The 144,179-nt window shown below is 38.9% G+C and overlaps 1 protein-coding gene across 1 annotated transcript; it reads right to left on the bottom strand.

The window, feature by feature from the left end:
- Positions 1-13,089: 13,089 nt before the first annotated feature.
- On the bottom strand, positions 13,090-120,316 carry SPRYD7 (SPRY domain containing 7). Its single transcript, XM_053708373.1, has 5 exons — positions 120,128-120,316; positions 55,951-56,067; positions 28,782-28,948; positions 28,437-28,539; positions 13,090-20,171 (listed from the first exon to the last, which is right to left on the bottom strand). Exons 1-5 carry the CDS (start codon positions 120,228-120,230, stop codon positions 20,074-20,076), a joined length of 588 nt encoding a protein of 195 aa, XP_053564348.1. The 5' UTR covers positions 120,231-120,316; the 3' UTR covers positions 13,090-20,073.
- Positions 120,317-144,179: the final 23,863 nt, after the last annotated feature.

Here is a 144,179-nt window from a genome sequence, read left to right on the forward strand (position 1 = left end):
TTCAACTGATTCGGATTCTTCTATTATTCCTCAATGTTTTCATCATCTGTTCAAAGTCGTCCTTCAGCCTAGACAGATTCCTAGAAGGATCCTTTCCTACCTCAAAGTCAAGTTTCTTCATCCTGTATTCAAGAATATTTAGATTTTCTGTTATTGGTTGTTTCTGTTTCAATTGATATGGTGTTGTAATCTATTCTTACCTTCTTTAATGTCCTTATTGCCTCTTCGAATCAAACAAGAAAGAGGAGGTATTGGTGCACTCTGGAATGTATAGAAGTGTGCAAAGAAGTTTGCAATGCAAAGAGAAAAGACTGCCTGTCACTGAAATAGTTAATTACAAAAAGCCCATTCAATTGTATGTAGTCAGACAAACAGAAGGATCAGTGAAGAGATGCAGATTAACACACGCATACACACTTATACAAAATAACTTTATTGGAGAAAAAATATGAGTCCGACTGGACTAGTACTCACACACACACACACACACACTGTTTAAAACTAGCTTTAACTCAGGTAAATAATTGTTTATACAAAATGCATATAGTTGATCATTTTATATTTGCAACCATTCAGAATATATGTTATATATCCCTTTAATAAGGTATTAACTGATGGTAGCAATGAGCTTTATACTACAGACAGTTGCGTGATAATTTATCTTACAGTATTTTAGTTTTTGCCTGAAGCAAAAAACCCAACAGTTATCTTGAGCAAAAAATAAGAGATAAAAAGTAATTATACTGATACCGATCCGTCCAAGAAACTTCACAGACAGATCTCATAAGCATAAATATAACTCAATTTTGACTCAATAATTGTTGCAATATATGTTGGGTTTTAAATTCAAATGTTGCCACACTTATATATGTTCAAAGAACTTTTAAAGGGAACTCATATCTATAAAGATGTTTGCTAATTGTGGTTGTTATATAGAATATTAAATAAATAAAGTCTATAGCAATATCTATTAGGAATAACAATGGGTTCAATTCCCACTTGTTACACCCCTACACCTGTATCAGGTAACTACCGGGAAAGTTATTTTTTATTGCTATAAGGCCTATAGTGTTAAGCAATGTAAATCACTATATACCCCAACCATATGAAGCAGCTCCTCCATGAGAGCAATAGATGCAAGCCCCTAAAAAAAAGCCTCTACTATATTGGAAGCCACAGTTAACATTAATCTGATTAAAGCAACAACAGGCTAAGCTCAAAAAGGTCTCTTCTATAGCGGAGACCTGTTTTACATTATACTGTCTGATTCAAATTAGATCAATAAGTTTGTTGCATTAAAATATAGCTGAGTAAGCTTCTAAAACCAGAGAGGTTCCATAACCTCGTGGAAGTGCCCCTGAAGCGCGTTTCACGTTATGACAACCACAATTAGCAAACATCTTTATAGATATGAGTTCCCTTTAAAAGTTCTTTGAACATATATAAGTGTGGCAACATTTGAATTTAAAACCCAACATATATTGCAACAATTATTGAGTCAAAATTTAGTTATATTTATGCTTATGAGAGCTGTCTGTGAAGTTTCTTGGACGGATCGGTATCAGTATAATTACTTTTTATCTCTTATTTTTTGCTCAAGATAACTGTTTTTTGCTTCAGGCAAAAACTCAAATAAGATAAATTATCACGCAACTGTCTGTAGTATAAAGCTCATTGCTACCATCAGTTAATACCTTATTAAAGGGATATATAACATATATTCTGAATGGTTGCAAATATAAAATGATCAGCTATATGCATTTGTATAAACAATTATTTACCTGAGTTAAAGCTAGTTTTAAACAGTGTGTGTGTGAGTACTAGTCCAGTCGGACTCATATTTTTTCTCCAGTAAAGTTATTTTGTATAAGTGTGTATGCGTGTGTTAATCTGTATCTCTTCACTGATCCTTCTGTTTGTCTGAATACATACAATTGAATGGGCCTTTTGTAATTAACTATTTCAGAGACAGGCAATCTTTTCTCTTTGCGTTGCAAACTTCTTTGCACACTTCTATACATTCCTGTGTATATTACTGTCCCACGCTCTGGAATTTAAGGGTTATAACTGATAAGAAATATTAATATTTAATAAACCCCTTAAATTCTGATCCATTGACCCATTGAAAATTTCCCTCACCTCTGTTGCTTTAAACCATTGATACAAATAGTCTTGTCCACAGCACTATTATATCAAATATTCTTTATTTTCTGTTTAAGTTACAGACATAAAATGCGACGTTTCGAGTGTTGCCACTCTTACTCATGCTAATACATTGTGTCATTTGAAATTTGTTTCAAATGACACAATGTATTAGCATGAGTAAGAGTGGCAACACTCGAAACGTCGCATTTTATGTCTGTAAATTAAACAGAAAATAAAGAATATTTGATATAATAGTGCTGAGGACAAGACTATATGTATCATTGATGTTGGGGGACCCTGGCAGAGCCCCTGTTTTCATGAGCATTATTCTCCGGTTGGTTGCTGTACTACACAACTTGCATTGCTTTTTTTTTTTTTTTTTTTTTTAAATATTTTTTATTGAGGTTTAGTTAAAGACATACATAGATCATAATATCATAATAACACATTCTTATGTCACATGATATAAGGCTACAGTTGTACAGGAGTAATAAAATAAACATGCAAGAGACGTATAGCCAGCAATTTACATAGTTTGTAAACAGTAAACAAGTAAGATGCTAATCTTTCGGGAACCTTCTATATGACACAGTAGATTACTCTTGGGCCAACAAAAGTAACAAGAATTTATGGAGCGAAAGAAGGAAATTGTGACCAAGGAGACCACTTTTGGATCTCAAGGATAAACCTCTTTTTTAAATTTAATAGTGATTTTGTTCCTGAGGTCCTGAAGATTCTTACAACATAGGACATGAGGGGTATTAACTAGGAGTATTAATGAATCCACAGGATTGCACATAAGTTATAAAGATTACTAAAGTTTTTCCTTCTTTGTCTTCCTATATAACTCAAGCTTTTTGGATTATTCGAATTTTAGCCTCACAGTAACTAGAGTAAGAAGTAGAAATATGCATATGAGGGTTAGAGGCTCTTTTTTAACAATCTTTCAAATGATAAAGTTGCGGAGTGAGATATAAAGGTATATTGCTATATATAATGGAGAGTATACTTAAGGTGCGGTATTGGCGAGAGAAACCGCCTAGTTAACCCTCCTGCTGTAGGAGGTATATTATGAATGGGGGGGGGGGGAGGGAGGTGGTGAGTAAGTAAATTAGGAGCCAAACACATAAACTGGAGAGCATACATATACCAGAAAAAAAGTGAGCTAGGTATATTCTGAACTAATTTAGAATTTTATATGCAAGGGTGCCCAATCTGACGTCCTCTGAATTGCTCTATTGCGGATAGTTTAATCCTTATATAGCGCATACTATGGCCTTGCTATTCATGATGAGTGCAGGACCAGCCTGCCTGAAAGATATATATTAGCCTGGATTCATGGTAGGATGACTATAGACTAATGAGTAGGAAGCGCAGCAGATATGGGGATGAACCCTCTAAAGGAGCTGTGAGTCTGAAGTGGCAAAAGTAGCACCCACTATAGTAGATATATATCCAAATATAACTAGAGTACAGTGAGACCTGAACTATGATGAGAAGTAGGTAGTTTTTCACACTCCCTTGTAACCTATCTCCGCCACCTGGGCACGGGCCCTATGTCCAGGCGACGGGCAAAACTATTAAGTTAGTCTAGTGGTGAATTATGGCTTTTTCCAAGAAGCTACTCGCACCTATTAAGTTAGATATAGTCTTAAACGTTTGGTGGAGCAGTAAAAAGGAGAAAACAGTTATATCAAGACCATATGGGCTAGATCCAATTACATTCACTAGTACTATTATAGGGTTACTTGTAAGAAAGCAAATCTCTACTCCCCTCCAGTGAGAGAAAGTGGTAACAACATCAGCCTTCCAGGAGATATAAGTTTAAATTTCGGAGTGTGGTGTGTTATAATAAAAACGGTTTAAATGAATTCAGGACTATGAAGCTAGGTAGAGCAAATTGACTAAAAGCAACTTCCATATGAATGCTCCAAGTGGGGGAGAAATACAGACATATAAATATAGCGGCACAATATAAACCACACTATCACCTTCACATAACAAGTCAACACTATGGAAAAACAACTATGCTCAATAGGGAGCAGAACATGTATAAACGTATATAAATGGGAGTACATATCAAGGGCATCAGAACAATTGCATGTGTCTCTGTTAAATTAGGGAGTACAAAATAAATGTGCAACCTGCGGACAGCCTGGTTCAGTATTAGGTCAGAGAGCACTAATGTTGAGCTTAAACAGCACTATCTTCAAGGGGTGAATATAGTGGAAACAAGAGATCAGCAGTTGGATAGAAACATTTTTTAGGGTGACATAAAACAGCATATTAAATATATGAATAGTGAGACATTTAGAGGCTTGTTATAAAGTTCCATTAGGAGAGCAAACAGAACAAACATTAATATAACAGTGTAGTGGTGGACAAATCACTATCCCTCTAAGCTGCGTTGTCTTAAACCTGCCCATTACTTTAATATTGCTTAAGTTGTCTTATGGGGCTGACTGTCGCTGCTTGTACGAATTAGGTAGGCATTAGGTTATAGCTACACTGGTCAATGCCGCAATTAGTAATTGAGGCCAGGATCCGAAAGAGATGTGAGCCCACAGCAACAGTGCATACAATGCGAGAATCACTCTTCTAAAATTTCCCCCTCTTAAGATATGCACAGCCTTAATTTATATTTGAGACTAGGGAGTCATATGAGCAAGCACAACATTAAAGTTAATAACCAGGTATAGTAGGACCATGCATTGAAAAGGCCCGCAATGAGAGAATGACCCCGCCGTGCTGGGAAAACAAATACACCCTGGGATCGTTGATAATATCGGCCATAAGACCGCTGCTAGTCATAAGCATCCACAATCACCCTGAAAATATTGTCCCCAGATACTTTATACATGCAGTCCGCAATGTCAGTCACAGATGCACCCAGTTCCAACATGAATAGAGTCCCCTCATAGGAGATGTGAGGCAAAGTAAGGTGGTGGGAGCCTCAAGTTATCTGGGAAATATGTCCTCCAGGGTCCCATTGCAGGTCCCATGTTTGCGCGTAGTGGTGATGATAGCGGCAATGGAAACACTGTGCGGGTGGAAATGCACATCTATTTAGAGGCCAGGAACATCCAAGCTTGGAGCCGCTCCGCTGTCCCCTACATCCGGAGAGGAGGGTAAGACTTTGTGGGCTTGAGCGTTTCTCCACTGCATGCGGTACTAGCCAATTGAGTGGCTCCAAGCATGTGTGAGGGAAAAGGCCCTCTCTGCTGCTGTATCCGTTCCCGGGTACACTTAGAGTTATTATTGGAGTGCAAGTTGTGAGCGGCAAGCCTCCCAAGTTGAGCGCCCTCAATTGTAAGCCACACTGCCTCATATTGGGGACCCTTTCGTCAGCAGCTCCCTGCTCCTCTTTGTCCTCTATGCTAGAAGGTAGTGAAGCGTGTTCCGCAGTTGCAGAGCAGTATGGCGGCTTTCGCGGGTCATTTGCAGTCTCTAAGTACTTCTCCCCATAGGCAATCACAACAGTTGAAACAGTAGCATGAGTAGTTAGAGGTTTGAAAGCCTCCGTCACTGCGAGCAGGAGGGCTTCATGATGGAGATCAAGCAGCTCCTTCAGCTGTCTAAAAAGGAGAGCGTCCATAGTTTTGTATATGTGGCGTATCAGGCGAGGCTAAAAACTAGGGTTCTCTGGTACCATCCAGCTCACCTGTTTGTCTCCTCAGCAGCAGAGTGAATGCCTATCACTAGAGTGTCCAGGTTGAGATTAAAGGAAGATAAAATACTTAAGAAAACCTGTAAATTTGTGACTTATGTTGGGAGCTCCTGAAATGTGCGTCTGGCTTCCATGTTAGTTGGCTCCGCCCCCCACAACTTATATTGCTTTAAACCATTGGTGCACTCTGGACTGTTTATGGACATTATGAGCATGCGGATTGGCTGATATCATCTTCTACAAACATGGCTTTGTCCTTATTGGTCCTTTTGTTTTCGATGTTCTTTCATTTGTTTTATGTTTACTAATGTTAACACTGTATACTTTTAAAAGCTGTCAGAGCAGTAAACTGAAAGTTAAGCAAAATATTTGTCTCTTTGTCTTTAATAAAATCTAGATTATAGCTACACTAAAGCTAGGATAATCGGAATTCCATGCTATATTAGGACTGCACTCTGGTCTCTTTGGCAGGATCGCATTGATATATAATACAGGATATATTTCCCTGTACACTGAGTGCCACTGAATTTTGAACAAGCAAGGAGTGTTTTTATTTTCAGTTTAGTGCATTTCTATACATTTTTGTTTCTGAAGTCAAACCATTTAATTTGTCACTGTTTAAGTATAAGCTGAAAATGTGCAATGCTGTGCCCTGTTCTCACACTTTTTATTGATGTTTTATCTAATAAAGTATTTTGTGTATGGCTTTTAAAAAGGACATCAAAATTACTTTTCCTTGGTTATTTCTATAACAGGGTATTTTGAAATATGGTAAACATTGTTTAATGGTGTTTTCTGTGCAGATCATTTTTTTTATGCTTGTGGAGACATTCACCTGTCCCCTAATAAAATTGTTAGTGAACAGTAATGCAATATCCATTTCCTGATAGTTTCAGTATCAATCCAAACTATTTTTTTTAGTATAATGTCCGTTTTTTATTATGATCTCCACAGCACGCAGATAGCGTATCTAGAGGCAGCCCTCAACGCAGAATCACAATAACAACACTTACGTCATACACAAAACGTGGGGCATAAGTGAATTAGAAGTCAGCAATACATAAATATCTGAAACTGTGAGAGAATATAAATACTGAATACTGTATATATAGATTTTGTTTTTGCAGTAGAACTGAAGAGACTTTGCAAAATGGATAGTATATTTACACTTAGGGCTCGATTTATCAAGAGATGGAGGACAGAGGTTTACATATTCGTCCCCGTCTGCCGCAGCTCGCCTCTGGCAGGCTGAATTCCGCTGCCGGAATTCAGCATTGCACAAAAGCGCTATTTTTCTTGTCGGACAAGACAGGGGGGATTGAAATTCTTTGATGACCACTGATTGATAAATGCGGACTGCAGGTTCTCTTTTGAGAACTTGCAGTCGTAGGGAGGCGAAGGCAAGCGATGCCCTTGATCAATCAAAGCCTTAGGGTCCAATTACTTAAAATTCGCTGGATGTGATGTGAAAAACCCTGCAAACACCTGCAGAGGCTGGAAAAAGAAAAAAAAAAAGCTGTCCCTTAGAAAGTAACCAAGTTAGCTGGGAAGGGAAATGTGCTGGTTAGCAGGGGCACATTTTGAATATTGAATACTTAGATATTACAATTCTTTTTGTATTTATCTTAAAATTATGCATGTGTTCTGTAATTGTGTTGCACAATTTGGCACCTTTCAGAGATAAAATAGCAAGGTCAGTGAGGGAATATGTAAAGACATGCCAGACCTGTACAGATTTGACAATATGTTTTGTATGTGCAATATAGTTTTATTTCAATTTCTACCGTGTGTATTATACTTTCCCCCCTGCATAATCTCAATATGAATTTCTATAAAATAAGATTTTTGAAGAACAATTTTATGATTTTTATTGTGATTTAAATGGATACTAAACCATTTTTTTTTCATGATTCAGATAGAGCATGCAATTTTAAGAAACTTACTAATTACTCCTATTATCAATTTTTCTTCTTTTTCTTGCTATCTTTATTTAAAAAGCATTAATTTAAAGCGTAGGAGCCAGCCCATTTTTGGTTCAGAACCTAGGTTATGCTTGCTTATTAGTTTGTTAAATGTAGCTACCAATAAGCAAGCGCTATCCAGGATGCTGAACCTAAAATGGACTGGCTCCTAAGATTTGCATTTCTGCTTTTTAAATAAAGATAGCAAGAGAACAAAGAAAAATTGATAATAGGAGTAAATTGGAAAGTTTCTTAAAATTGCATGCTCTATCTGAATCATGAAAGAAAAAAATGTGGGTTTAGTATCCCTGTAACAATACATTTTTTTACAGTGTCTAACTCAGAATCTAACTTTATTCATTACAGTACTGTATGTATCTCCTTCACATATTTAAAGTGACAGTGTACTGTAAATTTTTTCTCCCCTTTAATGCATTCCAAATTACCCATTTAATTGTTGGAGTGTATTAAAAATTATTATTTTTAAAATGCTGCTTTACCTCTTTTGTCATTTGAAATAGCTGCTTTTGCTTACTGTATCCCCACCTATACTGAAAAAGTAAGCACTTTGTAATTACAAGACATTTCTGTTGTGTTGCTGTAGAACACTGGTTTTCAAACCTGTCCTCAGGCCTCTCAAACAGTCCAGCTTTTCAGGTTTACCTTGGTTGAGAGCTGGTAAAATGACCATGTTTACTAATCAGCTGATTATTTAACCTGTGCTCTAGTGCAGATACAGTTGTGCTCATAAGTTTACATACCCTGGCAGAATTTATGATTTCAGAGAATATGAATGATAACACAAAAACTTTTCTTTCACTCATGGTTAGTGTTTGGCTGAAGCCATTTATTATCAATCAACTGTGTTTACTCTTTTTAAATCACAATGACAACAGAAACTACCCAAATGACCCTGATCAAAAGTTTACATACCCCAGTTCTTAATACCGTGTTTTGCCCTCTTTAACATCAATGACAGCTTGAAGTATTTTGTGGTATTTGTGGATGAGGCTCTTTATCTTCTCAGATGGTAAAGCTGCTGATTCTTCCTGGCAAAAAGCCTCAAACAGTTCCTGTAAATTCTTGGGCTGTCTTGCATGAACTGCACGTTTGAGATCTCTCCAGAGTGGCTCAATGATATTGAGGTCAGGAGACTGAGATGGTCACTCCAGAACATTCACTTTATTCTGCTGTAGCCAATGACAGGTCAACTTGGCCTTGTGTTTAGGATCATTGTAATGTTGGAATGTCCAAGTATGTCCCATGTAGCAATGGAAATTTTCCTCCAGTATTTTTTGATAACATACTGCTTTCATCTTGCCATCAATTCTGACAAAATTTCCTGTGGCTTTGTAGCTCACACATCCCCAAAACATCAGCGATCCACTTCCATGTTTCACAGTAGGAATGGTGTACCTTTCATCATAGGCCTTGTTGACTCCTCTCCAAATGTAGTGTTTATAGTTGTGGCCAAAAATCTCAATTTTGGTCTCATCACTCCAAATGACTTTGTGCCAGAAGGTTTGAGGCTTGTCTCTGTGCTGTTTGGCGTATTGTAAGCGGGGTACTTTGTGGCATTTGTGTAGTAATGGCTTTCTTCTGGTGACTCAACCATGCAGCTTATCTATCTTCAAATGCCTCCTTATTGTGCATCTTGAAACAGCCACACCACATGTTTTCAGAGAGTCCTGTATTTTAGTTATTTGTGGGTTTTTCTTTGCATCCCGAACAATTTTAGTTGTGGCTGAAATTTCAGTTGGTCTACCTGACCGTGGTTTGGTTTCAACAGAACCCCTAATTTTCCACTTCTTGATTAGAGTTTGAACACTGCTTATTGGCATTCTCAATTCCTTGGATCTCTTTTTATATCCCTTTCCTGTTTTATCCAGTTCAACTACCTTTTCCTGCAGGTCCTTTGACAATTCTTTTGCTTTCCCCATGACTCAGAATCCAGAAACGTCAGTGCAGCACTGGATGAAAGATGCAAGGGTCTGTCAGGAGTCCAGAAACTCATTGACTTTTTATACACACACACTAATTACAAGCAAACAGATCACAGTTGAGGATGATTACCTTTAATAGCCATTCAAACCCCTTTGTGTCAACTTGTGCGCATGTTATCAGGCCAAAATAACCAGGGTATGTAAACTTTTGATCAGGGTCATTTGGGTAGTTTCTGTTGTCATTATGATTTAAAAAGAGTAAACACAGATGATTGATAAAGAATGGCTTCAGCTAAACACTAACCATGAGTGAAAGAAAAGTTTTTGTGCTGTTATTCATATTCTCTGAAAAATGGCCAAGAAATCATAAATTCTGCCAGGGTATGTAAACTTATGAGCACAATTGTATCCTCAAAATCTGGCCTGTTAGGGAGGCCCGAAGACAGGTTTGAAAACCAGTGCTATGGAATAACATATCAACCAAGTCAAGACTCCAAGGTACATTGTAAATTAGATTTTTCTTTGCATAAATGTTTGATAGATGATCCATTTATATAACCCATCTGGGAGTGTTTTATTTTAACAATTTATAGTTTTGCTTATTTTTAAATAACATTGTGCTAATTTTTATATTCCTAACCAAGCCCCAAAGTTTTAGATGGATACTGATGCCTACAGATTCAAGATTGCTCCTGCTTGTCTAATGGGCCATATGCAGAGAAGGGGGAGTGTCTCCTCATCCTGATTTCCTAGCCCCCTTCACTGTGTTTTTATATCAGTATCTGTGCATTTTCTTCTTTATATTAGTGTCTATTACAGTTATATGAAAATTGGTGTATACTGACCTTTTAAAGGGACAGTCTAGGCCAAAATAAACTTTCATGATTCAGATAGAGCATGTAATTTTAAAGTGAAGGTCAATTTTTGCATATTGCAATACACCATTATAAAGCTTATTATCCAAATATTACAGTCGCTAAGTTTATATTTGTATAGAACTCTTATTTTTCAACCAAAATATATATAGAAAATACCTCCGTTATTCTATCTGCTCCGCCCCTACAACACTTCCTTATTTATCTGTTGTGACGTCGCTGTAGTTCCTACAAACTGACTACGCTCGTGCACAACAGTATCTTCTAAATGCGCATGCGTGTCATACCCGTACCCTCAGTAGTTACTTTTAAATATTAGACCGCAATAGCTGCTGCAAGCATCTTAATCATTCTTACCCTTTTTGAATAAAGCTTGCCTCTGCTGCGATCGGGCGTAGTAACTGATACAATGGCTCAATTGATTCTGAGAAGGGAGAACGCATGCGCGTTTCGTGAACGAGCTGGACGCCGATGGCGTTTTTTTTTAAACGCATGCGCAGAACTTTGTAGTGATGCTAGAGAAAAGGGGCAGGATGCCACGGGGTTAGACGATATATTGGCTAACAGAAATGTCAATCAATATAGGGAGTATGGCGGGCGGGTAATAAGACGAAAACGGAGGTGAAATAAAAGTTGAAAAATAGTAATGAGAACAATATTTAAAATGAAATTGATGAATGAACATAATACTTAATTTTAGTCTGCTATTGAAAAATGTTAAGCAATGCGCCAGACTTGACCTTCACTTTAAACAATTTTCTAATTTACTTTTATCACCAATTTTGCTTTGTTCTCTTGGTATTCTTAGTTGAAAGCTTAACCTAGGAGGATCATATGCTAATTTCTTAGACCTTGAAGGCCACCTCTTTTCAGAACGCATTTTAACAGTTTTTCACCACTAGAGGGTGTTAGTTCACGTATTTCATATAGATAACACTGTGCTCATGCACGTTAAGTTATCTGGGAGCAGGCACTGATTGGCTAAACTGCAAGTCTGTCAAATGAACTGAAATAAAGGGGCAGTTTGCAGAGGCTTAGATACAAGATAATCACAGAGGTTAAAAGTATATTATTATAACTGTGTTGGTTATGCAAAACTGGGGAATGGGTAATAAAGGGATTATCTATCTTTTAAAACAATAAAAATTCTGGTGTAGACTGTCCCTTTAATGTTTTTGAAACATTACCCTCCCACCTGACACTTCCCTCCCCCCAAACTGCTAATTATTCTGTAGTGAAAGGAAGGGCCCTTTCACATCCACAGTATTTTCTGTTGCCCCAGGACAAATGGAGATCGTTACAGTGTCACTTGATAACCAAGACTGCTGGAGCCTCCTGCAGGTTGGACTTAGATCCACGTTATGCGTACGACTGGCTATGTATCGCATGACATAGATCTACATCCGATTGGCACAAGGGGTTAATACCGTGTCTTTTTTATTAACATTTTAGTTTGAAAATGTGAGTTACAATAGTAAAGAAAGCACCAGATATGTTTGTAGACAAATTTCATTTAGGAACACAAGTCAGAGAGTGACAATTAGCATTACAGAAAATTGAATCACGTTGGACAATGAATATATAATTAGTGTTCATTTTAAGTGACAAGGGAATTAAAATAGCTGTTTAGTGAGTAACTATAGCAGTCTAATATATCTATGTACAACATTCATGTCTGGAGACAACTATTTTTTCACCATTCTGATAGGCCAATAAAATGTTTGCTGTGTCGAGATATTTGATTATATTTTTATCTGAGATTACAAAATTCCAAATGGCAGCATTTTTTTACCAAGCATGTAATGTAACAAAATACAACACAAGTTTATTACGGTTTGCTAGACACCTTATTCTAATTACTGGAACTCAAAGCAAATGTATTGCTCTAGACATCTTCTTCTTTGTTAAAGAGACATGTTTTTTGTTTTATTCAGATATATATGTGCATACAATTTTAAATAACTTTCCAATTAATTGCTAGTATCTAATTTGTTTTGTACTCGTATCCTTTGTTAAAAAGTATACCTAGCTAGGCTCACAAGCTGCTGATTGGTGGCTGCATATATTTGCCTTTTGTCATTGGCTTTCAACTAGCTCCCAGTAGAGCATTGCTGCTCGTTCAACAAAGGATACAGAGAAAGCAGAAATTGAAATAGAAGTAAATGAAAACTCTTAAATTTGTACACTCTGAATCATGAAATAAATATTTTGGTTTTCATGTCCCGTTAACCTGTATTAGTTTTAAAATGAATAAAAACAGCAGTTATGTTATGATGAACTTTCACTGCATTGCTATTGTAATCCGTGTACACTTTTAAGAGGCATATAATCTATTTCTATGATCAAATCTACTTTTCTCTCTGTATCCTGTTAAACACCTTTTCATGAGAGAATACTAAAGGAGTGTGCACATCTTCAGGGCTATATCTATAACCTAGTTACATGCTTTGTTGGCACACAGTACACACTCCTCGAAACACAAAATATATATAATAAAATTTCAGAACAGAAGTACATTGGATTTTTATTTAAATTGCATTTTATATCTGAATCATGAATTTTGACTTTAATTTCCCTTTAAAAAGGACCAGTAAATATAGTACAATTGCCTAATCAAATATATAATAAAACTACAATGCAATAGCACTTACTTTGATTTTCAAATGAGTAGCAGATTTATTTTTTCGGGCAAATTTCAACATTAATTCCATTTTCCCTCCCACGTATCATGTGACAGCCACCAGCCAATAACAAAATTGATATACTCTGCACTCTAACACATGCTCAGTAGCAGCTGGTGCCTTAGAAATTGTGTGCATATAAAAAAATATACGATTACTAGACCATTATATTTTCAGGTTTTCCAAAGTGTCTCCTTAGTGTAAAATTGCAATATGTCATAAAAATATTTAACATCATGAGTGTTTCTCAGTAGACAGACTTGCTTTACATAAGGAATATATGAATTACAAAAAGTATCAATTATTAGTTATTTTACAAAATCTAACCTAGGCAGCACATGCTCAAAATCAGACATATAATAGAGGCACTAACACACAGTGAGTGTACCACAGTGTAGGGAACCCTCAATTATTTTTTTTATTACATATTACAAATATTATTGTATTCCACAAACAAAATATTTACAGCATTAGAGGGATTTTGGCGACTGATATACCTGAAAAAAATCCCCATTGTGCAATGTTTAATATATTAATAAAATTGTCCATTTATGAGAAGAGGCTGTGTCCAATACTATACTGTTACTCGTTAAAGGGACATTAAATACTTTGTTTTACTACTCACTTTGTTTATTGAAATCAATTTTGCGATATACTCAAAGTTATTTTGTACTCTTTTCCTGTAATTTAATTCAGAGAATTGTGGGCTTTCCAATTTATGTTAAAAGTGGAAGTGCAGACTTCTGCTACACCATGCTCAGTCATTGGTTGTACACTCTAGTAACTGATTTATACATTTTCCCCTAATTGACCTCAGCAGAAAAGGAAACCTACAATATGGCAGTCGCCCACTGCTTTACGGACTAACACTTTACATTTATTTTTTTCAATATAAACAAGTAATATTTTAAAAATACATCTGCATATTTTTGCTTTGAATACATCATTCTATCTAGAATTGATTTAGTGTTTAAGGTATATTTATTACACGTGCAAGAAACAACCGTTTCCAGTATTCACAGCAGCCTTATTGTTTAAGATTAGTGTTTCTCAATTCCAGTCCTAGGGACCCCCCCCAACAGGCCAGATTTTCCTGATGTCTGAGCTGCAGTATAGGTGAGCTGATAGGTAAGAGTAGGTTAGTAACCATGGTTACTGATAAGCTGATTATTTCAACTGTGCTCTACTTAAAGGGACATTATACACTCATTTTTTCTTTGCATAAATGTTTTGTAAATGATCTATTTATATAGCCCATAAAGTTTTTTTTTTTTTTTTTAAATAAATGTATAATTTTGCTTATTTTTAAATAACATTGCTTTGATTTTCAGACTCCTAACCAAACCCCAAAGTTTTATGTGAATACCGTCAGCTACCTTCTCCAGCTTGCTCCGGTTTGTGTAAAGTGTCTTTCCATATGCAAAAGAAGGGGGAGGGGGGAGTGTCTTATTTGCCACTTGTAGTGGGCTTTCCAGCTGCCTTTTCAACAGAGCCAAACTGACAGCTTCTAAGTAACTTTTTAAACAGTTTTATACTGGATTTTTATATCAGTATCTGTGCATCTTATTCTTCATAGTAGTGTCTATTACATGCAGTTATATGAAAATGAGTGTATACTGTCCCTTTAAGATATAATGAAAATCAGGTCTGTTAGGGGTATGCGGATTGGAGTTAAGAAAAACTGGTTTAGGTTGCTTAGGGGCCACTATTCTAAAAAGATCTCTGGGCAGATGAGATGCTATAAGAATGCGCACCAGTCCTATTTCGCTGGTGAAATTATATAAAGGAACTTTTTACCCTGAAAACAGAGCGTCTTGCAAATGGGCATATACTGCATTTTCGTGTGGTAAGAGATGCATAAAATTCGTAATTTAGAGGAAAAAAAAAATCTTATAAAAGGGAATCATTTACATAAAAATATTCAGAAAATAAATTGTATTGTTAAGGTGCATCAACATTTGTAATGACATTGTTCACCAAAAAACATTTAAAAAAAAACATAAAACTTGTAGGTGACTTACACAGGAAACAATTAGGTTTGCCACCCGTCCCTTTAAATTCAGAACACTTATAAGTTACACATGCTGCAGGGAGGAATATGAATAGTGCTAGTGAATATGTGTAACTCATTAGTGTCCAGGAAAACATGGCTGAGGTGACAAGCCTAGAAACAATTGTATTAACCATGCACAGTGTAACTTGCAATTTAAAGGGACAGTCTAGGCCAAAATAAACTTTCATGATTCAGATAGAGCATGTAATTTTAAACAATTTTCCAATTTACTTTTATCACCAATCTTGCTTTGTTCTCTTGGTATTCTTAGTTGAAAGCTTAACCTAGGAGGTTCATATGCCAATTTCTTAGACCTTGAAGCCCACCTCTTTCAGATTGCATTTTAACAGTTTTTCACCATTAGAGGGTGTTAGTTCACATATTTCATATAGATAACACTGTGCTCGTGCACGAGAAGTTATCTGGGAGCAGGCACTGATTGGCTAGACTGCATGTCTGTCAAAATAACTGAAAAAAGGGGCAGTTTGCAGAGTCTTAGATACAAGATAATCACAGAGGTTAAAAGCATATTATTATAACTGTGTTGGTTATGCAAAACTGGGGAATGGGTAATAAAGGGATTATCTATCTTTTAAAACAATAAAAATTCTGGTGTAGACTGTCCCTTTAAGTACACTGGATGTGCAAAATACAAAGCGTAATTTTCATAAAATGGGATGAATATGGGCGTACATGAAATGTTCTCTTAAATCCCTGCCTATTTCTATAAACATTTACTCACAAGTTAAAGAGGCAAGTTTTCATCAAAATACCCAAAACTCTAAATTATTCTGAAAGGAAAACCTATGCATATGAAAATTACAGCAAATTTAAGGTAGTGTACTAAAAACAGTAATTTTATTTGTAGTAATAGGACAGTTAAAGGACCAGTCAACACATTAGATTTGCATAATCAACAAATGCAAGATAACAAGACAATGCAATAGCACTTAGTCAACTTCAAATGAGTGGTAGATTTTTTTTATAACAAATTTCAAAGTTATGTATATTTCCACTCCCCTTGTACCATGTCATAGCAATCAGCCAATCACAAATGCATATATGTATAGTCTGAATTCTTGCAGATGCTCAGTAGGATCTTGTGACTCAAATTGTAAATATAAAATACTGTGCACATTTTTTTAATGGAAGTAAATTGTGAAGTTGTTTAAAATTACATGCTGTATCTAAATCATGAAAATTTAATTTAACCTGAGGGTCCCTTTAAGTCGAAAAAAAAACTGTCATGATTTAAATAGGGCATGAAATTTTAAACAACTTTCCAATTTACTTTTATCACCAATTTTGCTTTGTTCTCTTGGTATTCTTAGTTGAAAGCTAAACCTAGGAGGTTTATATGCTAATTTCTTAGACCTTAAAGACTACTACTGCTTTTTGACCACTAGAGGGCATTAGTTCATGTGTTTCATATAGATAACATTGAGCTCATGCACGTGAAGTTACCCTGGAGTGAGCACTGATTGGCTAAAATGCAAGTCTGTCAAAAGACCTGAAATAAGGGGGCAGTTTGCAGAGGCTTAGATACAAGATAATCACAGAGGTAAAAAGTGTATTTCTAAAACGGTGTTGGTTATGCAAAACTGGGGAATGGATAATAAAAGGGATCGTCTTTCTTTTAAAAGAACAAAAATTCTGGTGTCGCCTGTCCCTTTAAGTGTAATAAGTTTACAAACATGCTGGGTTTCCCACTCTGCCCTCCATTGAAAACGTTTACATAGCAGAGAGCTCTTATTTGTATGGGAGAAATCTTGCCACTCACAGGGACAGCCCCTTTATTTTTTTTTAATAGAATTCCATGATGAGGGCTGCCCCTGCGAGTGTTGGAGTGGAAAAGCACGTCTTGACCAATGTTTCCTCTGATGCCAGTTTTGTGATTGGCCCAGCAGTGAAACAGTTAATAAGGTAACCACACCTTGCAGTCTGTACTGTGTAGTGTTTGCCAATTGCTCTGTTTCACTGCTAGGTCACTCACAAAACTGGCCTTAGAGGGAACACTGGTTTTTTACCAGAATTTTTATTTTATTTTTTAGAATCGGGGCATTAGTATATTACAGTTCCCTTGCAAATATAAAGTTAAGCTCACAAAAAACAAAACAAAACACAAGCCAAGTTAAACAGTCGCACACTCAAATTCTGCTGATGAACTATGGAAAACAAACAAACAGGAAAACATCCTTAAAGTTACAGTTAAGTCCAAAACCCCCCTAAACTTTCATGTTTTAAAAAGGGCATGCAATTTTAAACAACTTTCCAATTCACTTTTATCACCAATTTTGCTTTGTTCTCTTGGTATTCTTTGTTTAAAGCTAAACCTAGGAAGGATCATATGATAATTTCTAAGCCCTTGAAGGCCGCCTCTTATCCCATGCTTTTTTTATTTGCTTTTCACAACAGGGGAGAGCTAGTTCAGGACAGCTATATAGATAACATTGTTATCAGGCATGTAGCTTGTGGCAGACACTGCACTAATTGGCTAAAATGAAAGTCAATAGATAATAAATAAAATGTCATGTGATCCGGGGGCTGTCAGAAGATGCTTAGATACAAGTTAAACAGAGGTTAAAAAGTATATGAATATAACCGTGTTGGTTATGCAATACGTGGGAATTGGTAATGAAGGGATTATCTATCTTTTTAAACAACTTGACTGTCCCTTTAAATGTAAGGTTATATGGTTTTGCTAATGTTCTTAGATGAGAATATATATATATATATATATATATCTCATTAAAAAGGAAAATATTTTGATATATACACTATATATAACTTTCATCAATGTTTTCCCCTTTAGCTCTTTCTCTTGCTGAGAACAATTAGGGACAGATAAATCAGGTAATAAAATAGACTATACAAATATGGCTGTGTGGAACAAAGGGATTTTAAAGCAATTAACAGGGTTTCCACACCGCCTTGGTTGCACAGTTTCTTTAATTGCCTGTTTTAGATCTGTTTCTAATTGTCCACAGCAGGAGAGATAAATAAAAGAAACAGTGTTCTGTACAGAAAATGTTGCCAGCCAGGTGGCATTATGAAGTAGTCAAATGGGGGCAGTGTATTTTTTTTATTATATAAATGTTCTGCTATGCAAAGCACAAATTGATTGCATACATTTAACATAAAATGTATTTAATTATAATTTGTGCAATAAAAATGTAACATTTAATATTAGTGAATTTTAGCTCGACATTGTCTAAAATTTTACCCGGGTGGGGCACCCACTAAAAAAAAGTCCTGGGGAAACTTACTTTTAAACATGGTGGAGCACACTACCTTTTACAAACTAAAGTACTGTATAGAACCTAAATCTTTACACATATATATTCAATATTTAAACAATCTACATATAATTTATTCTAAGGTTATTCTTTGCTTTGAATAAATCATTAGATCTAGCATGTATTTACCGATTTAAATCCCTTTAATTACTGCATTGCAAAAGAGCTGCATACAAAGCAAATGTTTTAAAAATATTCAAAACAGTCATTTTGTTAGTAAAATTTGCATAGTTTTGCAATCCAGAGAAACACAAACTCTTCAGTGTTTTTAATCTTAAACCGTATGTGGTAGATTGAGGTTTCCCCAACCCCAGTCCAAACAAACCACTAACATGCCAGGTTTTCAGGATATCTTGAGTTAAGCACAAGCGATATTGAACCTGTTCTCAACCAAGCTAATACTGAACATCTGACTTATTATTGGGTCCTGAGGACGAGTTGGAAAACATTGATGTAAATAATTATGGAAAGATATAGATAAAAAAAACCATATTGCACTTATGCAAATCATTGCATAGAATGTTGCAGGGTCAAAGTTCTGAAGGGAAAAACCATTTTCAGACTTTATTTACAATAAAATTGGGTACAATAAATAATGAAAGTACACTGGAAATTGGTTTTATGATATATAAACATTTTAAAAAGGAAATCGGTTTTGAGCATAAAATGTGGCCTTTTGGAGAAAATAAGATTATAATAAAATGACAGAAATCGAGACTTACAGCGGGTACTATTAATCTATCAGTGGAGTTGTTTTCTATTTATACATTTTAATAATTTAGTTTGAAGGTTATGTTTCCTGCATTAGTGTTGTTGTAGGTCTGCATTTCAGTACATAGTTCGCAAAAAATCCATCCAGGCACATTATGGTTTCTAATACTCAACAGTAGGGCAGTTATCTACCCTCACATTGTTTAAACAGGAAATGAGTAAAGCTTTTTAAAAGGCACTCTGGGGTTTAAGCTATCAGAGACCAGTAGTGTTTAACTTTAAAACAGAACCAACGATCTGAAATACAGCACATACCTAAACAGAGTTAGGATCACGGGTGCATGAATTTGTGTAAAACCAACATGTTAATTCTGGTTGAAAGGGTAGGAAATTAAATTGGACTTGGAAAAACAACAACAAATTATAATTTAATACTGAATGTTTGTTAGTCACCCAATACATTATATTTCAATATAAAGATACAAGGCCATCTGACAGCAAACTACACATCAAAAATAATCAACATACACCATCTGAAGATATTCTCCAAGGCGGACACCTGATAATAAAAACTTTACACACATATTTAACATATTGAAAGTGATGTAGGCCCAAGCCAGGAGGGTTTAAAATACAAAGCACATTTTCAGTAGGTATCGTGCAGCAATTTGTAGATTAGGAAAACAAACAAACAAAAAATATATATATAATCGCTTTGGGAATGTTGCAGAGGTCCAATCTTCAAAAGATTTGTTGCTCAAATAAGATTTTCTCAAATCCGGCTGGAGGCGTATGATAAAACTCACTGAACTGACAATCCAAAATTGCACTGTCATCAACTAAAGCAATGAGAATAGAGAGATATAGTTAGGTGGACATAAAAATCAAAACAGACTGTATAATTTTTCATTTTGCAGTGCCTTGCTGAAAGCTGAGACCAAATACCAAAGAAAAACAAACTAAGCATCAACAAATTTGAAAGGCACACTAGCCAGCCATACAATTACTTTAGTAATTAAACAATTATCGGGACATATGTAGAATACAGCTCAACAAATCTGTTCAAAATTTCAGGAAACAGGACCATAATTTAGAAGCCATAAAAATGTTATACTTCTAATGGCATGTGATGAGACAATTTATAGCTGTAGATAAAGTAGACATACAGTTTTAGGCAGGTGTAACAAAATGCTGTAAAGTAAGAGATTTCAAAAGAAGAAATGTTCATTGTGGCTACTCTGATGTCACGGTCACTTTTTTTGTAGCCACTTTGGAAGAAAGTTTGCATGGAGCCCTTGTTTGAGCCGAGGACTGAGGTGGCGCATTATTTGAGGTTTGTCTATTCGCAGCCAGTGGCCGCGCTTGGATTTATTACTCCTGAGCTGCTGAAATTGTTATGCCTTGTGCCTCCTCTTCAAGTAACTGTGCACAGTGCAACCTTCTGCCTGAGGCGATTTATGTGAGGAAGATGGCTACACACATGTATGAATCATGCTTCATGCTGAATGCATAGCCACACTGCAAGCTGTTACTTTATCTACATTATTTAATGGGAACTGCAGGCTTTTTCAGCAACATGCATAAGACGGATCATTGAATGAGTGTATGGATGGCTAACACGCTTAAAGGGACAGTATATTGTAAAATTGTTGTGGCAAATCTTCTGCGAAGGCCTTTCACAAGATTTTATGATGTATCTGTAGGAATTTGTGCCCATTTAGTTAAAAGAGCATTTGTGGGGTCAGGTACTTATGACTAGGTCTAGATTGCAATCTGCGTTCCAATTCATCCCACAGGTGTTCAATGGGGTTGCAGCCAGGACTCTGTATGGTGACTCAAATTCCTCCACACCAAACCATATCTTCATGGACCTCGCTTTGTGCACAGGGGCATAGTCATAGCTGGAACAGGAAAGGGCCTTCCCAAACTGTTGCGACTGTCTAAAATGTCTTTGGATCCTGTAGCATTAAGCGGACCCTTCACTGGAATCAAGAGGCCCAACCCCTGAAAAAAACAGCCCCAGACCATTATCCCTCCTTGTCTAAAGTTTACAAAAGGCACAATGCATTCCGCTAGGTAGCATCCTCCTGGCATCTGTCATACCCAGATTCTTCCATCAGACTGCTAGATGGTGAAGCATGATTCATCACTCCAGAGAACATGTTTTCACTGCGCCAGAGTCCAGTGGCAGTGCACTTTACATCACTCAGATGCTTGGCTTTGCACATGTTAATGTGATGCTTGTGTACAGCTGTAAGGCCATGGAAACCCATTTCATGAAGCTCACAACGCACAGTTGTTGTGCTGATGTTGTTTCCAGAGGCAGTATGAAACTCTGTAGTGGGTGATGCAACAGATGATGGGAGCATTGTGTGTGCTGTGCACTTCAGCACTCGGCAGCCATGGTATATGCATGGTCTACCACTTTGTGGCTGGTCTCTTGTTGCTCATAGATGATTCCACTTCACAATAATAGCACTTACAATTGACTGGGGCAGATCTAGTAGGGAAGAAATCTCAAAGGTGGTATCCCACAAGAGTGTCACATTTAAAGTCACTAAGCTTTTCAGTACCACCCATTGTACTGCCGATGTTGGTCTATAGAGATGTATTGCCAATTTGCTAGATTGTATGCACCTGTTAGCAATGGGTGTGGCTCGCTCTAAATTAGTATATGCATCTATATAGCACAATACATATACAATATAAAAAAAACATATCTAATGCTGTTACCCAACAACATTACCTACTAAATATGGAACTATCAAACTTCCCTCATCAGTCTCATGATAGGAAAGTAGGTTAAAAAAAAATAAAAAATAAAAAAAAATAAAAAATATTATAAAATATAAAAGAATCAATGTCAGGAAAGAAACCACACAAAGGGGAAAAAATTAACTTAAGATTGGAAAACAAAGGAAAAAGTGTAATGAAGTAATTATAGACCAGGTTATTTTTGACAACAGGATTATCCACATAAACTAAAGGGTCATTATAGTGAAAACATTACATGCTCTCATTTGTTAGAATATGTCCTTTTTCCCCACTATCGACCCTGCAAATCTGTGTGTCGAATCCCTGCAAAGGGGTTAAATACATAGTTAAAGTACAACTGATCCCAAGCGGAACCTACTGCTGACTGAATCAGTTAATAGGAAAAAAACTAAATTTATACTTACCTGATAAATTACTTTCTTTTACGATATGACGAGTTCACGGATTTCATCCTTAGTTGTGGGATATTAACCTCCTGTTAAGAGGCAAAGAGCACCACAGCAGAGCTGTATATATAGCCCCTTCCCCTCCACCCTCAGTCATTCGGCTGAAGGTATAGGAAGAGAAAAAGGAAAGGCTAAAAGGTGCAGAGGTGACTGAAGTTTACAAAAAATATAAAGAAAAACTGTCTTAAAAAGAACAGGGTGGGCCGTGGACTCGTCATATCGTAAAATAAAGTAATTTATCAGGTAAGCATAAATTTAGTTTTTTTCCTATTAACTTTCTTTTACAAAGATATGACGAGTCCACGGATATTCATCCTTACTTGTAGGAAACCAATACCAAAAAGCAATAGGACACGGATGAAAGGGAGGGACAAGACAGGAACCTAAACAGAAGGCACCACTGCTTGAAGAACCTTCCTCCCAAAGATAGCCTCAGAAGAAGCAAAAGTATCAAATTTGTAAAATTTGGAAAAAGTGTGACCAAGTCGCAGCCTTACAAATCTGTTTCACAGATGTATCATTTTTAAAAGCCCATGTGGAAGCCACAGCCCTAGTAGAATGAGCCGTAATTCTTTCAGGAGGCTGCTGTCCAGCAGTCTCATATGCCAGGTGGATGATACTTCTCAGCCAAAAAGAAAGAGGTAGCCATAGCTTTCTGACCCCTACGCTTTCCAGAATAAACAATGAATAATGAAGATGATTGACGGAAATCCTTAGTTGCCTGTAAGTAAAACTTTAAGGCACAGACCACGTCCAAGGTATGTAACAGGCGCTCCTTCTTAGAAGAAGGATTAGGACACAAGGAAGGAACAACAATTTCCTGATTAATATTCTTATTTGAAAGAACCTTAGGAAGGAACCCAGGTTTGGTACGTAAAACCACCTTATCAGAATGAAATAGGAGATAAGGCGAAACACACTGTAATGCTGAAAGCTCAGAAACTCTTCGAGCAGAAGAAATAGCAACAAAAAATAGAACTTTCCAAGATAATAGTTTAATATCTATGGAATGCATAGGTTCAAATGGAACCCCTTGCAGAACTCGAAGAACTAAATTCAAACTCCAGGGAGGAGTAATAGGTCTAAATACAGGCTTAATTCTAGATAGAGCCTGACAAAAAGACTGAACATCTGATACATTTGCCAAACTTTTGTGAAACAGAATTGACAAAGCTGAAATTTGTCCCTTTAAGGAACTTGCTGATAACCCTTTCTCCAATCCTTCTTGGAGAAAAGACAAAATCCTAGGAATCCTAACTTTACTCCATGAGTAACCCTTGGATTCACACCTATCATAAGATATGGCGTAAATATCTTTATTGATCTTTCTAGCCTGTATCAAAGTATTGATAACTGAATCAGAGAATCCTCGCTTCGATAAAATCAAGCGTTCAATCTCCACGCAGTCAGTTGCAGAGAAATTAGATTTGGATGTTGGAAAAGACCTTGAATGAGAAGGTCCTGTCTCAACGGAAGTTTCCACGGTGGCAGAGAGGACATGTCCACTAGATCCGCATACCAAGTCCTGCGTGGCCACGCAGGCGCTATCAGGATCACTGAAGCTCTCTCCTGTTTGATTCAAGCAATCACGCGTGGGAGGAGAGGAAATGGAGGAAACACATAAGCTAGGCTGAACAACCAAGGTACTGCCAAGGCATCTATCAGTTCGGCCTGAGGATCCCTTGACCGGGATCCGTATCTTGGAAGCTTGTCATTCTGACGAGATGCCATCAAATCCAATTCCCGTCTGCCCCATCTGAGAATCAATGAGGCAAATACCTCCGGGTGAAGTTCCCACTCCCCCGGATGAAAAGTCTGTCGACTTAGAAAATCTGCTTCCTAGTTCTCTACCCCTGGGATGTAGATCACTGACAGATGACAAGAGTGGGCCTCTGCCCAACTGATTATCTTGGATACTTCTATCATCGCTAAGGAACTCCTTGTTCCCCCCTGATGATTGACATATGCCACAGTCATTATGTTGTCTGACTGGAATCTGATGAATTTGGCCAAAACCAACTGAGGCCACGCCTGAAGCGCATTGAATATTGCTCTCAGTTCCAGAATATTGATTGAAAGTAGAGTCTCCACCTGAGTCCAAACACCCAGAGCCTTCATGGAGATCCAAACTGCACCCCAGCCCAGAAGGCTGGCATCTGTTGTCACTATCACCCACAAGGGTCTGCGGAAACAAGTCCCCTAGGACAGATGATCTGGCGACCACCACCAAAGAAGAGAATTTCTGGTCTCTTGATCCAGAATAATCTTTGGAGATAAATCCGCATAATCCCCATTCCACTGACCGAGCATGCACAGTTGCAGTGGTCTGAGATGAAAGCGAGCAAACGGAACGATGTCCATTGCCGCTACCATTAATCCGATTACCTCCATACACTGAGCCACTGATGGCCGAGGAATGGACAGAAGTGCTCGGCAAGTATTCAAAATCTTTGATTTTCTGACCTCCGTCAGAAATACTTTCATGGCTACCGAGTCTATCAGAGTTACCAAGAAAGGAACCCTTGTCTGTGGAACAAATGAACTCTTCTCTATGTTCACCTTCCAGCCATGAGTTCTCAAAAGACAACACTGTGTCCGTGTGAGATTTTGTCAGATGATATGTTGACGCCTGAATCAGAATATCGTCCAGATAAGGCGCCACCGCTATCCCTTGCGGTCTGAGAACCGCCAAAAGAGACCCTAGAACCTTTGTAAAGATTCTGGGTGCGGTGGCCAACCCGAAAGGAAGAGCCACGAACTGATAATGTTTGTCCAAGAAGGCAAACCTTAGAAACCGATGATGATCTTTGTGGATTGGAATATGAAGGTAAGCATCCTTCAAATCCACGGTAGTCATATATTGACCCTCCTGGATCATTGGCAAAATCGTTCAAATTGTCTCCATCTTGAATGATGGAACTCTTAGAAATTTGTTTAGACACTTGGAGGTCCAAAATGGGTCTGAACGTTCCCTCTTTTTTTGGCGACCACAAATAGGTTTGAGTAAAACCCCTGTCCCTATCTTGAAAAACAGGACAGATTACTCCCATAGTAAAAAGGTCTTTAACACAGCGTAATAACGCCTCGCTCTTTATCTGGTTTGCAGGTAATTTTGAAAGATGACCGTGGGTCACTATTTCTAGTGCCCAGGAATCCTGAACATCTCTTGCCCAAGTCTGAGAAAAGAAAGAAAGTCTGCCCCCTACTAGATCCGGTCCCGGATCGGGGGCCACCCCTTCATGCTGCTTTGTGGAAGAATTAGACGCAGGGGGTCCTCCTTTAAAGTTCTGAAAGAAACGAAAATTATTCTGTTTACCCCTCATTTTAACCGACCTATCCTGAGGTAGGGCATGGCCCTTACCTCCTGTAATATTAGAAATTATCTCCTTCAATTCTGACCCAAAAAGGGTCTTACCTTTAAAAAGGGAATAGCTAAAAGCTTATGCTTTGATGACACATCAGCAGACCAAGATTTCAGCCACAATGCTCTACGTGCTAAAATTGCAAATCCTGCATTTTTTGCCGCTAATTTAGCAATTTGAAAAGTGGCATCAGTAATAAAAGAATAAGCTTAAGAGCCTTAATTCTATCTAGAATGTCATCTAATGGAGTCTCAACCTTAAGAGACTCTTCTAGAGCTACAAACCAAAAAGCTGCTGCAGTAGTTACTGGAGCAATGCAAGCCGTAGGTTGTAAAAGAAATCCCTGATTAACAAATAATTTCTTTAGTAGACCCTCTAATTTCTTATCCATAGGATCCTTGGAAGCACAACTATCCTCAATGGGTATAGTAGTACACTTAGCTAGGGAAGATATAGAGCCCTCTACCGCTTGCCATGAGTCCCGAATGGTATCTGATATAGGAAACATTTTCTTAAAATTAGGAGAGGGAGAAAACGGTATACCTGGTCTATCCCATTCCTTACTAATAATTTCCGAAATTCTCTTTGGAACCGGAAAAACATCAGTGTAAGTAGGAACTTCCAAATATTTATCCATTTTACACAATTTCACTGGAGGAATCACAATAGGATCACAATCATCCAGAGTCGCTAAAACGTCCCTAAGCAACAGGCGGAGGTGTTCAAGCTTAAATTTAAATGACATAGCATCCGAATCTGTCTGAGGCAAAACATTCCCTGAATCAGAAATTTCACCCTCAGACAGTAATTCCCTGATCCCCAACTCAGAGCACTGTGAGGGAACATCGGAAAATAGCTAATAAAGCATCAGAGGATTCAGTATTTACATTAATACTTGACCTACTGAGTTTACCCTGCAACACTGGTAATTTAGACAATACCTCTGTAAGGGTAGTTGACATAACTGCAGCCATCTCCTGCAGAGTAAAGGAATTAGACACACTAGAATTACTAGGCGTCGCTTGTGTGGGCATAAAAGGTTGTGACACTTGTTGAGAATTGGATGGCATATCCCGATTCTCTTCAGACTGAGAATCATCCCTAGCCACACTTACTTTATTTAAAATATGCTTTTTACATAGTAAAGCCCTTTCAGTACAAAAAGTTACACAATGTTAGAGGGGGTTGCAGAAAAGCTTCTAAACACATAGAACAATGAGAAACCTCAATGTCAGACATGTTGAACAGACTAGTAATACCACAAAAGTCGTTTAAACACTTATTTATCGCATAAAATAAACATTAGAAAAAACATGTACTGTGCCTTTAAGAAAAGAAAAAGTGAACAATTTTTCCAAAATTCACAAAAAACGTTGAAGGGACACTGAACCCAAATTTTTTCTTTTGTGATTCAGATAGAGCATGAAATTTTAAGTAACTTTCTAATGTACTCCTATTATCAAATTGTCTTTATTCTCTTGGTATCTTTATTTGAAATGTAAGTTTAGATGCCGGCCCATTTTAGGTGAACAACCTGGGTTGTCCTTGTTGATTGGTGGATAAATTCATCCACGAATCAAAAAGTTCTGTCCAGAGTCCTGAACCAAAAAGAAAGCTTAGATGCCTTTTTTTCAAATAAAGATAGCAAGAGAAGAAAAGTTAATAGGAGTAAAGGAATAAGTTGCTTAAAATTGCATACTCTATCTAAATCATGAAAGAAAAAAAGTGGGTTCAGTGTCCCTTTAAATTATTCCCAAATTTAACTTAATATCGTTGGTTAATCCAAAAATTACTGCACCCAGAAGCAAGGGCAAAAATAAGGCTTTAGAAGTACTTATATCAACATGTAGTCAAAAGATAGATAAAAATACACTCTGCACCCAGGGTACTTCGAATCAAGTTTTCAACCCTTCAGACCAGCTACAGAGTCCAGGAGCCACCGAGTTACTGTTTGCTGCTTACCCCATTCCCATACCGGGAAATAATGCCAGCCAGTTCTGATACACCAAGTCTCCTCAGATAAAAAGGCTGCACATACCTTAATGCTGCTTGTAGCATGAAACCGTTCTCCACACTGAAGATGCCTCATGGTTACCTTCAGAAGTCTTGTGGGAACCAGCGTGGATCTTAGTTACAAATGCTAAGATCATCAAACCTCAGGGCAGAAATCTTCTTCCATATCCTCCCCGAGGAAAATAGTACGCACCGGTACCATTTAAAATAAAAAACTTCTTGATTGAAGAAACTAAAACTAACACCTCACTTTACCTCTTCCTAGTATAACACAGGCAAAGAGAATGACTGGGGGTGGAGGGGAAGGGGAGGGGCTATATATACAGCTCTGCTGCTCTTTGCCACTTCCTGTTAGCAGTAGGTTAATATCCCACAAGTAAGGATGAAATCCGTGGACTCGTCATATCTTTGTTATAGAAATATGCTCTCATTCGTTAAAGCATGTAATTCTATCATGGCCCTTTACAACAATCTGTACATATACAAAATATAATTGTATGCAACTTACCATAAACAACAGGATAAACTGTTCCTCGGATTCCTGAAGCTGGACAATGCATATTTTTTCCATTTAAATATACATTTAATTCAACATGATCATACGTGATACCCTAAAGAGAAAACTAAAAGTGTCAGTGATTATTATTAACAAATGACTACAATAAAGTAAAAAAGTGTAAAATAAATGCTCCACAGTGTGGTAATAAAATGCTCTAACTAGGTGTTTAACCTTGCAAACAGCACCATTTTGACAGAAATCACACCATACATATTCTTCAAATCATGCAGTTTTAATTTATGATTGACATCCTTTAGAGTATTTTAACCGAATGAACTGGAATGATAAACTCACCACAACATCGCCCTCTTGGGGTAAATTGTTTGCAGGTAATCTGTTCTTTTCTTCATTATTGTGATAAATAGCACCATCATTTCTCATCACAAGGCTGTGCACATCTCGACCAAGAGGTATCTGATTCAAGTTTGCTTTTTGTGTTGCCACTCCAACACCCCAAACACCTGTAATAATGGTGATGTATAGCATTAGTATGGGATGTAAAAAAGAAAAAAAAAAAAAAAGCGTACACATAAAATGCAAATACATAATAAGTTATCTTAAAAACAAGATCCCAAGAGGGGGACCAAAGAGGCGCACTAAACAGTATTTGAATATATGTGTGTCTGTTCCAAAATGTTTTTTAAATGTTCAAAGTTACCAAGTTACTGCAAGTCTCATGTGGAGGATCCTTGTTGGAGTGTAGTAAATTCTACGTAGATATGGTTGTCCTAGATTAGGGCAGCTCCTCTTGACCCGGTGTCTGGCCAAAAACTAGATGGATGACAAGATAGAAAGAGGGCGCCCTCTTTCTATCTTGTCATCCACATAATAAGAAGTGTATTTGTAAGTAGTAGGTTTAGTAAAGGGCCTGAAACATACTAGGAGCATATATTTATATATAAAAATCATTACCAACTGTAGCTGGCTCATCAGTATTCTTCCTAGATACAAAGTTTCATATGAATCGGTCATGCCCTAGTTTAGTAGGTCTTTAAAATGTGGCATTATGGTATCTAGATTATGCAGAACACAAAGAATTATATGATTGATCAAGTTATTGACCAAAAAACTTCTCATTGACAGGAGACAGAACAGACTCAAGCAAATAATTCAGTCCAGGCTTGCTTGACAAATATATGGAAAATCTAAAGCACTGGTCTTATAGAATATGCAGTTTATTAGCAGCACATTAAAAAATTGTGTGTTTTATATACCCTGAAGAGTGCCTTTTTGTTAGGGATTGTATCTAAACTAAGAGCATCACAGGCAGAAGGATTAAACAAATCACGTACTGACTTTGGTTCATATGTTTACTGCCCAAGGAAAAGGTAAGTTAAAGGGCCATTATACACTCATTTTTTCTTTGCATAAATGTTATGTAGATGATCTATTTATAAAGCCCATAAAGTTTGTTTTTTTAAAAAACATAATTTATGCTTACCTGATAAATTCCTTTCTTCTGTAGTGTGATCAGTCCACGGGTCATCATTACTTCTGGGATATTACTCCTCCCCAACAGGAAGTGCAAGAGGATTCACCCAGCAGAGCCGCATATAGCTCCTCCCCTCTAAGTCACTCCCAGTCATTCGACCAAGGACCAACGAGAAAGGAAAAGCCAAGGGTGAAGTGGTGACTGGAGTATAAATTAAAAAATATTTACCTGCCTTAAAAACAGGGCAGGCCGTGGACTGATCACACTACAGAAGAAAGGAATTTATCAGGTAAGCATAAATTATGTTTTCTTCTGTTAAGTGTGATCAGTCCACGGGTCATCATTACTTCTGGGATACCAATACCAAAGCAAAAGTACACGGATGACGGGAGGGATAGGCAGGCTCTTTATACAGAAGGAACCACTGCCTGAAGAACCTTTCTCCCAAAAATAGCCTCCGATGAAGCAAAAGTGTCAAATTTGTAAAATTTGGAAAAAGTATGAAGCGAAGACCAAGTTGCAGCCTTGCAAATCTGTTCAACAGAGGCCTCATTCTTGAAGGCCCAAGTGGAAGCCACAGCTCTAGTAGAATGAGCTGTAATTCTTTCAGGAGGCTGCTGTCCAGCAGTCTCATAAGCTAAACGAATTATGCTACGAAGCCAAAAAGAAAGAGAGGTAGCGGAAGCTTTTTGACCTCTCCTCTGCCCAGAGTAAATGACAAACAGAGAAGACGTTTGTCGAAATTCCTTAGTTGCCTGCAAGTAAAATTTTAGAGCACGGACTACATCCAGGTTGTGCAGTAGACGTTCCTTCTTTGAAGAAGGATTTGGGCATAAAGAAGGAACAACAATCTCTTGATTGATATTCCTGTTAGAAACTACCTTAGGTAAGAACCCAGGTTTAGTACGCAGGACTACCTTATCCGAATGAAAAATCAAATAAGGAGAATCACAATGTAAGGCTGATAATTCAGAGACTCTCCGAGCCGAGGAAATAGCCATTAAAAATAGAACTTTCCAAGATAACAACTTTATATCAATGGAATGAAGGGGTTCAAACGGAACGCCCTGTAAAACATTAAGAACAAGGTTTAAACTCCATGGTGGAGCAACAGTTTTAAACACAGGCTTAATCCTGGCCAAAGCCTGACAAAAAGCCTGGACGTCAGGAACTTCTGACAGACGTTTGTGTAACAGAATGGACAGAGCTGAGATCTGTCCCTTTAATGAACTAGCAGATAAACCCTTTTCTAAACCTTCTTGTAGAAAAGACAATATCCTAGGAATCCTAACCTTACTCCAAGAGTAACCTTTGGATTCACACCAATATAGGTATTTACGCCATATCTTATGGTAAATCTTTCTGGTAACAGGTTTCCTAGCCTGTATTAAGGTATCAATAACTGACTCAGAAACCCCACGTCTTGATAAAATCAAGCGTTCAATTTCCAAGCAGTCAGCTTCAGAGAAGTTAGATTTTGATGTTTGAAGGGACCCTGTATCAGAAGGTCCTGTTTCAGAGGTAGAGACCAAGGTGGACAGGATGACATGTCCACCAGGTCTGCATACCAAGTCCTGCGTGGCCACGCAGGTGCTATTAGAATCACTGATGCTCTCTCTTGTTTGATTCTGGCAATCAATCGAGGAAGCAACGGGAAGGGTGGAAACACGTAAGCCATCCTGAAGTCCCAAGGTGCTGTCAGAGCATCTATCAGGACTGCTCCTGGATCCCTGGATCTGGACCCGTAACGAGGAAGCTTGGCGTTCTGTCGAGACGCCATGAGATCTATCTCTGGTTTGCCCCAACGTCGAAGTATTTGGGCAAAGACCTCCGGATGAAGTTCCCACTCCCCCGGATGAAAAGTCTGACGACTTAAGAAATCCGCCTCCCAGTTCTCCACTCCCGGGATGTGGATTGCTGACAGGTGGCAAGAGTGAGACTCTGCCCAGCGAATTATCTTTGATACTTCCATCATAGCTAGGGAGCTTCTTGTCCCTCCCTGATGGTTGATGTAAGCTACAGTCGTGATGTTGTCCGACTGAAACCTGATGAACTCCCGAGTTGTCAACTGGGGCCAAGCCAGGAGGGCATTGAGAACTGCTCTCAATTCCAGAATGTTTATTGGCAGGAGACTCTCCTCCTGACTCCATTGTCCCTGAGCCTTCAGAGAATTCCAGACGGCACCCCAACCTAGAAGGCTGGCGTCTGTTGTTACAATTGTCCAGTCTGGTCTGCTGAATGGCATCCCCCTGGACAGATGTGGCCGAGAAAGCCACCATAGAAGAGAATTTCTGGTCTCTTGATCCAGATTCAGAGAAGGGGATAAGTCTGAGTAATCCCCATTCCACTGACTTAGCATGCACAGTTGCAGTGGTCTGAGGTGTAAGCGTGCAAAGGGTACTATGTCCATTGCCGCTACCATTAAGTCGATTACCTCCATGCATTGAGCCACTGACGGGTGTTGAATGGAATGAAGGGTGCGGCAAGCACTTTGAAGTCTTGTTAGCCTGTCCTCTGTCAGGTAAATCTTCATTTCTACAGAATCTATAAGAGTCCCCAGGAAGGGAACTCTTGTGAGTGGAACGAGTGAACTTTTCTTTTCGTTCACCTTCCATCCATGTGACCTTAGAAATGCCAGCACTAACTCTGTATGAGACTTGGCAGTTTGAAAGCTTGAAGCTTGTATCAGAATGTCGTCTAGGTATGGAGCTACCGAGATTCCCCGCGGTCTCAGTACCGCCAGAAGAGCACCCAGAACCTTTGTGAAGATTCTTGGAGCTGTAGCCAATCCGAATGGAAGAGCCACAAACTGGTAATGCCTGTCTAGGAAGGCAAACCTTAGGTACCGATAATGATCTTTGTGAATCGGTATGTGAAGGTAAGCATCTTTTAAATCTACAGTGGTCATGTACTGACCCTCTTGGATCATAGGTAAAATTGTCCGAATAGTCTCCATCTTGAACAATGGAACTCTTAGGAATTTGTTTAGGATCTTTAAGTCCAGGATTGGTCTGAAAGTTCCCTCTTTTTTGGGAACCACAAACAGATTTGAGTAAAACCCCTGTCCTTGTTCCGATCGTGGAACTGGATGGATTACGCCCATTAACAAGAGCTCTTGTACGCAGCGTAGAAACGCCTCTTTCTTTGTCTGGATTGTTGACAATCTTGACAGATGAAATCTCTCTCTTGGAGGAGAGTATTTGAAGTCCAGAAGGTATCCCTGAGATATTATCTCTAGCGCCCAGGGATCCTGAACATCTCTTGCCCAAGCCTGGGTGAAGAGAGAAAGTCTGCCCCCCACTAGATCCGATCCCGGATCGGGGGCCCTCAATTCATGCTGTCTTAGGGGCAGCAGCAGGTTTCCTAGTCTGCTTGCCCTTGTTCCAGGACTGGTTAGGTTTCCAGCCTTGTCTGTAGCGAGCAACAGCTCCTTCCTGTTTTGGTGCAGAGGAAGTTGATGCTGCTCCTGCTTTGAAATTACAAAAGGAACGAAAATTAGACTGTCTAGTCTTGGCTTTGTCCTGAGGCAGGGCATGGCCTTTACCTCCTGTAATGTCAGCGATAATCTCTTTCAACCCGGGCCCGAATAAGGTCTGCCCTTTGAAAGGTATATTAAGCAATTTAGACTTAGAAGTAACATCAGCTGACCAGGATTTTAGCCACAGCGCCCTGCGTGCCTGAATGGCGAATCCTGAATTCTTCGCCGTAAGTTTAGTAAGATGTACTACGGCCTCCGAAATGAATGAATTAGCTAGATTAAGGACTCTAAGCCTGTCCGTAATGTCGTCCAGAGTAGCTGAACCAATGTTCTCTTCCAGAGACTCAATCCAGAATGCCGCTGCAGCCGTGATCGGCGCAATGCATGCAAGGGGTTGCAATATAAAACCTTGTTGAACAAACATTTTCTTAAGGTAACCCTCTAATTTTTTATCCATTGGATCTGAAAAAGCACAGCTATCCTCCACCGGGATAGTGGTACGCTTAGCTAAGGTAGAAACTGCTCCCTCCACCTTAGGGACCGTTTGCCATAAGTCCCTTGTGGTGGCGTCTATTGGAAACATTTTTCTAAATATCGGAGGGGGTGAGAACGGCACACCGGGTCTATCCCACTCCTTAGTAACAATTTCAGTAAGTCTCTTAGGTATAGGAAAAACCTCAGTACTCGTCGGTACCGCAAAATATTTATCCAACCTACACATTTTCTCTGGTATTGCAACTGTGTTACAATCATTCAGAGCCGCTAACACCTCCCCTAGTAATACACGGAGGTTTTCCAGTTTAAATTTAAAATTTGAAATATCTGAATCCAGTCTGTTTGGATCAGAACCGTCACCCACAGAATGAAGTTCTCCGTCCTCATGTTCTGCCACCTGTGACGCAGTGTCTGACATGGCCCTAATATTATCAGCGCACTCTGTTCTCACCCCAGAGTGATCACGCTTACCTCTTAGTTCTGGTAATTTAGCCAAAACCTCAGTCATAACAGTAGCCATATCCTGTAATGTGATTTGTAATGGCCGCCCAGATGTACTCGGCGCTACAATATCACGCACCTCCCTCTGAGTGGGAGATGTAGGTACGGACACGTGAGGCGAGTTAGTCGGCATAACTCTCCCCTCGTTGTTTGGTGAAATTTGTTCAATTTGTACAGATTGACTTTTATTTAAAGTAGCATCAATACAGTTAGTACATAAATTTCTATTGGGCTCCACTTTGGCATTGCAACAAATGACACAGGTATCATCCTCTGAATCAGACATGTTTAACACACTAGCAAATAAACTTGTAACTTGGAAATACAATTCAATTAGAATAATATTAAAACGAACTGTGCCTTTAAGAAGCACAGAAGATCTATGACAGTTGAAAATTAATAAATTGAAACAGTTATAGCCTCAATCCTTGTAAATAACACAACTTTAGCAAAGGTTTAATTCCCATTAGCAAAGATAACAAATTCTGAAAGCAGGAAACAAATTACAGAATAAACGTTTTTTATCTCAGTCAAACTATAATTCTCACAGCTCTGCTGAGAGAAATTACCTCCCTCAAAATAAGTTTTGAAGACCCCTGAGCTCTGTAGAGATGAACCGGATCATGCAGGGAATACAATGAGTTGCTGACTGAAATATTTGATGTGTAGTAAAGGCGCCAAAAAAACGTCCCCTCCCCCTCACACACAGCAGTGAGGGAGAACAGAAACTGTCAAAAAACAGATTAAGCAACTGCCAAGTGGAAAAATAGTGCCCAAACATTTATTCACTCAGTACCTCAGTAAATGAAAACGATTTTACATTCCAGCAAAAACGTTAAACATAATCTCTAGTTATTAAACAGCTTTATGTATTTCTTACAGTGTAATTCTAGTGAAGTACCATTCCCCAGAATACTGAAGTGTAAAGTATACATACATGACATATCGGTATGGCAGGATTTTCTCATCAATTCCATTGTCAGAAAATAAAAACTGCTACATACCTCTATCACCATAGTCCTCTCACACATCCTATCTAGTCGTTGGGTGCAAGAGAATGACTGGGAGTGACGTAGAGGGGAGGAGCTATATGCGGCTCTGCTGGGTGAATCCTCTTGCACTTCCTGTTGGGGAGGAGTAATATCCCAGAAGTAATGATGACCCGTGGACTGATCACACTTAACAGAAGAAAATGTATAATTTTGCTTATTTTTAAATAACATTGCTCTGATTTTCAGACTCCTAACCAAGCCCCAAAGTTTTAGGAGAATACCGTCAGCTACCTTCTCCAGCTTGCTCCTGTTTGTGTAAAGGGTCTTTTCATATGCAAAAGAAGGGGGAGGGGGGAAAGAGTGTCTTATTTCCCACTTGCAGTGGGCTTTCCAACTGCCTTTTTAACAGAGCTAAACTAAAAGCTTCTAAGTACGTTTTTAAACCATTTTATACTGGATTTTTATATCATTATCTGTGCATCTTATTCTTTATAGTAGTATCTATTACATGCAGTTATATGAAAATGGAGTGTATACTGTCCCTTTAAAGTCTCAGTCCAAAGTATTAAAGGGACACTGAACCCACATTTTTTCTTTCGTGATTCAGATAGAACATGCAATTTTAAGCAACTTTCTAATTTACTCCTATTATAAAATTTGCTTCATTCTCTTGGTATGTTTATTTGAAAAGCAAGAATGTAAGTTTAGATGCCGGCCCATTTTTAGTGAACAAACTGGGTTGTCCTTGCGGATTGGACAGCACCAATAAACAAGTGCTATCCATGGTTCTGAACCAAAAATGTTCTGGCTCCTTAGCTCAGATGTCATCTTTTTCAAATAAAGATAGCAAGAGAACAAAGAAAAATTGATAATAGAAGTAAATTAGAAAGTTGCTTAAAATCGCATGTTCTATCTGAATCATGAATGAAAAAAAATTGTGTTCAGTGTCCCTTTAACTGAATAGGATGTGATGAGAATAGGGTGAAAGGCTCTGTAGGCAATTCTTGGTAGCTTCACACAGTAATCACTCAACCAGATTCTGCCTGATTTCTGGGACTCCCGCCCACATGAACTTCAGCCATAGTATCTGCAACTCAGATTACTTAAAAAGGAATATACAGCATGCTCATGCAATTGAGGACAAAGTGATTTTTGCCCACAGCATGCAGAACTGGGGAGAAAGGGTCTCCTCACAGTATGCACTTCCAGCACAACAGCCAGTCACATACTTCTCTCTTTCAGTAAAAGCATGACAGTTCTTAGATGCCAGGACCATTTCTCTTGTTAAGTGTATCCAGTCCACGGATCATCCATTACTTGTGGGATATTCTCCTTCCCAACAGGAAGTTGCAAGAGGATCACCCACAGCAGAGCTGCTATATAGCTCCTCCCCCAGCTGTCATACCCAGTCATTCTCTTGCAAGCCTCAACCAAGATGGAGGTCGTAAGAGGAGTGTGGTGTTTTATACTTAGTTTATTCTTCAATCAAAAGTTTGTTATTTTTAAATGGTGCCGGAGTGTACGGTTTATCTCAGGCAGTATTTAGAAGAAGAATCTGCCTGCGTTTTCTATGATATTAGCAGAAGTAACTAAGATCCATGGCTGTTCTCACATATTCTGAGGAGTGAGGTAACTTCAGAGAGGGAATGGCGTGCAGGTTTTCCTGCAATAAGGTATGTGCAGTTAAAATATTTTTCTAGGGATGGAATTTGCTAGAAAATGCTGCTGATACCGAACTAATGCAAGTAAAGCCTTAAATGCAGTGAGAGCGACTGGTATCAGGCTTATTAATAGAGATGCATACTCTTATAAAAATGTAATATAAAACGTTTGCTGGCATGTTTAATCGTTTTTATATGTATTTGGTGATAAAACTTATTGGGGCCTAGTTTTTTTCCACATGGCTGGCTTGAATTTTATCTAGAAACAGTTTCCTTAGGCTTTCCACTGTTGTAATATGAGTGGGAGGGGCCTATGTTGCCATTTTTTTGCACAGCAAAAATTACAGACACAGACATCCAGCTTCTTCCTTCATGATCCAGGACATCTCTGGAGGGCTCAAAAGGCTTCAAAGTCGTTTTTGAGGGAGGTAAAAAGCCACAGTAGGGCTGTGGCAGTTGTGACTGTTTGAAAAAACGTTTTTGTCATTTATTATTCAGTTTTGGGTATTAAGGGGTTAATCATCCATTTGCAAGTGGGTGCAATGCTCTGCTAACTTGTTACATACACTGTAAAAATTTTGTTAGTGTAACTGCCTTTTTTCACTGTTATTTCAAATTTTGATAAAATTTGTGTTTCATAAAGGTGCAGTAAAGTTTTTTTATATTGCTTGTAAACTTGTTTAAAGTGTTTTCCAAGCTTGCTAGTCTCATTGCTAGTCTGTTTAAACATGTCTGACACAGAGGAAACTACTTGTTCATTATGTTTGAAAGCCATGGTGGAGCCCCATAGGAGAATGTGTACTATATGTATTGATTTCACCTTAAACAGTAAAGATCAGTCTTTAAATGTAAAAGAAATATCACCAGAAGATTCTGACGAGGGGGAAGTTATGCCGACTAACTCTCCCCACGTGTCAGACCCTTCGCCTCCCGCTCAGGGGATGCACGTTAATATGGCTCCAATTACATCAGGGACGCCCATAGCGATTACCTTGCAGGACATGGCTGCAATCATGAATAATACCCTGTTAGAGGTATTATCCAGGTTGCCTGAATTAAGAGGCAAGCGCGATTGCTCTGGGGTTAGGAGAAATACAGAGCGCGCAGATGCTGTAAGGGCCATGTCTGATACTGCGTCACAATATGCAGATCATGAGAGCTACAGTCTGTGGATAACATCTCTGACTCGGGGGAAACCTGATTCAGAGATTTCTAATTTTAAATTTAAGCTTGAGAACCTCCGTGTGTTGCTTGGGAAGGTATTAGCTGCTCTGAATGACTAACACAGTTGCAGTACCAGAGAAATTGTGTAGGCTGGATAAATACTATGCGGTGCCGGTGTGTACTGATGTTTTTCCTATACCTAAAAGGCTTACAGAAATTATTAGCAAGGAGTGGGATAGACCGGGTGTGCCTTTTTCCCCACCTCCTATATTTAGAAAAATGTTTCCAATAGACGCCACTACACGGGACTTATGGCAGACGGTCCCTAAGGTGGAGGGAGCAGTTTCTACTTTAGCAAAGCGTACTACTATCCCGGTTGAGGACAGTTGTGCTTTTTCAGATCCAATGGATAAAAAAAATTAGAGGGTTACCTTAAGAAAATGTTTATTCAACAAGGTTTTATTTTACAGCCCCTTGCATGCATTGCACCTGTCACGGCCGCGGCGGCATTCTGGTTTGAGGCCCTGGAAGAGGCCATCCATACAGCTCCATTGACTGAAATTATTGACAAGCTTAGAACACTTAAGCTAGCTAACTCATTTGTTTCTGATGCCATTGTTCATTTGACTAAACTAACTGCTAAGAATTTCGGATTCGCCATCCAAGCGCGTAAGGCGCTATGGCTTAAATCCTGGTCAGCTGACGTGACTTCGAAGTCTAAATTACTCAACATTCCTTTCAAGGGGCAGACCTTATTTGGGCCTGGTTTGAAGGAAATTATTGCCGACATTACTGGAGGTAAGGGTCACACCCTTCCTCAGGACAGGGCCAAAGCAAATGCCAAACAGTCTAATTTTGGTGCCTTTCGAAATTTCAAGGCAGGTGCAGCATCAACTTCCTCCGCTTCAAAACAAGAGGGAACTTTTGCTCAATCTAAGCAGGCCTGGAAACCTAACCAGTCCTGGAACAAAGGCAAGCAGGCCAGAAAGCCTGCTGCTGCCTCTAAGACAGCATGAAGGAACGGCCCCCTATCTGGCGACGGATCTAGTAGGGGGCAGACTTTCTCTCTTCGCCCAGGCGTGGGCAAGAGATGTTCAGGATCCCTGGGCGTTGGCGATCATATCTCAGGGATATCTTCTGGACTTCAAAGCTTCCCCTCCACAAGGGTGATTTCATCTTTCAAGGCTATCTGCAAATCAGATAAAGAAAGAGGCATTCCTACGCTGTGTGCAAGACCTCCTAGTTATGGGAGTGATCCATCCAGTTCCGCGGACGGAACAAGGACAGGGTTTTTATTCAAATCTGTTTGTGGTTCCCAAAAAAGAGGGAACCTTCAGACCAATTTTGGATCTAAAGATCTTAAACAAATTCCTCAGAGTTCCATCTTTCAAAATGGAAACTATTCGGACCATCCTACCCATGATCCAAGAAGGTCAGTACATGACCACAGTGGACTTAAAGGATGCCTACCTTCACATACCGATTCACAAAGATCATCGGTTTCTAAGGTTTGCCTTTCTAGACAGGCATTACCAATTTGTAGCTCTTCCCTTCGGGTTGGCTTCAGCCCCGAGAATCTTTACAAAGGTTCTGGGCTCACTTCTGGCGGTTCTAAGACCGCGAGGCATAGCGGTGGCTCCGTATCTAGACGACATCCTGATACAGGCGTCAAGCTTTCAAGTTGCCAAGTCTCATACAGAGATAGTTCTGGCATTCCTGAGGTCGCACGGGTGGAAAGTGAACGAGGAAGAGAGTTCTCTATCCCCACTCACAAGAGTCTCCCTTCTTAGGGACTCTTATAGATTCTGTAGAAATGAAAATTTACCTGACGGAGTCCAGGTTATCAAAACTTCTAAATGCTTGCCGTGTTCTTCACTCCATTCCGCGCCCTTCGGTAGCTCAGTGTATGGAGGTAATCGGCTTAATGGTAGCGGCAATGGACATAGTGCCATTTGCGCGCCTTCATCTCAGACCGCTGCAATTATGCATGCTGAGTCAGTGGAATGGGAATTACACAGATTTGTCCCCTCTGCTAAATCTGGATCAAGAGACCAGAGATTCTCTTCTCTGGTGGTTGTCTCGGGTACACCTGTCCAAGGGTATGACCTTTCGCAGGCCAGATTGGACAATTGTAACAACAGATGCCAGCCTTCTAGGTTTGGGTGCAGTCTGGAACTCCCTGAAGGCACAGGGATCGTGGACTCAGGAGGAGAAACTCCTTCCAATAAATATTCTGGAGTTAAGAGCGATATTCAATGCTCTTCTGGCTTGGCCTCAGTTAGCAACACTGAGGTTCATCAGATTTCAGTCGGACAACATCACGACTGTGGCTTACATCAACCATCAAGGGGGAACAAGGAGTTCCCTAGCGATGTTAGAAGTCTCAAAAATAATTCGCTGGGCAGAGTGCCACTCTTGCCACCTGTCTGGGAGGCGGATTTTCTAAGTCGTCAGACTTTCCATCCGGGGGAGTGGGAACTCCATCCGGAGGTGTTTGCTCAATTGATTCATCATTGGGGCAAACCAGAGTTGGATCTCATGGCGTCTCGCCAGAACGCCAAGCTTCCTTGTTACGGATCCACGTCCAGGGACCCAGAAGCGACGCTGATAGATGCTCTAGCAGCGACTTGGTTCTTCAACCTGGCTTATGTGTTTCCACCGTTTCCTCTGCTCCCTCGACTGATTGCCAAAATCAAACAGGAGAGAGCATCAGTGATTCTGATAGCGCCTGCATGGCCACGCAGGACTTGGTATGCAGACCTAGTGGACATGTCATCCTTTCCACCATGGACTCTGCCTCTAAGACAGGACCTTCTGATACAAGGTCCTTTCAATCATCCAAATCTAATTTCTCTGAGACTGACTGCATGGAGATTGAACGCTTGATTCTATTAAAGCGTGGCTTCTCCGAGTCAGTCATTGATACCTTAATACAGGCACGAAAGCCTGTTACCAGGAAAATCTACCACAAGATATGGAGTAAATATCTTTATTGGGGTGAATCCAAGGTTAGGATTCCTAGAATATTGTCCTTTCTCCAAGAGGGCTTGGACAAAGGATTATCAGCTAGTTCCTTAAAGGGACAGATTTCTGCTCTGTCTATTCCTTTGCACAAGCGTCTGGCAGAGGTTCCAGACGTCCAGGCATTTTGCCAGGCTTTGGTTAGAATTAAGCCTGTGTTTAAACCTGTTGCTCCCCCGTGGAGCTTAAACTTGGTTCTTAAGGTTCTTCAAGGAGTTCCGTTTGAACCTCTTCATTCCATTGATATTAAACTTTTATCTTGGAAAGTTCTGTTTTTGATGGCTATTTCCTTGGCTCGGAGAGTCTCTGAGCTATCTGCCTTACAATGTGATTCTCCTAATCTGATTTTTCATGCAGATAAGGTAGTTCTGCGTACCAAACCTGGGTTTTTACCTAAGGTGGTTTCTAACAAGAATATCAATCAAGAGATTGTTGTTCCATCATTGTGTCCTAATCCTTCTTCAAAGAAGGAACGTCTTTTACATAATCTGGACGTAGTCCGTGCCTTGAAGTTTTACTTACAAGCTACTAAGGATTTTCGTCAAACATCTTCCCTGTTTGTCGTTTACTCTGGACAGAGGAGAGGTCAAAAAGCTTTGGCAACCTCTTTCCTTTTGGCTTCGGAGCGTAATACGCCTAGCCTATGAGACTGCTGGACAGCAGCCCCTTGAAAGGATTACAGCTCATTCTACTAGAGCTGTGGCTTCCACCTGGGCCTTTAAAAATGAGGCCTCTGTTGAACAGATTTGCAAGGCCGCGACTTGGTCTTCGCTTCACACCTTTTCCAAATTTTTTTTGCTTCTTCGGAGGCTGTTTTTGGGAGAAAGGTTCTTCAGGCAGTGGTTCCTTCCGCTTAATCCTGCCTTGTCCCTCCCATCATCCGTGTACTTTAGCTTTGGTATTGGTATCCCACAAGTAATGGATGATCCGTGGACTGGATACACTTAACAAGAGAAAACATAATTTATGCTTACCTGATAAATTTATTTCTCTTGTAGTGTATCCAGTCCACGGCCCGCCCTGTCCTTTTAAGGCAGGTCTGAATTTTAATTAAACTACAGTCACCACTGCACCCTATGGTTTCTCCTTTCTCTGTTTGTTTTCGGTTGAATGACTGGATATGACAGCTGGGGGAGGAGCTATATAGCAGCTCTGCTGTGGGTGATCCTCTTGCAACTTCCTGTTGGGAAGGAGAATATCCCACAAGTAATGGATGATCCGTGGACTGGATACACTACAAGAGAAATAAATTTATCAGGTAAGCATAAATTTTGTTTTTCTAGTCTCCCCTCATGCCCTTGCACCTGGGTTTATCAAGCCTTGTGTTATCCCCCCCAATCTCAGTCTGTGTTGTTAACTAAAGAGTATGAGGGACGGTAAAGCACAGTAGCACTTAATAAATTAACAAGTTACCCAATTTAGCACCACAGCAATTGTGATACCCCAAGTAGTACTTATTATACAGTTTAAAACAAAAAGAGTGACCCTTAATGGTTTACAAGGCTCATGCCACTTTTGTAATAAATATTTGTACTTTAACTCCTTAATGCTTGGGGCAAGTGTTTAACATCAGAACAAAGTTCAGATGAAACACTTGCTGGAAAAGCGAAATCATGCGATCATGACATTTCAAGGCCAAGATCGGATCATGGGGGGGGATACCTATGATACTAGGCATGCCCTTCAGTTCAATTTTTGAAGTGCATTTTTATTTGATGATTCACATCACATATAAGTTAAGTCGACGTTTCGCTCCAATAGTGAGCCTTTTTCAAGACTATCACAAAATGAGTATATAATTAGGACCCAACTATGGTGACAAATTTAGTCTACCCATGCTTATTCCCACGTTAATCTAAACACAACATGAGGGGTGGTTTAATACCACAAAATTTTGATTGACCATAATATAACTAATTGAAAATTTTATAGTTACATTATAGATTGCATTATCTGAATGTTTTCAAAATAATCACAAAAATACATCATTGAATGTTGTACGATTCGTTCTTATTTTATGTGCTTTTTAAACGAATCATGAATTGTGTTATATGAACTGTAATAAATCTTTGTAAATTATAAATACCCGTAGCATGATCTAGTGAAAGTACGAGAAGTCAGGGGTTAAACTGCTTTGTATACAGGCATATTGTTCATATATAATGCGGTACCTAGGTGGTTGAACTAACTAATAACTCCAGCCTATTAGGATATTCGTATACTTTATATCTATTATTACTACGAACCGCCAGCAGCCCTTTAGACACACACTTTCCACTCCCACAGTCAGGTGATAGCGGCAGAATGACATAGTCCAGAGTGGGTATATCAGTAGGGAAACCCAGTTAGAGTTATATACCTGTCTTTGGGAATAGTAGCGTGAGACGCTACAATTGTATCATGCTAAGCTACTGAATGGTCTTTAATGACACTTATACATCGTGATACTTATATACTGTGAGCTGCATAGTGATACTAATGTGGATATTGTCTCCGTTAATAACAGTTTGCAATGTGATATCCGGCTAAGCCATTAATATTGATTTCAGTGCGTTTAGTATGTATTTTAGATTACCAAGATCCTCTACGGTTCATTATTATGTTGGAATCAATTGTCACTTTGAAAGTTAACAGTGCCAGGGTTATCAACCCCTCATTTGCCATAAGTATATTACTATGCACATGTCCGTTACGTCTGCAATGAAATGCTGATATGTATCACACTGTTTGCTGGAAATGTTACAAATGTCGGGTTTTTATTATGTTTTTTTTTTTTTTTTTTTTAAATAGTTTTTTATTGAGATATGTGTCAGTAACAAACACAGGTAAACCGCCCCCCCCCCAATAAAAAGCAATACAAGAAGTGAAAGCTATACGCATATTGCGAACAGTAAGCTTGCCAACCTAGACAAACATCGGGAAGACTACACAGAGTACACCCTCGCTGATGTCATATTGTCTAAGGCCAGCTCTCTAAGCAATTGATTGAGAAAAATATACATATTAACACATGACAAAGAAAAATTACATACTGAAGTTAAGCATTTGAGAGGGCTGCATGTTATAGTATACTCATATATATCCCAATCAAGAACACTGATCTGTTGGCATTCTCTCAGCCTTGCACTTCAAAAAATAACATAACTGCACCTATACTGATATCTCATTTTTTAAGACTTGTATTTATCGCAGCGTCCTGTAATATTAGCAGGCCACCATAGGGCTTTTACATTAAATCTAGGATAGATTGAGGTAATCTAGAGTGAAATATGGTTTTATAAGCCTCCGAAACAGTGTATGGGTTACCCATGAACCTATGCCATAGAACTTGAATAACTGAAGATGGGATGACTAGAATGATATACAGTCACTTTTGGGCCATGGTGCATAGTGTATAAGCTAGAGAAAAAAAAAATATTTTAAAAAATAGCGGACCGAGGCCGCTTTCACTAAATCCCAGTCAAAGAACTGGATGTGTTACATACATCCATTCATTGTTTAAAGTAGAGTATGCAAGCCATGAATCCCACATATTTAATGTCTATTACCTTCTATTCTCTTTTCCTTCTGATCCTGAGGGGAAGGGAGGGAGGTGGGAAAGCGGGAGAGAGACGGAGAAAAAAAAAAAAAAAGAGAAAGAATCCTACTCTTGGTATTTTGCTTCTCTCACCTAACCCTCTCTGTTATCCATTGCCTGGGTAGAACTCCGGCAATGATAAAGGTTAGAAATGGGACTGCGTTCTGAAACGGCTCAAGAAATTGAATCTGCAACTCCGGGGTCCAAGAACTTATAAAAAACTTTCCCACTTTCTAAAGTAACTTCTATATTGTTTATCCGATCCAACCTTCAAATTCTGCCTTTCCACAATCATCTGGGTTTTGATAACATTAATAAATTCTCTAATACTTGGAATTTCTCTTTGTCTCCATTTTTTGAAAAGCAGACTACGTGCCACCAGTATCGCAAGATTAATAAGATGTCTGTCACCAATGTTATCTATATATTTATTTTTTTTAATATTTGGTGCGCCTGTAACTCTGTCATGCTTTTAAGATGGCAATTTAACCAATATTGAATCTGTGCCCAGTATTGTCTGACTTTGGGGCAGCTCCATATACAGCGTAACAAATTTGCCTCTACTTCTACACATTTGAAGCAGTTCCCTGCCTTAAACGCAGTCCATTTGGCCATTCTTGTTGGGGTCAGATAAAAATGATTAATTACTTTACACTGTGTCTCTCTCCAACTGATGCAAGTAGTTGCCTCAGCGGAGAGTTTAATGCTTTCCGTTATATCATCTGTTTGTAACATGTCAAAATATTTAATAAATTTATCCTTAACTTGGATGATATGTACTTGTCCTTTGATCATTACAATTTTCTGGTACCACCAAGAGATTGACCATTTCCCTGCTTGGTATAACTTTAGATCCGCTACTATCTGGGCCTGCCCCCAATCGGTTTCCACTTCTCTATTGAGCTTTTCAATGTAATAACGTACCTGCAAGTATGCATAGAAATTCTTAACTGGAAGGTGATATTGCTCTACCAGGCTCTGAAAGGTTTGCGTCTGCCCGTCCCTCTCATCTTTTAACTGAGCAAATTGACTCAAACCTTTCTCTCTCTCCATTCCTGGAACAATCTGTAATTGAGACCTGGTGGAAAATCAACACAGCCGATAATAGGAAGATATGGGGACACACGGAATTCCTGCCCAACTAGCCTACAATATTGCTGCCATCCTCTAATGATGTTAGCGAACGTTATCACACTCACATTATATGGTAATTTCTTGTATGGACAATGTAGTATGGCTTGTGGACTAAAAGGCGTAATCAACTCAGAATCTAGATTATAATACGTTATGTATTCTGTCTTAGTCAGCCAATCTATTCCAAATTTTGCCAGCGCTACGAGATTGTAATACTTAATATTTGGAATAGAGAACTCTGCATATTGTTATAAATTGCTCATTTTCTCCAAAGATATTCTTGGTTTCTTTTTCCCCCAAATAAAGGTGGTACAAGCTTTATTATACTTAATATCTTTTCTAGTTCTAAATATGGGTAAATATTGTATAAGGAAGAGAATCTTAGGGAATAAGATTGTTTTAATTAACATACACCTTCCCGATATTGACAGATAATGTAAATTCCATTTGTTTAAGTCTGTTTGAATATTCTCAAAAAATTCACTGTAGTTTAATCGATACCATTCACTGGGGTTTCTACTTATCTTGATCCCTAAGTAGTTAATAACTTTAACTTCTCTGAAGATATGATTTATACTTTGCCTTGTTTTGTTTATCCATAGTAACTCAGAATTTTTGGAATTAATTTTATACCCTGAGAATGAGCTGAACTCAGTTATAATTTCAATAAATCGTGGAATGGTTTCTATGGTATTCTGCAAAAATAGGAGTATGTCGTCTGCATAGAGAGATATCAATAAGCTCTCCCTACCTACCTTAACCGGTTGTATTGTTTGTTTGATATATACTGCCAGAGGCTCCAGGGCAAGGTCAAATAGAGGGGATAGCGGGCAACCTTGACATGTTCCTTTTTCTAAAATTATGTATTGTGTTAGTTCCCCATTCATCAGTAGCTGCGATCTTGGTTTGTTGTAGACCACTTTCACCAGGTCAACCAGTTGGCCTGCAAAACCGAAATTTTCGAGAGCAGTTATAAGATGATTCCAGTCAATAGAGTCAAAAGCTTTTTCAGCATCTACCGTGACTAGTGCTATATCCCTGTTCGTGCTATTTGTATATTTCTTTCTGCCTTCCTGGTTGGCCCAGTGAAAGTGGTCCAAAACTGTTAGGACTCTTCTCATATTACGAACAGAGTTCCTGTTCGGAATAAAGCCCGCCTGATCTGTGTGTATCAGGTTGCCCACAACTTTAAGTCTGTCTGTCATAACTGACGTGATTATTTTGTAATCCGGATTTAACAGGGAGATTGGGTGGTAAGCTGATAGTTCATCTGGGCTTTTCCCTTTCTTATGTATGAGGGTGACAACTGAGTCGGAGAAGTAGGGTGACTTCAGTGTGTGTTCTTTGAAAGTAGTCATTATATAGGTTCAATAATGTATCACCTACTGTATCTAATAATATTTTATAAAATTCGATTGAGAGGCCATCCGGGCCTGGTGCTTTGCCTGTTTTCGTCCTTTGTATTACCTTTACTATCTCCGACTCGGCACTGCATTAATTTGATTCAATTCCTCAGAAGATATACGGGGCAGTTTAATTCTGTCCCAGAACTGCGCCATGACACTAATTTATATTGCCACTGGAATAAATGTTTTGATAATATTTAAAAAATGCTTCTCTAATCTCTGAAGATTTAGTGAGGATATTTTTTCCTTCTCTGATTGCTGATATTAAATTTTTCTTTTTCCGAAACTTTGTTATCTTTGCCAAATGTTTAGCAGAGACCCCCTGATGGCCTTGATACATAGCCCTAACTTTAAGATCTTCCCCTGCCCATTTTTCTCTAAAAAAATCCTCTCTGTTTTAGATAATATGTATTTACTCCAAGTGTCTTGATTCGGACACTTAAGGTATTTGTCATATGCGTTTCTAAGCCGATTCGCCAGCTGTGTCTCTCTCGCTCTCCTTTTACGGGTTAGATTGATCATATATGCCTTAATTTCTCCATGCATGACCGCTTTCCCTGCCTCTCAGAAAATGTCTTATACTCTGCATTCTGTGAACAATACTCTTGTCATCTTGATTTCAACCAATTTGAAAAATGAATATTTTTACTCATATATGCTGGGAAGCGGAATGAGTTCCCCTTGCTTCTAATATTTATTTGTATCTGCCCAGATCTTAAAGGGACACTGAACCCAAATTTTTTCTTTTGTAATTCAGAAAGAGCATGCAATTTTAAGCAACTTTTTAATTTACTCCTATTATCAATTTTTCTTCGTTCTCTTGCTATCATTTGAAAAAGGCATCTAAGCTTTTTTTTGGTTTCAGTACTCTGGACAGCACTTTTTTTATTGATGGATGAATTTATCCACCAATCAGCAAGGACAACCCAGGTTGTTCACCAAAAATGGGCCGGCATCTAAATTTACATTCTTGCCTTTCAAATAAAGATACCAAGAGAATGAAGAAAATATGATAATAGGAGTAAATTAGACAGTTGCTTAAAATTTCATGCTCAATCTGAATCACAAAAGAATTTTTTTGGGTACAGTGTCCCTTTAAGACTAATAATGGCATGATATGAAAGGATAATATCTGCAATTTTGGTTTCCATCTCGAACTTAGCTACTTGTTCACCTATCAAAAATAGATCAATGCGCGAAAAATTCCTGTGCGCCTTAGACTCGCATGTATACGTCTGGTCATCTGGATGTTGTGACCGCCAAATGTCATTCAGTTTTAGTGCTTTAACATAATTCCTGAAATATTTGGCTTCTCGATAATTTGACTGGCTACATCTGGTTCTGAACCTATCCATCTCGGGGTACAGAGTAAAATTCATGTCCACTGCTATAATCAAGTTCTGACCTAGATAGGGCGTAAGTTTCTTTTGAATCTTTTGCCAGAAATGTTTCTCAAACTTATTGGGGCCATATATGTTACAAAACATCCAACTTACACCCTCTATCTGAAGGACAATGTACCTACCCTGGGGATCGCGATCTTGCTTTAATATTTTATATGTAAGCTTTCTATTTATAATGATGGCCACTCCACGCTTATTACATGGTGTTGCCACTATTTCTGCAACCCAATTTACTTTCAATTTCTCTATCTCAGAACTTTTCAGATGCAGCTCCTGAAGAAAAATATCTGGTTTCTCAGATTTCAGCATTCTCAAAACATTCCTCCGTTTGATGGGGGAAGTTATCCCTCCCACATTCCACGAAACTAGATTTAAAGGTACAGTCATTATTATCCTATTTCCAACTTAGATAACCAGAATAATCAAGAGAGAGAAGAGAAAAAAAAAAAAAAAAAAAAAAAGAAAAAAAAAAAAGAGAAGAAAATGGAGAAAAATCCATCCCTCTCGGTCCCCACGCACCCCCCCCCCAACCCACCGTGCAACATAGAGCCTGCGCTTACATTTCTCGGTTTCTGTGTCATTATCATTCATTCATTTTGGGTAGTATACAGAGACTTGTGATTTTTCACACCTCAATGTTGTTATCCTGACAAAAATCTTTGTCTTCCTTAACAGAGTTTAATACCACTCTCCCCTCCATGCTTAGCACAGTTATTTTCGCAGAATATATCATTGTTGCTTTTAGCCCTGCTTTGATTAAGCCTGAACAGATTGGTGCCATTGCCCTTCTCCTGAGGGATGTTTCAGAGGAGAAGTCCTGAAATAACAGGATTTTTTTCCATTCAATTAACAGTGTTTGTGTTTTCCTATAGTGTTGCATGATGTTAACCTTGTCCTGGAAGTTTAGATACCTAACTAACAACATCCTGGGGCGTGTATTTCCGTCTGTAGGATGCCTGACACTGCCTACTCTGTGGGCTCGCTCAACTTTGAGTATGCCCTTGTCCATCTGTATCCCTAGCAGCCTATGGAGCGTACTAGCTGCAAATCTCAGTAAATCCTCAAATTCTTTGGTTTCTGGGAGCCCCACCACCCGGATGTTATTCCGGCGGGATCGATCCTCCAGATCTTCCACTTTTAGCTGTAATGACTTCCTTTTTTCTGTATTTTCAGCTATGTTTATGTCCTGTATGTTTACCCTAGCCTCCACTTCTGAAATTCTGACTGAAAATTGTCTTACTTCCTGAGATAGATCTATTATCTCTTTCGTTACTAGTTCAAATTGAGGAAGTAATTGTTCCGCTAGCTGGTTTGTCGTCATCTGTGTGTCTTGATTTTTGCCCGGGCTCTCTGAACTTATATCTGTGCCGGGTTCCTGCACCGATTTCTGTTTTTTATCCCCTTTAAGGGGCATAGCTGGAGATTTATTTTTCATACTTGTCATGTATTTGTCCATAAGCTAGGGTTTAGAAATTCTTTAGAAATTTTGACTTCCTGGACTATTTATGGCTAAGTCTGTAACGATTGTACTTCTGTCTATTTAAATAGGTATTATTTAGTACTTGCTATCTCATGCGTTTCTGTATGCAACAAATTATTACTGCCTTACAGAGCCCTGCTTCACTTCCGAGATCAGACTGGATCCGGTGCCTTCTGAAGCTTATACATCTATAGTGGTGACTTGAATATTTATTAAGAATAACAGAGTGAGGTGTATTCAGACACTATTGTTGGCTAGTAATCCTTTGTATGTGTGATTAAGCACACACAAATCCCTAAATTTTGTCTAGGTACAGTGATGATTCTATGTTTAAATGTGTGTTATTTTGATTCTGTGCCCATTGTGGGGTGCTGTGTATTACAGATTGTTGCTACCCTATAGAGCCATGCTTTACTTCCGAGATGAGGCTGGATCCAGAGCCTACTAGGCTACGTGACTCTGCACCAAATAATAATTCACCTCTATGTTTTAGTAATGATTCACATATTTAATTCACCTATTTGATTGCGTGTCCACTCACATTCAGTATTTATGATCTTTTAGCTACAAAAACCTGTATGGGTCCCAAAGCAATTGCCTAGCAAATAACATACAGCCCTTAACATTTATGTTGATGTATTCGTGCTTATCTTCTGTGCAATATTAGCGACTCACATTTAAATTTTTTGGGAGAAAAAGAAAAAAAGGTTAAGGAAAAGAAGAAAAAAGGAAAGCAGGGACAGATGCAATATATGTTCTCTAAAGCCTTTTAAAAGATACATATGTGGTTAAATTTACCAATGTGCTGTAGTGCTTAAAATTGTGTGATTACCTTGATGTACAACAATCCTTTTACTTCAAGAGTTATATACACCAAGAAAGAGAGGGGGAAAACAGAGGAGGCGAGGGCAAAAAGCCAAGAAAAAGGAAAGAAAAAAAAAAAGAAAAAAGACCCCCTCTTAATGTGCACCTAAGGCTAGTAAACACAACTATCTAACCTTCTATGAACCTTATATTTTATAGACTTTTAGGCATATGCAGCTATCAATGTGCAGACACCATAAGAAGAAGTCTAAGATTGCTGCCTCTAACTGAGAGCCTGTATTGTGATCTTACACGTTCTCCACAGTTACTGGCTATTGGACATTTAAGCATATAATTATTCTTACGGATGCTGATGGTCTTTGTAAAATTTGACCAATATTATGGTAAGCTTGTGGTCTATTATACAGCGTACCCTTATATGTTCACCATACATTTACACAAACAAGCATTTTTTAGTAGAAAAGGACTCCCGGTTAAAAAGAAGAAAAAAAAAAAAAAGGAAAATATGGAGAACCTCAAATTGTACAGTAGATAAATAAACAGGACCTCAGATTATACAAAGTCTCCCCTTTGTCTTTCCATAAGGGTATCACAAACAGATTGTACTCAATATGCTGTTCTGGGTTATAAGCACGTTATCAGTACTTTCCCTTTTGCCTTATAATAAGGTAGGATGGAGTAGAAGAAAAAAGAATCCCCAGAACCGGAGCAGGATAATTGGCTTTCCAATTTCTATGTCTGCTCTGCTTGCACCCTACCACCTGATTTAGTACCGTTCAAGGAAGGAGCTGGTGGGGGGGGGGGGGGGGGGAATACAGGCAGAATAAAGAGATTATATGCTATAATTCGGTTCAGTTCCAAGTCCACACCTTGTCCTGATGGCAACTGTTTTGCTTGCACTGTACGTACGTTTTCTGCTTACAGGCTAGTGCCTTTTTCTTAGGTGATCAAGCAGTTTAGGCAAAATGTGAAAAGAAGACCGAGGGATGCTGTCTGTGAAGCAAAAATTCCGTACCCCCGGGTGGAGTGCGGGGTTCTTAGCAGGCACAGATTCGGCGGGCTCAGATCAGGCAACAGCGTGTAATATTTAGTTAATTCTGTTTTTTAATTGGTATTTCTTAGCCAGGGTTTTAACTAGTCTTTCCAAAATCACCCGCATTGGCATTCTACTAGGGTTGCACCGATACTAGTATCGGTGCCGATACCAAGTATTTGCATGAGTACTTGTACTCATGCAAATGCACCGATACTTGCACTTCCTACCCATACTCTATCCTGTGGAGGTTTTTCAAACTGCATGTTCCCATTTCATTTTAAGCTGTAGTGGAGACTCAACTAAAAATGGTTCACTTCTGTTCTTCCAATGCAAATTGCTGTTGTATTGTATTATTGTAAGAGAGATCACCGTACCTTGTTCAGACAAACCCCTGAAGTACTGGGTAGTTAATAAACTGAGATTTCAAGCTCTGGCTAAAATGGCCCAAAATGATCTTTCTGCCCCGTGCAGTAGTGCTGAAAATGAGACTGTTCAGCTTAGCATCAAACGACATTACTGATAGCAGAAACAGACGTATAGCTGAACATACAGAGATGCTTCTGTTCTTTAAAAAGAACTTGCTACTAACTTTTCAAAAATTATTATAATTGCTAGATTGCCTGTTATACTGCTAGTTCTTCTCTTGCACAATTATGCTCAAAACATACTATACTCTGAGGAACATCATTAGCTTATACAATTGCAGGAAGAGCGTTCATAGAAAAAATTAAGTTAAATCCTATGAACACACATCTTACAATAATAGTACTAGATTTAGATTACATTTGATATGTAAGCTTTACCAATGCTCTGTTCACATTTCCAACTCAATAGACTTTAATAGAGTTGCACATGCAGTGAGCATTGGTAAAGCTTACCAGTCAAATGTAAGCTAGCCCATAGTGTTGTTCCCCATGTTTAAACAGTGCACTGGTATATTTTTTACTGCATTGCACTTTTGGTTGGTTGTGATATTACATTTGTTATTTATTGTTGTTATTATGAATATATTTGAATGTAATATTTTTATTTATAAACGTGTGAAATTTCTTCGAGTTTTTAGAACTTTGTGACAACAAGCAAATAAAATTGTTTTATTATTTCATAATATCTTTTGAGTTACAGTTCTTCATAATTATAAAGAAGCTATCTTAAATCATTAGTCTGTATTGTGCTTGGGACACTGTCACATGACATTAAAAAAGTATCGATAATTGGTATCGGCAAGTATTTTTAAAAAGTATCGGTACTTGTACTCAGTCTTAAAAAAAAAAATAGTATCGGTGCAACCCTACATTCTACCATTTTGACACAGGAGACCCCCTAAGTTTATGGGGAAAAAGCCATTCAACAGCAGTTCAGTATTAATTATATCATCAATTTACAGTCTTTAGGAAATGTTACTTACTTACCCCCCGCTGTCTTCACGGCATATACACTGCGTTTGTGCTTATTGGCATACCTCTCTCTCCCAGGAGGACCTCGGTCTGTGCGTATCACTTACGGCCACAGCGTTCTAAGGCGACCAGGCGCCGACTCTCCACGCACTACCTGGCTCACAGGTGTGACGTCGCTTGTCTGTGCCGACTTACGGGGGGGGGGGGGGCGGGTGGTAAGATGCTTCCGGTCTCTGCTGTTCACACGGAACAACTTCTTTCCCTGGATCGGTAAGTATTCTATAACCGGTCTTTGGCAATCCACCTAAGGAATACTACTGCTTTCCTCCAGGGCTCTCTCCCAGTTGGTCTTGGCCGCTAAGCCAGGCTCCCTGTCCCGGGTGGGGCACCTCTCACCCGTATCGGGGTACTCTGCCGGCAACTTTGAATATGCCTTGTTCCCTTTATCGGCTGCGGTGTGTCTCTTGTCGGCTGCTGTGATGTAACCGGCAAGTCTTGGCTGGTCACGCTGGTTTCCACAATCTTTTCCGCCTCGGTTCTGTGCTTGCGGCTGAATCCGGTCAGCCTAAAAAGGAGTTTGTGGACTTCCTGATGCCACTATACTTCCCCCGGGCAGGGTATATCGTTTCTCCCAGCAATAGGGCTCTGTAGCTGGGAATCTGTTGGCTGGTTGCTCCACAAACAGAGGAGCTGGAGCGCGCACACCTTCCTCAACGCTCCTCCCACAGGAAGTCCCAACCACTGATCTTCAAATATCATTATGTTTTAATATCATGATGTATCAATAAAGGGAAGACTTTTGGGGGTGTTAATATATGAACTAATTTTGTGATAATGTGTGCATATTCTGCAGCACTTTAGATTAATGTATATTGTTTTTTATTTGTTTATAGATTGTCTTGAAAAAGGCTCACTATTGTAGACGAAACGTCGACTTATTTTATATGTGAATCATCAAATAAAAAATACACTTTTGAAGAGTTAAGACCTGTGAGTGCCCTCCTTTTGTCCATGAAATTCTATTTTTTGAGGAGAGAGCAAAAGCGAGTGAGTTCTATAGATATCTCCTTTTCCAGAATGACCAGTGAGCGCCTGAACCTCAATTCTATGGCAGGGCTTGAGAAATCCAGCAAACCATGACTCCCAATGTTTAGAATAATTTTACTATCTATATACCAACACTCTTATCTACCTACTAAAAATGTGAGGTTGCTCCCTAAATATTTTAGCAGACAAATGCAAAATAATTTTAATAAAGGTTCAGTGAACACCTTGAGGTTGTAATATTCAAGTTTCATTATGCACAGGAGATCCCCTTGGAATTTACAAATATAAGTCTCAAACTGTAAAATTATGTGCTAAGTGAGTGTTTGAGAGGAATCAGGGGAGGTGGTAGGTGTCAGGTGAGAGGTTAATCACTGCACTACAATACATTTTACCCATAACTGATAAACCCCTTCACTGTCCGGAATTTCAAAGGTGTGGTGGGCATCTGCAATTAGTGGCTTTTAAGTATCAAAAATAAATGGCAAAGCTATGTCTGCCATTTTTGATAAAAAGGGGATCCTAGCAAAAAACTTTTACAACCATTTGTCTTATGACTGCAGTAGTTGTGTGCGAAAAAGTTAACTATTTTCTGTCTTATGATGGCATGAAATATACCAAAATGGGCCTAGATCAAAACCTTGGGTTGCCTAGTTTAAAAATATTTATCGTTTTAGGAATTTGGGCAGTTCTGCTATACCAAATGAGTTACCCCAATGCATAATTTTAGACATAGCTGGCGATAAAGACCTTAAAATAATAAAATATATATTTACATGTTTGGTCTTAGCTGAATCAGAGGTTGCAAATCAACACATTTTTACAATATGTTTTTTACAGTGAGAAAACTACAGGTTTTTGTGGAATGTGATTATTCTCAGAATTAAGAAATGATTATAAAATTAACTGCTAGCTGAAAGCTCTTTTTATGCCCTCCCCAAAAAAAGTATTTAGTTTTTATAAACAAATAATAAAAGTCAGTGTAAACAGAGCGATAGCAAAAATGCTACAAATTCTGCGATACTTTGGGCAAGTTTTTGTCTGAACTTCATGGTAGCGAAGGGGTTAAACAATCAATTTGCAATAAAGTTAACACGGTATACACCCCTGACGGCTCTCATTCAGTGCTCCTTAGCAGAGTAACAGCTACCACTGGAACAGTGATGGCTTTTACTAGAAGCATTTTTTGCTAATTAAATGTGTATCACAAAAGGATTCTATTTAAGCTTGAACATTTCATTTGATAAACATGTAGACATCTAATGTCTATCTTACTAAATGTCAATTACTTCTGTATAATCAGTGACCATATACAGTTCCAATAGTTCAGTGCATTTTGACACTAAAAAAAAACCCCCAAAACACTTTAGTATAAGCTTTATGTGCACTGTCAGGCTTCTAAAAGTGTTACACCAACCTGTGGACTGGACTTTAAATTCAAAGTAGCTTTTGTTCTGATGCAGCGGTGCATTGGCAAGGCAGGCACCTGTACCACAGATTCTTCTTCCACTTTTGACGATCACAACATCTGTTCCTATAAAGCAAAATATATTTGTTACATGAATATGTATATTTATAGCTCCCAGGGTGCCTTGCCAAACAATAGTACAATCCAGAAAAAAGCAAGCACTCACTGGCGTTTTTTCAAAGCAAAGTTTTACTATAAACAGAGTATACAGTGAACGTTTTTGGGCCGTAGCGATCTCAAACTACCATGTGTGGAAATATATCCACAAAACAGAAAAAAAATATAAATACAAAAATGTGTTTCTTTCATGTAATTGGCAAGAGTCCATGAGCTAGTGACGTATGGGATATACATTTACAGTTTCCCAAACCTCAAAATGCCTATAAATACACCCCCCACCACACCCACAATTCAGTTTTACAAACTTTGCCTCCTATGGAGGTGGTTAAGTAAGTTTGTGCTAGATTTCTACGTTGATATGCCCTTCACAGCAGGCTGGAGCCCGATTTTCCTCTCAGAGTGCAGTGAATGTCAGAGGGATGTGAAGAGAGTATTGCCTATTTGAATACCATGGTCTTCCTCTACGGGATCTATTTCATAGGTTCTCTGTTATCGGTCGTAGAGATTCATCTCTTACCTCCCTTTTCAGATCGACGATATACTCTTATATACCATTACCTCTACTGATTCTCGTTTCAGTACTGGTTTGGCTATCTACTTTATGTAGATGAGTGTCTTTTGGTAAGTATGTTTCCTTTTATTTATGACACTCTCAGCTATGGTTTGGCACTTCATATGTAAAGTTCTAAATATATGTTATATGAGAGATAGATAGATGATAGATAGATAGATATATGAGCGCTAAATGCTATAATTTATTGCGTCATTTTTGGCGCGAGACTTTTTGGCATGAGAATTACGTTTGTTTATTTTATGTCGTCATTTCCGGTGTCTTAGTTGGCGCCGAGAGTTTGCACGGAGTTGCGTCATCTATGATACTCGTGTTTGTTGCAGACGTTTTTGGCGCCAAAAAATATTTGTCAGTTTGGGCGTCATACTTGACGCCAGATTTTGACATTATTTAAGTCATTATTTCTTTTTGCTTCTGGTTTCCAGAGGCTTATTCTGTTTGCATTTTTTCCCCATTCCTGAATCTGTCATATAAGGAAATTGATAATTTTGCTTTATATGTTGTTTTTTCTATTACATATTGCAAGATGTCCCATGCTGACCCTGTTTCAGAATCTACTACTGGAATTCTGCTGCCTGATGTCGGTTCTACCAAAGCTAAGTGCATTTGTTGTAAACTTATGGTAACTGTTCCTCCAGCTGTAGTTTGTGTTAGTTGTCATGATAAACTTTCTAAAGCAGATAATATTTCCATTAGTAATAATCCATTACCTGTTGTTCCTTCAACATCTAATGATCAGGATATTCCTGTTAATGTGAGAGAATTTGTTTCTAATTCTATTCAGAAGGCCTTGTCTGTTATACCACCTTCTAATAAACGTAAAGGTCTTTTAAAACTTCTCATAATTTCGATGAATTTTTAAATGACCGACAGCATTCTGATTTATCTATCTCTGATGAGGATATATCTGGTTCAGAAGATTCTGCCTCAGATATTGACACTGACAAAACTTCATATTTATTTAAAATTGAGTATATTCATTCTTTATTAAAAGAGGTGTTGATTGCATTAGATATGGAGGAGTCCTCTTGATATTAAAACTAGTAAGCGTTTGAATTCGGTTTTTAAACCTCATGTAGTTATTCCAGAGGTTTTTCCAGTTCCTGATGCTATTTCAGATGTAATTTCTAGGGAATGGAATAGTCTGGGTACTTCATTTACTCCTTCTTTAAGGTTTTTTTTTTTTTTTTTTTAAACTGCACCCTTTGCCAACTGATAGATTGGAGTTTTGGGAAAAGATCCCCAAAGTTGATGGGGCTCGCTCTACTCTTGCAAAGCGTACAACTATTCCTACGGCGGATAGTACTTCTTTTAAAGATCCTTTAGATAGGAAACATGAATCTTATCTAAGGAAGGCTTATTTATGTGCAGGTCGTCTTCTTAGGCCTGCTATTTCTTTGGCTGATGTTGCTGCGGCTTCAACTTTTTGGTTGGAAAGCGCAACAAGTACCAGATCCTAACGTGTATAGCATTGTTAAGCTTATTCAACATGCTAATAATTTCATTTGTGATGCCATTTTTGATATCGTTAGAATTGATGTCAGGTATATGTCTTTAGCTATTTTAGCTAGAAGAGCTTTATGGCTTAAAACGTGGAATGCAGATATGATTTCTAAGTCAACATTGCTATCTCTTCTTTCCAAGGTAATAAATTATTTGGTTCTCAGTTGGATTCTATTATTTCAACTGTTACTGGGGCAAGGGAGCTTTTTGCCTCAGGATAAAAAGTCTAAGGGTAAATTTAGGGCTCCTAACCGTTTTCGTTCCTTTCGTCACAATAAGGAACAGAAATCTGACCCTTCCCCTAAAGGAACGGTTTCCAATTGGTAGCCTTCTCCAGTCTGGAATAAATCCAAGCCTTTTAGAAAACCAAAAGCAACCCCCAAGTCCGCATGAAGGTGCGGCCCTCATTCCAGCGCAGCTGGTAGGGGGCAGACTAAGGTTTTTCAAAGATTCTCAGAGCTCTTCAGTTTTGGCCTCTTCTGAAGAAAGAATAGTTTATTTGTTTTCAGACAGACAATGCCACAACCATGGCGTATGTCAATCATCAAGGTGGGACTCACAGTCCTCAGGCTATGAAAGAAGTATCTCAGATACTTGCATGGGTGGAATCCAGTTCCTGTCTAATCTCTGCGGTCCATATCCCAGGTATAGACAATTGGGAAGCGGATTATCTCAGTCGCCAGACCTTACATCCGGGAGAATGGTCTCTTCACCCAGATGTGTTTCTGCAAATTGTTCAGATAAGGTAGCTTCCAGAAATAGATCTGATGGCTTCTCATCTAAACAGGAAACTTCCCAGGTATCTGTCCAGATATCCTGAGGCGGAAGCAGTGGATGCGTTGTCACTTCCTTGGAATTATCAACCTGCTGATCTCTTTCCGCCTCTAGTTCTTCTTCCAAGAGTGATTTCCAAAATCATAATGGAGCGTTCATTTGTACTGCTGGTGGCTCCAGCATGGCCACACAGGTTTTGGTATGCGGATCTTGTTCGGATGTCCAGTTGCCAACCTTGGCCACTTCCGTTAAGGCCATACCTATCTCAAGGTCCTTTTTCCCCCATCAGGATCTCAAATCATTAAATTTGAAGGTATGGAGATTGAACGCCTAGTGCTTAGTCATAGCGGTTTCTCTGACTCAGTGATTAATACTATGTTGCAGGCTCGCAAATCTGTGTCTAGAAAGATTTATTACCGAGTTTGGAAGACTTACATTTCATGGTGTTCTTCTCATAAATTCTCTTGGCATTCTTTTAGAATTCCTAGGATTTTACAGTTTCTTCAGGATGGTTTAGATAAGGGTTTGTCTGCAAGTTTCTTGAAAGGACAAATCTCTGCTCTTTCTGTTCTGTTTCACAGAAAGATTGCTAATCTTCCTGATATTCATTGTTTTGTTCAGGCTTTGGTTCGTATCAAGCCTGTCATTAAGCCAACTTCTCCTCCTTGGAGTCTTAATTTGGTTTTGAGGGCTTTACAGGCTCCTCCGTTTGAGTCTATGCATTTTTTGGACATTAAATTACTTTCCTGGAAAGTATTGTTCCTTTTGGCCATCTCTTCAGCTAGAAGAGTTTCTGAATTATCTGCTCTCTTGTGAGTCTCCTTTTCTGATTTTTCATCAGGATAATGCAGTTTTGCAGACTTCATTTAAATTTTTACCTAAAGTTGTGAATTCCAACAACATTAGTAGAGAAATTGTTGTCCCTTCGTTGTGTCCTAATCCTAAGAATTCTCTGGAGAGATCTTTACATTCTTTGGATGTGGTAAGAGCTTTGAAATATGTTGAAGCTACTAAAGATTTCAGAAAGACTTCTAGTCTACTTGTTATCTTTTCTGGTTCTAGGAAAGGTCAGAAGGCTTCTGCCATTTCTTTGGCATCTTGGTTAAAGCTTTTGATTCATCATGCTTATTTGGAGTCAGGTAAATCCCCGCCTCAGAGGATTACGGCTCATTCTACTAGGTCAGTTTCTACTTCCTGGGATTTTAAGAATGAAGCTTCTGTTGATCAGATTTGCAAAGCAGCAACTTGGTCTTCTTTGCATACTTTTACTAAAAATTCTACCATTTTTATGTTTTCTCTTCTTCAGAAGCAGTTTTGGGTAGAAAAGTACTTCAGGCAGCTGTTTCAGTTTGATTCTTCTGCTTATAATTTCAGTTTTTTTCCATTATAAAGATTAAAACTTTTGATTTGGGTTGTGGATTAGTTTTCAGCGGAATTGGCTGTCTTTATTTTCATCCCTCCCTCTCTAGTGACTCTTGCGTGGAGTTCCACATCTTGGGTATTTGCTATCCCATACGTCACTAGCTCATGGACTCTTGCTAATTACATGAAAGAAAACATAATTTATATAAGACCTTACCTGATAAGTTAATTTCTTTCATATTGGCAAGAGTCCATGAGGCCCACCCTTTTTGTGGTGGTTATGATTTTTTTATATAAAGCACAATTACTACAATTCCTTGTTGATGCTTTTGCTCCTTTCTTCTCACCCCACTTCTTGGCTATTCGTTAAACTGAATTGTGGGTGTGGTGGGGGGTGTATTTATAGGCATTTTGAGGTTTGGGAAACTTTGCCCCTCCTGGTAGGAATGTATATCCCATACGTCACTAGCTCATGGACTCTTGCCAGTATGAAAGAAATGAATCAGGTAAGTTCTTACATAAATTATGTTTTCCTGTAATTCAACTGTAGATATTTAATGTCAAATATAAAACAGGCAATAAAAGTGTGTGCATACCCCAAGGCTTAACATGCTGGGTCACCTCAGAAAATGCAGCATATATGCAGAAAGAATAGGATACTCAGTGACGTGCGGTGACGTCAGAGGCTGGTGAGGCACTAGATATGATACGCCGGAGAAACGCACATGCCGCGGGCAGCACGTACCCCCAACAGGGCAGGTTTTAATTATAGCTGAACCAGTGCATACCTCAATATGCAGTTGCACTACACAGTTTGCACTTAATGACAGATGGTAGATTGGAAGCCAAAAAAATATAAGTACACATATCTTGCTTAACTGCCCTCACTATCACATATCTACCACATCTATTATACACCAATTTTCATATAACTGCATGTAATAGACACCACTATAATAGACACTACTATAAAGAATATGCACAGATACTGATCTAGAAAATCCAGTATAAAACAGTTTAAAAACTTACTTAGAAGCTCCCAGTTTAGCTCTGTTAAAAATGTAGCTGGAAAGCCCTCTGCAAGTGAGAATTGGAAAAAGCAGACACTTCCCTCTCCCCCGCCTATAAAAAAAGACCCTTTAAACAAACAGGAGCAAGCTGGAGTAGGTATATGGCAGTAGGGTATTCTCCTAAAACCTTGGGGCTTGGTTAAGAGTCTGAAAATCAGAGGAATGTTATTTAAAAATAAGCAAAACTATACATCTCTACATATCCATATCTCTACCTTTTTTACTTGCGATGCCCTGAATTATTTTTCAAACCCAAATTACATTGTCATCTATAGTAAAAAAAAAAAAAAAAAAAAAAAAAAAAGCACTATGCTCATTGTACAAACTTTAAAATGTATCTGTAATAGTGAAAAATTTAAAAATAAATATTTACATTTGTTTTATTATTATTTTAATAGTGTCTAACAGGTTGTCCACATTTCCTGCCATAACATTCCTTGATACCCCTAAGCAAGTGCTGTAACACACCAGTGTGTCCAGACAAGCTGGTTGAGATTACCTGTTGATACTTATGGCAGTAATTTAGGAAATGTGATGTGTCACAGAATCACTATACAACAAGCCCTGTTGCGACGTACACTAAAACTATTACAAAACAACAAGACAGCAGTATTATCCCACATAAATATGTCTCATGCCCAAATAAGGAACATGAGATTATTATTTATGCAATGTGAGAGTTATCAATATTCCCACTGCTGTCTTCTAAATACATTAGCGTATAAATTCACAGTTTTACACTCATATTAATAATTAAATAATAAAAAATAAACAGTTCTGTGAATTTTAATTCGGACTACTAATATTTTAAAAAATTAATCTACATATATTTATTTACAGAAATAAATATATCTGGCTCCTAAAATGGCTTTTGTATATCTTTGCTTGCTGCTAGATTTGTAACAAATTTGTTAATCCTTGCATGAAATGACTTAATAATACATACAGCTTTCAGTACTATCTACTATTCCTTTTTTTATTTTGCAGCATGTTTGAACTTTGAATTATTTTAAACAGTACACCAACAGTTTCAAAACACAGTGCTGTGCCACTTTACTTGTGAGATTATAAATGGGTGGGGGGTGAATTAGTATAGGGAGATAGATAGTACAATTTAATGAGCTACTATACAAGTATTTAGGCAAATGAAAAATATGAAAATCACAAAATAAAGATTACACAAATAAAAACACACCGTTAAAAACACACACAGAAGATGATATACGTTGAAATGTGTGAGCCACTCAACAATTCCTGAGATTCTTATAATATAGCATTTGACTGTATGTTTTTAATTGTGTAATCTTTATTTTGTAATTTTCATATTTTTCATTTGCCTAAATAATATATAGTAGCTCATTAAAATGTATTATCTCCCTATACTAATTCGCCATATGTTTTAGCTTTTTGGATCACTTGGTGGTTGATTTCAATAGCGCAAATCCTTTTGTGCCCCTTTATCGCACTAGTCTTGTTGCAATAAAAACAGAAAATGGAGGCAAACTCAGCAGCACCACAGTAAAACTGCACTTAAACAGTGCTGGGAATGAAAAGCAGCCCTGGAAAAATTAAAGATCAGCCCTATATTTATATATTATGTTAAGATTAGATAGAAAGATAAACACACAAGACAACAGAATTTTGTATAAAATATTTATATATACACACATAGAAATGTGTGTGTATGTATGTGTGTGTGTGTGTGTGTGTATGTGTGTGTGTATGTATATATGTGTGTGTATGTATATATGTGTGTGTATGTATATATGTGTGTGTATGTATATATATATATATATATATATATATATATATATATATATATATATATATATATATATATATATATATATATATATATATATATATATATATATATATATATTTTAGTTTTGAAAGTGTGGATGCCTGCAATTTGGAGCAAACATTAGCTGAAGCAGAGCTACAGTGTTTACATAAACAATGTCTTATAAATCAGAGCAGTGAGAGATATATTAGGTACTGGAACAAAAAACACACTTTATTTTTCTTGAAGTGCTGCAACAGTACTTACTACAAAGTATTGCAGCGTGGTTCTTCTTATCCTCTGCTAAAGAATTTACTGCTAGTCTCATTTGCCATCTTTAGTTTCCAGCTAAAGACTAACGTGACCTCCGGTCTCCTACTGCCCTAATAAATCTGTCACAGCGTAGTAAGAATAAAAGTATGAGCTGAGCATGTAAGCAAGGGGGAGGCATCAAAAGGGGAACAAAGTGCCGGTGTACAAATTAAACAGAACACATATTTTGCAGGAATAGATGCTGCTCTATTCTAATTTGACAGGTCAGCCAGCCCAGCTTGCAGCAGCCCAGGCACCGGGAAAAGTCAGAGTCAGACAGAGTAGTCTACCCATACCACATACAATCATGTGAACGTCTTCAACTGACAGGTTTTGTGTTGCCTGAAACGTCGATGACAACACAAAACCTGTCAGTTGAAGTTCACATGTGCTAACTGCTAAGGCTACGAGTCGACTAAGGTAATGGGGACACTGCAAGTGTCAGTTTTACAAATAATTACCCTGCCAGGCTGCCAACATCTCCTTGCGGCATTGAAGACTCTTCTGACTCCAAGACACTCTGAGTCTGCGCCTCTGTTGGCTCTTTCCCGCCCGGCGCCCAGACCTACCAGCTAGCTTGTCTCTCTGATAATCTGAAAGGAGAGTGGGGTGCTGATTGGCTGTGATTATGCTGAGGCTGGATAATAATATAGCCTCTATTGAGTAGTATGAGCCGTGCGAATTTAGAGACTTAATGCTTAAAGGGACATTCCAGTCAAAATTTAAATGCACATAGATTACATCTTTGAATAGAAACATTTGCAATATACATGTATTGGCAAAAATGCTTCTAGTAAAAGTTATCACTGTTTTAGTGTTAACATTTTTCTTTGCACGTGCATGTGAAGTATAGCTAGATATTGTCACTGCACCCACATTTTAAATACTGCAGCTGCTCAGATCATCACTGGGGCTTGTATCATGTCAGCAATTAACAAATTGAATCATTACCAGATGGTACAAGCACCTAAGGCTCTCTGAGCAAGTACTGTGGTTAAAATGCTGGTGCACTTTGCATATGTAAATACTCTTTTAAAACAGTTATAGCTTTTATTAGAAGCATTTTTGCTAATGCATGTATATTACAAAAATGCTTCTGTTCGATACTGAAATGCATCCATGTGGTTCCCAATTTTGGCTGGAATATCCCTTTAAGTGCCACTGGGTGGCAGTCTATAGCGGCTCATTTGCTCTAATGCACCCATATTGCGCAAAGGGAGGGGAGCTGAATGGCTCACAGCCTCTCTTTCCTTGCACAATATGGATGGATGGAATGTGTGCTTGCGGGCTAGTTAAGTTTTATGAAATTGCACGATCGTGGCAGCAGGGGTGGGGGGATATGGGGGGTCCATTGGAATTACAAAAAAACAAACAAAAACACCCCCAACTTTTTTTAATTTAAATAATTAAAAAAGTGTAATTACACACATAGGACAGGTCAGGCGCTGCCTCACATGCCTCCTATGACTGCACGTCACTGCGGATACATGCAGGAAATGTAATCAGTTTTGCTTTGCAGCGTTGCTCCACCTCATGCTGTTCTCTTCAAATGCCACTATGCTCTGGCTGCACGGTGTAAGTTTTTCTTAAACCGGTGCTGCCAGAGTAAAGCACTGTTTGAAGAAGAAAAGAAAAAAAAGTATGCAAAATGGGCACACGTTGACTGATGGCTACTCCCAGTATGCAAAGCTGTGACTCCTAAATGTAATAAGTTATTGTGAGCAATGCATCTTTTTTCTCTGCAGCTAATTTGCTATTCAATTGTCAACTGCTGCAATATATTAACTGGAAAAACAAAATTTATGCTTACCTGATAAATTTCTCTTGTGGTGTATCCAGTCCACGGATTCATCCACTACTTGTGGGATATTCTCCTTCCCAACAGGAAGCTGCAAGAGGATCACCCACAGCAGAGCTGTCTATATAGCTCCTCCCCTAACTGCCACCCCCAGTCATTCGACTGAAGACAAGCAAGAGAAAGGAGAAACTATAGGGTGCAGTGGTGACTGTAGTTTAAAAATAAAAAACACCTGCCTTAAAAATGACAGGGCGGGCCGTGGACTGGATACACCACAAGAGAAATAAATTTATCAGGTAAGCATAAATTTTGTTTTCCTCTTGTAAGGTGTATCCAGTCCACTGATTCATCCATTACTTGTGGGATACCAATACCAAAGCTATAGGACACGGATGAAGGGAGGGACAAGGCAGGCGCTTTAAACGGAAGGCACCACTGCCTGTAAGACCTTTCTCCCAAAAATAGCCTCCGAAGAAGCAAAAGTATCAAATTTGTAGAATTTAGAAAAAGTATGAAGCGAAGACAAGGTCGCCGCCTTACAAATCTGTTCAACAGAAGCCTCATTTTTAAAAGCCCATGTGGAAGCCACCGCTCTAGTGGAATGAGCTGTAATTCTTTCAGGAGGCTGCTGGCCAGCAGTCTCATAAGCTAAGCGGATTATACTTCTTAACCAAAAAGAAAGAGAAGTTGTTGAAGCCTTTTGGCCTCGTCTCTGTCCAGAGTAGACAACAAACAATGCCGATGTTTGATGAAATCCTTAGTAGCTTGTAAATAATACTTTAAAGCACGAACCACGTCAAGATTATGTAATAGACGTTCCTTCTTTGAAGAAGGATTAGGACACAGTGACGGAACAACAATCTCCTGATTGATATTCCTATTAGATACCAACTTGGGAAGAAACCCAGGTTTGGTACGCAAAACTACCTTATCTGCATGGAAGATCAGATAAGGGGAATCACACTGTAAGGCAGATAACTCTGAAACTCTTCGAGCCGAAGAGATAGCTACCAAGAGCAGAACTTTCCAAGATAAAAGCTTGATATCTATGGAATGCAGAGGTTCAAACGGAACCCCTTGAAGAACTTTAAGAACTAAATTTAAACTCCATGGCGGAAGCAACAGGTTTAATTCTAACTAAAGCCTGACAAAACGCTTGAACGTCTGGAACATCCGCCAGACGCTTGTGCAAAAGAATAGACAGAGCAGAAATCTGTCCCTTTAAGGAACTAGCTGACAATCCCTTCTCCAATCCTTCTTGGAGAAAAGATAATATCCTGGGAATCCTGACTTTACTCCATGAGTAACCCTTAGATTCACACCAATGAAGATATTTACACCATATCTTATGATAGATTTTCCTGGTGACAGGCTTTCGAGCCTGAATTAACGTATCAATGACCGACTCTGAGAACCCACGTTTTGATTAAATCAAGTGTTCAATCTCCAAGCAGTCAGACGCAGAGAAATTAGATTTGGATGGTTGAAAGGACCCTGAAGTAGAAGGTCCTGCCTCAGCGGCAGAGTCCATGGTGGAAGGGATGACATGTCCACCAGATCTGCATACCAAGTCCTGCGTGGCCACGCAGGTGCTATCAAAATCACCGAAGCTCTCTCCTGCTTGATCTTGGCAATCAGACGAGGGAGCAGAGGAAACGGTGGAAACACATAAGCCAAGTTGAAGGACCAAGGCGCTGCTAGAGCATCTATCAGTGCTGCCTTGGGATCCCCGGACCTGGATTCGTAACAAGGAAGCTTGGCGTTCTGACACACAATGTAAGAATGCCTCTCTCTTTATCTGGTTTGCAGATAATTGTGAGAGATGAAATCTCCCTTTTGGGGAAGAAGCTTTGAAGTCCAGAAGATATCCCTGGGACACAATTTCCAACTTCCAGGGATCCTGGACATCTCTTGCCCAAGCCTGGGCGAAGAGAGAAAGTATGCCCCCTACTAGATCAGTTTCCGGATCGGGGGCTGATCTTTCATGCTGTCTTAGAGGCAGCAGCAGGTTTTTTGGCCTGTTTTCCTTTGTTCCAAGCCTGGTTAGGTAGTTGAAGCTGCTCCACTCTTGAAATTTTGAAAGGAACGAAAATTAGTCTGTTTGGTCCTTAATTTGTTGGACCTATCCTGAGGAAGGGCGTGACCTTTTCCTCCAGTAATATCAGAAATGATCTCCTTCAATCCAGGCCCGAATAGGGTCTGCCCCTTGAATGGAATATTGAGAAGCTTAGACTTTGAAGTAACGTCAGCTGACGTTACTTCAAAGTGCTATCAAAATCACTGAAGCTCTCTCCTGCTTGATCTTGGCAATCAGACGAGGGAGCAGAGGAAACGGTGGAAACACATAAGCCAGGTTGAAGGACCAAGGCGCTGCTAGAGCATCTATCAGTGCTGCCTTGGGATCCCTGGACCTGGATTCGTAACAAGGAAGCTTGGCGTTCTGACGAGACGCCATGAGATCCAGTTCTGGTTTGCCCCAAAGTTGAATCAACTGTGCAAACACCTCCGGATGGAGCTCCCACTCCCCCGGATGAAAAGTTTGTCGAAAATCCACCTCCCAGGTCTCTACTCCTGGGATATGGATAGCTGATAGATGGCAAGAGTGAAACTCTGCCCATAGAATTATCTTTGAAACCTCCACCATTGCTAGGGAACTCCTTGTTCCCCCTTGATGGTTGATGTAAGCTATAGTCGTGATATTGTCCGACTGAAATCTGATGAACCTGACTGCAGCAAGCTGAGGCCAAGCCTGAAGAGCATTGAATATCGCTCTTAGTTCCAGAATGTTTATCGGAAGGAGTGCCTTCTCCCGAGTCCACGAGCCCTGAGCCTTCAGGGAGTTCCAGACTGCACCCCAGAAGGCTGGCATCTGTCGTTACTATTGTCCAATCTGGCCTGCGGAAGGTCATACCCTTGGACAGATGGACCCGAGATAGCCACCAGAGAAGAGAATCTCTGGTCTCTTGATCCAGATTTAGTAGAGGGGACAAATCTGTGTAATCCCCATTCCACTGACTGAGCATGCAAAGTTGCAGCGGTCTGAGATGTAGGCGGGCAAACGGTACTTTGTCCATCGCCGCTACCATTAAAGGATTACTTTCTGTTATAATTTTTAAGCTAAACAACTAACATATTAAAGTTAATAAACATTAATTAAAACCAACTGACCTATATTTTCTCCAAAACGAAGTTTCATAACGTTCTAAAAGTTATATCATTTATTCGCCGATGTCACGTTTTCCTGCCCACTATTTTCAGCACTGCATGTTCAAAATACTTAAACCAATAACTTTGTGTTTAAAGCGCCATTTTGAAACCTAGGTATTGTAAACTGATTGGTACAGAGCAAAGGATACCCACGGAGTGGGTTTGGAAAACAATTAAATTTGCAGACAAGATTTCTGATATATGGTAGAGATATGTTAATGAAATGCTATTGATAAAAAGCGTATTTGGGGTAGTTAGTAACAGGCATAGAAAATATTTACTTACAGTGGCCCTTTAAGCCGATTACTTCCATACACTGAGCCACTGAAGGGCGAGAAGTAGAATAAAGAACACAGTAGGAATTTAGAAGTTTTGACAACCTGGCCCTCTGTCAGGTAATCTTCATTTCTACAGAATCTATCAGAGTTCCTAGGAAGGAAACTCTTGTGAGAGGGGATAAAGAACTCTTTTCTTCGTTCACTTTCCACCCATGAGACCTCAGAAATGCCAGCACAATGTCCGTATGGGACCTGGCGATTTGAAAATTCGACACCTGTATCAGAATGTTGTTGTCTAGGTAGGGGGCTACTGCTATACCCCGCGGCCTTAGGACCGCTAGGAGTGACCCTAGAACCTTCGTAAAGATTCTTGGTGCCGTAGCTAACCCAAAGGGAAGAGCCACAAACTGGTAGTGCATGTCTAGGAAGGTGAACCTGAGAAAGGATGCTCATCTTCACATTCCGATACACAAAGATCATCATCGGTTTAAGTCCACGGTAGTCATATATTGACCCTCCTGGATCATAGGTAGGATGGTTCGAATAGTCTCCATCTTGAAGGATGGACCCTGAGAAATTTGTTTAGGATCTTGAGATCTAAGATTGGTCTGAAAGTTCCCTCTTTCTTGGGAACTACAAACAGATTTGAATAGAAGCCTTGCCCCTGTTCCTCCTTTGGAACTGGGTGGATCACTCCCATAACTAGGAGGTCTTGAACACAATGTAAGAATGCCTCTCTTTATCTGGTTTGCAGATAATTGTGAGAGATGAAATCTCCCTTTTGGGGAAGAAGCTTTGAAGTCCAGAAGATATCCCTGGGACACAATTTCCAACGCCCAGGGATCCTGGACATCTCTTGCCCAAGCCTGGGCGAAGAGAGAAAGTATGCCCCCTACTAGATCAGTTTCCGGATCGGGGGCTGATCTTTCATGCTGTCTTAGAGGCAGCAGCAGGTTTTTTGGCCTGTTTTCCTTTGTTCCAAGCCTGGTTAGGTCTCCAGACCCGCTTGGACTGGGCAAAATTTCCCTCTTGTTTTGTATTAGAGGAAGTTGAAGCTGCGCCACTCTTGAAATTTCGAAAGGAACGAAAATTAGTCTCTTTGGTCCTTAATTTGTTGGACCTATCCTGAAGAAGCGCATGACCTTTTCCTCCAGTAATATCAGAAATGATCTCCTTCAGTCCAGGCCCGAATAGGGTCTGCCCCTTGAAGGGAATATTGAGAAGCTTAGACTTTGAAGTAACGTCAGCTGACCAGGATTTAAGCCATAGCGCCCTACGCGCCCGAAGAGCAAAACCTGAGTTTTTAGCCGTTAGCTTTGTTAAATGAACAACGGCATCAGAAACAAATGAATTGGCTAGCTTAAGAGCTTTAAGCTTGTCAAGGATATCATCCAATGGGGTTTCTACCTGTAGAGCCTCTTCTAGAGACTCAAACCAGAAGGCCACAGCAGCAGTGACAGGGGCAATGCATGCAAGGGGCTGGAGAATAAAACCTTGTTGAATAAAAATTTTCTTAAGGTAACCCTCTAATTTTTTGTCCATTGGATCTAGAAAAGCACAAACTGTCCTCGACAGGGATAGTTGTACACTTTGCTAGGGTAGAGACTGCTCCCTCCACCTTAGGGACCGTTTGCCACAAGTGCCGTGTAGTGGCATCTATGGGAAACATCTTTTTGAAAACAGGAGGGGGAGAGAACGGTACACCTGGTCTATCCCATTCCTTAGTAATAATTTCTGAAAACCTCTTAGGGATTGGAAAACATCAGTGTAAACAGGCACTGCATAGTATTTATCCAATTTACACAATTTCTCTGGGACTACAATGGCATCACAGTCATCCAGAGTTGCCAAAACCTCCCTGAGCAACATGCGGAGGTGTTCAAGCTTAAATTTAAATGTAGACATATCAGAATCAGGTTGAAGTGTCTTCCCTGAATCAGAAAAATCACCCACAGATAGAAGCTCTCCTTCTGCACATTGTGAGGGTATCTCAGACATAGCTACTAAAGCGTCAGAGAGCTCTGTATTTGTTCTAGCCCCAGAGCTGTCTCGCTTTCCTTGTAACCCTGGCAGTTTGGACAATACTTCTGTAAGAGTATGATTCATAACTGCCGCCATGTCTTGTAAAGTATATGCAATGGGCGCACTAGATGTACTTGGCGCCCCTTGAGCGGGAGTTATAGGCTCTGACACGTGGGAGAGTTAGTCAGCATAACTTCCCCCTTGTCAATTTCCTCTGGTGATAAATCTTTTAAAGCCAGAATATGGTCTTTATAGCTTATAGTAAGATCAGTACATTTGGTACACATTATAAGAGGGGGTTCCACAATGGCTTCTAAACATAATGAACAAGGGGTTTCCTCTATGTCAGACATGTTTAACAGACTAGTAATGAGACCAGCAAGCTTGGAAAACACTTTAATTAATGTAAAAAAGCAGATTATAAAAAAAACGGTACTGTGCCTTCAAGGGAAAAAAACAAATACAAAAACTGCAAAACAGTGAAAAAAGCAGTTAACTTTATGAAATACAGTGTGTATAAGACTAAAATAGCATTGCACCCACTTGCAAATGGATGATTAACGCCGTAGGCTCAAAAACTAAGCAAAAAAAAACGGGCAAAAAACCATTATAACAGTCACAAGCAAACTGCCATAGCTCTACTGTGGCTCCTACCTTCCCATAAAACGACTTTTGTAGGCACAAAAACCCTTTACAGAGGTCCAATATGTCAGGGGACTCCTTCAGGGAAGCTGGATGTCTCAGAATGTAAAAACAACTGCAAAATTAGAGCGCGACTATAGGCCCCTCCCACCATGTACTCAAAGTGAAAGGCCTTAAAAAACTACTCCTAGGAGAAATCTAATCAGCCATGTGGAAAACTAAGCCCCAAATAAAGATTTATCACCCTCAGTAAAAAACGCTCTCTATATATAAGCAAACGTTTTACATACTAAGCCATAATAGAAAGTAATATGAATATTACCCTTTGCTGCAAGCATGATGCTAGTCGTTATTAAATCACTGCAATCAGGCTTACCTTAAATATATCAGGCACTGTCAGCATTTTCTAGTTCTTATCATTCCTTTAGAAAAAAAATATACTGAACATACCTCAGGGCAGTTAATTCTGCAGGCCGTTCTCCAGCTGAAGTTTCCCCATACTCTTCAGTTATGTGTGAGAACAGCAGTGGACCTTAGTTACAACCTGCTAAGATCATCAAAAACCTCAGGCAAATTCTTCTTCTAATATCTGCCTGAGGTAAAAAACAGTACAACGCCGGTACCATTTAAAAATAAACTTTTGATTGAAGATAAACTACACTAATTCACCACATCTCTCTTGGAACTTCCCTGGTCGAGAGCTGCAAGAGAATGATTGGGGGTGGCAGTTAGGGGAGGAGCTATATAGACAGCTCTGCTGTGGGTGATCCTCTTGCAGCTTCCTGTTGGGAAGGAGAATATCCCACAAGTAATGGATGAATCCGTGGACTGGATACACCTTACAAGAGAAATAAAGCAACTTTTAACATATTGCTATTGAGCTGCAGCTTTAGTGTAAGAGTCTAATTTAACATTTAATTTCAAAATGGACCTGCAGAACAATTTTCACAAAAAAAATTATTTTCTTTCCTGGCATGGAGAGTCCACAAATCCATTCTAATTACTAGTGGGAAATCAACTCATGGTCACCAGAAGGAGGCAAAGAACAGTATCCCTCCCACAATCCCCAGTCATTCGGCCGAGGGAATACACTGAAAAATAATTTGATTGAAAGCAATTGTCCAAACAGGGAGCTGAATCCGTCTCAGAATAAAAGAATAATGATTCACCTACTGAGCTATCCAGGCTACTGAGAAACCGGACCAAACTCAGTTGAGTCCCTTCTATAAGGGCATAGAAAATTGCTCACAAATCGGAGATATTTATAGGAAGAACAGACTCCACCTAAGTCCAGGTCCCCTGAGCTCTTAATGGACAAAAAATTGCATCTGTAGTCACAATCTCCCAAGATGGTCTCCAGAAGCACGTGACTTGGGACAAAATATCCTGACAGAGTCACCATGACAGAGAATCTCTCTCCAGGGTGTCAAGGACTATCCTCGAGAGTCCTGTTTCATTGTCTGAGGATGTATAACTGTTGCGGTCTCAGATGGAAACGAGCCAAAATAATAATGTCCATGGCAGCCACCATGAGACCAAAGATTGCCAAAGGCAAAGTATGTCAAAAGGGACAAAATCCTTTGAAAGGCTATTTGTACCAGTGAAGCAGCAACCAAAGGCTTAAACAGCTTGTGAACACACATTTAGAGTGCAATTACTGTAGCTGGATTCAAACTGGAAACCTTCTACTTGCTAGGCAGCTAAGCTAAAGCAACTGTCTTGAACAAAATCCCAGGCCTCACTTAGAGATAGGGACCAGAGAGAGCCCACTGGAATGAAAGTAAAAATTCCAGATAAAAACAGCCCTCAATAAAAGATAACCATGATTTCATAGAATAAACACAAATTGATATGGGTTTGTGAAATCAAATCATTAGAAACCTGGCAAAAATATGTCTAAGACCTTGAAACTGGCGACCCCAGCTGGAGCAGCACAGAGCCCAGTACCTACTGCCCTTCAAATAAATCCCAACCATGAAAAGATTTAGAACTGTACCCAGATTCCATAATGAAAAAGAGGGAATTAACCCCCCAAAGTGCTTGGGCCTTTTCACCTAGAAGGAATAAAAGCACTTACCTTTGGAGCTTCAAGCTGCAGGGCAGGCACAGCATCTCAGGTATGACAAACTCAGACGACCTCTGACAGGGACCTGAAGAGGAAGAAAAGCAGAGAAACCAACCCTTGTTTTCTATATAGGGGTTAGCATAAATTGTTGGGAGGAGAAGCAAGGACTACCCTGCCGACCTCTGACAGCTAAAAGCCACCATAAATGTTACATGGACACAGCATTGCCCCAATGCTTGTAGGGAAAATACCCATTAAAAGATTAATTTTCTTCAGACACTATCTTTGCACACCTCCATTATGTACAAAGGCACAGAATGACTGGGGATTGTGGGAAGTGCAAGGGATACTTAAAGGGACACTAAACACTAAATTCATACTAGATAGAATGATGCATTAAAAGAAAAGATTAGTCCATGAGTAACATGTAGATGTATTTTTTAAAGTTTCATTAGTTGTTTAAAAAGTGACAAAATAAGTTCAAAGTTTTAGTGTCTATAAAATACTGGGAGCTGCCATGTTGTAACTTGTGTTACCTTCTCTGCTGTGGCCAATTAGGGACAGTTATAAATAGGTCACTAGAGTGTGCAGCCAATGGCTGTGCTGGATTTAACAGTGTTCTGCACTTCCATTTCTAACAGGAACTGAAAAGCTCACAATTTCAGAATGGAATTACAGGCAAAGAGGACAAAATAAATAATGAAAGTATATTGCAGAGTTGTTTTATTTATACAATGTATCATTTTATATTACCATCTCAAAGTGTTTAATGTCCCTTTAAAGCTTAGCTGGGGTGTTCTTTGCCTCCTCCTGGTGGCCAGGAGTTGAATTCTCACTAGTAATTAGAATGGATTTGTGGAATCCATGCTAATGGAAATAAAAAGGAAGGTTCAAACATGGCAGCACCAAGCATTATTAGCATACACCGTTTTATTGCCAGTTTTAGACATGTCCCTAATTGCTCTCAGCAGAAAAACCAAAAATATAAAGGGGAAAACCAGGTTCAAAATGTGGCAGCACCCAATAATGTATAAAAACTAAACCTTTACATTTCTATCAGCTACATGAAGGGAGGAAGAGGGATGGGAACCTAGGCTATCTAAACTATAATCGCGGTTGTAACGTGTCCGTCCCTGTCAGCAGTTGGGCACGCATCCTCAAAGGAATGTTGGATGCGGGTGCAGCCACCTCAGCACGAGACAGCTTCAGGAGCTCCAACTCTTAGCAGTAACATACCAGCTTTTGCTCCTGAAGCTTCAGGCATTGGGGGGGGGGGGGGGGGGGGGGGGGAGGAAAAGAGGAGGAGGCGAAAAAGGAGGAGAAAAAGAGAGGGGACTGCATCCAGGTGGATTCAGAAAATGGCAGGGTGGTTCCATCACCACAATAGACTGCCCTTCCCAAAATGGCAGAGTGGTTCCATCACCACAATACACTGCCCTCTGGGCAGGCTTTCCCACTAGTGTCAAAAATAAAAATTTCATAAATTGCTTACTTTTGTTTCTTTTAGTTTGCTCTTAATTTTGTGTTTAAAAAAAAAAAAAAAAAAAAAAAATCTTGATTTTCCAAACCTCCCTTGGGAATTATTATATTAAGTCTTATCGTAGAGGTCTACCAAAGTAGGAATATGGTGCCAGTGGTACAAGTGCGCAGTTAAAGGCTTAGACCTGCACAATCACAGATATTTTCACAGAGCTGCACTGCAATATGTAAGTATTGTCGCGCATGTAGACACTCTCTCCTAGTATTAATAAAATACATAAAATATGATTATAATTAAAGGGCCAGTAAACGATAGAGATAGAGACGATAGAGATAGAGACGATAGAGATAGAGACGATAGAGATAGAGACGATAGAGATAGAGACGATAGAGATAGAGACGATAGAGATAGAGACGATAGAGATAGAGACGATAGAGATAGAGACGATAGAGATAGAGACGATAGAGATAGAGACGATAGAGATAGAGATAGAGACGATAGAGATAGAGACGATAGAGATAGAGATAGAGACGATAGAGACGATAGAGACGATAGAGATGATAGAGATGATAGAGATGATAGAGATGATAGAGATGAGAGAGAGAGATAGAGATGAGAGAGATGATAGAGATGATACGATAATAGTATAGATAGAGATAATAGAGATAGAGATAGAGATGATAGAGATAGAGACTAGATAGATATAGAGATAGATATATCATTCAATCTAGTCGCAGAAATTATATAACATTAGCTTAGCTGCAGCTTTCTATATCAAAGGACTGCAGAGATATTTAGCTACGAAAATAAATTTTACAGAACTCCGCTCCTGGCTCTACTGAGCGGGTCTTTTCCCCCCCCCCCCATCAGTGCATCCCGGCACGCCGTCTACTCACAGCCGGTACGATCGTGCCATTAAACTCAATGGTGCTCGTTCCCACTAACAGACCAGAGCAAGCTACATTGAGTTTATGGCGCGATTGGGCTGACTGATTAGACAGTGTGCCGCGATGTGCAGATGGGGAAAAAAACAAACAAACCCCCCCCCCCCCCAAAAAAAAAAACATAATTTATGTAAGAACTTACCTGATAAATTCATTTCTTTCATATTAGCAAGAGTCCATGAGCTAGTGACGTATGGGATATACATTCCTACCAGGAGGGGCAAAGTTTCCCAAACCTTAAAATGCCTATAAATACACCCCTCACCACACCCACAAATCAGTTTAACGAATAGCAAAGAAGTGGGGTGATAGAAAAAAAGTGCGAAACGCATATAAATAAGGAATTGGAATAATAGTGCTTTTATACAAAAAAAAATCATACCCACCACAAAAAGGGCGGGCCTCATCGACTCTTGCTAATATGAAATAAATGAATTTATCAGGTAAGTTCTTACATAAATTATGTTTTCTTTCATGTAATTAGCAAAGAGTCCATGAGCTAGTGACGTATGGGATAATGACTACCCAAGATGTGGATCTTTCCACGCAAGAGTCACTAGACGAGGGAGGGATAAAATAAAGTCAGCCAACTTCCTGCTGAAACTAATCCACCACCCAAAACTAAAGTTTAAATGAAAACATAAGCAGAAGATTCAAACTGAAACAGCCTGCCTGAAGTACTTTTCTACCAAAAACCTGCTTCAGAAGGAAGAAAATACATCAAAATGTAGAATTTAGTAAAGTATGCCAAAGAGGACCAAGTTGCTGCTTTGCAAATCTGATCAACCGAAGCTTCATTTCCTAAACGCCCAGGAAGTAGAAACTGACCTAGTAGAATGAGCTGTAATCCTTTGAGGCGGAAGTTTTACCCGGACTCGACATAGGCATGATGAATTAAAGATTTCAACCAAGATGCCAAAGAAATGGCAGAAGCTTTCTGGCCTTTTCTAGAACCGGAAAAGATAACAAATAGACTAGAAGTCTTTCGGAAAGACTAGAGCGTTTGAAATATAATGTTGAAGCTACTAACAACATCCAAAGAATGCAACGATTTCTCTTAGAATTCTTAGGATTAGGACATAATGAGGGAACCACAATTTCTCTACTAATGTTGTTGGGAATTCACAACCTTAGGTAAAATTCAAAAGAAGTTCGCAACACCGCCTTATCCTGATGAAAATCAGAAAAGGAGACTCACAAGAAAGAGCAGATAATCAGAGACTCTTCTGGCAGAAGAGATCGCCAAAAGGAACAAAACTTTCCAAGAAAGTAATTTAATGTCCAATGAATGCATGGGTTCCAAAAGGAGGAGCTTGAAGAGCCCCCAGAACCAAATTCAAACTCCAAGGAGGAGAAATTGACCTTAATGACAGGTTTTATACGAACCAAAGCTTGTACAAAACAATGAATATCAGGAAGATTAGCAATCTTTCTGTGAAAAAGAACAGAAAGAGCAGAGATTTGTCCTTTCAAAGAACTTGCGGAAAAACCTTATCTAAACCATCCTGAAGAAACTGTAAAATTCTCGGAATTCTAAAAGAATGCCAAGAAAAATGATGAGAAAGACACCAAGAAATATAAGTCTTCAGACTCTATACATATATTCTCTCTAGAATACAGATTTACGAGCCTGTAACATAGTATTAATAACAGAGTCAGAGAAACCTCTTTGACCAAGAATCAAGCGTTCAATCTCCATACCTTTAAAATTTAAGGATTTGAGATCCTGATGGAAAAACGGACCTTGCGACAGAAGGTCTGGTCCTTAGCGGAAGAGTCCACGGATGGCAAGAGGCCATCCGGACAAGATCCGCATACCAAAACCTGTGAGGCCATGCCGGAGCTACCAGCAGAACAAACGAGCATTCCTTCAGAATCTTGGAGATTACTCTTGGAAGAAGAACTAGAGGCGGAAATATATAGGCAGGATGATACTTCCAAGGAAGTGATAATGCATCCACTGCTTCGCCCTGAGGGATCCCGGGATCTGGGACCAGATACCTGGGAAGTTTCTTGTTTAGATGAGACGCCATCAGATCTATTTCTGGAAGCTCCCACATTTGAACAATCTGAAGAAAATACTACTGGGTCAAGAGACCATTCGCCCCGGATGCAACGTTTGGCGACTGAGATACTCCGCTCTCCCAATTGTCCTATTCCTGGGAATATGAACCGCAGAGATTAGACAGGAGCTGGATTCCGCCCAAACCAGAATTCGAGATACTTCTTTCATAGCAGAGGACTGTGAGTCCCTCCTAGATGATTGATGTATGCCACAGTTGTGACCATTGTCTGTCTGAAACAAATGAACGATTCTCTCTCAGAAGAGGCCAAGACTGAAGAGCTCTGAAAATTGCACGGAGTTCCAAAATATTGATCGGTAATCTCACCTCCTGAGATTCCCAAACCCCTTGCCCTGCTGTCAAGAGACCCCCACACCCCACCAGCTCCCCAACCTGTAAGACTTGCATCTGTTGAAATTACAGTCCAGGGCGGAAGAACCAAAAGAAGCCCCCCGAACTAAACGATGGTGATCTGTCCACCACGTCAGAGAGTGTCGTACAATCGGTTTTAAAGATATTAATTGAGATATCTTTGTGTAATCCCTGCACCATTGGTTTCAGCATACAGAGCTGAAGAGGTTGCATGTGAAAATGAGCAAAGGAGATCGCGTCCGATGCAGCAGTCATAAGACCTAAAATTTCCATGCATAAGGCTACCAAAGGGAATGATTGTGACTGAAGGTTTTGACAAGCTAATATCAATGTTAGACTTCTCTTGTCTGACAAAGACAGAGTCATAGACACTGAATCTACCTGAAAACCTAAAAAGGTTACACCTTGTCTGAGGAATCAATGAACTTTTTAGGAATTGATTCCCTCCAACCATGATCTTGAAGAAACAACACAAGCTCGATTCGTATGAGATTCTGTTAAATGTGAAGACTGAGCAAGTACCAAGATATCGTCCAAATAAGGAAATACCAATACCCTGTTCTCTGAATACAGGACAGAAGGGCACGAGAACCTTTGTAAAATTTCTTGGAGCTGATGCTAAGGCAAAACTGTAGAGCCACAAAACTGGTAATGCTTGTCTAAAAAAGAGAATCTCAGAAACTAAAAGTGATCTGGATGAATCGGAATATGCAGATATGCATCCTGAAAATCTAATGTAGACATATAATGCCCTTGCTGAACAAAAGGCAGGATAGTCCTTACAGCTACCATCTTGAATGTTGGTATCCTTACATAACGATTCAATATTGATAGATCCGGAACTGGTCTGAAGGAATTGACCTTCTTTGGTACAATGAAGAGATAGAATAAAACCCCAGCCCCTGTTCCAGAACTGGAACTGGTATAATTACTCCAGCCAACTCTAGATCTGAAACACATTTCAGAAATGCTTGAGCCCTTTGCTGGGTTTACTGGGACACGGGAAGGAAAAAAATCTCTTTGCAGGAGGCCTTAACTTGAAGCCAATTCTGTACCCTTCTGAAACCAGAGATTGTGAACGGAATTGATCCAAATTTCTTTGAAAAGAACGTAAACTGCCCCATACCAGCTGAGCTGGAATGAGGGCCGCACCTTCATGGGGACTTAGGAGCTGGCTTTCGGTTTCTATAAGGCTTGGATATATTCCAAGTGAAGAAGGTTTCCAACTGATACCGCTCCTGAGGATGAAGGATCAGGCTTTTGTTCCTTGTTGTGATGAAAGGAACGAAAACAATTATTAGACCTAAATTTACCTCAGATTTTTTATCCTGTGGTAAAAAAAAGTTCCCTTCCTTCCAGTAACAGTTGAGATAAAAGAATCCAACTGAGAACCGAATAATTTATTACCCTGGAAAGAAAAGGATAGCAAAGTTAACTTAGAAGACATATCAGCATTCCAAGTTTTAAGCCATAAAGCTCTTCTAGCTAAAATAGCTAGAGACATATACCTGACATCAATTCTAATGATATCAAAGATGGCATCACAAATAAAATAATTAGCATATTATAGAATAATAATGCTATGAGAATTATGATCTGTTACTTGTTGCGCTAAAGCTTCTAACCAAAAAGTTGAAGCTCGCAGCAACATCCCGCTAAAAATATAGCAGGAGTAGAGACAGCCCCATAAACCTTAGGGATTTTGTCCCAAACTTTAATCTGTCAGATGGCACAGGATATAATTGCTTAAAACGTTTTAAAAGGAGTAAATGAATTACCCAAATTATTCCATTCCCTGGAAATTACTTCAGAAATAGCATCAGGGACAGGAAACACCTTCCTGGAATAACTACAGGAGATTTAAAAACCTTATTTAAACGTTTAGTTTTAGTATCAAGAGAACCCAGAATCCTCTATTTCTAATGCAATTAATACTTCTTTAAATAAAGAACGAATAAATTCCATCTTGAACAAATACAAAGATTTATCAGCATCCAACCCTCTGAGACAGAAAACCTCTGAACCAGAAGAACCAATTATCAGTATCAGAATGATGATGTTCATTTAAAAATTCATCTGAAAAAAGAGAAGTTTTAAAAGACTTTTATGTAAACTAGAAGGAGAAATAACAGACATAGCCTTCTTAATGGATTAGAACAAAATCTCTTATGTTATCAGGAACACCTCTGAGTATTAGATGTTGACGGAACAGCAACAGGTAATGTAACAGTACTAAAGGAAATTTTATCTGCATTAACAAGTTTGTCATAACATTTAATACAAACAACAGCTGAAGGAACAGATACCAAAAGTGATACACTTAGCTTTGGTAGCTCCAGCACCGGGCAGTGATTTTCCTGAAGTATCTTCTGACTCAGTTGCAACGTGGAACATCTTGCGATATGTAATAGAAAAAACAACATATAAAGCAAAATTGATCAAATTCCTTAAATGACAGTTTCAGGAATGGGAAAAAAATGCCAGTGAACAAGCTTCTAGCAACCAGAAGCAATAAATGAGACTTAAATAATGTGGAGACAAAAGTGACGCCCATATTTTTTTAGCGCCAAATAAGACGCCCACATTATTTGGCGCCTAAATGTTTTGACGCAAAAGAACGTCAAAAAATGACGCAACTTCCGGCGACACGTATGACGCCGGAAATAGAAAAAAATTTTGCGCCAAAAAAAGTCCGCGCCAAGAATGACGCAATAAAATGAAGCATTTTCAGCCCCCCGCGAGCCTAACAGCCCACAGGGAAAAAGTCAAATTTTTTAAGGTAAGAAAAAATTGATTCAAATGCATTATCCCAAATATGAAACTGACTGTCTGAAAATAAGGAATGTTGAACATCCTGAGTCAAGGCAAATAAATGTTTGAATACATATATTTAGAACTTTATAAAAAAGTGCCCAACCATAGCTTAGAGTGTCACAGAAATAAGACTTACTTACACCAGGACACTCATCTACATGTTTGTAGAAAGCCAAACCAGTACTGAAACGAAAATCAGCAGAGGTAATGGGTATATATATATATACCATTACTATATATATATATATATATATATATATATATATATATATATATATATATATATATATATATATATATATATATATATATATATACTATATATATATATATATATATATATATATATATATATATATATATATATATATCTCGTCGATCTGAAAAGGGAGGTAAGAGATGAATCTCTACGACCGATAACAGAGAACCTATGAAATAGACCCCGTAGAAGGAGATCATTGCATTCAAATAGGCAATACTCTCCTCACATCCCTCTGACATTCACTGCACGCTGAGAGGAAAACCGAGCTCCAACCTGCTGCGGAGCGCATATCAACGTAGAATCTAGCACAAACTTACTTCACCACCTCCATAGGAGGCAAAGTTTGTAAAACTGATTTGTGGGTGTGGTGAGGGGTGTATTTATAGGCATTTTAAGGTTTGGGAAACTTTGCCCCTCCTGGTAGGAATGTATATCCCATACGTCACTAGCTCATGGACTCTTGCTAATTACATGAAAGAAAAAAAACACACAACAGACCTGCTCCGTAGAGCCAGGAGCGGAGTTCTGTAAAATTCATTTTCGTAGGCATTTTACTGACTAGAGTTCTGGAGGAGGAGCTTGTGAACAGGTTGTGCAGCACAAGCTCTGCTCCCTGCAGGTAACCCACTGGCGGTAGTTTTCGCGCCGGGAACCTCTGCAACCGAGGGGAAGATACTGCAGCCAGCTCTGTATGTGCTTTGAGGAACTCTTACAGCGCTTTATACAGCTTGCCCTACACTACAACATCCCTTACCCTGGATCACACACAAACCATCTGTGTAGAAGGTATCCAGGGAATCTACGATCAACTGCGGCAGTCCCATCTTCCCACCGATGCTGCGTGAGGAGGGTAGATAGCCCGAAGAAACTTGGAGTTTTGCAGGCTGAAGGTTACATGTAGCAGCTCCCCCCTCCCACCGGTGTTGCGCTTGGGGGGGTTGACAGCTCACTAGGAGGAAATAAGAAGCACCGAGGGGATACAACCCTTTATTTCCCATTTGCATCAACGCTGTGGTCAGGATTTCAGGCTGAGACAGTCGGTCCACCATTTTCACCTACTGTTGGGCTGCTGGGCGTTCTCAGCCCCATCTGGCTGTTTTCCACGGAGGCTACAGGTGGAGATCGTTTAGCTTGGAGGTCTGAGAGAGTCTCGAGCTGATAAGCCAGAATACCTGTTCGACTCTCCTGGGCTACTCTCAGTAAACGGAGCTCGGAAGGAGTTATGAAATATCGAAGGCTTACAACTCTCCTTCATCTACCTGCATCAGATGTCCTTAGCGCGCTCCGGGCTGAGGTTGTTAACGCATTGTTTTGCCTGCTATTTTTACCGGTAGGCTTCCTTGGCTTTGTCTGCTTTTTGTTCTATTACGGAGGTTGCAGATAGCGAGCATCTGGTCTAACAACTGAGTGGGCGCTGCTGGAACTATTCAGCTTGTTCAAGTCTGCCCCCTGGACCCTACATAAGGGTTTAAGTCACAGTAAGGTAATCTTGAATATGAACCAAAAAAAGTGATTGGCGTGGTTAAATGCCGAGTTAAGAATTATCTTTAATAAAGAACTAACACGCTGAAATGATAGTTGCCTAAATTTAAGATACCTGTTTTTCTTTCATAATGGAGAAGCACACTTAGTCTCTGTAATATAGCACCTCTTTAAGGAGACTGAGGGCTGGTCAAGCTTTGAAATTCATTCTAGGGGTCCTGATAAAAGGAACTTGTGTCTTTTGAAGGGACGAAGGAAAAATCTTATAGTAAATCTCTGCAAAAAGAGAGTGAACTAAAAATAACTTTTGAGTAGTTATTACTCCATCATCCCTTTAGATCTACTAAACATATAGTCTTATGTAGACATTAGAAAGTATATATATATATATATATATATATATATATATATATATATATATATATATATATATATATATATATATATATATATATATATATATATCTCATTGTACAATATTTGAATTGAACTATGTTCTGGCTTTCTTCTTTCCTATAGTGACCCTATTCAAGTGCTTTTTTTTTTTGTGTGTGCATTTTATGGCCGATATATAGAAACTGGTTAACAAAACTGTGTATTAAGTTTGAATTTAAGTTCTGGGCCATAACATGAACATAGCGTGCTAGACCCTTTTTTTCTTCCTTTTTTTTTTTTCTATTTTCTGGGCAGCACTTCATGTCACCTAATCTGCTTATAAAAGTGTTAGCAGAAGTGGCAAAACGGGTTGCTTTGTATGGTCTATTTCCTTAATCACCCCGAGGTATTAGCTTTGAAACTAACTTTGAGTTGGTTTAAAATCCTCTGTAATTAACTAGAGTGGCTGAAACTTGCGGCCTTTAATATACTAACACTGAAGCAAAAGGGGGAAAGGAGAAGGGAAAAAAAAAGAAAATCATCTGAGACAATTATTCTAGACCCTGATTAAATGAAAAATCAATTTTTTAGATAAACTGGGTTGGAGCTGTCTCTTGCTAGTATCTGGGTAATTTTGCATCTAAATATCGGTACCAGGCCTCATAATTTAATTTTTTAGATCATCATTCTAGGACTGGGGGGCTCATAAATAGGACACGTGGCGAGGTATAGGTGTTTCAAGTCCTAGGCTGGTAGCCTAGGGGCTTTACGACTCTAATCTTCTGATATAGAGGTATTCTCCCATCTCCTGGGACTGAGAATCTCTGGTGGTCTAATACACCCCTATATCACTTATTTTGATTTTCACTTCCGCACTCGATTCCTCACCTTTCACTCCTTCCCTCTCCTCTACCCCCCTCTTCACCCCCTCCCCTCTTTTTTTTTTCTCTCCCTCCCTTTCACTTTTATTCCCTTCTACTCACAAACCATCACTTAAGACAATTTATTCACGTTTTTTCTTCCCCTTGGCGTCGCACGTTTTCCTGGTTTTTCTTTTACCTCACTTATAGATACATTTTTTTCACCATCTCACCATAACACTACTTCACCGACCATGACTTCCAGACCCAGGCATAGGAGGAACAAAACAGCAGCTGAAACCTTGGTTGAACTGCATCCTGAACCAACCCCTACCACAAAACACCTCAATGTCACAAATACACAGTCATTAGTGAATGACATAATAGAAGCTCTGAACCCAAAAATTTGAGTCTCTCAGACTAGAAATTAAACAAGATTTACATATCTTGTCTATGGAAGTTAAGCAATTCTTGACAAGGATTCAAGAGGTCGAACAAAGGGTGTCTGATATTGAAGATCTGACAGCAACATTTGATACTAAATTACAGGCAAATTCATTCTCCGTGGTAGAAATGCAAAATAAGATCGAGGACTTAGAGAATCGATCTAGGAGAAATAATGTTAGAGTAATTGGGGTCACTGAAACTTCGCAACAGTCTGACTTAATGAAATTTGCAGCTGAGACCCTTCCCCAGCTTTTAAATATCTCACAAGATTAATTACCACTAAACGTAGAAAGGGCTCACAGGTTGGGGAGGCCTCCTTTAGCAGATGGGGATAAAATCAGACCTAGACCGATAAAAGTGAGGTATTTAAACTACCAAGATAAAGTCAGGGTCTTACAATCCTCCCGAAAGAATGCACCTATTCTATTAGAAGGAGCTAAAATCTTGGTTTTCCAGGATTTTGCATATGAAACTTCCTTGAAAAGGAAGGAGCTCTCCCCCATATGTGGTAAGCTGATCAAGGAGGGTCTTTTTGCTACAGTTATCTACCCGGCCAGACTTAAGGTAGGGTGGCAGGGTCACACATATTTCTTTAATAATGCAACTGAAGCAGAAAAATTCTATGCCGAAAAATGTGTAAAATAGTTTGAAAGGAAAGCATATATTTTTAAATAATTTGTTTGACTAGTGATGCCTCAAAAATATGATAGTCTTAGGTATTGGTTGTCCTTTTTTTCTTCTCTTAAACTATGTCTAAAGTAAAAAAACTGATTATATCCTCTTGGAATATCGGAGGCATTTCAAACCCGATAAAGCGTAAACTGATAATCTCACATTTAAGAAAGCTTAACTCCGACATCCAGGAGACGCATTTGAACACTGGTGAATCTCTAAAATTGAGATCATCCTGGGTTAAGGAGGTATTCTTTACGCCGAGCATAAGAAGGAAAAGGAGGGGTGGCCATCTTATTAGGCAAAATCATTCCTTATGAAATATTATTTGAATTCAAAGACCCGGAGAGTAGGTTTCTGATTTTGAAAATTAAAGTAGTAAATGCTATATTCACGCTTTGTAATCTCTGTGCCCCGAACAAATTTGAGATAAACTTTTGGGAATCCTTACAATCTAAAATCCTACAAATAGGTGAAGGTAATATAATCGTAGCAGGAGATTTTAATATGGCCCCACAGATTCCTCTTGATAGATGTAGGCAATCGCATATTGCTCATATCTCTAAGAAAGATAGGCTGGAAGGTAAAATGTTTAAAACCCTGTTTAGAAATCTGGGCCTTAAAGACATTTGGAGGATTCAGAATCCAACTCAAAGAGAGTTCACTTGTAAAGCTAGAAGTGTGAACTCCCCGTCTAGAATAGATTTACTTTTAATAAACGAGAGCCTATTAAAAATCGGAACCACAACTAAAATTACACAAGATACTATCTCAGATCACACCCCAATCATACTAAATATCCCACTAAATATCAAATCACACATCACGCCATTTTTTCCCCCCTAAATTCTTAATGAAAAAACTTAAAATTCAAAAACTGGTTAATCACCAGAATGACTGAATTTTTCCTCTCTAAATCTTGGTACTGTTAATAATCCAAATTTGCTGTGGGAAGCAGGTAAGGCAGTAATGAGGTGGGATATCATTGCTTATATGGCTGATGTTAAACGAAAAGCTACTCTTAGGGATCACTCACTAATACCTACAATATCTATTTGGCACAACCTACGGGGATAAGGCACGGGGATAAGGCAGGTAGAATGTTAGCTAATCTGGTTAAGAATGTACAGGGGAGCTCCTCCATTGATTTGTTGGTAGAACAAGAAAATTCAATTAAAGATCCAAACGGAATCTTGGACACTTTCTTTGCTTATTATAGGGATCTTTACTCATTTAGGGAATCAGATATGGAAACATCGGATCTCTTCTGGAGAGGTCTTGAGCATCCATATCCGAGTGGTGAAGCATTAACTAAAATTAATGCTCCCATTTCTGACCAAGAGATTATTTAGGCTATCAAAGAGATGAAGTTGGAGAAAGCCCCTGGACCTGACTTCCTTCCTAATGAGTTTTATAAAATTCTAGTGCAAGTTATCACCCCTCATTTAAGGAACCTTTTCAATTATTTTTATATAGAAAATAACCCTACCCCTCCGAATTTTGTAGCTTCCACTACATCATTAATTTTGAAACCAGGGAAAGATCCCTTGGAGGAAAAAAAAAAAAAAAAAAAAAAAAAAAAAAGTCTCATCGGCCCATCGCACTATTGAATTCTGACTATAAGTTATTATCATCAATCTTAGCTAAAAGACTTCAGCGTGAGATAGGGATCCTTATTGATAAAGATCAGGCAGGTTTCTTAACCAAGCGTAATTTAGGGGCTAAAGTCAGAGAACTATTTTTAGTTCTTGATTATTTTCATAACTCAAAAGGAATTTCGCAAGATCAGTCTGATATAGCAATTATCGCGCTTGACGCAGAAAAAGCGTTTGATTCTGTATACCATCAGCATATCTTAACTTCTTTATTCAATTTCGGCTTCAAAGATAATTTTGTTTCTTTTATTAACAATCTATGCATTAACTCTTCTACTAAACTAGTTATTAATAACCTAGAATCAAAATCAATCAGCCTCCAGAGAGGCACAAGACAAGGTGTCCATTATCACCTCTCTTATTTGACTTGGCGATAGAAGCTTTAGCCCTTAAAAATCAGACAATCCCTTAGGGGGATAAAGATTGGTTCTCTAGAGCAAAAAATAGCTTTATATGCAGATGATGTGTTAATCTATATATCTGACACAAAAAACAACATTCCGAGATTACTTTCGATCATTAACTCCTTTGGAACCTTCTCAGGCTATAAGGTTAATTTATCTAAGTCAGAATTAATGTGGGTCAGAAAGAATGAGGCTTCCCTTGCGGTAATACCTTTTAAGGAAGTAGGGTCCTACTTTAAAGTATCTAGGGATCAACATATCAGCTAATCCACAAGAATGGTATGGTCTCAATATTTCTCCCATCTTAGTTAAGATTAAAGAGTATATGAGTAGTTGGCAAAATCTCCCACTCACTCTATCAGGTCGCATTGCTTTATTTAAAATTATTCTCCTTCCAAAAATCCTTTTCCCTTTGCAAAATATTCCGGTTATCTTAAAAGTTAAAGATTGGAAAAGTTTAAATAGAGCTCTTCGATATTTCATATGGAGATGCAAAAGACCTCGAATCTCTCTAAATAAACTTTATCTCCCGAAAAAATATGGGGGTATGGCTCTCCCTGATCGCAGCAAATATAGTTTAGTTTTTCTTTCCCACGTTGCGATAGATTGGATTGTGAATAAAGATTATTTTACAAGTAGTAAGCTTGAAAGGAATATTTTATATCCCTATAACCCCTTAGCTTTAATCCACTGCCCGACTCACTTAATCCCAAAGGAAGTAAAATGCTTTAGCTCCATATACATGATAATACAGGCTTGGAAAAAATTTGGGCAGAAGTTAGGTGTTGATCTCTCCATACCAAAATTCCAATGTTTGTGTGGTAATCCAGAATTTCAAGGAGGCTCTCACTCTCAAATATTTTACACTGGGCATGAGAAGGGCTTAATTTTTATGACTCAATTTATAGATCAAGATACTTCATCAATAAAAACTTTTGATAGATTGAAACAGGAATTCCATCTAAGTAACAGGGACTTATTTGCTTACCTCCAGGCCAGGCACTATTTATTCTCACTTACTGAGAAATTTGGTTGGTCTTGGACTTGGGGCAAATTAGATAACTGGCCCATCCTGGCCAAAAATGATCTAACCTCTATTTCTACTTGGTATGAGCTGATTATTAGTCAACAAGGAGAATCTAATTTGCAACAGATATCACAAAAATTGAATTTTTTGTCACCAGAATTAAGGCTGATCAAGTGGAGAAGTCCATAGCTATAATAGCTCAGACTACATTATCTGCGAGTTGGAGAGAGTCACACATTAAACTACTTTATAGATCTTATTATACCCTATTAAAGGGATTTAAATGGCATAACCATAATTTCAATATATGCCCGAAATGTGCATATTTGGCAGCTGATATAGTTCAGTTTGGGCATGCCCTAAGATAAGACAGTTATGGCGGAAAATAGAATTCTGGCTCAACAAGGCACTGAAGATACCCTCTCTCTCATTGGCAGAGGTTGTTTTCCTCAGAGAATCCAAATGTGACAATATTGGCAGCAAGAAATTTAATCCTCAAGAAATGGCGAGACTTCTCGGTTCCCAGTATTCTAGAGATTAAAAATCATATGAAAAAAATGCATTGTTGAGCAAATGGATACAACTTTAACTTCTGAAAGAGAGGTAGCTTCTTTCTTTAAAAAATGGTCCACATTCATTAAGATTTTTCCCCCAAGAGGAGACAGATCAACTAATCTATCCCTTTAGACACTCTGAAATAGTTTTATTAGATTGTTGGTAATACTTATTCCACCCCCCCCCTTTAATTTTTTTTTCTCCCTCTCTCTCCCCCCCCCCCCATCCCTTCCTATAGGGTATATGCTTTAGATAAGCTCAAAAGAGGATTCGTATGTGAAATTGAAAATATATTAGAAACTAAGAGGTTTGATGGTTATAGGTTTAAAGGAATTTGTTATCAAAGCAAATAGTTTCTTTTTGCAATGAGGTTAATTCGAAAATTTTAATAAAGGAAAAATATGTGGGGGAAAAAAAAAAAAAAAAAAGGGGAGGCCATCTATGGGCAAAATTTTGGTTAATTCATATAATTATGTAAGCATGCCTGTTTTCTTTTTTTTCTCTCTTTTCTTTTTATTTTCTTCTCTCTGACATGGTATGTTATAGTACGATATTTGGCCCTACGTGGCGCAATAATTGTAACCCGTTTGTTTTTTCTCTGCATCCACTGCTGGTTATAAATAAAAATATAATAATTTAAAATTAATTTTCGTAGGCAAATATCTCTGCAGTCCTTTGATCTATAAAGCCGCAGCTATGTGCAGAATTATATAACATTATTTGGTAGGTTTACTGACCCTTTAATTTATATATATATATATATATATATATATATATATATATCTCCAAAATACCAGAGAATTTTTAGCATTTTTTACTATCACTCCATTTAAAAACAGAAACAGCGCCTTGCTTTTTTTGCTTTGATCTAGACCTACTTTGGTATATTTCATGCCACCATTTCACCGCAAAATGCGATCATCTTAGGTACTGGCAGACAGTCTGCCAGTTAGCAGTTTAGGGCTTTTTTTTTCTCCCACCTACCTGATCCCTCCCAGCTATTTATAGTTCCCCCCCCCCTTTCCATATAAAATGGTTTCCCTTATAAAGTAATGGTCCCCCACCTCCCCCTGCCCACATTCGTACAAATGGCACCCCACCTACCCCCATTCCACCCCTTTTCTGTAATACAGCACTCCATCCCTCCCTTTCCCTTCAATTTTTTTTTCTGTAGCATAGGACCGCTTCACTTTCTCCCCTCTCCGCCAACCCACACGCCTGTTTTCCCTCCCACACCTCCCAGCACCAGCAGAAGATAGTTACTGACAGTGACAAACAGTGTCACTGTCTAATGACCTGGCATCTGCTTTAATATGGTAACGGCACACCTATGATGACAGATGCCTGCAGCTCAGGAACAGCAGCTCTCGGCTGTTACTTGACAGCTGAGATTGCTGTAGCTTCTTGAGTCTGTGACGTAGATCTACTTTATTTTGGCTTAATCATTATATTAGGGAATAAAACATTCAAGGTGTAAAGTAATCAAAGTAATGTAATATAAGAATTTTATAAATAAAATTTTATTTAGTTATTTTTTCATAAAAGTGATTGCATTACAGTAATATCTATTATGACACACAAGGGATTCAGGGATGGAGAGTTTGTACAATATAACTTTGAAAACAACAACATTTAGTTATACAATTTTAATAAGCAGGGCCTATGAATACCCAAAAACTCCCCTCGCCAATCGGGCGAGTAAATCACAAAACTTACCAGCCCACAAGAAACTTTAGTCGCCCGTATATATATCTATATATATATCTCATGTACAAATGCAATATAAATAGTGTTATTGTAATCTCACATGCATTGCAGACAGAGGTCCCAATTTGAATGCTTTGCAAGCTGCTTACTACTTGGGACTTGAGCATTAATAAAAAGGCTTTAACTTTAGAAAATATTTTTCTATCACCAGGTAGAAAAAAAACAGGGATATTATCTTTGAAAAACTTGACTTATTTTCTCCTAAGGGAAAAAAAAATGAAGATATAATTGAGCTTTTTTAAAATTTTCCTTCAGCATTTGTGGGGTTACGATTGACTAAGCATATTTAATTCTGCCACCCTTTAACCTATAGCGCTTTGAGTTGTACTGCATAAATAGGTGAGATAACGAGCATGTTAAAAATACTTTTTCCCCCCTTTCTGCCCAGCTGCCTTTCAACTACTAGCGCGACTGTCAGTGCCGCGCTAGCAGATTTAACTGGGTGCATGGAGATGGTATGTTCTCTACTAATTGGTAAAGTCAGTTTTTGGAGCATTAATAGCATCCAGAAAAATTGTGCACTGCTCTATATTGTTATGGTAGGCAGCTTGATCGTGTACATTGTGCTGAAGTACTGCAGAGGACCCTGGAGTACGTCAGCATAATGTACGCGAGCAAGCTGCCTACCATAACTATATAGTCACTTAAACCCATACTTCATTCATACACAAACACAGAGAAGAAACACTCACCACTCTAGCAGGATGTCTTCCCGCGCAGATAACCTTAGGGGTGGGAAGTAGCAACTGACAAGGAAGAGACCAAGAGCCATGGAGATAAGGGGAGGTTTTTTGAATTAAACAGAAAGAACCTCCCCTTTCTTCCCTCCATTCCCGTGTGTGCGCATATGTGGAAGGCAATTTGACATTTTTTTTTATTGCTTCTTATATCTCACTTAAAATGTCAGGTCGCCGTTCGGGCTGGTAACTTAAAAATTTTACTTGCCCGCAAGAATTTTTACTCGTCATTGGCGACCGGATCGGTCTATTCATATTCCCTGAATAAGGGATACACATAAATTAATTGATTCTCAAAACATAGAGTAAGGAGAAAATTTAAATATACTTTAAAAAAATGAGTAAAAGTGGCGAGTTCACAGCTTCATCAATAACTGTTGGGAATATCACTCCTGGCCAGCAGGAGGAGGCAAAGAGCACCACAGTCAAACTGTTAAGTATCACTTCCCTTCACACAATCACCAGTGATTCGACCGAAAGGAAATGGAGAAAAATAAGTACCACAAGGTGTAAAAAGTGCCTGAGGTTTAGTTTAGAAATAAAGGGCAGGGCAGTGGACTCGCCATATCCGGAAATAAATAAAATGTATCAGGTAAGCATAACATTTTCTTTTCTAAGATAAGATGAGTCCACAGCTTCATCAATTACTGCTGGGAACCAATACCAAAGCTAGAGGGCACAGATGAATAGGGAGGGACGAGACAGGAACCTAAACAGAAGGCACCACCGCCTAAAGAACCCTTTCTCCCAAAAGAAACCTCAAGGCAAAAGTATCAAATTTGTAAAAAGTATTCAGAGAGGACCAAGTTGCAACCTTGAAAATCTGATCCACAGAAGCTTTATAATTAAAAGCCCAAGAACAGGAGACAGCTCTTGTGGAATGAGCTGTAATGCTCTCAGGAGGCTGGAAACCAGCAGTCTTATAAGCAAAAACAAAATTATACTTCTCAACCAGAGAAAGAAGTAGCAGTAGCTTTCGGACCTTAACGTTTCCCAGAGAAACAAACAGGGCAGAGACTGGCGAAAATCCTTAGTCGCCTGTCAAAATCTTAAATTACGCACAACATTTGAGATATGCAACAAACTTCCTTAACGAAAAGAAGGAACAGGACATATTTACGCCATATCCTATGGTAATCTTTCTAGTAACAGGTTTGCGAGCCTGAATCATGATCTTAACGATTGACTCAGAAAAACCAAGCTGAGAAAGAACTAAGCGGTCTATCTCCAAGCAATCCGCTTCAGAGAAACGAGATTTGGATGAAGAAAAAGGACCCTAAATCAGAAGGTCCTTCCTCAGAGGCAGTCTCCCAGATGGGAGAGATGACATTTCTACTAGATCTGCATACCAGATCCTGCAAAGCCACGCAGAGGCCATCACCGACGCTCTCTCCTGTTTGATATGAACAATGACTTGTGGAAGAAGAACAAACGGAGGAAACAGGTATTTCAACCTGAAATCCCAGGGGACCACTAGAGCATCTATCAGAGTGGCTTGCGGGTCTCTTGACCCTGAATCATACTTCGGAAGCTTTGTGTTCCGAGACGTCATCAAATCCAGCACCGGCACCTCCCACTGGGAGGGTTAATCTGGAGAACACCTCCTGATGGAGATCCCACTCCCGGGATGAAAAAGTCTGCGTGCTCAAGAGATTCACTTCCCAGGACACCACTCCTAAAACGTGGATGGCAGATAAACAGCAATTGTGAGCTTCCGTCCACCGAACAATCCGAATCCACTGAGGTTATGTTGTCTGACTGGACCCTGAAAAAACGGGCTAAGGACAACCAAAGCCAATCCAATATGTTGATAGGAAAAGCAGGCTCTTCCCGAGTCCAAAGTCCCAGCTCCCTTATGGACTCCCAGACTGCTCTCCAGCCCAGTAGGCTGGCGTCCAAGGTCAAAATCATCCAGGAAGGTCTCAGAAAGCATGCACCCCGAGCCAGATATTCCTAAGAAAAACCACCACAGGAAAGAATCCCTTGTCGACTGACCTAGATCTATCCTATGAAACAGATCCGTATGGTCCCCGTGCCATTGTCAAGCACAGAGCTCTTAAAATGGGGCCGAACAAGGGAAATAAGTCAATGGTAATGACCATTAGACCAAATACCTCCAACCGTAGAGTCACTAAGGATAATGTGAAAACACCTCATCCTAGAAACAAAACAAAAATATAAATAGGGGGGTTTTAATAATCCCTAATGATCCTCTACCCACATGAGCCATAACTTATTCAGGGAATACTTAACCCATAAGAATTAACCCCTAGTCTATTTTAATCACACCGAGTGCCTGCGTCCTGCCTAAAATATCCTTCCTCAGGATATATATGTCCCAGATATAATGCAGCATAATTTCTTCAGAAGTGCATGTCCCCCAAACATAGAAGATCAAGCACTTACTCGTACATAGCCGTCCACCTACTCTGGCTTTCTATACTAAAGCAGCAAATTTTAGGAAAACGCAGTAAGGCCCACCTTACAATTTCCTAACTGCTTTAAAGCCACCACTGAAGAGATTAACGTGGAGTATAGCTAGACCCAATCTTGAAAGGAAAGATCAGATCAAACCTACACTGGCTTTCAAAATAATAAAATCTTTTTGAAGTGAAAAAATCAGGCAAAGAGAATGACTCTGGATTGTGGGAAGGGAAGTGATACTTAACAGTTTGACTGTGGTGCTCTTTGCCTCCTCTTGCTGGCCAGGAGTGATATTCCCAACAGTAATTGATGAAGCTGTGGACTCACCATATCTTAGAAAAGAAATACCATTATGCACAGGTTCATGGAAGGAAACAGTCATGACTTAAAACCCAGCATTTCAAGAAATCAATGACAAAGCTTGTTGATTTCCTTATGGGCCGTTTCCAACTAGTGACTGCTTTACAGACCCAAACATAAACCAATATCAGTCACAGACTATGACAGTTCAGTGGACAGTATGGTCGCAGAATGCTCCGGTACATCGGTGTCTGCAAGAACACTGATAACAATTGACAATCCCTTAATTGCACATGCTCTAATCCACCAGTTAATAATGGCCGAACCGCCTTCATGTAAAACTGTGCATGCGAAAATGAAGCAAAATTACTGCAGATGCACCCGGCTCAATCAGAGAAGATAATTTCATGCAAAAATTTTAAAGATGATTGGCCACATTTTTATTATAGAACAGCCTTTTTCTAGAGGTTGTCTTTAGTGATGTAGAATTGGAAATAGATCGTAATAGCTTAATGAAACAAAGCAATTTTTTTTAAACACACAGATATATATATATATATATATATATATATACACACACACACACACACATATACACTATTACTAGAAATACTGTTTGAGTTTATGTTGCAAACTTGCTTCCTTCTCTTGTTATCTTTTGCTGAAAGATTTATCTAGGCAAGTTCAGGGGCAGCAGAGAACTTAGGTTCTAGCTGTTGATTGGTGGCTGCGTATATATATATATATATATATATATATTTTTTTTTTTTTATTGTGGTTGGCTCACCCATGTGTTCAGTTAGAAACCATTAGTGCATTGCTGCTCCTTTAACAAATGATACCAAGAGAACAGATTAGATAATAGAAGTAAATTAGAGAATACCATTTTAAACAACTTTCTATCTGAATCATGAAATAATTTTTTTTTTTGGCTTTCATGTCCCTTTAATGAAACTGAAATGCACCAATGTACATTCAAAATTTAAAACAGGTATTTCCTTTAAAATCACAATCAATCAACAGGATAGTGCTGAAATCTTAGTTCTCTCATTCCTGCCAAACCTGTAAAGCCAGTAGTGTTGGAAAATTGTGTGAGATCAGTGGCTCTGCCAAGTTAATTTCAGACTGTAGCACAACGCTACCTATAACCATGTAATAAATCCTTGTAAAATGGAAGCATGACATAAAGCATCAATGCTTTAAAGCCTATACCTTCTTACTGAATGGCATTATGCTGACCAGCCAGTATGACATGCTATTTGGAGCTATCCTACAAAGCTCACTATGGTTAGGCATTTTTACACCGAAGGGAGTTTAAAGGATTAGTAAAGTCAACTTCAAAATCTCTGTTTTTAACTTAGACCACGTTTACAGAACATAAATGAATAAAATGTGAACTCACTATTTTGTAAAAATAAAGCTTCTAAGAACGTTAAAATCTATATTTCTTTTATCTGTGTGTCGTCTCAATTGCCAGCCCACCAAAAAGGGCTGTCCTTACTAATTGTATAAAATGCCCATGGATTTCTTATTTGCATAAATTAACTCCCCACCAACACATGCACATTTGTAATACATCTCTCATGCATGGGCTCAGCAATACATAAAGACTTTCGCCAGATCTTCTGAAAACTTTGCCACATGCGTACTTAATTTACAATGCTTGTATATCTAGGAGAGATTCCTTAATACTTACATGTGATACAGTGCCTCTCTCTTCACTGACTGGTGTTGATGCTGCACCTCCAGCTCGGGACTACAGCAATGACGTCTGCCAGGGAACTCCAGATTGTAATGTGCATGCGAGTATGGTCTATAAGAGCGCATGTGTGACCTGTTAATCGCTACCCGGAACTGCTGGGGAGGGGAGAACTCAGGTTGCCCACCGTGATTGACTAATGCAAAATTAGCCTCACGGTGGGTTTGGAAATCTTTTGAGTCAAAATAGCAGGGAAACTGGAAAAGTAGCGCAAAACAAGGTATTTGACAAATATTTTATTATTAGCTATCCTGTGTAATGGGATTAAGATATTTTTTTTTTTTTTTTTTAAAGGGACACTAAGCCTAAAATTTTTTTCTCATGATTCAGATAGATTATGCAAATTTTAAACAACATTCCAATTTACTTCTATTATCTAATTTGCTTCATTTGTTAAAGAAAGAGCAATGCACATGGGTGAGCCAATCACGAGGCATCTATGTGTAGCCACCAATCAGCAGCTACTGAGCCTATCTAGATATGCTTTTCAGCAAAGAATATCAAGAGAATGAAGCAAATTAGATAAATAGAAGTAAATTAGAAAGTGGTTTAAAATTGCATACTCTTACTAAATCATGAAAGAAAAAAAACTTGGATTTCATGTCCCTTTAAAAAAAAGGTTTTGCAAGTGTCGAGCTTTCTTTATTTTATACAGGTTACAACAAAGTAATCATTAAAAGAAACAAATTGTGTTAAAAAAACAAAACAAAAAAAAAAAACTTACTTGTTTTCTTGCAAAATTAGCAATTCGGATTTTTCACTGTATCCCCTGCCCTCAGGATGATAACAGTGGAGACATTTTTGAAACTTAAAGTGATGGTAAACTTTAGCTAATCAGGTGAATTTTTTTATTTTAAATCTAATCGTGAAAAGGTTTAAATCCATGCCTATAGTAATGCTTCTATTACAATGTTATGCCGGGCCGACACACTGGGATGAACTATTTTTTTTTTATGACAATTCCATTGAACATTTAATCAGTGTGTGTGTGTCATATGACACTCTTGAAGCCCATCCATTAAGAAGCCTATGTAGAGAGTGGCTGGGACTTCTGTCACAGCCCAGCAAAAAGATAAAAAAGAAGGGGGCGGAGGAACAGAATATACCAAGTTGGATTATAAATCTTTTAATCAGGTCGCGTAGCGGAGTGCTCAGAGTTGAAATATTTGAACTTCAGAAGCAATGCAAAGCAGTTGCTCCATATCTCTTGCAGTGTGTCACAGCCTTAATAAAGGATAAGACAATTGATAGGTTTAGATGGCCCTAATAAAAGCTGTGGGTTACCCAAAACAATAATAAAGTTCTATGTATGAAAATATGTGTAATGCCACCTTTTGTTTTTCCTTTTAAAATATTTTAAATTATTGACTCAATAGATTAATAATCTGAATGAAGACAGATTCTTTATTCATAAATTGGTTCATAAAAATAGGCTAAAACAAATCTCCCTTTTAAAAAATTGTTTGATTTAGTGACCTAATAGGATAAATATTCTGAATACAGATGAAGTACGTTGTCAAAGGAGCAGGTTCTTTAATAGGTTCATAAATTGAGTTAAAGTAACTGAAATCACCATTCAATCTTTAGAGCCCTAGACTTCCATTCACCATTCAATGTATATTCACAGTACTCTCCTATAAAACTTCTATCAAGTACCCTAGACACAAAAAGCAGCTGTAGATAATTCTATAAAAACAAACAATGTAAATATTAGTGTAAAAACAATACTGATTTGAATATGACAATATGCTCTTTGTTAAACGTCAAGCTTGAAGGTATAAAACCTTGACAAAAAAAAACTCCTGTACTCAGATGTTCACTTAAATTTCTGCTATGTTGCAGTACTATTATTTCACAGCTAATAGCAGTATAGTGGTTATCGGCACTCCGGTTCTCTTAGTAGTACCCCTTCATTATCATAGGCAATTAGTAGGGGAATATGCATTTTCTGGTTATGACAGGAACAGTCCGGTAGCACAAGATTATACAGGCTTAACGCCCCAACTTTCACAATGATAGTCTTTACAGGGAACTATGTGCTTTTCCCACAATTAATGCTCTCACCTGCTTTCCTTAGGTTCGTGTTGTCCGGTTGTTCCTACTTTCAGGTGCTGCTCTTAATGCTCTTCCCAAGAGCAAAAACCCTTCTTCACTTGCGCAAGACTTAGGATGGGTTCAGCGTTCAGGAACACAATATGATCTCTGCACTTCAGTACCAAGGTACACAGAATCCGTGTGTCTCAGATCCAACCGGCTGCTTGTAATGTTATACAGAGTATACAGTCTCCTTCACCTTCTACGCGTTTCACCCCTAAGGTATGGGGCTTTGTCAAGATGCTGTATACTGTCAGGTGTGTCCTTTAAATTCCCCACGGTTTCCATCCATTCGTCAATATCGGAATTACTTCCTCTCTCACTCTGGAAGTGGTTAAAAAGGTGGGATCCTTATGTTTATTCAGGTAAGTATATGGTCTGTCATTCATTTAGTGCTGCTTGATCAGATAGAGTAAAAAAACTTTAAAGGAGCTTTGCCATTAATACACGTTTTTTCTATGCCAAGGTTTTGTAGCTTTAAACCTTCATATAATAAACTACTAAACTTTTTTAAAATGTCATTCTACAAACATAAAATCTAACACAATCAATTCTACTCTAAAAAAAAAAAAATTTAAGTAAAAACTTCAACCTAAAAATTTGATTAAATATAGTTAGGTTAATAAGAAGCTGATTTTCGAAAAAATATGAGAATTTTTTATAAGAATGTTTTAAAAGATTCTATTGAAAAAATCCCAGGGGATTCGAACCTGTGGTCCCGTGGCCAAAGGGCTCAGTTACCTCTAAGCTATTGGGGCTTAATACTATGTCTGCATAAGGGAATATATAACATATTTTTAAAAAACACCTATATGTTTCAATGTGCCAAAGCTGTTCTAGTGTCCATCATCAAAAATTAATATTTATATGTTATATGTATTCTCATTAGAAATATAAAGTTCAAAATTCTTGTTTTTATCATTCTTATGCAATAAAATAAATTAATTTATTAGTTGGAATGGGTGGGGTGGGATTTTGAACCCAGAGGGCTCTTAACTGAGGAGCTGTAACGATACCACTAGGCCATAAAGGTCTTCACAAATTAATCAACCTTCTCTCATATATGACTTTTTACTATTGGAACTTACTCATTTTTATTAAGGGAATCTATAAGACTTGATATATTTAATTATTAAAAAATCAGTAATTTATTTTAAAAATTTTAAGGTAATATTACTAACTATACGGATTTGGGCTCCCAGGATATCTGTAGTTGACGTCTCTTTAAGTAAGGAAGGGGCTAATGTCCAACTCAGAGTTCAACACATTTGGGTGCAGGGAGTTGAAGTTATAAATAATTTCGGCCTCCTTTCTAAGGAGTAGATTTTCATAATTACCCCCCCTCCACACAGCCCCCAAAATTTAAGGTCCTTTGTGTTATTTTTATGAATGTCCCTAACGTGCTGGTACAGATGTGTTTCTAGGTTGCCTTTTTCAATATGCCAGAGGTGCTCACGTATTCTATCTCGGAGCATTCTAGATGTCTCCCCTATGTAGATTAGACCACATGAGCACTGTAGCATATACACAACCCCCTTACTACTGCACTTTAAAGTGTTTCTAATCTTATAATCTATGTTTAATCCAGGGATACTAAATTTTCTTTTTGTTGCTGTATTTGCAGGCTTTGCATGTAATACAGGGATAGAAGCCGCTTACTTCCTTTCCCCATAAGTCTTTATCTTTATTTTTCGAATGCGTTTTCCCTCTCTTGTATTCACTGGGCGCTAACATAGATTTTACATTTCTTGCCCTTTTAAATACCATTTTAGGATACAGTGGTAGTTTATCTCCTACTATAGGGTCATTCTTGACTATGTGCCAATATCTTCTTAGGACTTTTCTAATTTTATTATGGTCGTCACTATAATCGGTCACAAAGAGTACGTCAAATTCATTTTTACTTTGAGTAACTTTTGTTCTATATGTCAACAATGAATCTGTTAGTTTCCCTTGCTCTAACTACTGCATTTTTTACAATTTCCTCTTTCCTTGAATTTCCCTTCTAATTGTTTTATCCGTTTATCAAAATCGTCAATCTCCGTGCAGTTTTTTCTTATTCTGAGACGCTGTCCTACCGGTATGTTGTTCTTCCATTTAGAGAAATGGCAGCTGGAGGCATGGATGTAATTATTAGAGTCAGTTGGTTTGAAATGGGTCCTTGTGACCAATTGGTCGTTTTCTACTCTAATATCCAGATTCAGAAAAGTTATGGTTTACCCCTATCGTTATTATTCATAGTGTCGAACATATTTTTAAGGGGCGTTAAGCCTGTATAATCTTGTGCTACCGGACTGTTCCCGTCATTACCAGAAAACGCATATTCCCCTACTAATTGCCTATGATAATGAAGGGGTACTACTAAGAGAACCGGAGTGCCGATAACCACTATACTGCTATTAGCTGTGAAATAGTAGTACTGCAACATAGCAGAAATTTATGTGAATCAATTCAAAGACTGAGCAACGTATTATTGCGGTTTGGCTTAAAGACGATTTTGAACATCTGATTGAGTACAGGAGTTTTTTGCCAAGGTTTTATACCTTCAAGCTTGACGTTTAACAAGGAGCATATTGTCATATTCAAATCAGTATTGTTTTTACACTAATATTTACATCGTTTATTTTTATAGAATTATCTACTGCTGCTTTGTGTGTCTAGGGTACTTGATGGAAGTTTTATAGGAGAGTACTGTGAATATACATTGAATGGTGAATGGAAGTCTAGGGCTCTAAAGATTGAATGGTGATTTCAGTTACTTTAACTCAATTTATGAACCTATTAAAGAACCTGCTCCTTTGACAACGTACTTCATCTGTATTCAGAATATTTATCCTATTAGGTTACTAAATCAAAAAATTTTTTTTAAAAGGGAGATTTGTTTTAGCCTATTTTTATGAACCAATTTATTAATAAAGAAACTGTTCCTTTCTCAACTTGCTTGGTCTGCATTCAGATTATTAATCTATTAGGTCAATAATTTAAAATATTTTAAAAGGAAAAACAAAAAGGTGGCATTACACGTTGTATTTTCATACATAGAACTTTATTATTGTTTTGGGTAACCCACAGCTTTTATTAGCGCCATCTAAACCTATCAATTGTCTTATCCTGTATTATTTCACTACTTAGGAAGAAAGTAGTATTATTAGATTGGCAAGTGGGGAAAGTCCAGCGCATCACTTCAAAGCAAATTTGTAAAAACAGCCTTAATAAAGACAAACTGGTGCACACTATAAAACTTTTACCAAATGTATTCTGTAGTTTCTCTTTATGAAAAATTGGACAATACTAAGTAAATGAGGAGGTGCACAAGTCTCAAAGGAATATTTTTGTGACAGCATCTGTGTGCTTCAGCCAAATACATGTCTGCAAACATTTATAGACATAATGTATATTAAAGGGATATTGCGGTCAAAATTTAAATACACATAGATTAATTACATCTTTGAATATAAACACGTTTGCAATATACATGTATTTGTTAAAATGCTTCTAGTAAACTTTATCACCATTTTAGCATGTGCAGCATATCTAAATATTATCAGTGCACCAGCATTTTAAATAATGCAGCTAATCAGAGCACCAATGTGGCTTTAACAAATTGAGTGATTACCAATGTTCCAATTCAACCCAAAGATGTTTAAATAAGGCTGAGGTCAGAGCTCTGTTCAGGCCACTAGAGTTCCTCCACACCTAATTCGTCAGAACCATGTCTTCACGGGCCTCACTTTGTGCATAAGGGAACAGTCACAGCTGGAACAGGAAAAGGCTCTCCCAAACTGTTGCCACAAAGCTGGAAGGAGACAACTATCTAAATTGCCTTTGTATCCTGTAGCATTAAGCTGACCCTTCACTAGAACTAAAGGTCCTAGCCCACACTGGAAAAGAGCTCCAGAACATTATCCCTCTTCCACCAAACTTTACAGTAGGTACTTTATGCATACCGGGAAGTAGCATTTTCCTAGCATCCACCACACCCAGATTCTTCCCTCAGACTGCCAGACAGTAAAGTGCGATTTATCACTCCATTGGTGCGCTACACCACTCCAGCCAACTCGACATTGTGCATGTTGATGTGAGGCTTGTGTACAGCTGCTTGCCATGGAAACCCATTTCATGAAGCTCCCGACTAACAGTTCTTGTGTTGATGTCTCTAGAGGCAGTTTGGAACTCTAGTGAGTGATGCAGATGATAGGCGATTTTTACATGCGACTCAATTCAGCACTCAACACCCTTGCCATTTTGAGTTTGTGTAGTATACCACTTAGTGGCCGGGTCGTTGTTGCTTCTAGACACTTTTACTTCATAATAGCACTTACAATTTACCTGGGCAGAAAGAGAATTTCCATCTGAGATAGCTATTCCATTAGATGATTTATTTAAATCAGTAACTGTTAACAGGAGTTGTTCTAAAAGACTGGACAATTGCCAATGTAGTCCCTTGTCATACAAAAAGGGTAGTAGGGAAGATTCTGCTAATTATAGGCCAGTCAGTTTGACTTCAATTGAAGGAAAATTAATGGAAACTCTTTTAAAGGAAAGACGTGTCTTACCGTCAGACAACCAACTTAGAAGACAGACTAATCTAATTGATTTCTTTGACCATGTAACTAAATTAATAGACCAGGAAGGAGCTATAGATGTTGCATATCTAGACTTTAGCAAAGCATTTGACACTGTCCCACACAACAAACATTCACAAAATGTAGAGCTGCAATAACTAATCGCTATAATCGATTATGAAAATAGCTGTCAACGAATCTCATAATCAATTAGTTGGTTTGCAATTAGTTGGTCTGTGCATGACACCAGCTGCTTCACTCCAATGAGCTTATGCACATGGTATTGTGTTTTATGGTTATGCCCTTAGCCTAAAAAAAACAAAAACAAAAAACACGTCTACAGACATTTACTTTTCACTTTTTTCAGGACAGTATGTTTCTTTTTAAGTTTACAGCTACTCCTGGCTTATGTGCAACCAGGAAATAATAATAGTCATCATTTGGATTGTTTATATTAAATCAGCTGATTTGGGACTATGCTTTGCATGATATAGTGCCAAGCTTGTTATTTACACCTAGCCCTAGATTGATGGGAGTTGTTATTTCAATTGATGTGCACTATTATCTGTTTGCACAATTATTAGCAGATCGCTTGCTATTGCTGATTATATGTACTGTATAAATAAATGTGTAAGGCTTCATCCTGTTATTGATATATAGTCCTTAATAGTTTTGACTTTTTTTTGTTTTTTTATATTTTTAATAAATTGTGATAATATGTATATATCTGTTATTTTTAAAGTGGATTAGATATTTTTCCCTAACATTAAAGCAGGTTATTTACCATTACATATAGATATTCAAGTTATTTTTTTATGTTAGAATGAAGTCCAAGCTTACTTTGTTAAGAGGCCCCTTGCATTGGTGAATAGCCAACAAAGATAAATATTCCACTTTGGCGAAATTGGCAAAACCCTACTTATGCATCTCAGACACCTCAACACAATGTGAGCGAATCTTCTCTGCTGCAGGAAAAATAGCTTGAAAAAAAAAAAAAAAAAAAAAAAAAAAAAAAAAAAAGGGCCAGCCTCAGCCAGGAGGTTGTGGACATGTTGACATTTTTGTATTTTAATGCAAAGTTTCTGAAAGAGTGAATAACAGAATGTTATTAACAGTGATAGTCTATCGCTTTCTAGTTCTACTTCTTTTCAAACAGTTTGTGATTTTGTTTAATTATAAAAATGTGTTCTGTTGCTTAAAAAATGAACAGTTGTGTTAAAGGGACAGTCAAGTCCAAAAAAAACTTTCATGATTCAGATAGGGCATGTAATTTTCAACAACATTCCAATTTAATTTTTTCACCAATTTTGCTTTGTTCTCTTGCTATTCTTAGTTGAAAGCTAAACCTAGGAGGTTCATATGCTAATTACTTAGACCTTGAAGACTGCCTCTAATCTGAAAGCATTTTGACCACTAGAGGGCATTAGTTCATGTGTTTTAGATAGATAACAATGAGCTCATGCACGCGAAGTTACCCTGGAGTGAGCACTGATTGGCTAAAATGCAAGTCTGTCAAAACAACTGAAACAAGGGGGCAGTTTGCAGAGGCTTAGATAGAAGGTAATCAGAGGTAAAAAGTGTATTTCTATAACAGTGTTGGTTATGCAAAACTGGGTAAATGGGTAATAAAAGGGATTATCTTTCTTTTTAAACAACAACAACAACAACAACAACTCTGGTGTTGACTGTCCCTTTAATGTAAAGTTTTAGTCTGAAGTTTATATTTGTAACACTCAGTATGTAGCAGATTCAGGAGAATTGTGAGGAAGCATTTTATTTCAGAAGGGTGGTGGATTTGTGGAATACAAATCCAATTGAGGTGGTAAACACAAAGACTGAAAAGGAAATAATAAAATAAAAAAAGCCTGGGACAAGCATAAGGCTATCCTAAGAAAAAAAGTAACGTGATATGGGTAGACTTGATGGAACTTTTTGGTTCTTATCTACCGAAAAATTCTATGAAAGCGCCAAATTTAAAATCACTCAGCTCACATTGGACAGCAATATATAGATTCTATCCCTTTATATCAGTGTTCTCCCCAGGACCTATTTCATGGCCACACCTGACTAATTTTACTTACCACCCAGCTAAATTTTAAAGGGACAGTCAAGTCCAAAAAAACTTTCATGATTTAAAAAGGGAATGTAATTTTTAACAACTTTCCAATTTACTTTTATCTCCAATTTTGCTTTGTTCTCTTGGTATTCTTAGATAAAAGCTAAACCTAGGAGGTTCATATGCTAATTTCTTAGACCTTGAAGACTGCCTCTAATCTAAATGCATTTTGACCACTAGGACACATTAGTTCATGCGTTTCATATAGATAACATCGAGCTCTTGCATGTAAAGTTACCCTGGAGTGAGCACTGATTGGCTAAAATGCAAGTCTGTCAAAAGAACTGAAACAAGGGGGCAGTTTGCAGAGGCTTAGATACAAGGTAATCACAGAGGTAAAAAGTATATTTCTATAACCGTGTTGGTTATGCAAAACTGGGGAATGGGTAATAAAGGGATTAGCTTTCTTTTTAAACAACAAAAATCCTGGTGTTGACTGTCCCTTTAAGCCAATACTAAGCTAAAATGGTTGTGCAGATTATCATTAAAAAACAGCAAATTATAGAATTGCAAAGTCTTACACTGCCCCCACCCCGGCCAGCAACATTTTTCTGTGGAGAACACTATGGATTTTATTTAAATCACAATTCAAATCATTAGCAGTAAGACTTGATTTCAATCAATTTAAATCATGGTTTTCTATATAAAGGTTTCATTTATAAAATAACTTTTCAAATTATTTTTCCAGTTATATCAGAAAATTACTGATTTATATACAGGGAGTGCAGAATTATTAGGCAAATGAGTATTTGACCACATCATCCTCTTTATGCATGTTGTCTTACTCCAAGCTGTATAGGCTCGAAAGCCTACTACCAATTAAGCATATTAGGTGATGTGCATCTCTGTAATGAGAAGGGGTGTGGTCTAATGACATCAACACCCTATATCAGGTGTGCATAATTATTAGGCAACTTCCTTTCCTTTGGCAACATGGGTCAAAAGAAGGACTTGACAGGCTCAGAAGACACACAAGCTGAAACGTCAAGACTGGGCCAAGAAATATCTCAAGACTGATTTTTCTAAAGTTTTATGGACTGATGAAATGAGAGCGAGTCTTGATGGGCCAGATGGATGGGCCCGTGGCTGGATTGGTAAAGGACAGAGAGCTCCAGTCCGACTCAGACGCCAGCAAGGTGGAGGTGGAGTACTGGTTTGGGCTGGTATCATCAAAGATGAGCTTGTGGGTCAAGCTCAACTCCCAGTCCTACTGCCAGTTTCTGGAAGACACCTTCTTCAAGCAGTGGTACAGGAAGAAGTCTGCATCCTTCAAGAAAAACATGATTTTCATGCAGGACAATGCTCCATCACACGCGTCCAAGTACTCCACAGCGTGGCTGGCAAGAAAGGGTATAGAAGAAGAAAATCTAATGACATGGCCTCCTTGTTCACCTGATCTGAACCCCATTGAGAACCTGTGGTCCATCATCAAATGTGAGATTTACAAGGAGGGAAAACAGTACACCTCTCTGAACAGTGTCTGGGAGGCTGTGGTTGCTGCTGCACGCAATGTTGATGGTGAACAGATCAAAACACTTTCTTTGCAAGGACACTCAAAAGCCTGCCATCCATGGATTCTGTCAGTGTTTTGATCTGTTCACCATCAACATTGCGTGCAGCAGCAACCACAGCCTCCCAGACACTGTTCAGATCAGGTGTACTGTTTTCCCTCCTTGTAAATCTCACATTTGATGATGGACCACAGGTTCTCAATGGGGTTCAGATCAGGTGAACAAGGAGGCCATGTCATTAGATTTTCTTCTTCTATACCCTTTCTTGCCAGCCACGCTGTGGAGTACTTGGACGCGTGTGATGGAGCATTGTCCTGCATGAAAATCATGTTTTTCTTGAAGGATGCAGACTTCTTCCTGTACCACTGCTTGAAGAAGGTGTCTTCCAGAAACTGGCAGTAGGACTGGGAGTTGAGCTTGACTCTATCCTCAACCTGAAAAGGCCCCACAAGCTCATCTTTGATGATACCAGCCCAAACCAGTACTCCACCTCCACCTTGCTGGCGTCTGAGTCGGACTGGAGCTCTCTGCCCTTTACCAATCCAGCCACGGGCCCATCAAGACTCACTCTCATTTCATCAGTCCATAAAACCTTAGAAAAATCAGTCTTGAGATATTTCTTGGCCCAGTCTTGACGTTTCAGCTTGTGTGTCTTGTTCAGTGGTGGTCGTCTTTCAGCCTTTCTTACCTTGGCCATGTCTCTGCTTTTGGGCACTCCAGTGATGTTGCAGCTGTAAAATATGGCCAAACTGGTGGCAAGTGGCATCTTGGCAGCTGCACGCTTGACTTTTCTCAGTTCATGGGCAGTTATTTTGCGCCTTGGTTTTTCCACACGCTTCTTGTGACCCTGTTGACTATTTTGAATGAAACGCTTGATTGTTCGATGATCACGCTTCAGAAGCTTTGCAATTTTAAGAGTGCTGCATCCCTCTGCAAGATATCTCACTATTTTTGACTTTTCTGAGCCTGTCAAGTCCTTCTTTTGACCCATTTTGCCAAAGGAAAGGAAGTTGCCTAATAATTATGCACACCTGATATAGGGTGTTGATGTCATTAGACCACACCCCTTCTCATTACAGAGATGCACATCACCTAATATGCTTAATTGGTAGTAGGCTTTCGAGCCTATACAGCTTGGAGTAAGACAACATGCATAAAGAGGATGATGTGGTCAAATACTCATTTGCCTAATAATTCTGATAGATATATATATATATATATCACACACACACACACACTAAGAAGCTGTGAATCCGGGTACACATGAAAACTTTAAAGGGATATTAAACTCAATTTTTTTCCCCTTCAAGATTCAAATAGAGCATATAGTTTTAAACAGCTTTCCATGTAACTTATTTGATCTAATTTGCTTAGTTCCCTTGGTATGCTTTGTTAAAAAGCATACTGAGGTAGACTCAAGTGTTGAAAGCTAGCTGCTGATTGGTGGCTGCACATATATACCTTGTCATTGGCTTACAGTTGTGTTCAGCTAGCTCCCAGTAGTGCTTTTCTCCTCCTTCAACAAAGGATACCAAGTAGGCTTCTGAATTCAGCAGCTTTGTAAGCAAATACACATCTTAGTGTGTTGCACTTTTACAAGAAAATGGGCTCTTAAAGAGCCGAAGGCCACAAGCGGCCAACTTCCACATTCAGCAGCTAACGTTGCTGCCGAATGCACAAGATTAAATGAAGTAAAGTGGAATTTTGTTTAACCCCTTAACGACCAAGGACGTACAGGGTACGTCCTACAAAAACTGTCAGTTAATGACCAAGGACGTACCCTGTACGTCCTCAGGGGTTTCAAGGGGTGGTGCGCAGCGGCATTTAGCGGCCAAATTACCAAAAAGCAACGCCAAAGCCATAAATGTCTGCTATTTCTAAACAAAGGGGATACCTTTTTTTACCCACCGATGCAGAGAGAGCCACTCTGTAGCCCTTTCTGCATCGGCCTGAGATGGTGCCGATCGTTGGTGGGTGCCATAGCAGGGAGGAGGCCCATCGCTGGATCATTTCCTGATCCGGTGCGCGCAAGTGGTGGGAGCGTACAGGTGTGCGCGCGAGGGCTAGAACTTTAAAATAAATCACATACAAGGTGATGGGATGGAGGGAGAGGAGTGGGTTAAAAAAAAATAAAAAATAAATGTTAAGAATGGGATCTAGGAGGGGGGGGGGGAGCTACACTACAGAAAATTGGAGGGAAGAGAGGGGTCAGAGGAATCAGAGGGGAGACTGATCTCTACACTAAAGCTAAAATTAACCCTGCAAGCTACTTAATTAACCCCTTAACTGCTGGGCATAATAGTGTGGTGCGCAGCGGCATTTAGCAGCCTAATTACCAAAAAGCAACGCCAAAGCCATATATGTCTGCTATTTCTAAACAAAGGGGATGCCAGAGAAGCAATTACAACCATTTGTGCCATAATTGCACAAGCCGTTTGTAAATAATTTCAGTGAGAAACCTAAAGATAACTATTTATTTTATTTGATCGCATTTGGCGGTGAAATGGTGGTTGTAGATGTGTAGCAGATTTTAGGGGTCAAAGTTAGAAAAAGTGTGTTTTTTTATAGTAAATTATAAGATATGATAATAATGTTATCTTTAGAAAGTCCATATAATGGCGAGAAAAACGGTATAAAATTTGTGTGGGTACAGTAAATGATTAAGAGGAAAATTACAGCTAAACACAAACACCGCAGAAAAATAAAAATAGCCCTGGTCCCAAACGGTAAAGTGCTGTGGTCACTAAGGGGTTAGTAATGCATGCTCTATCTGAACTATGAAAGCAACAATATTGGGTTTAATGTATCCTTTAACTAGAAGCATATTTGGGTGAGAACATTTTGCAAAAATGTTTTTCAAATGAAATAAAAAAAAATGCACATTTCAATTTCCAATGGAATTTTCTTTTATAGTCAATTATTAGAGGGATAGTGCTGAAATCCTAACATAGAATACATTGTAATTGCACAAATTCTCTATAGTTATTAAATACATTAACCTATCTACCAAGTGAGAAATAAGGCAAATGGTGAGTGGACTTTGGGTATTGAAAAATAACTGCAGTAAAAACTATGTTAACCCCCTTAACGACCAAGGATGTGCCAGGCACGTCCTACAAAAAAAAAAACAAAAAAAAAAAACGGTTGTTAATGACCAAGGACATGCCTGGCACGTCCTTTGGGGTCTGAAGCGATGGAAGCGATTGTGATGGCTTCCAGCCGCTTTCAGGGTATTGCAGCGATGCCTCAATATTGAGGCATCGTGCAATACCCTTTTTTAAGCAAACCGATGCATAGAGGGCCTCTTTGCATCGGCCAGCGATTGTGCCGATCGTTGGTGGCGTGGGAGGCGGCCTATCGCTGGATCAGAGTTCCGGGAGCGCGCTACACATTAAGTAAGTGAAGGAGGGAGAGGGAGGGGGGAATAAGTGTTGGGAAAGGGATCTGGGAGGGGGGTAGGGTATTGGGGTGACAGCTACACTACAGAAAAAAAAAATTGGACAGACAGCTGCCAGTACCCAAGATGGCAGCAAATAGGTAGCGAGGTGAGGGATCCTACACTGCAGATTAAAAAAAAAAAAAAAAAAAAAAAAATATTTTAGTACTGGCAGACTTTCTGCCAGCACTTAAGATGGCAGTGACAATTGTGGGGTGGGGGAGGGAAGAGAGCTGTTTGAGAGGGGTCAGGGAGGGATGTGTCAAGTTGGAGGCTGATCTCTACACTAAAGCTAATAATTAACCCTACAAGCTACCTAATTAACCCCTTCACTGCTGGGCATAATACAAGTGTGGTGCGCAACGGCATTTAGCAGCCTTCTAATTACCAAAAAGCCAAATATGTCCGCTATTTCTGAACAAAGGGGATCCCAGGGAAGCATTTACAACCATTTGTGCCATAATTGCACGCGCTGTTTGTAAATAATTTCAGTGAGAAACTTAAAGTTTGTAAAAAAGTGAACATTTTTATTTGATCGCATTTGGCGGTGAAATGGTGGCATGAAATATACCAAAATGGGCCTAGATCAATACTTTGGGTTGTCTACTAAAAAAAACAAAACAAACAATATATACACATGTGAAGGGTTATTCAGGGATTCCTGACAGATATCAGTGTTCCAATGTAACTATCGCTAATTTTGGAAAACAAATGGTTTGGAAATAGCAAAGTGCTACTTGTACTTATTGCCCTATAACTTGCAAAAAAGCAAAGAACATGTTAACATTGGGTATTTCTAAACTTAGAAAAAAAAAAAAATCTGCGTTTTTTAAGCATGGGTGTTTTTAGGTGGTTGTAGATGTGTAACAGATTTTGGGGGTCAAATTTAGAAAAAAAGTGTGTTAGAGTCCATTTAATAGCGAGAAAAACGGTATATAATGTGTGGATACAGTAAATGAAAGGAAAATTACAGCTAAACACAAACACAGCAGAAATGTAAAAATAACCCTGGTCCTTAAAAGGGACATTATACACTAATTTTTTCTTTGCATAAATGTTTTGTAGATAATTTATATAGCCCATAAAGTTTTTTTTTTTTTTAATTAATGTATAGTTTTGCTTATTTTTAAATAACATTGCTCTGATTTTCAGACTCCTAACCAAGCCCCAAAGTTTTATGTGAATACGCTCGACTACCTACTCCAGCTTGCTCCTGTTTGTGTAAAGGGTCTTTTTATATGCAAAAGAAGGGGGAGGGGGGGGGGAGTGTCTTATTTGCCACTTGCAGTGGGCTTTCCAGCTACCTTTTCAACAGAGCCAAAGTGACAGCTTCTAAGTAAGTTTTTAAACAGTTTTATACTGGATTTTTATATCAGTATCTGTGCATATTATTCTTTATAGTAGTGTCTATTACATGCAGTTATATGAAAATGAGTGTATACTGTCCCTTTAAGGGTAAGAAAATTTAAAAATTGTCTGTTCACTAAAGGGTTAATTTGTTTTAAAATTTTAAGACAGCTGATATGTTATTCTATAGCAAAACAGAAATCTCTAATAGTTAAAAGAGGTTTACTGACCCTTTAAAAAAAAAAAAAAAAAAACACTTTCCAATTTACATCTGTTATCAAACTTACTTTGTTGTTTTGGTATACTTTTCTGAAGAGTAAACCTAGGCAGGTTCACAGGCAAGTGCACGTGTCTTACGCACTCTATGGCAGCAATCTTTCAACAGTGTATAACGTTTTATCAAACTTGTGACTTTTACCACAACTCATGTACTTAGGAGTTCTTTGTTTAAATCTTAAGAGTCTGACAGAAGCCTTTGTCTGTAAAATACCAAGTGCAAATAAACTATTGTTAAAAGACAGCTTCTCATTCAGGAGTGTGCATGGTCTTATGTGCACACTTTCTCAGGCACTAGGGAAAACAAATGAAACTTTGAAGTTCATCAGAAAAAGATCTACTGCATGTATGGAAAAAAACAAAAAGGATAGACAGCCCAATTGAAAACACAGGACCTGCACTCTTGAAGACCAGGCATACAGTTATAATAGGCTCCTTCAAAACATAATTTTCAATTAAAGAAATAAATAAAAGTTATATCTTAAGTCCAGCAACAATAAATTCTATCTATATATGTAGGACGTTTCTCCTGCTTTATAATGGCTTTCTGTAGAGGATACCTCTACAATTAAAACACAAAACGGAAGCCACAATATTTAGTAAAGAAACTGCGCTTGGGCTAATAGTCTTTACTAAACAATGAGGCCTACATTTGTTGGTGCATTATTTGTAGGAATCTTCTACAGAAACGCTAGGATTTACCAGTGCTACAAATAATCGTGACTTTCCGTTAAAGTATAAAAAAAAACACTTCATGCAGCTTATGCCGCACTCCTCGGCTGCCCACAGCAGAACACTATTTTATCAATGAGGTGATGTTAGCCAATAGAGTGCTAGCTATCCAGCATAATGCCGATTGGTCAGCACGGCTATTGGCTAAGAGGAGGAAACCTCACCTCATTGAAATAAAAGTGTTCTGCCTTGGGCGGCCTGAGGCGCTCAGTGTGGCATAAGCTGCAGGCAAATAAAGGAACTTTCAGCATGAACTTTTTAATACTTCATGACTGAAAGTCCCCTTTATTTGTAGTACTGGCAAATACTGGCGTTTTCAAAAACGCTAGGATTTACCATCACTTTAAGCTTTTGCTTAAATGGCCATGATACCCAAATGTTGTAGCACTTGAAAGTGATGCAGCATAGCTGTAAAAAGCTAACTCAGACATCATAACCTGCAAAAACTAATTTCAGGGAGGTGGCTTCACCCGCTACTTTGCCTCCACCCCCCCCTTCCAGTTATATATTGGACACCTTGAAACCATAAATAAGATAGAGACTTTTCATTAAAGTAGCTTCCCACTAAAGTCACATATCAAAAAAAAAAAAAAAACAAAAAAAAAAAAATTGTCTACGCCCCCCAGGGTACCTCCCCCCACTACCGGCGATTACCCACATCATTTATATATATTTGCCAAATTTGAAATTCAGCATCCATGTTGCGCAATAAGGAGGCAGTGAGCTGTTACGCTGCCCTCCATTGATTGCGCAACATGGATGCTAAATATAGTTGTTAGCTCACTTAGAGCTAGCGCCACCCAGTGGTGTCTCGCCGGGCCCAATACACGCTCCAATAGAGGCGGTTCTCAAAACTGCCTCCATGATGGAGCTAGATCCACAGCCAATCAGCATCAGCGCAGCCAGGGAGGCATGCCTGCTGGGCTTAGCTGAGTCGGTGACGTATTTACTCGTCAGACGGGAAGATACAGTACAAGCAGGAAGGAGCTGCTGCCAGAGAGTGCTGCCTAGACTGTACTGTGTGTTTACGACAAGAGTAGCCAGGAGCGGCGAGCCATGCGTGTCACTGTCAGGACAGTGAGTGAGAAGTAGTGTCCTCCAGTTGTTCTTTCCAACTGTCCATGTAGTGAGGAGGAGTAGTAGAGGGCCAGGACACGTAGTGAAATTAACGAACCAAGAAGTGCACAAGTGAGGACTGGACTGGAGAGTGGAGACAGAGAGACAGACTTTCCAGCTGTGCCTGACACGGTAAGTTGTCATCCTTTCAGTTAAGTGTATTGAATATTATTGCAGCATGCAAGATCATTTTTTTATGTTGCAATAATATTTTCTAAACTTTCTAACCAGGGGCAGCAGAACTACAGGTGCGGCGGCTAGTAGGGGACCCACTCATAAGGGAGCAAATGCAATAGACCTTTTCAGCCTGTAAAAAAAACAAAAAAACAAAACACACCTTTACTCCACCAATTTTATTTAATTGCGGCAGCCGGCAGAGATTTCTGCTCAGTAACCGTGAATGACTTGCATCATGCTCAGTACTGTGGATTATGCAGGGCTACTAACCCTTTAACTTTTACTTTATTATTGTGTCCTGGGTCCTGCTGCCTGCATCAACCCCCTGAACGCTCCTTCCTTAGATAAACTTTTACATGCAGATAATGTGTCCATCACTAACAGTACATTGCCTGTTGCTGTTCCTTCAACATCTAATGTACAAGATATACCTGTGAATTTAAAATAAATTATTGCTGATTCTATTCAGGCGGCTTTGTCTGGCATCCCGCCTTCTAATAAACGTAAAAGGTCTTTTAAAACTTCTCATAATGTTGACGAATTTTCAAAATGACCGACAACATACTAAATTAGCCTCCTCTGATGAGGATCTGATTCAGAAGATCCTTCCTCAGATATTGACACTGACAAATCTACTTATTTAAAATGACGTATATTCGTTCTTTGTTAAAAGAAGTGTTGATTACATTGGATATTGAGGAAACTAGTCCTCTTGATATTAAAACTAGTAAATGTTTAAAATTCTGTTTATAAACCTCCTATGATTACTCCAGAGGTTATTCCAGTTCCTGATGCGATTTCTAAGGAATGGAATAGGCCTGGTACTTTATTCCTTCTTCAAGGTTTTAAAAAAAAATTGTATCCTTTGCCAGCAGCTACATTGGAGTTTTGGGAAAGGATCCCCAAAGTTGAAAGGGCTCTCTATACTCTTGCTAGACATACTACTATTCCTATGGAAGATGGTACTTCTTTTAAAGATCCTTTAGATAGGACACTTGAATCTTATCTAAGGAAAGCATATTTATATTCAGGTCATCTTCTCAGGCCTTCTTTGGCTGATGTTGCAGCTGCATCAACTTTTTGGATTCTGGTTTGTCTAGCATTGTTACCTTACTTCAACATGCTAATCATTTTATTTGTGATGCTATTTTGATAACATCAAAATTGATGTTAAATCTATGTATTTAGCTATTTTAGCTAGAAGAGCTTTGTGGCTTAAATCTTGGAATGCTGACATGACTTCTAAGTCTAGATTGCTATCTTTTTCTTTCCAAGGTAATAAGTTATTTGGTTCTCAGTTGGATTCGATTATTTCAACTGTCACTGGAGGTAAGGGAGTTTTTTTGCCTCAGGATAAAAGACCTAAGGGTAAATCTAAAGCTTCTAACCGTTTTCGTTCCTTTCGACTAATTAAGGAACAGAAACCTAATCCTTCCCCCAAGGAATTGGAATAAATCCAAGCCATTTAAGAAACCAAAGCTAGCCCCTAAGTCTGCATGAAGGTGCGGCCCTCATTCCAGCTCAGCTGGTAGGGAGCAGATTAAGGTTTTTCAAGGATGTTTGGACATATTCTGTCCAAAATCAATAGATTCTGAGTATTGTCTCTCAGGGGTACCGAATAGGATTTAGAGTAAGACCTCCTGTGAGAAGATATTTTCTCTCAAGCATCCCAGTAAAGGCTCAGGCTTTCCTGAAGTACGTTTCAGACCTGGAGTTTTCAGGGGTAATCATGCCGGTTCGGTTTCAGGAACAGGGTCTGGGGTTTTATTCAAATCTATTCATTGTCCCAAAGAAAGAAAATTCATTCAGACCAGTTCTGGATCTGAAAATTTTGAATCGTTATGTAAGTGTACCAACTTTCAAAATGGTGACTATAAGAACTATTCTACCTTTTGTTCAGCACGGGCATTATATGTCCACAATAGATTTACAGGATGCATATCTTCATATTCCGATTCATCCAGATCATTATCAGTTTCGGAGATTCTCTTTTCTAGACAAGCATTATCAATTTGTCGCTCTTCCTTTTGGCCTAGCAACATCTCCAAGAATCTTTTTGAAGGTTCTTGGTGCCCTACTCTCTGTAATCAGAGAGCGGGTTATTGCTGTGTTTCCTTATTTGGACGATATCTTGGTACTAGCTCAGTCTTTACATTCGGCAGAATTTCACACAAATCAACTAGTGTTTCTTCGAAAACATGGTTGGAGGATCAATTTACCAAAAAGTTCTTTGATCCCTCAGACAAGGGTCACCTTTTTAGGTTTCCAGATAGATTCAGTGTCCATGACACCGTCTCTTACAAGAGATGTTTAAAATTGGTTTCAGCCTATCGGAACCTTCAGTCTCAGTCATTCCCTTCAGTAGCTATGTGCATAGAAGTTTTAGGTCTGACTGCAGCATCGGACGCGATCCCCTTTGCTCGTCATACAAGACCTCTTCAGCTTTTTATGCTGAACCAATGTTGCAGGGATTATACAAGGATATCACAATTAATACCCTTAAATCCCAGTATTCGACTATCTCTGACTTGGTGGTTAAATCACCATTGTATAGTTCTAGGGGCCTCTTTTGTTCATCCAACCTGGACTGTGATCACAACAGATGCGAGTCTTTCAGGTTGGGGAGCTGTTTGGGGGATCTCTGACAGCACAAGGAGTTTGGAAATCTCAAGAGGCGAGATTACCAATCAATATTTTGGAACTCTGTGCGATTTTCAGGGCTCTTCAGATTTGGCCTCTGTTGAAGAGAGAACCGTTCATTTGTTTTCAGACAGACAATATCACAACTGTGTCATATGTCAATCAGGGTGGGACTCACAGCCCCCTAGCTATGGAAGAAGTATCCTGGATACTTGCTTGGGCGGAATCCAGCTCCTGTCTAATTTCTGCGGTTCATATCCCAGGTATAGACAATTGGGAAGCGGATTATCTCAGCTGTCAGACTTTACATCTGGGGGAGTGGTCCCTCCATCCAGATGTGTTTTCTCAAGTTGTTCAGATGTGGGGTCTTCCAGAAATAGATCTGATGGCTTCTCATCTAAACAAGAAACTTCCCAGGTACCTGTCCAGGTATCCTCAGGCGGAAGCAGTGGATGCATTGACACTTCCTTGGTGTTATCAACCTGCTTATATTTTCCCGCCTCTAGTTCTTCTTCCAAGAGTGATCTCCAAAATCATCATGGAGCAATCGTTTGTGCTGCTGGTGGCTCCAGTATGGCCTCACAGGTTTAGGTATGCGGATCTTGTTCGGCTGTCCAGTTGCCAACCTTGTCCATTTCCATTAAGACCGGACCTTCTGTCTCAAGGTCCGTTTTTCCCATCAGGATTTCAAATCATTAAATTTGAAGGTACGGAAATTGAACGCCTAGTGCTTATTCATAGAGGTTTCTCTGACTCAGTAATTAATACTATGTTACAGGCTCGTAAATCTGTTTCTAGAAAGATCATCAAGTTTGGAAGACTTATATTTCATGGTGTTCTTCTCATAAATTTTCTTGGCATTCTTTCAGAATTCCTAGAATTTTACAATTTCTTCAGGATGGTTTGGATAAGGGTTTGTCTGCAAGTTCCTTGAAGGGACAAATCTCTGCTCTGTTTTACTTCACAGAAATATTGCTAAGCTTCCTGATATTCACTGTTTTGTACAGGCTTTAGTTCGTATCAAGCCTGTCATTAAATCAATTTCTCCTCCTTGGAGTCTTAATTTGGTTTTGAAGGCTTTACAGGCTCCTCCATTTGAGCCTATGCATTCTTTAGACATTAAACTACTTTCTTGGAAAGTGTTGTTCCTTTTGGCCATTTCTTCTGCTAGAAGAGTTTCTGAATTATCTGCTCTCTCTTGTGATTCTCCTTTTCTGATTTTTCATCAGGATAAGGCGGTTTTGCGGACTTCATTTAAATTCTTACCTAAGGTTGTGAATTCTAACAACATTAATAGAGAAATTGTTATCTCTTTCTTGTGTCCTAATCCTAAGAATTCTTTGGAGAGATCCTTACATTCTTTGGATGTGGTAAGAGCTTTGAAATATGTTGAAGCTACTAAAGATTTTAGGAAGACTTCTAGTCTATTTATCATCTTTTCTGGTTCTAGGAAAGGTCAGAAGGCTTCTGCCGTTTCCTTGGCATCGTGGTTAAAGCGTTTGATTCATCAAGCTTATTTGGAGTCGGGTCAAGCCCCGTCTCAGCTCATTCTACTAGATCAGTCTCCACTTCGTGGGCTTTTAAGAATGAAGCTTCAGTTGATCAGATTTGCAAAGCAGCAACTTGGTCCTCTTTGCATACGTTTACTAAATTCCTTTGTTAATGCTTTTTGCTCCTTTCTTTATCACTCCACTACTTGGCTATTTGTTAAACGGAATTGTAGGTGTGGTGAGGGGTGTATTTATAGGCATTTTGAGGTTTGGGAAACTTTGCCCCTCCTGGTAGGATTGTATATCCCATACGTCACTAGCTCATGGACTCTTGTCAATATGAAAGAAATTAATTTATCAGGTAAGTTCTTACATAAATTATGTTTTTCCAGTGATCAAACGCTTGTTGAATGCTTAAATATTTTAGAATATGAAGTTTAATTACGTGCAGTAAATAAGGTAGTATTTGTGTTTTAATTTTATTAAAATCAGTGGGGGCTTTTTGGTTACTGATGCTTTGAGGGTTTTACAATGTCCCAGCAACTAAAGGCATTACTTAAAGAAACACTTTCCCAGATTTGGGCCACATTGGATCATGGTACTGGGAGATTGCATTCCATTTGCTGGCATCAGGGAGTCACTATTACAATAAGGGAGACTCCCTGAACTTCAGGGAGAGAGTTTGGATGTCTGCTAGTTAGAAAATATCACCTGAACATCTCTATGTAAAAAAAAATAAAGATATTTTACCTTAAAATGTCCTAGTTATTCACAGCCCATTGTATTTTTTTATTTTTTTTTTTTTTTACCTGCAGCTGGGCTTTTTTTTTTTTTTTTTTTTTTTTTTAACAGGGCTTACTCTGCTAAACTGAGGAAATTGTGAGGTAAAATATCTTCCTTTTTTACATAAAGATGCTCAGGTGATATTTTCCTGTCAGCTTTTTACAGTTCTACTGCATCAGTTTCAAGTGATTTAGCATACGAGTATTATGTCCCTATAACAGTTAATAGGATATGAAACCCCAAAAAAATATTTTGTGATTCAGAGACATAGGATACAATTATGATCCAATCTACTTCAATGATCAAGTTTGCTTCGTTTCCTCTGTAATTCTTTTGTTGAAGTGATACCTAGGTAGGTATCTGGAGCACTACATAGCAGGAAATAGTGCTCTTGCAAATGGATAACATTCTTGTGTAACTGCTGCAATATAGTGGTCCAGACGCGTGCATGCTACTGAGCACTGTCCATACTTTTTAACAGAAGATACCAAGAGAAAAAAAAAAAAAAAAAAAAAAAACTTGATAATAGCAGTAAATTAGAAAGTTCTTTAAAAGTGAATGTTCCATTTAAAACAGTCATTGTGTTAGCAAAATGTGCAGGGCTTTGATACAGCCAAGCAGCCCAGGCAAACCATTTGCTTTGGTGACTCCTTACTCCATTGCTCTATAAGCAGACAGTCCCCAGGTAACTACAGTATACAGTCCAGGCCTTTAGTCCCTCAGGGAGAGGTTAAAGGGCCACTAAACCCAAAATCTTTCTTTCATGATTCAGATAGAACATGCAAATTTAAACATTACAATTTACTTCTATTATTTATTTTGCTTCATTTTTGAGATATCCTTATTTGAAGAAAAAGCAATGCACATGGGTGAGCCAATCACGAGACTTATATGTGCTGCAACTGAGCATATCTAGATATGCTTTTCAGCAAATAATATCAAGAGAATAAAACAAATTAGATAATAGAAGTAAATTAGAAATATGTTTAAAAATGCATTCTCTTTCTAAATCATGAAAGAAAAAATGTGGGTGTAATGGCCCTTTAAATGCCAATTCACAGTGGACAATTTAGGAATGGGGGTTTTGTGACAAGAAAATGACATGCATTAATTCATATAAAATTTCCGAATTGGTACAAATGGGGTTAAACAATATCACAAGCCTCACAGCTCTCGAGCAGGAGCCAGTCAACCTCACCAAATGCCGACTGTGGCTTTCTAGTTAGCCTTTACCCATGTGTTTAATCCCATCACAGGCGTTAAACACATAGTAAAATCCAGTCAATGATGCAAAAATAATATGCTTTAACAATTTTGAATTAGAAATGCCCTTTTAAATATTTTGATTGAAGCAGTTTAGGTTTAGTGTTCCTTTATTTTTGTTAGTGGTCTGAGATCACAATTTAAAGTCACACATAATGTCCACAAAAATTACACACAGGGTTTACAATGGGAGGCAACATTTACAAATCCTACATGGTTTCCTCAATGAAGATAATCTTTACGCAACGTATAATACCTGACACTGGTTGCAGTTTATGTTCACAACAAACACGCCTTTTCCAAAACATAAATTACGATATTTAATTGGCACTTAAGTTTAAAAAAAAAAATACATTGTGGGCAAATATAGGTTATTACAAATAGATAACTGTAGCGGAAATGGCCATATGAAGGACGGGATAGGATTACATAATAACGCTGTAATGAGAGGCAATATAGAAGAACACATAGGATCGCAGAAGTATGATCATCATCATATGGCTAAAAATAGTTACTTAATGGTAAAGGCTAAGAAGTGTCAATCGCTTCCAGTGTCAGAGCACGCACTGTCACGCGGTTAACCCCTTAGCAACTTGAGTGCTACAACGTAGCTCTCTAGCAACCAATGGGTTAAGAGGGAGCCCACTTGGCACTGAACCTGCCGTTCTACTTACCCATGTGTTGGGTGTCCAGCTGTACCGCTGGCATCTCTTTAAGCTGTATATGTCCAGAACCACCATCTCCGCACCACTTAAAGCAGCATAGCACGTACGACATGCCGAGGTAGGAAACCAGACGATCAGGTAGACACTAGCACTATAACCTGGGAAGGCCGAGGTGGGTGTACTGGATTACTGCTGCAGCGACACCTGGTGGCTGGGAGTCTAAGCTCAACAAAACCCGTGGTAAGGAAACGTAACTTACTACTGTTCTTATAAACCTGACGTGAAGCATCATATAAACGCTTCAATGTCTAATTAAATAGTCAATCATTTTGCCAGTAGGTGGAGTCAGTAACACACATTTTAAAAAGCAATTCAATTCCCTTTCTGCCAGTATAACTAAAATAATGTTTACTTGCTTTTTGCCAGTAGCAAAAGGAGCAATGATGTAACCCCCTGTGCCTGTAATAGCAGTGATTTGACCTTTCTTGCGCCTGTACTAGATAGAATATTGTTTTTTGTTTGCTTGTGTCGTAAAAATGATTACAAATACACTTGTTTTTTTACACCAGGGAATTTATATAGGCGTGGTACTTAGCACTTGTTATTTGCTTTCCATCATCTCACATGTGTGCTATCAAAAGACTTTTACATTTACTGTACCATTCAAAAGTTTGGACACTCCTGTGTATGGAGTCTCTTTTTCTTTATTTTTCCACATTTTAGAATCGTAGTGAAGTCAGCAATAGTAAAACATATCACAACACAAATCGCATTATGCAGTGATCAAAAAAAGTAATATTTTAGATTTAGCCAGCCCTTAGCCTTGAAAACAGCTTTGTTTTGAGTTAGCCACCTCCTGCCATGCTTTTCTAACATTCTTGAATAACATAGTTGCCAACATTTCAAAAAAAATTCCAGGGACACTTTGCAGCAGAGCAAGCAAGCGGGTTACTGGAGTATTGACGACCTACTGTTCAACTGCTCCGCCCACTCAGTTCTGCAATCAAAACACACCCATTTGAAAGTAATAGTATAATTTAGACTTATCCATAGTTTATTATACAGATTACAGCACCAAGCTCTTACACCTACCCAGTCTCTGGAACACATTCTGGGCATATGGTTATTTTTACAACACAGCATCAAAATTAGAAAGACAAATAATATGTGAACCCATTCAATAATAATAACAATATTCCATTAGGAATGAATTATATTTAAATAATACACTATATCTATTTATCATCTATCTATCTGTATATGTGTATGTGTGTATATATATACCGGTATACCGTATATATATATGCAAACAACAAGTGTTGTGCAAAGGAGATTTTCAGGGACATTTCCAGGGACAAAAAAATTCCAGGGACATACAATAAAATCCAGGGACTGTCCCTGGAAATTAGGGACTGTTGGCAACTATGTTGAATAAGTTCATATATACAGACATCCCAAATTCAGGGAGTCTCCCTGATGCCAGCAAATGGAATGCAATCTCCCTAAAACTCCAAGTAACATGATCTAATGTGGCCCAAATCCGGAAAAGTGCTTCTTTAAAGGGATACTGTGACTGTACCCACATTTTGTCTTTTGTAATTCAGAAAGAGCATGCAATTTTAAGCAACTTTCTAATTTACTCCTATTATCAATTTTTCTTCGTTCTCTTGCTATCATTATTTGAAAAAGAAGGCATCTAAGCTTTTTTTTTTGTTTCAGTACTCTGGACAGCACTTTTTTTATTGGTGGATGAATTTATCCACCAATCAGCAAGGACAACCCAGGTTGTTCACCAAAAATGGGCCAGCATCTAAACTTACATTCTTGCATTTCAAATAAAGATACCAAGAGAATGAAGAACATTTGATAATAGGAGTAAATTAGAAAGTTGCTTAAAATTTCATGCTCAATCTGAATCACAAAAGAAAATTTTTGGGTACAGTGTCCCTTTAAGGAATGCCTTTAGTTGCTTGGACGTTATAGAACCCTCAAAGCATGCATCAGTAACCAAAAAGCCCCCACTGAATTTAATAAAATAAAACACAAATACTACCTTATTTACTGCACGTAATTAAACTTCGTATTCTAAAATATTTGAGCATTCAACAAGCGTACGAACACTGGAGAATAGGTTTGTTGTATGTGGTTGTGCAATAAAGCTACTTTTTTATTGTGACTTTAGTGGGAAGGTACTTTAATGACAAGTATCTTATTTAGGGTTTCAAGGTGTCCAATATATAAACAATATATAACTGGGGGGGGGGTAGTAGCGGGAGAAGCCACCTCCCTGAAATGAGTTTTTGCAGGTTGGGATGTCTGTATATAATACTCAATGGTTGTGAGCATAAAATTACAATAAATAGTAACTCTATGATCAAAAGCATTTTAGTCATATATATATATATATATATATATATATATATATATACTTTCAATCCTTCTGATGCTTATTGCCAGCACTCTGCTGCATAGTGTGTGTGTTTGGAATCTGCTACCAGTCAGTGAAACCTGACATTGAAAATTGCAAGTCCAAATATGTGTCTTTTTCCCAAACCGAGGCTGTTTGGTGTTTGGAATTGGAACGTGCTTTTGTACTGTAGTTTGCAACAGCCTGAAGAGCTGCTTATGCTGCAGAGTAGGAGGTGAGATGTGCCCTCAGAGAAAGGCGAGGCAATATGAGAAAGTTCCAGAGGGCTTGTAAGTATCTATCAACCACCCACCTGAAGTTAGCCTATATAGCTAACATCCATTAATGCTTTTCCATCCAATATAGACTGTAATATTTAAAGTTGCTTATTTGTACCAACTTATCCCAAACCATGTTTATTTAAATTTAGGTTAGATGGCTAGGGGTACCAAGTCTTTTGATGCAGCATTCTCCTTCTTTATCAGGTAGCTCTTACAAAGCTTGGAGTCTGAGATGTATTTTGTCACAAACCAGGCATACCTCCCAACATTTGTGGCTGAGTATGTGGGACACAGGAGTTTGATAGGAGTCTGCCACCATTTTGGAGCTGGAGCCGTCTTGGGAGGGGAGGAATCATGGGCTGGATTGTGGGTGTTTCTGGGTGGTCTGTAGGTGTGTCAGGGCAGTTTGTGGGTGTTCCGTGGGTGGGGCTAAGGTAAATTCTGTAAAGAGGGACATATGGCTGTTTTTTTCTGATGACAATGGAGAGTCCACAACATCATTCCAATTTCTAGTGGGATATTCACTCCTGGCCAGCAGGAGGAGGCAAAGAGCACCCCAGCAGAGCTGTTAAGTGTCACTTTCCTTACCCATAACCCCCAGTCATTCTCTTTTCCTCTGTCAATGGAGGATGTGCGAAGTTGGTGTCTGAAGATATTTCATCCTTTTATGGGTACTTTGCCCTGCAAGCAAGGATTGGGGTCTAGCTGTGTCCACGTCAATCTCTTTAGTAAGAGTAGTGGTGGCTTTTAGCAGTTAGAAGGCGGCAAGGTTGTCTTTGCTTTACTTCTAACATTACTCCTACCCCTGTTATAGAAAGCCAGAGTTGATTACTCTGTTCTCTCTTTTTTCTACAGGTCTCTGATAGGAGTATGTGTCCTTTCACACCTTGTAAACTGTCTTCCTGTCCGACAGCTGTATATGGAGGTAAGTGTATTTGTCTTCTAGGCATTGGAGATTTGCACTTTTCAGGAGTTTATCTCTGCACTAGTTTAATTGGGACTTATTCTATCCTTTGTTAAGGATTTATTGGCGCAGTGTGCAGGCACTATTGGTATGTGAGGGAGACTATGGGGTTAACTCTTCCCTTATTTGTTATGGGATGGTTCATCTGGCTGAAGAGTTTCTTTGTTTCCTTATTTCTATTGATTAAAATGGGAATAGCTAAGGACTAAGGCCTAGATTTGGAGTTCGGCGGTAGCCGTCAAAACCAGCGTTAGAGGCTCCTAACGCTGGTTTTGGCCGCCCGCTGGTATTTGGAGTCAGTGATTAAAGGGTCTAACGCTCACTTTTCAGCCGCGACTTTTCCATACCGCAGATCCCCCTACGCCATTTGCGTAGCCTATCTTTTCAATGGGATCTTTCTAACGCTGGTATTTAGAGTCGTTTCTGAAGTGAGCGTTAGAGCTCTAACGACAAAATTCCAGCCGCCTGAAAATAGCAGGAGTTAAGAGCTTTCTGGCTAACGCCGGTTTATAAAGCTCTTAACTACTGTACCCTAAAGTACACTAACACCCATAAACTACCTATGTACCCCTAAACCGAGGTCCCCCCACATCGCCGCCACTCTATTTAAATTTTTAACCCCTAATCTGCCGACCGCCACCTACGTTATACTTATGTACCCCTAATCTGCTGCCCCTAACCCCGCCGACCCCTATATTATATTTCTTAACCCCTAACTTGCCCCCCACAACGTCGCCGCAAGCTACTTAAAATAATTAACCCCTAATCTTCCGACCGCAAATCGCTGCCACCTACGTTATCCCTATGTACCCCTAATCTGCTACCCCTAACATCGCCAACCCCTATATTATATTTATTAACCCCTAATCTGCCCCCCTCAACGTCGCAGACACCTGCCTACACTTATTAACCCCTAATCTGCCGAGCGGACCTGAGCGCTACTATAATAAAGTTATGAACCCCTAACCCGCCTCACTAACCCTATCATAAATAGTATTAACCCCTAATCTGCCCTCCCTAACATCGCCGACACCTAACTTCAATTATTAACCCCTAATCTGCCGACCGGAGCTCACCGCTATTCTAATAAATGTATTAACCCCTAAAGCTAAGTCTAACCCTAACACTAACACCCCCCTAAGTTAAATATAATTTTTATCTAACGAAATAAATTAACTCTTATTAAATAAATGATTCCTATTTAAAGCTAAATACTTACCTGTAAAATACATCCTAATATAGCTACAATATAAATTATAATTATATTATAGCTATTTTAGGATTAATATTTATTTTACAGGTAACTTTGTAATTATTTTAACCAGGTACAATAGCTATTAAATAGTTAAGAACTATTTAATAGTTACCTAGTTAAAATAATAACAAAATTACCTGTAAAATAAGTCCTAACCTAAGATATAATTAAACCTAACACTACCCTATCAATAAAATAATTAAATAAACTACCTACAATTACCTACAATTAACCTAACACTACACTATCAATAAATTAATTAAATACAATTCCTACAAATAAATACAATTAAATAAACTAGCTAAAGTACAAAAAATAAAAAAGATCTAAGTTACAGAAAATAAAAAAATATTTACAAACATAATAAAAATATTACAACAATTTTAAACTAATTACACCTACTCTAAGCCCCCTAATAAAATAACAAAGCCCCCCAAAATAAAAAATTCCCTACGCTATTCTAAATTAAAAAAGTTACAAGCTCTTTTACCTTACCAGCCCTGAACAGGGCCCTTTGCGGGGCATGCCCCAAGAATTTCAGCTCTTTTGCCTGTAAAAGAATAAATACAATACCCCCCCCCAACATTACAACCCACCACCCACATACCCCTAATCTAACCCAAACCCCCCTTAAATAAACCTAACACTAAGCCCCTGAAGATCTTCCTACCTTGTCTTCACCATACCAGGTTCACCGATCCGTCCTGAAGAGCTCCTCCGATGTCCTGATCCAAGCCCAAGCGGGGGCTGAAGAGGTCCATGATCCGGTCAAAGTCTTCATCCAAGCGGGGCAGAAGAGGATCTTCCATCCGATTGAAGTCATCATCCAGGCGGCATCTTCTATGGTCTTCCATCCGGAGCGAAGCGGCAGGATCCTGAAGACCTCCAGCGCGGAACATCCATCCGGACCGACGACTGAACGACGAATGACTGTTCCTTTAAGGGACGTCATCCAAGATGGCGTCCCTCAAATTCCGATTGGCTGATAGGATTCTATCAGCCAATCGGAATTAAGGTAGGAATTTTCTGATTGGCTGATGGAATCAGCCAATCAGAATCAAGTTCAATCCGATTGGCTGATCCAATCAGCCAATCAGATTGAGCTTGCATTATATTGGCTGTTCCGATCAGCCAATAGAATGCGAGCTCAATCTGATTGGCTGATTGGATCAGCCAATCGGATTGAACTTGATTCTGATTGGCTGATTCCATCAGCCAATCAGAAAATTCCTACCTTAATTCCGATTGGCTGATAGAATCCTATCAGCCAATCGGAATTCGAGGGACGCCATCTTGGATGACGTCCCTTAAAGGAACAGTCATTCGTTGTTCAGTCGTCGGTCCGGATGGATGTTCCGCGCTGGAGGTCTTCAGGATCCTGCCGCTTCGCTCCGGATGGAAGACCATAGAAGATGCCGCCTGGATGATGACTTCAATCGGATGGAAGATCCTCTTCTGCCCCGCTTGGATGAAGACTTTGACCGGATCATGGACCTCTTCAGCCCCCGCTTGGGCTTGGATCAGGACATCGGAGGAGCTCTCCAGGACGGATCGGTGAATCTGGTATGGTGAAGACAAGGTAGGAAGATCTTCAGGGGCTTAGTGTTAGGTTTATTTAAGGGGGGTTTGGGTTAGATTAGGGGTATGTGGGTGGTGGGTTGTAATGTTGGGGGGGGGTATTGTATTTATTCTTTTACAGGCAAAAGAGCTGAAATTCTTGGGGCATGCCCCGCAAAGGGCCCTGTTCAGGGCTGGTAAGGTAAAAGAGCTTGTAACTTTTTTAATTTAGAATAGGGTAGGGAATTTTTTATTTTGGGGGGCTTTGTTATTTTATTAGGGGGCTTAGAGTAGGTGTAATTAGTTTAAAATTGTTGTAATATTTTTATTATGTTTGTAAATATTTTTTTATTTTCTGTAACTTAGATCTTTTTTATTTTTTGTACTTTAGCTAGTTTATTTAATTGTATTTATTTGTAGGAATTGTATTTAATTAATTTATTGATAGTGTAGTGTTAGGTTAATTGTAGGTAATTGTAGGTAGTTTATTTAATTATTTTATTGATAGGGTAGTGTTAGGTTTAATTATATCTTAGGTTAGGACTTATTTTACAGGTAATTTTGTTATTATTTTAACTAGGTAACTATTAAATAGTTCTTAACTATTTAATAGCTATTGTACCTGGTTAAAATAATTACAAAGTTACCTGTAAAATAAATATTAATCCTAAAATAGCTATAATATAATTATAATTTATATTGTAGCTATATTAGGATGTATTTTACAGGTAAGTATTTAGCTTTAAATAGGAATCATTTATTTAATAAGAGTTAATTTATTTCGTTAGATAAAAATTATATTTAACTTAGGGGGGTGTTAGTGTTAGGGTTAGACTTAGCTTTAGGGGTTAATACATTTATTAGAATAGCGGTGAGCTCCGGTCGGCAGATTAGGGGTTAATAATTGAAGTTAGGTGTCGGCGATGTTAGGGAGGGCAGATTAGGGGTTAATACTATTTATGATAGGGTTAGTGAGGCGGATTAGGGGTTAATAACTTTATTATAGTAGCGCTCAGGTCCGCTCGGCAGATTAGGGGTTAATAAGTGTAGGCAGGTGTCGGCGACGTTGAGGGGGGCAGATTAGGGGTTAATAAATATAATATAGGGGTCGACGATGTTAGGGCAGCAGATTAGGGGTACATAGGGATAACGTAGGTTGCGGCGGTTTACGGAGCGGCAGATTAGGGGTTTAAAAAAATATGCAGGGGTCAGCGATAGCGGGGGCGGCAGATTAGGGGTTAATAAGTGTAAGGTTAGGGGTGTTTAGACTCGGGGTACATGTTAGAGTGTTAGGTGCAGACGTAGGAAGTGTTTCCCCATAGGAAACAATGGGGCTGCGTTAGGAGCTGAACGCTGCTTTTTTGCAGGTGTTAGGTTTTTTTTCAGCTCAAACAGCCCCATTGTTTCCTATGGGGGAATCGTGCACGAGCACGTTTTTGAGGCCGGCCGCGTCCGTAAGCAACTCTGGTATCGAGAGTTGCATTTGCGGTAAAAATGCTCTACGCTCCTTTTTTGGAGCCTAACGCAGCATTTGATTAAACTCTCGATACCAGAGTTAAATTTATGGTGCGGCAAGAAAAAAGCCCGCGGAGCGTTAGCAGCCCTTTTACCGCCGAACTCCAAATCTAGGCCTTAGTGTTTAAGGTGTTTTTAAACTTTTTTATTTAAGGTGTTTTTAAACTTTTTTTATCACTTATTGGGATTGTAACCGTTAGCTCTGTGAGACTGCTGGGAGTTATGATCGCACGTTTTCAGTTTGTTTGCGCAGATTCTTGTGCTGCCGCTCATGTTACAGCCCTCTGTTCCGCTTGTACTCTGAGCGGATCAGTGTCATTCTCTGTGATGGCTGTGGAGGTCCTCGTTGGAGCTCTTAATTTATTTTATTTCTGCTTCTAGCGGTTACGGTAGGGCACCTCAGTCTGACTGAGGTGTAGAGGTGTATTTTTTGTTTTCATTTTTGTGCATACTTAGGGTTTTTGCGCTCTGAAGGATTACAGTTCATTCTTAAAGTGACAATCATTTTTTTTTGTCTCCATTTACTATTGGGGTACTATCTTAGCCATGGACACTGAACAGGAGCCTGTTTCATTTGATAAATGTTTATTATGTTTAGAGGCCCAAATTGTTTTGCCTATGCAATTCTGTTTCTCATGTTTAGCTAGGACCCTAAAGCTTAAGGATAAATTACTCCCTTCTGAGCCTATTGTCTATCAGGATAATGCTGTTCCGGATATGCCACAGCTTTCTCCTCAAACGTCCCTAGCCTCAATGGTTTCACATACAGTGCCCTGCGGTTTCTCTCAGCCTCCTGGAGGCATGTATTTGCCAGGAGATTTTGCTGCACAGATATCTTCTGCAGTGTCTGCGGCTTTATCTGCCTTTCCCATTGCGTGTAAGCGCAAGAGGAAATCAAATCATATTTCTGCTAGTAAGGTGTCTGTTCCATCTTCTTCTGCGATGTTTGATCTCCCCCATAAGTCGGATGAGGAGGATACCTTGGGAGATTCTGAGGGTGAGATCTTAGATTCTGACAATGTAAAGCCTTTGACTGATTCTGAAGAAATACATTTCAGATTTAAGCTTGAACACCTTTGTTTAATTCTAAAGGAGGTACTGGCTACTTTGGACGACTCCAAGCCTTCTGTCGCTGTCAGTCCTAAAAAATCTAGTAAGATTAATAAATACTATGATGTTCCTTCTTCCGTGGAAGTATTTCCTGTTCCAGACCGTGTGTCGGAGATCCTATCACAGGAATGGGATAAACCAGGGATTCCCTTTTCCACTTCTCCCGTTTTTAAAAAGATGTTTCTTGTTGCTGACTCCATTTGGGACTCATGGCACACTGTGCCTAAGGTGGAAGGAGCTATTTCTACTCTGGCCAAAAGAACTATGATTCCTATAGAGGATAGCTGTTCTTTTAAGGATCCCATGGATAAAAAGCTTGAGGCTTATTTAAAAAAAAATGTATATTCATCAGGGATTACAATGGCAGCCTGCTGCTAGTATTGCTACGGTAATAATAGAAAGTGAAAAGGAAAAGCATAAACTGGCACACTGTTGGGGGATAGTAAGACAAATGTGTGCTGTGTAATAGATGAGTGCTTAAAACATAACATTTAATAAGAACATAATAAAAAAACGAAATGGACTATGCCATCAATAAAATAATTAAAAAATGTCTTAGTAGACAAACTGACTCCTCATACCTACAATACAAGAGAAACCTGTATTGAAGATAACAATCAAGTATCAATGTTAGAATAGACTAGTTGAGAGAGCTCTGCCAATAACTATGGTAGCTGTGGAAAATAAGAGCAAACTTTTACCAATAACGATAGAAGGCACACAAGGGTACCCAAACAAATTATTACAATACCCCAGTCTCACAAACTAGTCTAAAAAATTGCCAATAAGGCCAACAGTTAACTATTCTTATAACTAGAGAAGAGGAGGCAGTACGAACGTCAGACGCGCATTTTGCAACTGCTTTATCAGAGCTTTTTAGAGGTTAACTATCCCCACAGATCCCCCTCAAACAGACCTGTGTATATAGAAGTGGGCAGTGCCTTATGCTGATATTATAACATTGTAATAATAGAAAGGAAAAAGGAAAAGCATAAACTGGCACACTGTTGGGGGATAGTAAGACAAATGTGTGCTGTGTAATAAATGAGTGCTTAAAACATTACATTTAATAAGAACATAATAAAAAAAACTAAATGGACTATGCCATCAATAAAATAATTAAAAAGTGTCTTAGTAGACACACTGACTCCTCATACCTACAATACAAGAGAAACCTGAATTGAAAATAACAATCAAGTATCAATGTTAGAATAGACTAGTGGAGAGACCTCTGCCAATAACTATGGTAGGCGGTATTGTAGGTCAGGCGTTCGCACTGCCTCCTCTTCTCTAGTTATAAGAATAGTTAGCTGTTGGCCTTATTGGCAGTTTTTTAGACTAGTTTGTAAACTGGTGTATTGCAATAATTGAGCCTTATTGTTTGGGTACCCTTGTGTGCCTTCTATCCTTATTGGTACAAGTTTTCTCTTATTTTCCCCAGCTACCAGATATTGACAGAGCTCTCTCCACTAGTCTATTCTAACATTAATACTTGATTGTTATTTTCAATACAGGTTTCTCTTGTATTGTAGGTATGAGGTGTCAGTGTGTCTACTAAGACACTTTTTAATTATTTTATTGATGGCATAGCCCATTTCGTTTTTTTTTATTATGTTCTTATTAAATGTAACACCCTTTTTGGTCCCGGTCTGGCAGAGATAATTTCTTAGATTACAGGTGGAAAGGGGTCTTTTCTACCTCAGGACAAGAAAAATAGACCTAAGGGTCGTCAAAATTCAAATTTTCATTCCTTTCGTAACTTCAAAGGACAAAAGTCATCCTCTTCCAAGCCGGAGCATTCCAAGTCCTCTTGGAGATCCAGTCAGCCTTGGAATAAGGGGAAGCAGTCAAAGAAGCCTTCATCTGAGGCTAAATTAGCATTAGGTATTGGATCAAGTGGGGGCAGATTTTCCTTTTTTCGTCAAGCTTGGATACGCAATGTCCCAGATCCTTGGGCTGTGGACATAGTAGCTCAGGTTTACAAAATAGGATTCAAGACTTGTCTTCCAAGGGGCAGATTTATCCTCTCAAGATTATCTGCAGATCAGGTAAAAAGAGAGGCCTTCTTAAGCTGCATTCAGGACCTTTCCTCCCTGGGGTGATTGTTCCAGTTCCTGTAAAGGAACAGGGTCGAGGATTCTATTCAAATCTATTTGTGGTTCCCAAAAAGGAGGGAACTTTTCAACCCATTTTGGATCTAAAATCTCTCAACAAATTCCTCAGGGTTCTGTCCTTCAAGATGGAAACCATTTGTTCCATTCTTCCTTTGTTCCAGGAGGGTCAGTTCATGATGACCCTAGACCTGAAGGACGCAAATCTGCATGTTCCCATTCACAGGGATCATCACCAGTTCCTGAGATTCGCTTTTGTAGAGAAGCACTTTCAATTTGTTGCTCTTCCGTTTGGCCTTGCCACAGCTCCTAGAATTTTCACAAAGGTTCTGGAGGCTCTTTTAGCAGTATTCAGGTCTCAAGGAATTGCAGTGGTGCATTACCTGAATGACATCTTGGTTTAAGTGTCATCTTTTCAACTAGCAAACTCTCATACAGAGATCTTGTTGTCTTTTCTACGTTCCCACGGGTGGAAAGTGAATCTGGGGAAGAGTTCCCTTGTTCCAGCTACAAGGGTGTGTTTCTTAGGGACCATCATAGATTCCCTTACCATGAAGTTTCCTTAATGACGGTATCCCTTCCTTTGGGTTGAGGTTGATTGGGCCGTTTTTGTCCCCTTCCTTTGGGTTGGCTTCTGGTCATCTGTTTCTGGAAGTTAGAGCCTTTTGGTTGTTCTGCTTCTGGGATCTCGTCTGCTCCCAGATTTACAGATTAGGTTGTCTCCCCTTTTTCCTGTGTCGCCCCTGTTTAGTCTTTTTTGGGTTTTCACCCGCCAGGAGTTAGGATACACATTCCTCCTTTAATCTTCGAGCTGTAAGGGTGTAAGAGGATTCTGAGGATCTTGGAGACTTTATTTTCTCAATCCAGTTTCTAAGGTTTGAGATAATCTCAGTAATTACTGTGATCTGAGCTATATAATTTCTACTGTTCGTCCATCAGTGGCTCAATGCATGTAGGTAATTGGTCTGATGGTTGCTTCCATGGACATCATTCATTTTGTACGATTTCACCATCTGAGATCTCTGCAACTATGCATGCTCAGTCAATGGAACGAAGACCATTCAGATTTTTTTCAGAGGATAGATCTGGATCCTCTAACAAGAGACTCTCGTGATGGACTTCTCAGGATCATCTGTCTCAGGGCACATGCTTCCGGAGACCCTCATGGGTAATTGTGACCACGGACACCAGCCTGTTAGGCTGGGGAGCAGTCTGGGGCTCGTTAAAAGCTCAGCGCCTGTGTACTCGGGAGGAGTCCTCTCTTCCCATAAACATCTTAGAGTTGAGAGCAATCTTCAATGCCTTGATAGCTTGGCCTCAGTTGTCTTTAGCCTGGTTTATCAGATTTCAGTCAGACAACATCACCTCAGTGGCTTACATCAACCACCAGGGAGGAACTCAGAGTTCCCTTGCTATGAAGGAGGTGACTCGCATTATTCAGTGGGCGGAAGCTCACGCTTGTCTCTGTCAGGGTGCCAGGAATCAGAATGAGACGAGAAGTGCAAAAATAATCACACCTTTATTAATAACAAAATATAATAAAAAGTCCACAAGTCAAACAACAAGCCAGGAGTCAAAGCCAGAGCTGGTAGTCAGACGAGCCGAGTCAGGAGCCAAAGCGAATAGTCAGACAAGCCGAGTCAGGAGCCAAAGCGAGTAGTCAGATGAGCCGGAATCAGGAACAAGGAGAACAGCAGAGTCAGGAACAAGCCAGGGTTCAGGAACCAGGAGAGACGTCACAATTCTGAGACTGCAACCTATCTCACACGGATGATATACACCAATCTGGCCATAAGAGGGCATGCAGGAAATGAGCAGCATCACACACACATCAGATTCAGCAAGAGAAGTGAGTAAAATGGCTGCCAGCAGCACATGGCAAACAAAGCAGGGAAAAAACCCTGACAGTACCCTCCCCTCAACGACCCCTCCCCTGCGGGAGGATAAAAGGCTTATTGGGGAGACGGGCATAGAAGGCACGGAGGAGGGCGGAAGCATGAACATAAGAGGAGGGAACCCATGAACGCTTCTCTGGACCGTAGCCCCTCCAATGAACCAAATACTGTACATGGCCCCTGGACATACGAGAGTCAATAATGCTGCTGACCTCATATTCTTTATGGTTGTCAACAAAGATAGGATGGGGACGAGACAACACAGTGGTAAACCGATTACAAACCAATGGTTTCAAGAGGAAGATATGAAAAACACTGGAGATGCACATTGCAGGAGGAAGGTCAAGAGCGTAGGCCACAGGATTGACCCGTCTGAGTATTCGAAAAGGACCAACATAACAGGGAGCCAGTTTTTTGGAAGGCACACAAAGGTTCAAGTTGCGGGAGGACAGCCAAACCCTCTCACCAACCTGGTAGGAAGGTGCGGGCAGACGCCTACGATCAGCCTGGAACTTTTGGCGCTGCATAGAACGATTAAGGCAATCCTGAATCTGCACCCATGTGGAACGGAGTTGCTGGAGATGCTCCACCAAAGCCGGAATACCCTGAGACATGAATGAATTGGGCAACAAGGATGGTTGAAACCCATAAGTCGTCATGAATGGGGATGAATAGGAGGAAGCATTAATAGCACTATTACGAGCGGACTCTGCCCAAGGTAACAGTTCAGGCCAATTATTGTGGTGATCTGAGACATAGCAACGGAGGAACTGTTCCAAAGCTTGATTAGAACGCAGCCCCATTGGATTGAGAGTGATATGCCGAGGAGAAGGAAAGCTGGATTCCCATTTAAGCACAAAAGGAATGCCAAAATCTGGAGACAAACTGGCTACCCCGGTCCGAGACTATCTCCTTGGGTAACCCATGTAAACAGAACACCTCCCAGACAAAAATTGAAGCAAGCTCCTGAGAGGTAGGCAGCTTCTTCAAGGGAATGCAATGTGACATTTTAAAAAAAACGGTCAACCACTATTAGGATAACAGTATTGCCATTGGAAACAGGGAGCTCGACAATTAAGTCCATGGAAAGATGTGTCCAAGGACGCTCACCATTAGGCTGAAGAAGACCCACAGGAAGACATTGAGGAGTCTTATTCTGTGCACAAACTGAGCAGGAGGAAACATACGCAGCAACATCAGAATGAAGATCTGGCCACCAGAATTGTCGAGTGACAGACCAAATAATTTGGTTCTTGCCCGGGTGACCTGCGGCTTTAGGATAGTGGTACGTGTGCAAAAGTTTAGTTCTCAGGAACTAAACACTTACCACTAGGTTTCTCAGGAGGTACATTGGTTTGTGCAGCCAGGATCTCCTCCCCCAAGGGAGAAGTCAAATTAGTACGTGTGGTAGCCAAAATATGGTCAGGAGGTATAACTGGAGTAGGTACAGACTCCTCCTTCGACAGAGGCAAAAATTGTCGAGAGAGGGCATCAGCCCTAACATTCTTACTACCAGGCAGGTAGGAGACCACATAATTAAACCGAGACAAAAATAGCGCCCACCTGGCCTGTAGGGGCGACAAACGTTTTGCTTTGGATAGATAAGTTACATTCTTGTGGTCAGTAAGAATGAGCACTGGTACGCTAGTACCCTCGAGAAGATGCCTCCATTCCTTGAGTGCCAAAATTATGGCCAGTAATTCCCTGTGGCCAATTTCATAATTGCACTCCGCTGGAGACAATTTCTTAGAGAAGAAACCGCACGGATGCAAGGAACCGTCAGGCATAGGACTTTGAGACAAGAGGGCACCTACTCCAGTCTCAGTCGCATCGACCTCAAGAACGAAAGGCAGGATAGTGTTAGGATGAGCCAGAACTGGAGCAGCAGCAAAGACAGTCTTAAGACTATCAAAGGCCTTAATGGCAGTAGGTGACCAATGGAGTGGATCATTCTCTTTACGGGTCATGTCTGTTATAGGTTTGACGAAGAAAGAAAGATTTTTAATAAACTTCTATAGTAATTGGCGAAGCCCAAAAAACATTGAATAGCCCGAAGACCAACTGGGCGAGGCCACTGCAGAACTGCAGACAACTTGTCAGGATCCATGGAGAACCCTGCAACAGAGATAACATAACCTAGGAAGGTAACTTGAGTCTGATGGAACTCACTTTTCTTGAATCTACAAAACAGGCCGTTATTACGTAGTCTCTGAAGTAACATAGAAACATAGATATTGACGGCAGATAAGAGCCATAGGCCCAGCAAGTCTGTCCGATATTACCTAACAGTATAAACTTATCTAGTTCGTAGGATAGCCTTATGCTTGTCCCAGGTATTTTTAAAGTCCCTGACAGTGTTTGTCATTACTACCTCTTGAGGAAGTTTATTCCATAAATGAATCACTCTTTCTGTAAATAAGTGTTTACTCAAATTACTCCTGAATCTACTACCCTTCAGCTTGAGATCATGACCCCTTGTTCTTGAATTTTCCATTTTATGAAAAATACCCACAGCATCCGTTTTATTAAGCCCTTTAACGTACTTGCAAGTTGCTATCATATCACCTCTTTCCCTTGTCTCCTCTAAGCTATACATATTTAGGTAATTGAGCCTATCCTGGTAAGTTTTATTTTTTTAGACCATGTACCATTTTGGTAGCCCTCCTTTGCACAGATTCAAATTTGTTAATATCCTTCTGAAGGTATGGCCTCCAGAACTGCACACAATACTCAAGATGAGGCTTAACTAATGATCATAAGAACCTTACTATTTCTGCTGCAAATACCTCTACCAATACATCCAAGCATTCTGCTAGCCTTACTCGCTGCATTACTAAATTGTTTACTAAGTTTTTAATAATCTGAAATAATAATTTGCAAGTCCTGTTCCTCATTAAAGTGTCATTGAGTCTGTAATTAACATTTGGATTTTTCTTCCCTAAATGCATTATTTTACAATTTGCTGTGTTAAACTTTAGATCCCAGTCGTTTGTCCAATCCTCCAATTGTTGTATATCACTTCTCATTTTGGCTAACCCCCTGGAACATCCACTCTGTAGCCCTTTGCTGATATCACAGATAAATATGTTAAACAAAACAAGCCCCAGAACTGACCCCTGAGAAACACCACTAGTAACAGCCCCCTCTGCTGAATGAACTCCATTTACTAAGACACTTTCGCCTAGATTACGAGTTTTGTCGGTAATGATGTGCGGTGCTAACGAACAGTTTATGCTCACCGCTCACCTACAGACAGTGCTGGTATTACAGGCTTTTACAAACCGGCGTTTGCCACAGAAAAGCCGCAGAAAAGTGAGTGGAGAGCAAAATTTTGCTCCACATCTCACCTCAATACCGGCGCTGCTTACGTTAGCGGTGAGCTGGCTAAACGTGCTCATGCACGATTTCCCCATAGGAATCAATGGGGTAGAGCCGGCTGAAAAAAACCTAACACCTGCAAAAAAGCAGCGCACAGCTCCTAACGCAGCCCCATTGATTCTTATGGGGAAATACATTTTATGTCTACACCTAACACCCTAACATGGACCCCGAGTCTAAACACCCCATATCTTACACTTATTAACCCCTAATCTGCCGCCCCCGACATCGCCGACACCTACATTATATTATTAACCCCTAATCTGCTGCCCCCAACATCGCCACCACCTACATTCTATTTATTAACCCCTACTCTGCCGCTCCCAATGTCGCCGCCACCTTCCTACACTTATTAAACCCTAATCTGCCGCCCCCAACTTCGCAGCCACTATATTAAAGTTATTAACCCCTAAACCTGAGTCTAACCCTAACACCCCCTAACTTAAATCAATCTAAATAAATATTACTATCATTAACTAAATTATTCATATTTAAAACAAAATACTTACCTATAAAATAAACCCTAAGCTAGCTACAATATAACTAATAGTTACATTGTAGCTATCTTAGGATTTATTTTTATTTTACAGGCAACTTTGTATTTATTTTAACTAGGTAGAATAGTTATTAAATAGTTATTAACTATTTAATAACTACCTAGTTAAAATAAAGACACATTTACCTGTAAAATAAAACCTAAAGTTACAATTACACCTAACACTACACTATAATTAAATGAATTCCCTACATTTTAACTACAATTTAATACAATAAAATACAATTATCTAAAGTACGAAAAAAAACCCCACTAAATTACAGAAAATAATAAAATAATTACAAGTTTTTTAAACTAATTACACCTAATCTAATCCCCCTAACAAAATATAAAAGCCCCCCAAAATAATAAAAAGCCCTACCCTATACTAAATTACAAATAGCCCTTAAAAGGGCCTTTTGCGGGGCATTGCCCCAAAGTAATCAGCTCTTTTACCTGTAAAAAAAAAGTACAATACCCCCCCACATTAAAACCCACCACCCACACAACCAACCCTACTCTAAAACCCACCCAATCCCCCCTTAATAAAACCTAACACTAACCCCTTGAAGATCACCCTACCTTGAGAAGTCTTCACCCAGCCGGGCCAAAGTCCTCAACGAAGCCGGACTAAGTGGTCCTCCAGACGGGCAGAAGTCTTCATCCAAGCCGGGAAGAAGAGGTCCTCCAGTCGGGCAGAAGTCTTCATCCAGATGGCATCTTCTATCTTCATCCATCCGGCGCAGAGCGGGTCCATCTTCAAGACATCCGACGCTGAGCATCCTCTTCTTTCTTCATCCAATGACTGAATGAAGGTTCCTTTAAATGACGCCATCCAAGATGGCGTCCCTTCAATTCCGATCGGCTGATAGAATTCTATCAGCCAATCGGAATTAAGGTAGAAAAAATCCTATTGGCTGATGCAATCAGCCAATAAGATTGAACTTCAATCCTATTGGCTGATTGGAACAGCCAATAGAGTGCAACCTCAATCCTATTAGCTGTTCTAATCAGCCAATAGGATTGAAGTTCAATCCTTTTTTTTTTTTTTTTTTTTTTTTTTTAATGGTTTATTAGTTTTATACATCAATTACAAATCTGAACAATCAATCTTTCCAGATTTAACAAAATCATAGTATAACATTTTCATACTCTTTACTTTCTGTTTCAACTAATATATAATGCAGTATATATTTACCCAATCTTGGTCTCAAACAGAGAAAATTAAATCTTATAGGGAGGATACCTGTCCGTAAAACATAACAATCATAAAGATATAGAAAGGTATTCCTTTTTCCCCTTTCCATTATCATAAAGAAAGAAAGCAAAAGGAAAAACTAACAAACCTCTATCCTTTCCCCTTTTCAACCACAGAAACAACACAAAGAATCTTTCTATCTATATTGGTGCCTTTCCCCCCTGGGTTCTATATAAAAGATATTCAGTTTAAAGTTATAACATCTTAAATCACATAAAAATATCTAAGTCTTGTAATAAGAAGAAAAGAAAAAAAAAAGAAATTTCTCTCTCTCCTCTCTTCCCCCTCCCTCTGTATTCTAAGCTTGGTCGGGCTCTTCAAAAAGCCATTCCCCTCTCAATCTACAGTTTTCCATATAGATTGTATTTTTGAAGTTTCTAATTATTTTCTTTTGTTCTTCAATCTCCCTAGTTTTAATCCAATTCTCCCATTTGCTAAAGAAGCGTGTTATGTTGATATCAATGTGGTATAGAGTGTCTTGTAGTTCTATAAAAAATTGGTGATGAATAATTTCCCCAAGATTCCCAAAAGAGGGTGGTTTAACCTGTTTCCATCCTTTTAATATAAGATTTCTAGCTAACAAAATTATCATCGTTATAAATTTCCGATTTTGTAGCTGTTCTTTTTTATAGTGGAAAATAAAGATCTGTTCTGGTTGTAAGAGTATTTGAGTTTGATAAACCTTGCTCAGCCAGAAGTTTATCTTTCCCCAAAAACCTTGTATCTTGGGGCAGAGCCAGAAGCTATGGATTAGGTTTGTCTTTGATTGTCTGCATTTAGTGCAGAACGTTCCTTCCCCTATGCCGCCCCATTTAGCAATCTTCTCAGGTGTGATATATACCATCCACATTAATTTTACATGCTGTTCACGCATAGGGATAGCTAATGATGCTTCCTCCACTCTCTCCACGCTTTTTAATATTAATTGCGTAGTTAGATTCGGAAAGTACACTTCCCTCCATTTTGCAGTTCCACTTTCAATGTGTTGTTTGTAGTTTATATTATTTATTAGATTGTATAACGGAGATATTGAATATTTACCACTTTTAATCAGATTAATTACCGGAACTAATGGTGCAAGATCCCAGTTATTCCCTTGTATTTGTATTAGTTTAAGGCAATAATGCCTAATTTGTAAGAATGAGAAAAAATGTTTCTCAGAGAGGAAATATTTATTTTTAATTGTTTCGAAATCTTCAACCTGAATTACACCCTGGTTATTTTTTGTTAATTGAATAATATTGGATAATCCCTTTTCTTGCCAGACTGAAAATATTTTAGATGAGAGACCCTGTTTGAATTCTAAGTTTCCTTTAATAGATAAATACCGTGTTGCATAGGGATATATACCTAAATACTTACATGTTCTGTGCCATGCTACAACTGTATCCCTAAGCAAATCTATTTTTTTGACATATGGTGGGAGGTTCTTAACCTCGAGATGGAGGATATTTTTTAAATAAAAAGGTTTTATCAATCCATTTTCTGTCTCTGGTAAAGTAAAATGATTACTCTCTAGGAGCCAATCAAGAGCAATCTTTGTCACTGCCACCAGGTTATATATTATTAAGTTAGGGAGGCCCAGGCCCAGATATTCTTTTTTAAGTATTAATTTTTGATGGCTGAGTCTAGGCCTATTATTCGTCCATAAGTATTCCTTAATTGCCTGATTAGATGTCTTAATCTCCTGTTTCTTGATTAAGAAAGGAATATTCTGAAAAAGATACAGTAGCCTTGGGAGTGCGATCATCTTAAGTAAATTTATTTTACCAGAGAGAGAAAGTGGAAGAGAGGTCCACCTTTTGAGGGTTTCACAGAATTGTCTAATGCCGTTACCAATGTTCAAAGCATACCATTCTGAGGGATCTCTGGATATTTTAACCCCCAAGTATGTCATATATTTAGTTACTTCTTTGAATATTTTAGTTTCTGATTCTTGATTTTTTTGAAGCCATAGTACTTCAGATTTAGACTGGTTAATATGATACCCTGAAAAAGAGCCATAGTTTTTTATAATCTGGCACATTTTATTAAAGTTTTTCTTTGAATTTCTAGAAAATACCAATAGATCATCTGCATAGACTGCTAACTGTATTCTCTTGCCACCTAACTCAATCCCCTGTATATTATTTCTCAAAGCAATCAATAAAGGTTCCAATGCAATATTAAAAATTAAGGGCGACAAAGGACATCCCTGTCTTGTCCCTCTTAAGAGGGGGAAGTAGGGTGTTTTGTTACCGTTGATAATTATCGCTGCCCTGGACTCAGTGTAAAATTTCTTAATTAAATTAAAACTATTGCCTGAATATCCAAATTTTATAAGAGAGGTAACAAGGTGGTCCCATGTAACGGAGTCAAAAGCTTTACTTGCATCCAGTGATACTATTGAACTGTCTTCTTTGTTAGCTTTTTTATTATATTTGTCGTTATACCACTGGTCTGAGATTGTTAAAAAAACTTTCCTTAAGTTAACATTTGAGGACCTTCCTTTCATGAAACCTGTTTGATCCGAGTGTATTATTGTATCTAATGAAGCCTGAATCCTTTTAGCTAAAATGCTGGTCAGTATTTTATAATCAATATTGAGTAGTGAGATAGGCCTGTAAGAGTCAATTAATTGTGGATCTTTTCCTGGTTTAGGTATGACTATTATTATGGATTCGTTAAAATCAGCTGATGGTTCCAACTGTCCATTCCAGAGCCCATTCAGCAGAGCATTTAATGTAGGGGTTATTTCCTCTATAAGAATCTTATAAAATTCGGATGGAAGACCGTCCGGCCCTGCCGCTTTGTTATTTGCCATCGTTTTGATTATTTGTCTTATTTCATTTTCTGTAATGGGTTCATTAATTTTTGTTAGACAATTATTTTCTAGTTTTGGGACTGTCAAGGACTCCCAGAATGACTCCTTGGTAGTACAATTAATATGCTGTGCTGAATAGAGCTCCGTGAAATAATCAAGGAAGGCCTTTTGTATGTCCTCTGTTTGGGTCCAAATATGATCTTTATTTTTAATTTTTTTTATAAAGCTTTTAGTTTTGTGATTTTTGTCAATTCTTGCTAAAAAGCTACCCACCTTGTTGCCGTACCTATAAAACTGTGCGCAGGATTTTGTATTTTCTCTAATTTCATTTTGCATGAGGTAGGTGTCTCTATCTTTTTTAGCCTGAATATATTGTTGCCAGTTATCTGCGGTTTTTGTCTGGATATATCTGGAATATTTATTGATCACACAGTTAGTTATCTGCTTTTTGTATGCGTGTGTTTTTTTATTTTGTTTTATTTGGTATGCCAAAATTTCGCCTCTTAGTACGGCTTTTGCGGCGTTCCAGTATATATGAGTTTTGTCAAAAGAGCTATTATTAAACTGTTTATATTCAGCCCATTTAGATCTTAAGAAATTTATAAACTTACTATTTTTTGCTAGATATTTTGGAAAGAAAAACTGGTTGGATTTCCGAGTCTTTTGTTTGGGGTCTAGTGCAATTGAGATAGGGGCGTGGTCTGATATGGTTATTATATCAATAAGTGTCTCCTGGATACAATCTATTAGCTTTTCTGAAATAAGGAAGTAGTCTATTCTAGATAAAGTTTTTTTTGATTTCGAGAGGCATGTATATTCTCTTTCATCAGGATGTCTAGTTCTATATATATCAATTAGTTTTAGATCTTGCTGAAACCTCTTTATAAGAAGAGATTCTCTTTTTCTTCTCGCTATTGTAGATTTATCTAGTGTTTTTTGCCTTATTGCTTGCTCACCGTTATCTCTACTTCTGTCTACTGTAGTATTGGGAGCAATATTGAAATCTCCACCAATAATTATAGTGTTTGTGGAGTATATTAGCAACTTATCTCGCAAGCTTTGCCAGAAGTCTATATCCTCCTCATTTGGGCCGTATACATTGCAAATAACAATCTTCCTATGTGCAATTTCAGCTTCTAGTATGATATATCTTCCTTCCACGTCTCTCACTAGTTTGTCAATTTTGTATTCTATTGTTTTACTAAACAAAATAGCCACTCCTTTTTTCCTTTGATGCCCTGTAGTATATATAATCTCTTTAACCCATCCCCCTTTTAGTTTAATAGCCTCTTCCCCTTTTAGGTGTGTTTCCTGCAAGAGCAGTATCTGAGCACCCAATTTTTTTGCGTATCTCAGAATAGCTTTGCGTTTCATGGGTGATGTTATTCCCCCTATATTCCACGAAACTACTTTAAGACTCATTTTCACTAATCTGTGGGTTTAACTATTACTGATAAGTTGTTCGTGACTATAAAGTGTTTACAGGATAGAACAACCATAACAGCGCACAGGAGAGAGTTGAAGAGAAGAGAGAGGGAGGAAGAAGAGAGAGAAAAAAGAAAGAGAAAAAAAAAAAAAAAAAAAAAAGTAAAATAACATTATGAATTACCAAGACTTTATTAGTTCCCTTTATTTCACTGGTGGTCTTCCTCTTTCCTTCCAGTTTCCCCTTGAAGGGGGATTTTCCCCCATAACTAAATTTTATTCTATACATTTTTCTAAAATCAAAGTTAATATACATTATATTCCTTTATGTATTAACCTTAAAAAATAAAACCAGTACCGAAAGATTTGAAGAGAACAGGGGCACTGTTCATGTTACTGGGCCTTGTTGTCTTTCTAAGCTATCTTTATGTTCTTTAAGAAACTCGTTTACTTCCTCTACATCTGTAAATATCCTGTTCCCTGTAGTAGTGCTAATGCTAAGTCTGGCTGGATATAAAAGTCTGACTCTCCACCCTTCTTGTATTAGTTTGGTACATATTGGCGCAAGAGATCGCCGTTTATTAGATGTCTCGTAAGAGAAGTCATTAAATAACAAGAGTTTTCTACCCCTATAGTTGATTTCTCCATTTGCTTTCCTATAAGCATTCATAATTTTGATTTTTTCCTGAAAATTCAACAATTTCATGATAACCGGTCTGCCTGTTTTATTTCTTCCCTCCTCTTGTCTCTCTGAACCTATTCTATGTATTCTCTCAATTGTTATATTTTGAGTTTCTACTCCAATATTTAATAGACCCATTAATTCTACCTCCACAAATCTCTTAAGATCTTTCTCCTGTATATCCTCTGTCAGGCCAATAAGACGTAAATTATTTCTTCTGGCCCTATTTTCTAGGTCCTCAAGTTTATTTTTCATATTTTCAATCTGGGTGGACATAGTGCGTAGTGTCTGTTCCCTCTGTAGGGCCCCATCCTCAATATCAGATATTCTCTGTTCTGCATACGTGAGTCTGATTGCAAATTGTTTTACTTCAAGTGTTAGTGAGGTGATGTTATTTTGAATTAAGTCAAACTTGGGTGTAAATAGTGCGTCAAGCTGCTTAATTAATTCTTCATTGTTAGAACTTTGTGAAAGATTTATTTCCCCTATTCCCCCCTGTGATTCTTGTGAATTTCTATTCCCTTTTCTTTCTTGATTTTTACTTCGGGAAGACATGTCTGGTGAAGTGATTTTGCTTTTGTTTAAGTATTTTTCCATATGTATATGTGGACTCCTCCTTTACCCCTAAATTAGGTAATATCCTCTTGTGTTTAAAAAGTGAGACTATATGTTAATAAGTGATACCAGACTATGTAGTTGATAAGGAGGAGTTTTTAGGCCCACCACTATTAGTTAGAGGGTGGAGAATATTTTTCCAAGTTAAATTAAGTTGTAGACTACCCTTTTAGATATGCATAAACGTACTTATTCGTGTTTTACTATTTTCTCTTCTAACTTGAACTATTTGAGTTGTGTATGTGATGTTCAGATTTTATTTATAGCTAA

Source organism: Bombina bombina, chromosome 3, assembly GCF_027579735.1.
Source record: "Bombina bombina isolate aBomBom1 chromosome 3, aBomBom1.pri, whole genome shotgun sequence".
NCBI lineage: Eukaryota > Metazoa > Chordata > Amphibia > Anura > Bombinatoridae > Bombina > Bombina bombina.

What these genes read in the sequence shown, in the direction of transcription:
- SPRYD7 (XM_053708373.1), bottom strand. Translation starts at nt 120,230, where the DNA reads ATGTCGTACGTGCTATGCTGCTTTAAGTGGTGCGGAGATGGTGGTTCT. An exon ending in ATTTAAAGTCCAGTCCACAG is followed by an intron (nt 28,949 to 55,950) that starts GTTGGTGTAACA and finishes CCATTATTACAG; the next exon opens with GTGTTTGGGGTGTTGGAGTG. An exon ending in CCCAAGAGGGCGATGTTGTG is followed by an intron (nt 28,540 to 28,781) that starts GTGAGTTTATCA and finishes TTTTCTCTTTAG; the next exon opens with GGTATCACGTATGATCATGT.